Here is a 144,179-nt window from a genome sequence, read left to right on the forward strand (position 1 = left end):
CAGCAGTAGACATGCATCTAAAGTCTATCGCTCCATCTTATTTTTCAATTATGTGTCCTGTACTTCCCTCCTGCAGTTCACTCCCCTCTGCAGCCTCATTTACTGGAATAAAGACCCAGTTAGTATTCATAGGTTTTATTCAAACGCATAAATATGTAAGTTCATGAAAGAGTGAACTGATTGTACTTTGGCTATAAGTTATGTCTTGTCCCTGTTTACAAATAAGGCTTTAATTATTGTATACTTCTTGACCAGAGGAAAAATGACCTAGAAATAATATTCCCTTCAACCAAAATTCAGTGAGAAATACATTTTAATACAGTGGCATTTGTGCAGAGAGGAAAAAAAAACCGCAGTGTGACATTGCTGCTGTAGTTTAAGAAAAAAATAAGGCAGGCTGCAGGGAAAGACTTTAAACTTTTATTACAAGAGAGGGTTTGAGTGGGGGAAGTTCTCCAGATCCAAAGTATGCTTTCCTTAGCTGCTATAAATATAGCCATCATCTCTTCGCCACCCCCATGTGACAGTGACCTTGGAGGGTGGATGAAGTGGAGACAAATGACTGTCTCAAAAAGGATGATCTGATTGCCTGGCACACCCAAACCTCCATTTTTACCACTTCCTAGGGATTGAAAAATATTATTATTAACACTGTTAAAATTATATTTAAAAAATAAGCAATAACATTACATGCTAATTGCCTTTGCACTTGTTTAGTCTCTTAGTGTCTTCTGTGCCTTAAGTATAATTATTACTTTATTTTATAGGACTAGCCCTCAGAAGAACTGGCCAAGGTCCCCATAGCTAGTAAATAAAACAGCTGAGATTCCAATCCAGCCCTGAACGCTCTCCTGCTCACTCCATAATTCGACTTCCCTATACAGATGTCCCTTCAGTTTGTCTGTGATGAATTCGTTTCAGAATGTTCCTGAATATCAAAATATGAAGCAAAGTCCCCTATATACAATGGCATGTTGTCATTTGACCCACTGGAAATCCTCTGGCTTAATTAAATCTCCTCTGGAGTATGTGTAACATCTAATATAATGTAAATGTGAGGTAAATAGCAGTTGTGTACACTCTGTAGGACATGATGGCAAGAAAAAAATTCTGACCATGTTCAGCGAAGACATAATTTCTAATCTACAGTTGATTGAATTTGTGTATGTGAAAGCTGCTCTTAGGGAGGGCGGAGTGTGGCTATGAGGGTAAAGGTAGACAGACCAGTTGTTTCAGGTTTCTCCTCACAGGGAACTTCACAGCTTAGGGACTCGGCTATTTCTGTATCTGCTTCTCAGCGTTACAAGTTCAAAGCCTATGTTCTGAATTGGTTCATAAAGGAGTGGAATGTTATGGAGCAGGGGCATGCCAGAGGAAGAGAGAACACTGCGGGGAGATGTGAACACAGACACATTTGTGTGGAAGGGTATGGAGTCAAAGTCCAAGAAAGACACAGACACTTCGAGGAAGTAGATACACATGGGGCTAGACCATAAGAGATGTCCACATCATCCCAGAAACCACAGACCAATCAAATGACACTCAAGAATCCCAAAGAAATGAGCAACAGAAAGACTTTCAGGAATGCCAGCTTTTCTTTTGTTAACCCACTTTTGTATCTCTGAAGGCTTACTGTGATATCAGAACCAACTGAGAGCTTCTGGGGTGGGAGATTGCAGGAGCAGAGTCCAGACAGTTCTCCAGGGAACACTGATTGCCCAAGTTGGGCGCCCACACTAGAAACTAAGCCAGAGTTTACTTAGCCTGCTTTACACACTTTGCCTGTAAGTTCAACTATTTGCTTTACATTCCTGGAGGGACCAGTCCGTTAAAAATGTGGTCCATTTCCACAGTTGATTGGATCACATGACCAGAGGAGCTGGTTAGCAACCATTCAGGATCTCTTCAGAATTTGGCCTTTGAAGCTATGTGTGGCATAGTTCATCCTAGTAATCTCTGCACTAGCCAGAGGCAGGAGGATGACAGCAAGTTCAAGGCCAACCTGTTTTACATTGTAAGTTTCAGGCCATCCAGGGCCACATAGTGAGACTGTATCAAAGAATCAGTCATTCTATTTCGATATCACTTAACATGTAAGTTGTGTTGCTATACATACAATAAGTATCATTTTAAATTTTTAAAAGAGAGGGGCTGGAACTTTTGCTTAGCACCAAATTAGCAGTTCTCAACCTTTCTAATGCTGCAACCCTTTATTTAGTACAGTTCCTCGTGTTATAGTGACCCACAGCTAGAAAAATATTTCGTTGTTACTTCATAACTGTAATTTTGTTACTGTTATGAGTCATAACATATATCTGATATGCAGGATATCTGATATATGCCCTCCAAAGGGGTTGCGACCCATTGGTTGAGAATGACTGGCTTAGCAGTTAAGAACAATTTCTGGTCTTCCAGAGGTCCTGAGTTTAGGACTCAGAACCCATATCAGGTAGCTCACATCCACCTGTAACTCCAGCTCCAGAGGATGTAATGACCTTCTGGCTCCCACAAGTATCAAAACACACACAGGCATGGAACAACACACACACACACACACACACACACACACACACACACACACACACTTATATTTTTAAAAGGAGCCAAAGGAGGAAAAACAATTGACCAAAAATAGATGACATGTTTATGGAACTATATGGTAGGCCATAGAGTCTGTACAGTGTTACATGTGGCACAGATTATAAGGGGTGGGTCATTTAGAACTCAGCAAATGAAGATCAAGAGAAAGGAATGTGGTTATGATTTCCCATGGAATTACAGAGACAGGTAACTCGTGGTTTGCAGTGGGGGTAGGTTATTTCCCATGATTCTTTCTAAGATTTCCCTACCCGACTTCCAGTCTTGATAACAAACCCTCTTTGGGGGAGTGCTGATTTATTTTTTATTAATAATTTCTAATAAAGACACTAATTTAAGACTAAATATACAATCACAGTCATGAACAATGGACAGATCCTTTCCAATGCGGATTTTTAGTTCTCAAATGTGGGTAATGGAATTTGTAAGCAGAGTGGTCCTCTGTGGGCCAAGGGGTTGGATCATCTCATAGGAAGTTTGATTCAAATAAAACAGATGCTTCTAGACCCCTCTGTTTGGAAACGGGAGGAAAGAATTATTCAGTCTCTATAAAAGGAGCCTCACATTTGAACTTTACCGTCTAATTCTCAAGCTCCTTTATTTAGTTGAAGAAGGAATCTGAGGTTGTAAGAGTTTACTAAACTGCCACAACACTAGGAGTGAGCAGGGATGGAGCCCATTGTCAGGCCATTTTCTTCTCTGGTACTCAGTTTGCCAAGGGACTAACACCAGCATCCATTCACTTCAGCCTCTTCTTACCTGTGGCCTTGAGATAACTAAACATGTGGGCTGGCTTGACTGAGCCACCATGCCCAGAGAGATGGTCAAACAGTGTGCTGATTTTTCCTGTGAAGTTGTTTTTGGATGAGATTAATATTTAAATTGATAGATTCTGGAAAAATCTTCCAGGGCTTGAACTCTAAAGTCTTGACCTCCCCTGGGCAAGAGCGATTTCTGCCAGCAGGTGGTCTTCAGACTTGGATTGCAACACCCATACTTCCCTGGATCTCCTTTGTATAGATCTTGAACATGTCAGCTTTTATAATCTTATGCACAAATTCATTAAGATGACATTCTCACTCTGAAAGAAAGAGACAGAGAGAGAAAGAGAGAGAGAAAGAGAGAGAGAGAGAGAGAGAGAGAGAGAGAGAGAGAGAGAGAACATGCTATTGTCTGTTTCTTTGGAGAACCTTGACCACACAGTTAAGGACAAATGGATAACACTCGAACTTTGAGTTTTGTTTTGTTTTGTTTTGTTTTGTTTTGTTTTGTTTTGTTTTGTTTTGTTTTTTAGTCTTCATGAGCTAAGGCCATTGCTTCTCACAACTCAGTCTCACGGAGAAGACCATTCAACACTACAAAGTAGAATACATTATTTAAAAAAAAAAAAAAGCTTCCCTTGTGTATTAAATCTCACTAGATTCCATTTTAGAGTGACCTTCCCAACCTTGTCTTCAGACTCTGGCTCCGCTCAGTGTTTCCGGTTGTGGGAGTGTATAAATTAGCCAGGAGATTACTCTTCATGCTTTAACACCAGCAATAATAAGGACCGATTCTGGACCTGTATTCGTCAGTGAATCACAAATCTCCGTAACCTCTGTCTGCACACAAATGTCACTGGTACCTGCAAGGGCCAGAGAGGAGATGCTAATTTGAAAACTTTTATTGGCCATAATTTGTCTGAAGATGGTGAGTGGAATCGCAAATCAGGCTGAGGGTGCACTTTAGTACTCTTCATCAGTATACAAAGTCGCCGGGAAGATGTGGTGAGAGAGAGTGAGCCAGGGAGGGACCCCAGATCAGTCAGTCAGTCGGTAGTGTGTGTGGGGTCTTATTTCAGGCCACCAATAACTATTTGGGAGAGGAGAGAGAAGAGGAAATGTGCAGTAGTTTCTAAAATTGAACCATGAATCTTGTGACAAATGACAAGGATGCCATGTAGACCACAAGAGTGTGCCTGTTTTTATACGATACAATTCATATCAACCATAATCAAACAAGAGAAAGCATCATGTGCTTAGAAATAAAAAGGCAAACATAGTCATCTGTAGGTCAAAAGGTTAGACTATGACAAAAAATAATTGCCCTTGAAATTGCATAATGAAAATTCTACACACTAAAGCTTGTTTGATGCAGCCAAATGGAACTAGACGAGATTACTGTATTCTTATGACCGCCCACAAGAGTAAATAAAAAAGATGGCCAATGAATGAGCAAAGAGTTCAGTCTAAGAACTGAGAAAATGTGATAGGACAGACTCAGGGAAAAATGAAAATAAAATTAATGGTTGTCCAACAGGGAGATGAATGCCCAAGCCAGAACAGACTCCTTGAACAAGACAGAGCTCACCTGGTCCTTACCAAAGGATCAGACAGAGAAAGAGAAAGCTCAAATGAGTCACATTAATTATGAAAGAGTTGACATAGCTATAAACACAGCAGAGTTCAGGGCTTAGTGGAGAATAATGAAGATGGACCTCCACTGAATCCTGAAACTACAGTTGAAATGGAAACCTCAAACCGCCTATAGACCAGATTCGCCTTGGCAGCCAATCATAACACAGCAATGAACAAGTGGTCACTAATGGGTTGTTTAAGAGGCCACTGGGCCAGATTTTAAAATACCTTTTATTTTAAAGTATTTAAAGATTTGGGGTCACAAAAATGGCCCTGAAAGTACAATCTTCATTAGCTTCCTCTAATAATGTTTTATATAACTTCTCCTCAATGCTCAGAACATGTTCCCACTGGAACAAGAACTAGGAACACAACAAACTTAAGCATTTTATTTGCTTTCTACTAACACCAGGTCTTAGTTAGAGTTTTCGTTGCTGTGAAGAGACACCATGACCAAGGCTACTTTTATAAGGACAGCATCTAATTGGGGCTGGTTTACAGGTTCAGAGATTCAGTTCATTATCATCATGGCAGGAAGCACGGCAGTATCCAGGCAGGCATGCTGGGAAGTCATTCTGTTTGAGTTTGTCCTAATATCAGAGGGGAGCATGGGGCTCTGCCTAGTGATATACAGGCCCTTTCTACAACACTGAACATGAAACTGGGTTCTGAGTCTGTGCCTGCATATACTCCTATGAATGTTTCCAGGGGTCAATTCTGGGGGCAATGACTAAGGAGACAAGCTATGCAGGAAGCATTCCAAGGAGAAGAGGAGGAGGAAGAGGAGGAAGAGGAGGAAGAGGAAGGGGAAGGGGAAGAAGAAGAAGAAGAAGAAGAAGAAGAAGAAGAAGAAGAAGAAGAAGAAGAAGAAGAAGAAGAAGAAGAGGAAGAAGAAGAGGAAGAGGAAGAAACATACCTTATCTTACTATAGGTGACTTATTAGTTACTACTATTGCTGGTCTAGCTCTGGCTTCTGAAACATACTTAATGACTGTAGGATGTGACACAAATCACACCATATTCCTCTTCTTTGGGAAGAAGGGAACTTTGACCTTAATGTCACAGGACCAGGTCATCTTGAGGAAAAAAACCAAACACTTGAGCACTGAGAATAAATGCTATCCCTTAATTCATAGCCAGGTGTCACTGTTAGTGCCCAGAAAGCCCCTCCTCTGTCACTTCGTTTGTGACGACTCACTCATGGTTTTCAAGCTTATATTCATGTGTGTTTATAAATGTGTGTTGGGTCATGGTATGTGGGTAATCTTTGCTGTTTCTCTGTAGGTGTTAAATGACATTGTACAGTGTCTGATGCAAAAGCCTGGATCAGTGTCTGGCGTATTAAACAGATCACCCCTTCCACAGGACCTCAGGATAATGTGCTGATGAATAGACTATGAGACTTTATTGCATTTATATGGTTTTCTGTGCCCTTTGAAATGTGATTAGTTCTTTTAAGGATCATGGACCCTTATGATACTGAGCTCATAAATAATTAAATCTAATTAATACTCCAGACTGAACCAAACCTAATTCATTTCAAGTTCTGGTCCTCAGTAGAGGAAGCCCCGGTTCGCTACTTTTGAAATAATATCATGCACCTCATCCCAGCTTCCCTTCCATTCATTTTGGTAGTAAAATACAAGGACAAGAGAGAGGTGGGGGTTGTGCATGTAGAATTTACATTAAAATATGCTACCTTATTACCTGAAGATTCTAAAGGTTTTCTTTAAAAATAGTTTCTGAAATGTGAAGCAATGTTTGAAAAGGCACTAAGATAATACAAGGTACATCAATATGTGTTGCTCTGCCAGGCAGTGGTGGCACACGCTTTTCATCCCAGCACTTGGGAGGCAGAAGCAGGCGAATTTCTGAGTTCGAGGTCGGCCTGGTCTACAGAGTGAGTTCCAGGACAGCCAGGGCCATACAGAGAAACCCTGTCTTGAAAAACAAAACAAAAAAGAATACATGTTGCTCTAAAGGTGCCTCTCAGACTCTCTCCCCTTCTGTCTTTAACTTCTCAAGCCACCATTATGCTGGGTGCTATGTTTCTCAGCCTCATGTCAGCCGTTTTCTGCTCATGTGTGCAAACAAAATGACTGCATTGTTCCGGAGACTTGGGGCTTTATATAAACGGTCACACACTTTCAGCTACTCTTTAATGAGAAAAATTGGAAGTCTTTTCTGATTAGTGTGTGTGATTCTGATTCATTCAGATTCTCCTAGCACTTGTTTTTCTGTGTGGCTGAGTATTCTGGCTAGGAGCAACAATGTTTAAAACAAACAAACAAACAAACAAACAAACAAAAACTCCTTAACCTGCTGTGTGAATGGGAGGGAATTTCCCTCAAGCATGTGACCATTGGTTGATAGGCACAAAAATACAAACCACTCAAAGAAATCATCTTGGCTTTCAGTTTGATCTTAACAGAAAATATAGGCTTAAGAAAGGGTGGGAGGGGCTGGATCTGCAGTTGAGAACACTGGCTGCTCTTCCAGAGGACATGGGTTTCAATTCTCAGCATCCACATGGCAGCTCACAACTGTCTGTAACTCCAGTGTCAGAGGATCCAGTATTCCTGGCCTCCATACACACTGCATACACACAGTGAAGAGGCATACACTCAGGAAAAATATCCATACACACAAAATAAAAATTAAGGTTAATTTAAAACAAAAGAACAATAATCTAGCCTAATTTTTCTCTACTTGTATAAGAGCCCAATAAAAATGGTAGAATGTTTGGTGGTTTCTAGTAGGCAGACTTGATAGCGATAAATTTTAGATTCCATTAAGAGCACTTACTCAGTATCTCTCATATCATTTTTAAACCCAAGGTGTAAATTCAATAATGTGGTGGCGCACACCTTTCATCTCAGCACTCAGAGACAGAGGCAGGCAGATCTCTGAGTTCTAGGCTACCCTAGTTTACATAGCGAGTTCCGGGACAGCCAAAACTACATAGAGAGACCCTGTCTTGAAAAATATCACGTTGCCAATTATTTTTTTTGTGTGTGGAATTTAAAAAAGAAAACATAAAGCAAAAAAAAAAAAAAAAAAAAAAACATAAATAGCAGTAAAACGGGAGGAAATGCTTTGCCTGCTGGCCTCCACGGAGCTCAGAGAAAGAAATAATCAAAATTAGAAATTAAAATTCATAAGAAACTAAAGGAATGCTTCATCCAACATCTTCAGCAATAATCCTATGAGCTGGACAAGTCCTCCGTGCTCTGCTCACTGACAGTTGACCGACTCTCACACATATGGCCTTGCCACAGTAATGAGGGCTGGCAGCAGTGATATGCACCCTTTCTTGCACTATGGATCCTTTATTTCTGTTGCTTCTTTTGAGACCTGGTCTCTTTTGTAACCCTAGCTGCCCTGAGAAATCACTCTGTAGACCAGGCTGACCTTGAACTCACGGAGATCCAACTGTCTCTGCCTCCCGGTGCTGGGATGAGAGGTGTGCACCACTACTTCCTGCCTGCTTCTAGTCTTAATTTTACCACGTTTTGGATACCTGTTTGGCAGCCTGCAGACAGAGTTGCTGTCTGCCACGTATTGGGCTCCACACTTTCACACACTAAATTGATGCTCAAAACAACCCAGCTTGGAGGAATCATCACGATGTTCTTTGTGCCTAAAAAGAAATTAAGGCATAGAGGTCAGATGAATGCCCTTGAAGTTCCAGTTAACAGCAGCCTGGAGCAATGGTGCCTGGGATCTGTGTGGTCCTGGGTCTGCATGCTCTTAGGTCTGTGTGTTCTGGGTCTGTATGTTCCAGAGTTTACTTAGTGTCCTGCAGCTCTGCCTCACTGCCTGATAATATCCACATTAATTATTAAAGGATTTATTAGATAATGGCATCTATGAGCACTGGTTGACATCAAACACAAAAGAAAATGAAAACCACCTGCTATTTCAGTATAGAGAAGTACCTATAGGAGAGTGGCTGAAGAGATGGCTCAGTGGTTAAGGGAATTAGCTCTTCTTCTAGGGGACCTACGATTGGTTCCCTGAACCCGCCTGGAGGCCAAAAGCGTTCTGTGACTCCCGTTCTAGAGAGTCCAGTGTCTTCTTCTGGCCTCTGAGGATGCCACACTCATGTGGTGCACAGACATGTAGGCAAAACACTCAGATACATAAAAGAAAAATAAGTAAAATATTTAAAGGTGTCTACAATTAATTGGCTTATTGCTTTGTGTTGAATTCTTCAAACACGCTTGCTAGCAATCTTACTTGTTTTTGCTTTTAAAGATATAATTTGAAATTCTTTTTTGTTTGTTTGTTTGTTTGTTTTTCGAGACAGGGTTTCTCTATATAGCCTTGGCTGTCCTGGAACTCACTCTGTAGACCAGGCTGGCCTGGAACTCAGAAATCCACCTGCCTCCGCCTCCCAAGTCCTGGGATTAAAGGCGTGCGCCACCACTGCCCAGCATAATTTGAAATTCTTAATCATGTGAATGTGTGCCTGTGTTGAGTATTCACATATGTGTTGCGATGCCTGATGTGTGATGCAATGTGTGTTGTGATTTATAAGGATTTGTCATAATATTTAGCCATACAGCTTTTTTCTTTTTTCTGACAGTCAGGTCAAAATATAGGTGTCATTAAAAAGAAAAAAAACTGATTTAGTGAATTAATTCTCATGCTATATAATTCACCCATTTAAAACATATAAATTCAGTGATTTTTTAAGTACCTCTGCAGAACTTTATAACCAATACTGTAGTCAAGTTTTAGAATACCATTCTTGAAGTGTAGGCCAGTGATAGAGCATGTGTTTAGCATGCATAAGACACTGGGTTCAAGCTGGACATGGTGTTGCATGCCCTAATCCCAGCACTCCACAGGTAGAGCAGGTGGATCTCTGTGAGTTCAAGGCTACCCCAATCTACACAGTGAGTTCCAGGATGGCCAGAGCTACATAGAAAGCAAGCAAGCAAGCAAGCAAGCAAGCAAGCAAGCAAGCAAGCAAGCAAGCAAGCAAGCAAAATGACACTGGGTTCAATCCCAGGTCCTACCCACAAATAAAAACCAACAAAATCATCCAAATAATTTGAGGTTATTTTTTTTTTATTGTCCCCAAACAGACCCATGACCATGCCTTAGTCTCTGCCTTCTGGTTATAGACAACCCCACCTATGTTTTGTCTCTATAGACTTTTTCATGTTCTAAACATCTCACACAGACAACTCATGCAAAATGTGGTATTTGTGACCAGATTCATAACTCAACATGCTCTTGAAATTAATCCACATTGCAGCATGTATGAAGACTCTACTCCATACAATTTTTCTTTATATGGAGATAACATCTTGTCAGCCTTTCTTCTGTTGATGGACATTGGAGTGTTTTCTGCTTTGGGGCTGAGTGTGCAAAGATGTTGTGACCATTTGTGTATACATTTTTGTGTGAACATATATTTTCATTTTCCTGGAAATGCATGCTGACTCATTTCATAATTGTATGCCTTAACGTTTTAAAGAACCTCCACACTGTTTTCCAGTGCAGTCACACCACGGTGACACTCATACCAGCAATGTGTGAGGGTTCTCTCCATCTATGTAACTGTAGCTGCCATCGCTGTTTGATTAGCCATCCTAGGGCAAGGAAGTGTTGACTTACTGGGGTTCTACTCTGCACTCCCCTGAGTGTTTCATGGGATTGGCTTCCATTTGCATAGCTTTGAGAAAATTTTTAAGCATGTCCATTTTAAATATTGGGTCTGTCAATGGAGGCACACACCTCCAGCTTTCTGGAAGCAGAGAAAGGAGGATCTCTATGCTTTCTAGGCCAAATTGGTCTACATAGGGCGTTCCAGGCCAGTCAAGGCTACATAATGAGATCTTGTCTCAAAAAACCAACCAAACAACAACAAAGAAAAACTGAACCAACCAACTAGCCAAACAAACAAACAAAAACCCCAGTATCCAATAAACAAATAGACACATAGTAAAATTGATCTGTCTTGTTGAGTGGTAAGAGTATATATGTATACATACATACACAAATCATATACAGTCAGTATCTGATTTCTGGCTGATAACATACATACACAAATCATATACAGTCAGTATCCGATTTCTGGCTGACAACATACATACACAAATCATATACAGTCAGTATCCAGTATCCGATTTCTGGCTGACAACATACATACACAAATTATATACAGTCAGTATCTGATTTCTGGCTGACAAGTATTTTTACCCCGTCTGTGGGCTGCCTCTTCATTTTCATCGTGGTTTTCTTTGTCACATAAAAGGTTTCAATTTGGATGCAGTTCAGGTCATCATGGTTTTTTGTCTTTGATTCTTGTGCTTTTAGACTCGTGTCTCAGAAGGCCAAGCCTTATTTTGAATAGATCAAAATCACATAAGATAGAACAAGTTTTTTCACGTGATAGTTCATCACGGGCATTTTACATAAAAGTTTCCTCTCAATTTTGACTTTAAATTATCTGGCTTTATCAAGCCTTCAGAGACTTAACAACATTACAAAAGAAGGCAGAAAACATTGCCTAAAACAGTCTTTAAGACAGAGCTGTGGCTCAGCAGTTAAGAGCAATGGCTCAGGTTTGGTTCTCGGCACCTGCTCAGAGGCTCAAACCATTTATACCTACCACTCAAAGCATCCGACTCCCTTTTCTGACCTCTGTGGGCACCAGGCACACATGTGGTACACTGACATACATGCAGTCTTTAAATTTGCAGTGGTTAAAAAACAAAAGTGCAGCCCTTTAATTCCAGCACTTGGGAAGCAGAAGCAGGTAGATCTCTGAGTTCAAGGCCAGCCTGGTCGACAGCTGGAGGACAGCCAGAGAAACCCTGTCTTGCACAAACAAACAAACCAAAACTACCAACAGCCTAAAAAACAAACCAACCAAACAAACAAAAACTAAAGCAAACACTCTACCCACCTAATTGATTACATGTCATTTTAAAAGCAAAATAGTCACATTATTAAAATGTAGGCAGGAGAGAAAATGAGGCCCACGTTCATTACTCTCATTGTCATCATTATTTTTCTTCTGGTACCTTTTTAAAAGTATGTCTTTGAAGAATTGCAATCTTACACATGGTTAATTTTTTGTTGTTTTTCTTGGGACCTGAGAGGAGGCTCAGTGGTGAAGAGCACTGGCTCCTCTTTCAGAAGACCAAGGTTCAATTCCCAGCACCCACATGGAGGCTCACAACTATCTGTATAACTCCAGTTCCAGGGGATTCGACAGCTTCTTCTTCTGGCCTCTGGGACCACCAAGCACACACATGGTGCACAGGCACACATGCAAGGCCAAACACCTACACACATAAAAACATTTTTTAATTATGTTCTTTTACAGTTTATCTACTGTAGATCATTCTGTTTCTCTCCAGTTTCCCCATTACTATTCATAGGAACTACAGAATATACCAAATGGATATATTGTAGTTTGCATACTTTTACTAGACAGGTGGGTATTTTTCAGGGTCCTTCTGTGTTACTCCTCATTTTCTATTATGAGTAAAGCGTAGACGGATATTTTCCCTGCTCATAGCAGTTTCAGTATTTGACAACATTTCTTTTCTGCAATTAAATTGCTAAATTAAATTTATAAACTTATTTGTGCCCCCTACTCTGTATCACTTGCTTTCCCAAATGTCTGTGTTATTTCAACATGCTATTGCTGATGATCAATGATGATTTTTTTTCTTGATTATGACTTTTTATCAGGGGGAATATGAACATAGTTTCCCACTATTACAAATTATGTGGACCAGTTTCTCTTACTTGGGAAAACCATGTAATTGGATTCCAGATATAAATGTAACTTTCATTTGCCTGATGTAATTGTTATCTGGAAGCTTACTGCCTCAGTCTGCTAACCTAGGCCTAGTCCTGGAAGCTTCCAGCCTCCATACAATCTAATCTAGACCTGAATGTTTGAACCTCTGAGACTTACTGCTAAATCCTCTCACCCTTTCTTGTTCTTTCTGAGCTCAGGCTAGCTGGTTCAACTCAGCTGTTCTGGCTCAAACTCCTTTCCAGGCTGAGTGATTCAGTCTGGCCTCTTTCAGCTTCTGAATTACTCTGCTTGGCCTCAAACTAACTTTGGCAATCTGTTCTAATCTTCTGGCTCTTTCTTATTCTCTGGCTCTTTCTGTCTTCATCTACAACTAGCTTGTTCTCTCTGTAAACAGTCTCTGTAAAACTGTCCCAGTAAAACTGCCTCCTCCTCCCTCTGCACTACCCCTCAAATAGCTTCTCTTTCCTCTCTCTTCTTGTAAGAGTTGGGCATGTCCTATTCTGTCAAATCTTTCCCTGATTCATCACTTTGTCTGGCACTCAATTAGACATCACTTTCAAACATGGTTATTTCCTTCTACAAACTAATTTTACCTTTGTTGTTTGGGATTAAAAGTGGCATATCTGAATGCCAGTCAGGGGAATTAAAGGTGTGTGCTAAGGGCTGAGTCACACTATAACAGAAAACAGGGGTTTTCAGTAAATAACACAATCTGGGGATTCACAATGTGATTAAATATCCTTCAATAAAACCATAGGGATCACCACATCCAATGTGTGATGGGTGAGCCTTGCCCTAGGAAAGTCACCTTCCTGATCTTGGTATCTCCCCTGCCAGAAGCATGATGTTTCCATTTTGGTTATCTTCATTTTAAAAACATCTTGCTAACCTAATTGAGGATAGGAGGGCTTCTTATTGTTTTAATCTGTAATTCATTTTACCACTACCTAGATCATACTTAAGGCATCCCTTCTTAGATGGACTTTGTAGTTCTATTTCCTTTTAACTATTATTAATGTGGAAATCACTTGGACTTGTCATACATTAAATATGTAGCTATCTATATCTAAACATTAATATTTCAGGTGATCCATTTCTTCAAAGTTTTATTTCAACGGGGAATTTATGTTTGTAACTTTGTCATAGAGATATAACTCCAATAAATTTTTTTCTCTATCTGCTAAATCAAGGTCTATAAGTTAGGGAGAATTTTTTCTACTGTAGACAAAAGAAAGGCAAGTGAGGTAAAAAGACAGATTAGCAGAAAGGCATGTTCATAAAGACAAGATACTATTATGCCTTGATATTGTTCATGTTAAAATTTTATAGCCAAGTTCCCATCATTTTATATTCATCTTTTAATGTGTAATTATTTTAAATATAGACTATTATTCTAATTATCTTTAATTAAAAGCACTTTCATATATCAATGTATAGTCTAACAAAAAGGAGCTTTGGATTCATTCCATTTTTATAATACAGTCTCCAGTTCTCTGAAGTAATTTTATATGTAGGCAGTAACTCTTGGGGTGTTCCTTTAGATAAGCTATGAATTTTAAAACTAACTCACATTTTATTTTATTGTCCTACAAAAATAAATGCTAGAGGACTTTTCACTAAGTGTTTCTTGCCTTCATTAAGTACTTTTCTTTTATCTGATTATGTGCATGCTGCTTTCAATGAATACTAACGACTCTTATTTGGCATTCTATTTCATAGTGAGGAGGTAGATTCACCACAGCCTAGTCATCATTATTATTCCATTAGCCAGGTAGTCCTCTGAGCCCACAAGGATGTGTCCTGTTATTTTCAGTATGGTCAATCATTAATCCATGGAATTAATGCACAATTAAGTCAAGTCATGAATATCCTTAGTCAGATGGCTCATTTGAAAAGGCTAGAATTAAGAAAGCATTTAGGGCAATCTCAGAATATATAGATTTTCTTTATTACTCTTGAAAAGAGCACAACGGAAGTTTACACAACAGTATCTGTTACCTCCTACATACATGTGATACCCTCCCCCTGGCTTTCTCACCGATATATTATTATTATAGCACTTAGAGGGCCGTGAAGGTGGGCACCTATTTGTATAAAGGTGAGGGTGAGTCACCTTACATTTTCAGCTTCACTTCTCCTTCATTATTATATTCTTCCTTCTCTGTGGTTGGTCCCTTCTTTTTTTTCTTTCCCTATTACCACCTTAATAGCATCAAGGTCCTTGTCTAGATTTCAATGTGAACTGGTCCCCAGTGGCTCATGTGTCTGAACCCCTGGTCTCCAGCTAATGGCATTGTTTAGAAGGTTGTGAACCTTTAGAAAGTGAATCCTTACTGGAGGAGGTGGGTCACTGGAAGCCACCTCACTTCCTGTTTTCTCTCTCCCCCTCCCTCTCTCCATCTCCCTCTTCCCCTCCTCCCACCCCCTCTTTCTCTCTGATTGAAAATACAATGTAAACAGTGCCTCATTCCCTGGCTGCACACCTTTCCCACCTCAATGGACTGTAGTCTCTCAAACTGGAAGCCAACATAAGCCCTTTCTCCCTTAAGTTGGTTTTTGTTAGGAGTTTAGACACTGTAGCAAGAAAAGTAGCTACTGTAGTCTCTGTCTCCTCCTGGTCCCCACTGTATCCTTGTGCCCTTTAAATACTACTAACAAACTAATTACATTCCTACTTCAACAGAAAATTATTTTTCTTAACCCTATTTTTTCTTTGTAACATTTTGTTTTGATTTTCTTGCATTATAAAAGTAATTTATGTCCTTTATAAAATCTGCAAAAACACAAGGAAGAAAGAAAAAGTAATGGGAGCTGTTATTTTGGCTTCCAGAGGGAATTATCAAATTATTGTTGTATTTCCTTTATTTCTTAACATAAAAAAGCCAAACACCTGGCATGATAATGTGTATTGGATCTCCTGGCACTCGAAAGGTAGAGACAGAAGAATGACAAACTTAAAATTACTCAGAGCAAAACATAAAAACAAAACAAAAAATAAAACAAACCCAACCCCAACAGGAACAAATTGAGTTCACAATAGATATATTTTGTATCTTAATTTTTCAGTTCACATTTGCCATCAGCATTTTGCCTGTAATTTGCATGAAATTTTAAATATTCTGTTGAAAAGACATTGGAGTGTTGAGAAAATTGGCATGAAGTCACTCATTTTATCAATTCAAGATAATCACTTTTAAGTTTTGATAGATTTCTGATCCTCCCTCCTTTCTCTCTCAAATGCTCTAACGCTGAGCTGTACTTTCTGTCATAAATATAACTTTTAAATAAAACATTGAGTAGATAGCTAAGGGTGCTTGCCATCAAGCTTGGTAACCTGCCTTGATCTCTGGAACTCACATGATGGAAGGAAGAGAAATGACTCTTGGGAGTCGTCCTCCGACTCCACAGGCTTGTCATAGGATGTGTGCATGCATGTGCACATGCACACAGTCACAGATGAAAAAAATAAGACAGTAAAAACCCCACAAGAAATAGTAGATTCTAGACTACTTATCTATGGTTGTAGAATAACATTCCCTGGGTACATTAAGTCTTTGGTGTCTTTAGACAGCACATCCGTGGACTCTCAAGCAGTCAAAAATTCGAAATATTTTAAAATTTTACATCTGTAGTAGACACATATAAATGTCTTTGGCCACCATTCCCTCACCAGTATGTATAGCTTTTCTACAGTACTGGATAGCATAAGCAATCTGGAGGTGACTTAAAGTGCATACAGGCTAAATGCAAACACTATGTCCTTCTGTGTGAGAGATTTGAGCATCTAAAGACTCTACAATTCACTATGGGTGGAAATGGCTGTTGGATTCTCTACCCATATCGATGGAGGGATATACTTACAACACTCTGAGTTTCAGGGATTGGAGGGTCAAAATAACTAACTAGACAGAAAAGGCTTTTGCCCTCTGGGTCTTACAGAAAAAAAGTAAATTGATGATAGGACAGGTAGATATTGGTACCATGCTCTTTGGCCAACTTCTGTAGTATAAGAGAAAGCAGGGAGAAGAATGGAGACTGATACAGACAGTGCTGGCTCTTTTGTGTTGGTTAGTCAGGCAGAGAGAGCCCTCTAATGAAAAATAATTCTAAACAAAAATTTATTTGTGTTATTTGTGGTATATTTAACTTTGTGTTTAACAAACAAATTCTTTTTCAAGCTAAATTTTTATTTTTATATTTGCTATTATTCCTAGTTTCTTGTTATTTCCCCTCTTCCCTCTCCTCCTCTTCATTGCTTTTCTACTCTTTCTTTTCTTCCTCTTTGTTGCAGGAGATATTTAAAATGGAGGCACCAGATCTGTCTTGTGGTATTGGGTTGCCATCTTCCTGACTAGGTTAGGCCTGAGGCCATGAGCGGCCACTCAGGAGGGCCAGAGACACCAGCCCTGCCACCCACAAGATGCCAGTGTGAGAGATGGCTCTGTTAGTCTTCCACTCTGTCTCCACAAGGCTGGGCTGGGCCCAGACCATCCTGTCATCCACGAAGTGACCAGTAGGAATGAGACTCTAATGCTTAAAGATTAATCAAAGGCTTTATATGTTTTATAATGCTAAATTAACAAGATACTCACATAATTAGATGTGTGTCCCAATATCTAACTTTGATATAAGTTGTTACCCTGGACTGCGTGGCCATCCATGGCTCCTCCATCTCTCTCTCTCCCTTTATTCTTCCCACCTTAGCTCCTCCCAACTTGCGGGGAAATTTTCCCACTACAACTCTTTGTGGAGATAATTTTACTCTGTAGCCCTGCCTGCCCTGGTACCTGCTCTATAGACCAGGGTGGCCTTGAACTTAAGGTGGTCTTCTTGCCTTGGCCTCCTGAGTACTGGGATTAAGAGAGCACGGCACCATACAAGGCTTGCGCTACTTTTCTCTAAAGGATTCCTAAATCATATTGCTTCAGCCTCAGAACCACTATCTACAGGCAGGCTGTAAACGGGACTAAGAAATGAAACTCCCCAAATTAAAAGGGAGTTGAGTGGTGGTCCTTGGTTAGTCACTGGCTCTACCAACCAGAAATTTAATTTTGCCTGCATACCACAGAGCTCTAGGATCGGGAGACCCTAGGTACATGTAAAAGCAGGAAGGGAAGCGGGGGATGGGCTGAACATGTGCATAATAAAATGTTATCTTCCAGATCTTTTGTCTTCAGAATACGCCCCAAACCTCCCCTGGCCCTCCCCACCCTCCAAGCTCGGTTTACTGAGATTCACTCTGTGAGCTATCATTATCAGTAATTCCCTTCTTTCTTGACACTGCTTTTATTTTCCAACAAGTCAGAGACTTTTGAAAATGAAACATCTGCTTGCATTCAGATAAGCTGCTGTAAGTGTCCACATATTACTTTATTTCTCACTTAAAGAATTTGGAAACCAGACCAATTTCTGCAGAAAGTAGATGATAGGAAGGCAGTCGGGAGATGACAGGAACTGAGGTCTGGATCCTGCTGAGTCCTTACCATTCTGTTAGAGGAGGTGTTTGCTTGGCAGACTCCCAGCCTAGATGCTAGGCTGAACACCCAAGGATGTGGTAGCACTCAAAACACACTACACAGGAGGCTCACTCGCTGTTCCAGACAAACGGAGTGATAGAGTTAGCCTCACTTGTTCGTTCGCTACTTTTGAGTCTTGTGGTTGAGACCTTTGGAGCTGCATGGATCCTGTCTTGTGCTGATAACCTGAGTGGCTTTATATAAATCCTCCTAAATGTACTTGAGAAATAGTCTTCAGGAGAATTAAACTGGCAATAGATTATAAACAACATAATTGCTTCGTCATAACAAAGCATTTCTAGTGTTTTAGAGAATTATGCTCTAAATTTAGAGAAAATGTCTCCCTCTCAATTTTTTTTTCTAAATATTTTTCTAGCTTTGCTTCCATATATATAAACACTCAATGCTCAAAAACCTTGGGGGACTGGGTCCAGGGAGTTTCCTCAGATATCAAATTTCTCAGATGTCTAAGCCTTTTTGTATAAAATGACATAGTCTTTGCATGTAGCCCATACATATCCTTCCATATGCTTGGTGAAATGACACCCACGACTGAGAACCACACACTTGGGAGAAGAGGTATAAAGGTAGTTAGCCATTCTTTCTCCAGCGAATGAAGCAGCAGAAAACACTCCTGTGACTAAGGGAAGCCAGCTCCTGGAGTTTCTAGCTGACTGTATGATGCTGTTGACATTTTCTTCCTTCCATTCCAATGTCAAGGGCTTAGGGCTTGAGATAGGAGGGCAAGCACAGCTGTGGACACAGAGGTCAGAAGGTCATCCTCTTCCCTGGGACAGAGTGAAGTGAGTCATGTTCAGAACTGCATGGAGGCACAGGAGTCAGTGATAAGAATAACTCAAGGAAATAATGACCGTTGTTCTGAATATGAGATTTGCAGAACTGGCAAGCATGCAGTGACTATGCAGCCTGGGCCACGCGTGCCTCCTTTAGCCCTCCCGCTAAGAGACGGCACCTGTTAGTTTGCATTTATCCATTGCTTGCTGTGAGAAGGCACCCTACACGTCTGGAACCATCCATCTACCATCTCGGGACCCAGATAATTAAAGCAGCTTGTTCAAAGTCCATGTTGCAAGAACCTGGTTTTAATGAGCTTGCCTTCCTTGTCTCAACAGCTAGTGTCTTAAGTTTATTGGACCATCACATGTCAGAGCAGCCAGACTTGTATCCAGTGACAGATGTATAAGATACAGCCACTAGGGTGAAGAAGTCCTCCAAAATGTGTCTTATTTTGTGATGGAAAGTGACCTCCATCAAAAGGGAAGGAAAATGCATGAAAATGTACATAGTGTGGAACATTTTGGCAAGCTAAAATAGAAATGAAGAACAGACAAGATGTTAAGTGCAAGAGGCTCAGCAGTTAGGGGCACTGATTGGCTGCTCATTCAGAGGACCCAGGTTTGATTCCCAGCACCCACATGGAGGCTTACAACTGTCTATAATTCAAGTTCTGGGAGATCTAATGCCTTCTTCTGGCTTCTGCCTCCAGCAGGCAAGCAAATGGTGTACAGAGAGACATACATGAAGGAAAACACTCCCACACATAACATAAAAAATTTAATTATACCTTCTAATTATAGACCAAATAAAACTTGCTTAAGATTTCTAAAAATTTCAATTTCCAGAGTTAATGTATTTAGAAAACCAGGAAACTTCACTTACTGAGGATATGTGTTGGAAGAAACCTTGCTTAAACATTAACTGCTTTGTCAGCCAAAGTCTTTGTGCCAACTGGCACAAAGTCTTGGCCTCTGTGGGAAAGTACTAACCCAGTTGAGAACAAGTAACTATAGATCTTGTGAACAGGTAGCCTCTGTGGGAAAGTACTAGTTTAGTTAAGAACAAATAGATCTTGTGGACAGGTACATAGCAACCTGTTCTGCTCTGCTCCTTCTGCTGAACTTTTCACCTAGCCAACATCCTGTTCTTGAGAACACCTGTGCTCCCCAGAGACAAAGAGACCCTATGTCACCCCCCTACCCCATATTCTGCTTCTATGTGTATATAACTGGTGTGAAAAAAATTAAAATTCTACAGCTTGATCAGACCTCTTGATTTGCTGTCCATTCTTCGCGTCCCTTGTCCCCCCATTCTCTCTTTCTGGTGGTCCCCCAGTCCTAGCTTACAGCCCTGTGGGCCAGGGCAGATATGAATATGTAAATTCATGAAGAAATACTCACAAGGTGATTACAGACCTCATCAATAAGGTTAAATCCAGAAATTTGCTTCTGAAATGTGTAAAGCAACACAAACAGAAATGTCTTTTCCAGTATTATTATACATTACTAGACATACAAAGACACACACACACACAAATCAACAATGACAATGACAACAACAACAAAAAACCAACTGTAACATAGGGCCAGTGACATGTTGCAAGAGAGAGGCTGCTGACATCCTAGGAGGTCACTAAGCATCTTATAATGAATAGAAAACTATTAACAGCAACGAGTCATCTGACCTACAATAAAAATAAACTCAATAGCTATTAATGACTACTGGAGCTATTTGTGATTTAAAATGTTAGTATGCTTTTCTGAACTTGTTTCTTACAATGCATGTATTACTTTGAAAATTCAGTTAAATAACATTCATAAAAATGAACAATCTGTAAACAGTGCTAGAAGATTTTGATGGATTTTGTTAATGGGGAGACTTACTTATATGGGATTAACCAAGATGTATTATCTAATGAATGACTCATAGTCCTCTGTGTAGGGGCCAGGGTCCCATGTGGGCTTTCATGTCCAGGGCCCTGTGTTTAACAGGAGGAATAACATACAGTAAATTATGCATGAGGTATATGCTGTAAGATCTCCAGTGAATACCAGATACAGAACTGATATATGTGTTGTGAATATCTGATATAGAACCTTATATATTTATGGTTTCTATACATATATACCTTAGAGCATTAGGGGTCTCTGGAATAACAATGGCTGCCTATGAACTGAGAGTCTAAGAATCCAATAGCTGTTCAGTCCACAAAGCTGGATGTCTCAGCTGGTTTTCAGTATATGCCAGAAGCCTAAAGAAGTAGGTTCTAATGCCAGGGAAGGAATGGACTTGCTAGTGCACGCCAAACAAGCAGGAAAAGACCAAGTTCTCCCTTCGTCCACGTCCTTTATATAGGTTGCCATAGAAGCTGTGATCCAGATTAAAGATAGATCTTCCCAGATCAAAAGATCTGGATTGGGCTGGAGAGATGGTTCAGTGGTTAAGAGCACAGATTGCTCTTCCAGAGGTCCTGAGTTCAATTCTCAGCAACCACATGGTGGCTCACAACCGTCTGCAACAGCATCTGATGCCCTCTTCTGGTGTGTCTGAAGAGAACAATAGTGTCCTCATATACATAAAACAAATAAATCTTAAAATAAAAAACCCAAAAGATCTGGATTAAAGGTTTATCCTCCCACCTCAAAGATATGGATTAGAAGTAGGTCATTCCATTTCAAATGATTTAGTTATGAAAAATATTCCTCAAAAGTGTGCCCAGCAATTTTGGTTTTAGTCAATTCCAGATGTAGTCAAGTTGACACCCAAGAATAGCCCATCACAGTTAGGAAAGTCTAAGTTACAAATTAAGTATAATAGGGGATAGATAATAACTACTAATAAAGTACTCATAACAATATAATATAATAAAAGTTATTTAAACGCTCATCTTTCTTTCTCGATATACATTATTAATATATGGTTCTTTCCCTTCTTGTGATGGGGAATGCTGACGATGCCTGAATGACGAGATTGAGAAGTCTGATTCAGGCATTGTAATAGAGCCCCGGGCAACTGTTCTCGTGGTTCTTCATCACAGTATGCAGAACTCCAATGGCTAATCTGGAACACTCAAGATGGGACCTGTTGACTGCTGCTTTTCCCTCAGAGGAGGAAGGGGTGCAGAGGGTTGCCTGAGATTCTGGCTGTTCCTCCAGCACCTCTCTGCCAGCTACATGTCATTCTACCCAATTTCATAGCCTTATGGTCCAGAGAGGTGCTTGAGTATATAGTGTAGACAAAGTTAATGGAATTTCGGGGGGCGGGGGGGGGGGACATTTATGCAACTATGGGGAAGTCGTCTTCCATGTTGGAGACTTTCCAAGTGATGTTGCTGATCTGGAATCACTGAGCTCCTGGTAAGTCTTCACATAGCTTCCAACAAACTCACTGGCTCCCAAGGCTGCACTGTGGGAGAATAATATGCTGCTTTGTAATTGGTACCCGTTAAGGAGGAGGGCAGACGTTTGTTTACATCTCTCTGGAAAAAGAGTTCCTGCAACAATTTCTCAATAGAAAGATGGCTTAACTAACTGCGGCATTCCATACCACGGCAATAAAACAAAGATCAAACTGAAGTGGAAACTTAAGGATTCTTTGGAAAGTCGGTTGGACGGTGTTTGGCTGGGGCAAAGATGTGAAGGAACGTTTCATTAAAGTGGACACAGGTGTGAAAGGCCAAGCAGACTCATGAAGGAATGTTTCACTGAAGCAGACACAGGAGAGAGGATGTTCTCCTAAAGCAAGCACATGAAAGGACACATGATGAAGGATTCTTTTCGAATGACAGGCATGTATTGGTCCACCTTACATTGTGTAGTTGCATTGCATTTGTCAGGACTCCATGGGGAGAAGTGCACTGGAAAACTTGTGATGGCGTGCTGCAGTTTGTGGCTGCTTCTGTGGACTCAGGCTGAATGGATGAATGTGCTGAGGCAAGACGTGTGCTAAGGCAAGACTCATGGAGGACACGTGATACTTGGAGGGTATAAATAGGACTCCCAAAGAGTGACGGAGACGGAGCATGGCTTGCTGGTACAGCTAGCTGTGCAATGCTTGTGGGTCTTGAGTCTCTGCTCATCTTTACTTCCCTGAGAGAGGCACAGCTGAGAACTTCTCCGGTTCCTGTTGGTCCCTCCTGCTAACCTGAGCCGAGGCTGAGGCCTGGCTGTCTCTGCTAGTTCCTGTCACCAAGGTTGCTAATCCAACTGTACCAAACTGGACTGCTGGTGCATCTGTGAAGTGTTTGCGAGTGGATCGAGCTGCTGCCGCCTGCTGACCTGTGAACTCAACTGCTGATTTCCAGACAACACAGACTGGAGTTGCTCTAAAGAACCTTTGTAAACAGGTCCACCCCCAGGCCTCCATATCCTTTCTTTTCCACTACCTCTGGTGGGTGGTGAGCTATGGGGAGGGGGGGGTTAAAGCATTTAAGAATCATCATTACAAATAAGGTGTGAAAAAAATTAAAGTTCCACCAACTGTTTATGCAACAACTTAGGTGGACCTTAAGGACACTATGCACAATGATAAAGGACAACTTGACTGTTACACACCATATGATTTCATTTATGTAATATTCCTTAAGTAAGACAACATTACTGAGATGGAGAATAGGCTAGTGGCTGCCACAGTTTTGTGAAAAGAAGAGGTACTAGAAAGAGATTTTTGGCGTAAGACAAGTTTGTTTTAATGTAGCCCCATAACCAAAGCCATCTTAGGAAGAATAAAGTTGGAGGCCTCACACTTTGACTTCAAAATTTACAAAACTATAGAGAGATGGGGAGGTACTAGCATGAAGATAGGAAAATGGACTAGAAAGAAAGCCCACAGAGACGACCAGCCAGAGCTACAGTGTCAGTACCATCTGAAGAGTAGTACACTCTCAACAAATGGTCCTGAGGAAACTATATATCCACATGCAAGAAATGAAGCGGGACACTTTGAGCACATGCAAAAACTCACTAAAAATGAACAAAACCCTCTAAGGGTTGAAACTATAGAACTCTTAGAAGGATGCATATGGGGAAGGACAGTAAAGCTGACACCAGAAGAACCAGCAGCAAAGGAATAAACAAAATGGCAAAAGTAGTGTATCTGTCCTCATTCCGGAGCACCCCCCCCCCCAATGATGCTTTGTGGTTGTTTCTCTGTTCTACTCTCTAGTGACTGACAGGACTGCCACCCCATGTCCTCTCCACCCTCCAGGACCTTTCGGGATACAGGTGGTACTCACATGGACCTCACCTCTCAGAGACGGTGTGGAGGGCCGGGAACATGAGTCTCCATCTCCCGTGATCCCGAGGGCTTGTGAAAACATGCTCTAACCACCGAATAAATGGTTTAATTTTATTTCAAAATTGTACAAAAGGCCATACGTGGCTATAAAAAACTTTGTCTTCAGCACACATGGAAATTCAGAAAGAACAAAATAGGTATCATTCACAGTGTAAAGGAAGGGTCCCTTGTAGGAGGCGGGACTACAGCTCCTCCCTCCTTTTTTCTAGTCTCTTGAGGTCTCCCTCTCGGAGGGTTCGGATGAAACTGGTAAATCCCAATTCCTGCAGGATATGAAAGAAAAGAGAGAAAATAATGAAGTTAAACTAACCTGAGCGACTTGTACCCTTCAGTCCCCCAACTCCTGGGTAGAACTGCTGAGGTCTGGTCTTTGGCTATCTATTGTAATGCTAAGTGCGGGCCCCTAAGACAGGGTTGTCCCAGAGGCAGAGACAGTCCATATATACACCTTGGCCCCAGGTTATTTCTGATTGGTAAATGAAGATGCCAACAACCAATAGCTGGGCAGAAGAGACATAGGTGAAGTTTAAGTTTCCCAGGCTTGGGGGAGTGGGGTTGGAGGACAATAAAGAGAAGAAGGTGCAGGAGGAAGAAAAAGAAGCCACCATGAGTTAGGAGTAAAAAAAAAAAAAAAAATGTGGCTCGGAGGGCTGGCCAATTGGGTGTTCAGAGCAGCCCAGATGAAACACAGTAAGTAATAACTTGGGATTATCGGTGGGAAAGTAGACTCTACTAGCATAGTAGATAGATATCTGACCAGCTCTTGTGCTCTTTAAGACTTAAACATAAACATAAACATAAACATAAACATAAACATAAAGGTTGTGTGTGGTTTTTTATCTGGGAATTAAATGACCCAAGGTGGGGCAGAAGCCCCAGGTTGGGATTAAATAACTTCAACACAGAACCATAGGGAGACAGTATTGGCTGTGGCATGCCCCCTCCCCTCCCCCGGGCTCCCAGCAGGGTGAAGATGTCCTATGTCCTGTCAGGCTGGAGTGTCCTAGCTGACTGCTGATGTTCTGGTCCACCCTCTGCACTCACCGTGCGGTCGCTCTCATACTTCTCTGCGAGCTTCCCGTAGTGGTAGTAGTGGAAGGTGGGGTAGGCCTTCACAGCCTCCTGCTGACACAGGTCTTGGTTCTTGTCCTTGACACAGTCTACAGCAGCACAGGCAATCTAGGGGGTGAGGTGGGGAGGGTCAGCGAGATGTCAGCAGTCACCACATCTGCCAGGGGCAGTGCTGGACTGAGGACAAAAGCGAGAGTGTGCTGTACTCTGGCTTCCTAAGGGCAAATCTTGCTAGAATGTTAGGACTCATGGAAAATAACCAGCCACTAAGAGGATTCAAATGAGGCCTGTCAGCACATGACCAGTGTTTAGCAAGTGTGAGCTGCTGCGATACTCAACTCCCACTGCCCCCATACCTATACACTGACCCTGATCGGAGGCTAGTACCTGTGCAGGGCACTGGATAAAGACCATTTGCAGCTTTGTGTGATCTGAGCTATCATGGGGTAACCCGGGGTGACAGTACACCAAAGGTACACTGCACCATCTGAGCCCGGTCCTAAGGATGGAGAATGCAGGGGGTACATTCCAGAAACTGTTACAGAGTTCAGTCTCACGAAGGTAAGCAGGTTTTGGTAAGAAAGTTCTTCACGGGGACTTCAGCCTCTTCTGGTCCACCTAACAGGCTACCTTTGCCCAGTGGCTCTTCCTTGTTTGTCTTTCTTTCAAAGTAAGAGGGTATGAAATAGAAGTTGGGGTGCTTTTACTTTGCTGAAGGCCACACACTGGGGAGGGATGAGACAGTCAGCCAGAGGCATTACACAAAGCAACATCTCAGGGAAGCAGGCTGGGATGGGAGGCAAGTCCTTCCTCTTATGTGACCTTGACTAAGTCCAGCCACCAAGCACCGGCTACATAACAAATGAGATCATTCTAGAGCCTAGTGACTGCTCTGCCAACATCTCTGAGACAATTCAAGAGTGCTGAATAACCACAACTCAGAATTCTGCCTGCTCACACTCGACAGGGGTTGCTTTCCAGGGAAAAGAGCTCCACGGGCCACAACAGTCATGGCTACCAGTCACTTACTATGCACCTAGGAAGCGGCCACCTTCTTATGAGTTGCTAGACCGATGGCTAACGTGGGCAAGGGGGTCTACTCTCCCCATCCTGCCACAAGAGCACCACTGCACTGCTCCCTCACCTCAGGCTTCCCTTTGCATGCATCCTCAGTTCAATTGTTTTACACAACAAGACTTGGAGCGCAGTTTGCAAACTCACTGAACATAATCCATAGCTGGCTCGAAGGCCTACTCTATTTGGCCCACATAGAACTTAAAAAGAAAATAAATTTGAATTAGCTGCCAATGTGGAAGGAGCCAGAAGATTTAATATAAAAATTTGGCTCCAAGTTTCTCCACAAACATCAAAAGATTGGATGGTACTTGCCCCGCGTTCCCACAGGCAGTGATTGGCTGAGCAGAGAGGCATCTTTCTCCTGGGAGGTTAACCCTGCCTTTCTTTGACCAGCACTCACAATGAGCTCAATTTGCTTGGGCTAGCAGCTGGCCACAGTGGGTTCCTGGGAACCCCAGCTCATCTTCTAAATTGTGTTCTCAATTAGTTAGAAACACAGGCAGATGCTCCTGCAGTCGCCCAAGTGTAGAGTTTCTTTTTTTTTTTCCTTTGAGACAAGCACATCTGACTCCATGGCCACCAGCTCTGGGTCCACTGCGGCTGGCCTGGGCTTGGGGCCACTGCTCCTCTGCTCAGGATTTGATGAACATCGCTCCAGGCCGCTAGTCTCCCTGCATCCACTATTAAATTATGAATTCAATTTGTATACGTGCCCTGGAGCTGTTGGAAGTATAGCGTATGGTTTTATAAATCTATTAAATTAAAAATGTATACTTGAGAATCCCTCACACTTGCTGTCAGCCATGTACACAGAATGCCGCTTCTGGCTGCAAAGGGGGAATCCATGCTCCATTTCTACAGGAGTCAAGCTTGGCCGAGATTCTTCAAGAAGAATCTGTCTTCTGAGCTGCCCACCGCACCTGCTGGAACAGCTGTCCATCAAGGCCTACTCGTGGTCATCACTGGTCACCTGTGTGCAACATCCTCACACTACCATCATAGTCCACAGTGTAGCTCTAGCCTTGTCTCCCATAAATGGCATGGATTCCTGGCTCTGTATCTGCGTCCTTAAGGGTCCTCAGCCAAGGACTTGCTCTGACACATAAAGTCTTGACCTGAGAGCTTCACCAAGCCCTCAAGTTGCAGAACTAAGGCTAATATCGAGTAAAGGGTCAGTGACAAATTCCCTGGGTTCCAGGACCTTTGAGTGAGACAACTCTGTGGCTCACGTCCTGGGAGATCTCCCAATAGCCACCTGCCCATAGCATCCCTCCTTTGGCTTCTTTGTCCTTCATCTTTCTTTCTCAGCTTCCTGTGGTACACCCTGTGATCTCCTCCCAAGAACATCCCCCTCACAGGAGTCCCAGCCAGCATTGGGCCTGCTTTGGGGCAATGCGAACTGGCAATGCTTGTGGTTCAAATTCTGACTTGGCTCCTTTCCAGCAAAGGAACGTGTTTAGGGGATCTCATTTAACCCCTCCTGGCCTCTAGATTCCACACCAAGAAAATGAGGAACGGAGTAACACCCACTCCATCACATGACTCACTGCTCACCGTGGGATAAAAGTCTCCACCGCTCTCCTTACCATTCTGCTATTCAATTCTCAGTCAGTTCTGCCTATGTTAAGATCCACGGGGTCTAAAGCATCAAGGTGTTTGGGAATTCAAGGACAAAGGAAACTCCAGATGGACAGGGGCACCAAGTGATCTCTAGCCCCTGTGCAGATTACAGCAGCGATGTGGGTCAGTCAGAGCGGGGCACCGCAGCCCTGTGACCTCCCTTGGAATGACCTCCCTTCTCACTTTCACTGGCTCCTCCTCCTTGCCCAAGCTGGGCATACCTTAGAGGGAAAGGTGAGCCCCTCTTTGCCAGTTCAGCAACCCCTAGCCTCTGCTCTGATCCTCCTGTCTTCTACCATGGGAGCCCCCATCCTCCAGGCCACTGGATAACACCATCTATTCCAACACTCACAGCCTGTAGCCCTTCTCCACCAACACTCACAGCCTGTAGCCCTTCTCCACCAGCGAGCGTGTCAACTGATAAAAGTCCCCAGCTAAGCTCCTGGGAGGGGATTTAGGCTCCCTGGCTAAAACATGAGCTGCCTCACACAGCTTTATTGATTCAGTAAAATAAATCTCTGCAGGAGCTAATATTGACTTTGGCTATGAAAATGGAAGTGAAAATCCAACTGCATATTGATTGGGGAAGGAGCCGAGACTGGCTGTTGGGTAGGAAACAAAATACAATTCCAGCAGAGAGGTGGCCGCCGGTGTGTGAGAATGAACGAATGGGGAGTCAGGTGACCTCGTTCTAGCTACCGATGACCCATGTTATCTTTGGGCAAAGGGCATAGCTCCTTTTCAGACCATAGTCCCTTCAAAGTAAAAGCAAATGGGGTGAGCCAATGGCCCCCAGACACCAGTGTATGGCCCGTGTAAAACCAGCTTTTACAAGTCTCCAGTTTCTGCGAGCATCTCCCAGAGTCTTCCATTTAGCCCATTTAGCCATGCTGGTTAAGATATAGTACCCTGCCTTGGGCACAGAATGGACACCACTCACCTTAGTTTCAGGGCCTCACAGTGGCCCTGAGAGCCAATACTATGGTTGCTGAGTATTCTAGGAACCTCAGGTGGGTCAGCTTCCCAGACAGACAGACAGACACATCGAGACATGGAATAAAGAAGGGTGGAAGGAAGGGCAGAAAGAATGGGGTAAAGGCGTGAACCCAGAAAAGAGCTAGCATATATCAGACAATGAAGAGAAGATGGATCTGTGTTTAGGTGGTCATGAAGGAAATGGGGCCCTGAACACCACAGTGACTGGGGAAGAGAGAGGCTAGCTCTGGGATCCCTATTGTGGACTTGGCAAGCCTGGCTTCAGAAGGCCCTAGCAGTGGTCTAATAGAAAAACAGATGTCATGGTAATATGGGCCATACGCCAAGATTTCTCTGGTCACATTAGTCCTTTAGATGACTCCCCACACACACACGCCACACACACACACACACACACACACACACACACACACACACTATATATGTATATGTATATGTATATGTATATGTATATGTATATGTATATGTATATGTATATATATATATATATATATATATATATATATATATATATGAATGGCCAGTTCAAACTCTGGGGTTAGGGGAAGCCTATGAATCCCTTCAGTGACCTCTTAGAGCCCAAGGGCACTTGAGCAGCCTTAGGACAGGGAGGCCACCAACTTTACTCAGTCTCCTATCTTCCTGGAGTCCCTTGTGTTCCAGCTCAGGGTTGATATGTAATGAGATGGACAGACAACGACTCCAGTCAGATAGGCAGTCAGGCTATGGTGGACATCATCGGAGCTCCCAGGGCAGAAACAACCACCAGGCAAGTGGCAGGCCAAAAAAAAAAAAAAAAAAGTTTGTGGTCCTTATTACTACCCTCCCACCCCCACCCAAGAGCGAGGCGGCCCTCAAGAGCTTAGCCAAGGCTTGCAGGGAACAGTCATACTCTCTGAGTGCAGGGCAGGGTCTGTTCCCAGCCTGGCTTCCCGAATTACTGAGTTCTCACCATCCTATCTCTGGCACTCTCTCAAAGTGCAGCAAGGTATCCTGGCACCTCCAGCTCTGCCTCTGTCAACCTGGAGGTACTTGCAGGCCTACATTGGTTTACCTCTGTAAAATCCTCGCCATGCCCAGGACAGCGAGCTATCTCTGCTCACACGTGTGGCCTCACCTGCTGTTTTGGTAGAACTCTTGAGGTTTTTTGGGTCAGTCTATTTATTGTGGGAAGTCTGCTTAGCTTGTGCCTGGACCAGTGGAAAGACCTCACATGGGAAAATAGGGAATGGGAATAATAGCACACGTGACTCGGGGTCCAGTGTGTGTATAAGTCCCCGTATAAATCCAACGAAGCCTGGTATGTGACAGGTTCCTATGACTTAAGTTCAAGGGCTGGGAAAATCTTTGCCACCATCTCTTCCAGTCCCCGTATGATAGGATAAAAAGGGAATTCAAGGACTGGAGACACAGCTCCGTGGTCGATTGCTTACCCAACAAAAATTCAGTTTCCAGCCCTGCCCTCCAATAAACAACAAATAACAAAAACCTAGGAGAAGGGATCTTGGGGACTGGCAATTAAGAGGGTGTCCCTGAGTTCTGGGGTCCAGACATGCTTTAAGGGCCACCTACCCACCCTCACGAGTGGTGGCTCTATTCCCCTGCTGCGGAAACAGGCCTGGCACCCACTCCCTGGCACCCACTCCCTAATCCAATCTGCAGCTCCAGCTTGTTAATTTTATGCTTCGTCAGCTGGCAGTTGCAGGAGTCGTCAGCTTAGGCAGGACGAGGATCCTCTGGCATGGTCTGGTTCTCCTCCACTGCAGCCTCCTCCGTTTGACTTTTGTGGGGTTCTTATTTGTATTTTTAATTATATAAGTAACGCATGACTACGATCCTACTGTAAAAATGTTTGAGCACTGAAGAGAAATGAACACACACTCCTTTTACACCCCTCCTCCACGGAAAGGCTATAACGCTCTAGCTTAATACCTCCAGTTGATAGTTGATTTTACGGCAGAGTCTTGTCTGCCTGGTGAAGAGAGAATGTCCTGCTTCCTGAGAATGACCCTGCTCACAGGTCTGGGCAGAACCGCACACAGGGTCATGGAATCTAGCGCATCGGGAAGATGTAAGACTCAGCATGAGGCAACTGAGGGTGGGATGAAAAGAGGGGCCGTCCTTACCTTGCGGTCGTCTTTGAAGGCATCAGCTGTGGCAGTGAAGTGGGGGATGACCTTCTTACAGTGTGGGCACCCTGGGTGAGAAGGAACAGAGTCACACACGCCTGAACACCTGACAGCTTACACCACTGTCTGGAACTCTGGATAGTCGTCTCCACAAGTCTACATCCTGCTGATCCTGCCTGTCAGGGTCCCTGTTAGCCTTGCCACTCAAACCTCTCCCACATCTTGTCTTTGCAGGAGTCATTGCCGTGATTCTGAGGACCTGGCCCTAGAACCTCTTATCTTGCTTGCTGGTCTAAAGAGTGGTGGGTGATGTGTTCTGCAGACACGGCCCTGGAGACCAGAGGATCTGGATCCACAGTGCAGAGCGACTTGAAAAAGTACTACATGCTCAGGACGCCCCAGGTCTATCACACTGCCCTAGGGATGATGGTGGGTCATTTCTCCAGTCTGTTAGCTACGGAATCGGTACTGGGAAGATGGGGCCAGAGGTAACAACTCTAGGCACTTTCTGAAGGCTCCTGCTTTACTGACATCTTCCTCCCCTTTTATAACTTCTACCCTTTTCTACAGCCTTCATCTTGAAGGCAAGGTGAACAAGCGCTCAAGTGAGGCAGGAGGAGCATGAACCACAGTCATCAGCAGCCCTCAAGCCCTGTCCCAGGGAAAAGGTCCATAGAATGGAGGGCTGTGGCATTCCACTGGTGAATCTTGCTTCTTGGTCTGTGCACCACTCTGAGCCCCTCCCATTGAAAAGTACTACAGAAACCTACCTGTGGGCCATTTTCTCCTTCTGTCATGGGAGCTGGGGACACCCCAGACCACGCTGGCCTTTCCCTCAGGGTGAACACAGCAGAACCCGGGCCCACCATTCTCACATTCATTCACTAGACATTAGTGAACAGAACTGCCACAGTGGACAGCTCTGCCCCTGACTTGTGGTAATCAGTTCTGATGAAAACAGGTGGGAGGGGTCACACGCCTGCTGAGAGACCTGGATCCAGCCACAGCTTCTGGACAAAGGCCTGTACTTGCAACCTGGGGAGGCAGACAGAGCCGACTCCGAAGGGAACAGAAATGGCTTTGCACTTCTGCTTTCTCCTTTTTAGAATGAGATGATAATGACTGGCATTTCAAAGAGCTTTGTGAGACTAAATTAAGGCTGAGCTACAAATTTCATCTGAATTTAGCATTTGAGTTGGTTGCTGAGATGGATGGGACCACCCATATATCCAGACTTGGGGAGCAGCCAGCTGGCCCCAGAATAGAGTGGGGATGACAGGGAAGGACTCAGGGATTTCCCAACATTTGATGCAGGAACGCAAGAGGCCTCAGATGGTTATGGGTTATTTCAGAAGAAATGCGCCCACAGGGCAGATAATGGACAAGACGACTTTTCAGCTACCTAAAATGGCAATTATAAGTAACACCATTAATTTGACCTAACAGAGACACAAAGCTGAAACTCATGAAAATGTCATAGTACAGAGGAGGGATATTACATAATTTCAAAACATTTAAAGAGCACAGTCTATTGGTAGAGGCATGTCGTGGGCAGCTACAGGCCCCGTGAAGGGCATGGGCCTACTTGTAGCACACGTACAGAGTGGGCTGAAAACCATCTACCTCAGGCCTCACAATCCCGTTTCACTATTAATGTTCCCTTTTTAACCTCCACTTATTGAAAGCATAAAGGCAACTGTCAGCCTAGAGCTAATTCCTACACCGTCAATTTAAAATATCGGGACGTCAGATGAATGGCTCCTTGCATCTCATTTTCTCATTATCTAAAGAGAGAGTAAGCCAGATGAATAACTGGTGGGGTGGGGTGGGCTGTGGCAAAGTGCATGGCAGGTTTCTAGGAGGCATCGGGTGGGCCAGAGCATGCCACAGCTTTCTAAAATTGCTGCTAAGAAGCAGAGAACAGTTAGGCTCCCACTGTAGGAGGACAGAGGCAAAGCCTGTGGATGGATGGAAGACCCCAGCCCTGGAGAACAGGGTGAGCTGGTCCAGGAAGGGGGGCAGAGAGGTGTTGGTATTAAAGAGAGGTGGGAAATGAAGAGGTGCCTAGGGAGGCAGGCCTCAGGGAGAAAGAAAATGGAGGAGGCCAGATGTAATAGGCCAGCTTTTTAACCAGTTTTACCTGGTACTTGATATTTCTACATTATTTGGAATCTTTATATAAATAAGTTTTGTGTGTGTGTGTGTGTGTGTGTGTGTGTGTGTGTGTGTGTGGCTCACAAGTAAGTGCATTACCATCAGAAAGCACAGAAAGACAGACATGTTTGTTCTTAGATTGCCTGCCATCTCCAAAGATATAGCTTCCAGGGGGATTGGGTTAAGATTTGAAGACAGAAGTATAAGGACTGGGCTCTTCACCTGTAGCTCAATCATTCCATGGCACTGCCATGACCACGACCCAGCTGTGGAAGAGTTCTGTCAGAGGAGACTGAGAGTTCAGGGCCCAGCAGGGATATGGCTCCTGTCTGTTTTTGTGACATTTACTTGGTGGCTAATCACTGAACCACAGCCTACTGGGTGCTCACAGAGATCGCTTTTCAATTGTGCTTGTGGTAGAGAGTTGCCCAAGCTGCAGAAAGGGCTGGCCACCCACTTGCCACAAGGCCTGGAGTGAGCCACGAAAATCCTGGGTCTCCGCCTTCCACCCTCTTTTGTTCTGAAGGAAAACGTTAATTTTACAAAGTCCTTTCCGGCTTCCAGACATTCGCTAAGGGCAGGAGGGGTCTCAGAGGAACTCTGTGAGGGGCTTTGAAAACAAGCCCCACTCTGAGAAGAGGCCAAGACTGAAGAGAAGGGGACTGCCAAGGTGTGTCTTAGGGCTGGAGGGGTCTTAAGCCATGATCCACTAGGGCCTGTCAGACAGTGATAGTGACAATAAGAGCCCCTGCAGGCTACTGACACTGAAAAGTAAGGGCAGGAGCGATCTAACAGGAGGGCCGGCTACAACCCAGTGGGTTTACGGCTAGGCGAGTGCCTGCCTTCTCTGTAGACAGAGACTTTTATTATCCTCACTCCATTAAGCTGAGCTGTAACCTGGGGGAGAGAGGGAAGGGCAAGAGAAGAGTGGGAAATTCTAAGATGCCTTCCTTCTAAGTGTCAATTAACAACTTCAAAATGGGAATGCACAGCCGCCCGCCCCCCCCCCCCCCCCCGCCCCAGGTCACAGATACCACCGTCAGCAAAAGTGTCACTTCCTCAGCTTGGACCCTGATAAAAATGAGAATCAAGGAGCTTGCAGGTGAACATGTCTTTCCTATGCTATAGTGTCAAACTCAATAGATCAAAGCCTCTAGGAAAGGTCAGGGGAAGGGGTTCTAAGGTCTTGAAGGTAAACTCAGTGCCAGGAGGAAGGACGGGAGGAGGGTAGAAGAAATTGCATCTGTGTCTCCTGCCTTAGGGTAAGTAGGGGACATACAGGCAGCTTGGGAAAGCCCAGAGACCTTGGGAGAACTGGGGGACTAGTTCCTACCACAAACAGCCAGTAGGTCTGATAAGAGAAGGACATCCCCAGTGTGGGCAAGAACTTGATGGGGGCTGACAGGAAGAAGCAATGATTGTTCCCACCCTCTCAGCCTTTGATGAAGTTTGGGAGTCCGGCTTCAGGAAGACATACATGGTTTCAGAGTTGACCAATAGCTGTCCTGGTGTCTGGGGTAGGGCCAAGCCCTCTCACCCCCCTCCTCACGAAATACAAGCTACTTACAAGGGGCATAGAACATGACCAAGGTATGTTTCTTCTTCTTCAGGGTGTCCCGGAAGTTATCCCCCACCAGATGTAGTACGCTTGTCTGCTGTTCTTCCCACGTGGGCTCTGGAGGTGGGGGAGCCTCGGGGCTGCAGAGGTGGGTGGGGAAGGGGGAGCAATCATGAAGAACTGATGACAGACAGGTGCAAACCCCACCCACCCCCAGCCACTGTGGAACACAAATGAACAAACTTTGCATTTCTTCTGGGATTCATTTTTAAAATCTTGGCTTAAACACAAAGAAATCTGCACCAATCCATGAAGAGGTGGGAGGCCTGGCCCCCTTTGAACACAGGCACCCCCCTGCTGTGGGATCATCATCCCTTGCCAAGGCACAGAACCTCCTCCACCTGGCTCCCTGGCTGCAGTCCCTGCCAGCCTCCTAGTGGCCCTGAATGACCTTCCATTATCTTCTTTGAAGCTTTTGTTCTGTGTGAGAGAGCACTAGCCAAGAAGTGAGTGGGGTCAGGGCTCCAGGACAGATTACTGCAAGATGTATGACTTTAGGGAAACTGACTGAATCCCGGAGTCTCCATTTGCTTTTCTGTTACATGAGACAGTGGTACCCAGGATGGTAACTAAGGGCATAGGATGTGTATGTCAAACTCCTGCTCAGTCCATCCTAGAGGAGCTGGGTGTGCCAGTAAACAGCAGGCACTGGAGAAGTGTTAACTCGTTTCTGGTTTCTGCTTGTCCATTGGTCCCCAATCCCTTTCTGCCCCACCCAAGGATGAAGTGGCTACAGTTCAGATCTGGATGTCTCCAGACTGGCACTGTCAAAATGTAGTAGAAACCAAGGTAGGGTGTGGCGGGAGGTTTGTTTTAGATCATTGCCAGGTAACCATACAATGACACTTCCCCAACAGGAACCAAGCAAAGCTTTCTTCTTGTAAGCCGATTATCTCAAGAATGTGTTACAATACTCCCTTTAGCACTGATTAATGTGGAGTCTTATTTATTTTGGAGACAAGGTCTTGTCATGTAGCCCAGGCTGGCCTAGAACTTATAACCTTCAGGATTTACCTGAAGTGGTTGGATGACAGGCAAATGTCAACACCCCCAGCTCCCAGGTCTTTCATAAACCTCTGGCATCCTTGCTTCCCTCTTTGCAACCCTGCATGTCTTGGCAAGAAAGGCTGTAACAAAGCTGCCACAGGCTCCCCATGCCTCCACTTCTGCCACAGCCCTGCCCGGCCAACCTAGGACCTGGTTCAGGGTGCACAGAGCCCCTCTGACCTGTGACCTTTCGCATGCTCTCTAACAGTACCTTCTGGCCCAGTGTCCCATGTCTCCTACATCTCCTCTTCTTCCAGTTCCATCCCGAGCCTCTGCCTCTCAAGAGACCTTATGTGCCTCCCAGAATCCTCAGTGGCTTCCGTGGCTGTGGGTACCATGAACTTGTCCTTTCATCCAAGCCTGTTTCCAGCCAGAGGCTCCACTGTTACCTCAAACCCACTGAGACATGGAATATGCTATTTTCCTCCTCAGTCTCCCTTGCTCCCCCAATACTCCATGCTTGTAGTGCCCCTGTGCTGGTGACCTAGACCAACCTTTCCCTTTTCTTAGAGCACCATGTCCTCTGGCTACATGGTTGTCAGCACCAATTTGCCTTCTCTCCTTCCCCAGTGCCCGAATGCTGTTTTGCTGGCTTACGCTGGCAGGCACATATTAGTTACATGGGGCTTGGCCACCTGTATACTCAGTGGTAAACACCGTGTGGCTTGCCTGGTACTGTCTACTTGCCCCATTTCTAAATGAGACCCCCTCCACCTTGTATCCCAGAGTCATCGACGGTCCTGATACCAGACAGCTCTCTTTTAAACAACTCAAAGAGCTATTGCTTGTCCCCTTGGGTGGTGACTCCAACCTTTCTGAACGTAACTATCTTCTCAGTGGAACAGGAATAAAAACTCTGCCATAGGAGAATTTGTGGATGAAAAGAGGCACGGTAAAACAGGGTTTGGGATTCAACAAGGGTAGAGAACCTACATACCACATATGGGCCCCAAATCTACTGACTTCCTAAGCAAGACAGGGACAGCAGGACAGCAGGACTGCAGGACAGCAGGACAGCAGGATAGCCACCTGCTTTAGAAACCAGAAAGCCTGGGAAACTGAACATTCTAAACCTTTCAGGACTAGACCACCCTCTCCAGCATGGAGGCATGGCTGCTCAGGCTCCTCTCAAGATGGGTGGGGTCTTGCTACCTTCTTTTCTCTTGCAGGAGGCACCTCCTGAGCCTAGTACTGTATGTGTTCCTATTCCATATAGCGGGCTTTCTCTAACCACCATGCTGGGAGGCCCATTCACATCCTTTGAGTCCAAACTTCAGGAATAACAGTTTGAGAATCAGACTTAATGTCTTAATTAAATGAGTATTTGCCACACCTTATGTGTATCAGACACAGGCCCAGGTTTGAGGACCCAGCCACCAATAAACCTGGGTCACATTCACTGAAGCCGATGGAACCACCTAGAACAATAACTGCTGCCTTCAGACCTGCATAGGATTATGACCTGAGACTGAGGGAGTCCCAATGCAAGGATGGGGGCCCATAAGGTTCACTTCTCTTCCTTCAAGGCCAAATCCAGGGGCTGGTGCCTACAAGTCAGGGCACCATCAAAGCCAAAAAAAAAAAAAAAGAAAAGAAAACAAAAACTCACTTCTGCATCCACTCAATAAACTTCTTCTTTGTTCTGAGTGCAGGCACCGCTTGTTGCTCGCCATTCTTAAAATACTTCAGGGTGGGAAATGCTGAGATGTGAAATCTTTCTGCCAGGGCCTCGTTGACGGTGGCATCGACAGCTGCAAGGACACCAGAGCTCTGGGATGGGGGAAAGGCCAACCATGCATTACAGCCTCAGAAGTGGTGCTGCTGGAAAGAGGAGCCCGGGTGCCAGCCCCACCCTCCTCTGGGGACTGCCCGGGACATAACGGCTGTCTGGACCTCTGTGCTTACGAAGCACAGGGAGCAATCAAACTCTGGCACATCCCTCGCTTCTTACTGAATCTGCCTCACCAACTATGCTTGGTAAAAGAGGGCTTGCTCTCAAGAGTCAGTGTCCCAGAGAAAAGAGAGGAGTAGGCAAAGGTCCCCCAGTTAGTACAGGCACACGGTCTCATAGGCTTGTGGCCCTATTCAGTCCCTGGGAGGGACCATGTCTGACCACAATGATGATGTATTTATTACTAGGGGACATGGAGCTACTGAACACCTCCAGGGCCAGGGAGAGCCACTTCGGGGCTTACAGAAAATCACAGTGACTCTAGCGGCCTCTTAAGAGGGAGGAGAGGCAAGAACTCTGAAAAGGAAGCTTACCTCAGAATCTCCGTGGAGGACCTCAGCCGCGCTCTCAAACTCTGGCTTCATTTTCTTACAGTGTCCACACCCTGTGGAGAGAGTGCAAGGAAAGGTATTCTCACGACATGGAGGCCCTGGTACCTCTGGGCTGCCTCCCTGAGACTGGCTGGCCTCACTCCAGGAATCTGGGGACTTCGAGATGGTGAAGATGACTGCCAGCTCAAAGAAAAGAAGTCTTCTGCTTAGTCTGTGGGGGTGGACTGAGGTCATGGAGGCAGAGGCACATAAATGAATAACTATATAAACAACGCATGTAGCACATATCCAGTCCTGGGGCGCTGTACATCCTCACACAAGTCCTACGAGGTAGGAACTGACAGAGGCACTCTTCTACAGGTGAGAAACCAGGCACACCAGGACGGTGGATGGTGGATGGCTGCCTGAGATCAACGAGACAGACACAGTCAGAGGTGTGTCACAACACCCTGCAGTGCAGCGGGAAACCCTGATTGCAGATACGGCCACAGACATGGCATGCACTTTCTGGTACTGTGTTGTGGTCACTCATCATCTTTCCTGGGCTGCAGGGTGGGAAGAAGAATCCACAGAAGCAAAAATACGGAAAAAGGTAAGTTCCGAGTCCCCACGGGAGAATATGAGGCACAGGCACGGACCTACATTTGGCCAAACCAATGGCATTTCCTTGGGATAAAGCCTGTTCTTCCCTGACAAGTGCAAGAGAACATCCAGATGTCATGAAGAACAGAATCTCATACAGTAAAAAGCAAACAGAGGCCAGGAAGATGGTTCAGCCAAGTAAAGGCACTTGCCACCAAGCTTGATGACCTCAGTTGGATCCCTAGGCCCCACATGGTTAAAGGAGAGAATTCTATAAGCTGTCCATATAGTACATGTAGGCTATAGTGTACACATATGCATATGTATGTGAACATACACAAATATAAATGCAAAAAAAAAAAATAAAGACAAAATTAAAAAATCCAGGCACTTTGTGTGAGTAACATTAGGGGTTCAAAAACTCTTATCAGCATTAACAAGCTAGCTCAGGAGGTTCCTCAACACGCCGTTCCCTGAATATGACGTGTGGGTGGTGCTGCTGGCAGGGCCCAGACAGTGAGTGGGATTGCACCTGAGGTCAGTGGATAGAAAATGGAAACGCCTACTAACGGGAAATTACCGTTTCTTTCTAACTGTGTCAGTCAGCGCGACCAGATCATTGAGGGTGAGGACTTCACCTTGTACTACCTTCATGGCTTTATCGGGTTCTGTCCTTTGATGCCACTGCCCTGCTGGGGTGGGAAATGTGCTCTCTATCACTTGCCAGCTTCTGTCAACAGAGGGCCAGAGGCAGACTCAGGGACCGAGAACTGGCTCACTGGGGACTATCATCAGCCTGTGACCCATAGCATCTGTGTCGGGGATGAAAACATCTAGATTCCTCTGCTCACACGCACAACTCTTTGCTGCACTTCCAGCCTTGTGTCCCAGGGCAGAGTAAGGAAGAGCTTGTTTTCTATATACAACTATTAAAAGCTATTCCAGCAGCCGGACGAGAGACACGACAGAGAGCTCATAGCTCCAGGAGATGAAATGACCAGTCCCCCAGGTTCACCAACACCTGCCCCTCTTCATCACAACTCCCACACTGATGGATAAGGCCGTGTTGTGAACAGCATCCCTCCACAACACCCTGTGCTCCCACCTGATTTGGGTCCCACTTTGAGTCTTTCCAGCTCACGTCAGCTCCATAGATCGAGCCATTTTTCTTCCAGTCATAAAATACTTCTTATTCAGATATTTCCATGGCATTTAATTTTAGGTTGCCTGCGCTATCTCCTGATATTTATGACCAGCCAGGGTCTCTTTTCAGAATATAAATCTTAATGTATTCCCTTGCTCAAAACTTTTCAAGGGCTTTCTGCCACAGGTGGTAGATTAAAATCTAAGCTCCTTATCATAATTGGAAGCCCCGTACCACCTGGCTCCCACCTGGCCTCCAGCCTCAGGTCAGGTCACTTCCTCTCATCTTTTATGATGCAGTCTCTCTCCTATCGCATCAAGCTTACTTCTACCTCAGGACCCTTGAATGTGTTCCCACTCCACCTCAAATACTAACAATGCCTGCCCCACCCTCAGTTTGTATATAACTCTGTCTTATGTTTCTGATCAAATTCCAGTCTTACCCTCTCTGACCCACCAACCCAAAGAGGTTTCATCCCCCCTTCTCTCTTCTAATAGCCAGAGTTCCCCCTAATTTTATTCAATGGACCCTGAACACTCTGTTTTTCTGTGTCCTGTCTCTTCAGCTGAAAGGTAAGTTCATACAGGCAGGGGCTTGTATGAACTAGCTGTCTATCTGGTTAAATCTGATGTTAAGCTCCATATATATTTTTTGAATGAAACCTCAGGGCTGCACTTCGGGTTTATACCTGTGTGGAAGCGCTATAGATAGGATACTATATAGGTCCATGTTAAAGGCGTAGGCCCTAGTTTGTGGCATTTTTACCAAGTGCTGAAGCCTTTAAGATGTGGGGCCTTGTGGAACAACTTAAAAGCTCTCTGGGATTTGTCCTCAGAAGTGACAATGGACGGAGGCCCATTCTTCCTCCTCTTTTTTTCCTAGGCAAACATGAGAAAAGCAGCCTCCTCCACCATACACCCAAGCCACCATGTTCTGCCTCACTACGGCCTAGAACAGTGGTTCTTCCTCATGTTGTGCTGAATCCAATCATACAATTATTTCATTGCTGCTTCATAACTGTAATTTTCTACTACTAGAAATCATAATGTAAACATCTGATATGCAGGATATCTGATATGGAACCCCCCAAGGGGACATGACCCATGGGTTGAGAACTTCTGGCCTAAAAGAAATGGGACCAATGAATCATGGAGAGAAATGCATGAACTGCCCCTTCTCAATTTTGAAGTTGACTATCTCGGGTATTTTGATACAATGATAGGAAACTAACACAAAAGGCTTAAGTAGATGAAATGTTTTATGGTCAGGGGTACAAATCATTGCTAAAGTGACTAACACCCCTTCTTGACAAAGTGGGTGGTCAAGCTGCTCACCGTGCACACATATTCCCTCCTTACTACCAGAGGACACTTCTGTTGCCTCTTCCCAGTCCTGACAATGTCTTCAGAGATCTCCAGCCTCTGGGTGCTGGTCTAGCATTACTGGTACCTATGACAGAGTTCACTAGAAATCACTAAGGTTTCCCATTCTAGCATCTTTCCTTCTGCTCTCCAAACGAGACCCCAAGAGAAGGTGATAAACGTCTGCAGACAGAGTTTATGATGAGGGGCCCTGGCCCATACAAAGGGGAAGGTCTGGCCGAGTAACAACTTCCTCCTAAACAACATCCATTTGGGGGAGCTGTGGTGATATACAGCGCTTGTGTTACCCCAAGCCCCAACCTCCTGGGCCTTGCCTTCTAGGGGTCCCCCAGCTGTGTGAGCTGCAGAGTAGTCAGAGGAGTGTAAGATGTAGGGAACAGGGCTCTGGCCTGCTGTATTAGTGTCTTCGCTGTGTTATGACAGACCATTAAGTTTTATGGCCAAACTTCCTTGTTGGGTTTTTATCATCCATGTAAGCGTGCTTGCTGCGTGCTCTGTGATCTGGAGAGGTCTCATACAAACACCTCTATCCCATTCCCACCAGGGGAATTCCTACCCTCCAGGGATACTAGCCTCCTGTCACCCCAAAGCCCCCAAACCCATCTGGTTTATACTGAAATCACCTGTACTGACAATTGTATTACAGACTAGCCACGGGCTTTCCTGGACTCTGAAAGTAGGATTTTCCAGGTCAAACTCATCTATAAAACTCCCCGGTAGCTCTGCTCAGTGGGTTTCCTACTAATGCTGGGAGAATCACTAATATATGGGTGCCATCAAGAGCCACTGACTCACTGACCCCTTGGGACTGAGCCACACCCCAATGGGCACTTCTATTTATCACAACCCTTCATTCCGCAGACGTCCTGCCATCTTTTATGTTATTGTAAAATGTTGATAACAAGCTTTTAAAATTTTATTTGCAGGTTTCAATCCTGAGGAAATAATTTGACATGTGGATAAATATTTATGCATGAAAGTGTTCTTGCCAGGGTGGTTTATAACAGGAAATTCAGTAAATAACTCAAAGTCTTAACATTATGTCCCTGGTTAAGCAATTCACGGTGCCTTTATATGATGGTACATCAGGTGGTCACCAAAAGCATGAACAAAAAGGTGTTTTTAGTTGTGTAAAAAAATATCCAGAAGACAACATTAAAGGGAAACAATGAATAGGTATATCAAAAACAAATACAAACAAAACAACAACAACAAAACGTTGAAGGTGAAGTTCTTTCCCCTGGCACAACAAACAAAACCTTTAAGGGCCAGAAGGAAGTAAAAAACCAACATTACATTGAAGACAGGACAATAGTGTCATATTCTGGGGTATATTTCCTAAGCAAAGCACACGCTAAGGGTAGGAAAAGCAGACCCCCAGAATGGCTTAGTGCTGGGGTGTAGCTTCCAGCACTGCCTGGGTTAATTGTCATCCTGACTGCACTGGTTCGGCCTCTGGCACGTTCTTGGCCTGCTGGTGCCCCACCTCCCTTTTTGTAAAATGGGAATAATAATATCAACCTGACAGGATTTGTTGTACAGATGAAGTGATATATGAAGTTTCTGGAGTTAACACCCGACTCATAGTAATTACTCAGGATATATTACCGCGTGCCTTTGTACAAGGAGAAGCACCCAGAAACAAGCTAAAGACTAAGGGAGAACATCAGGGATGCAGAGGAAACACATAAAGGGATGAAGATTAACACCCACGATGATAGAGCTCTGGGTGAAAAGAAAAGACAGCCCAGTGGGAAGTGGGCAAAGGGTATGATTAGGGTTGTTTTCATGGAAGACACTTGAAAGGGTGGAGCACTGGCTTGGTTCTTAAATGCCCCCCAAAACCTCAAGTGCCCAGCCAATGGTGTTATAGAAAGATGCAGAAACTCCTGGAGGTGAGATATACCGGAAGGAGGAAGGTCACTGGAGACACACCCTTAAAGGGTATAGTCCCTTCTTTTCCCTGCTTTCTCTGTCTAACTCAGCCTCCTCCACCACGTGCATCCTGCCATGGTGGTTCTGCTCTGACAGAGGCCCAGAAGCAACAGGGCTAAGTAACCATGGACTGCCACAACTGAAACCATTAGCCTCCCCTCTTTTTAATCTGGCTTTTATTAGGAATGTTTTCAGTGATGGAAAGTTGATTAACACAGCAGGTTACCCCATAAAAGGGTGTTTAGTGTCTTCAGTGCAAGGAAAGTTATAGGCAAGCTGCCCGTTGTTGAGTTTAGTAGGGATACCAAAGGCCAGAAGTATCTGCCTGTATCTGTTCCTTCTGCACTAACCTCAATTTGTAACAGAAAACAACCTAAGGGAAGGAAGACTTCTTTTGGTTCACAGTTCTCAGGAATTTTGGCCCATTGTTGAAGGGAAAGTCTCATAGGTCAGCCTCACTAATGGCAGTGGGAATGTGGGAAGGAGGCTGTTCACATCATGATGGACCAGGATGCAGAGAGGAAGGCCAGAATGAAGGGCCTGGTGGTTAACTTTCAAAGGCTTACCCTCAGTAGCTTGTTTCTAACTGCTAGATCCCAGCCTCCTAAAGGACCCACAGCTTCCCCCCAAACACTGCTATCAGCTGGGGAATGAGCCTACAAAACATGAAGCTGTGAGGGACATTTCAGATTCAAACCATGTCTTGGCTTACAACTCCTGCTGTAATAAGACATCATGACTAGGACAATTTATAAAAGGAAAGGTTTGTTTGAGCCTATGGTCGCAGAGGGGTAGAGTCTATCATCACCGTCACCGTCACTGTCACCATCACCATCATCAAGGTGAGGAGCTGAGAGAGAAAAGGGCTCAGCTCTCAAAGCACAGCAGAATTCAATGAGCAAACTGGGAATGACCAGTGGCTTTTAAAATCCGAGAACCTACCTCCAGCCCTACTTCCACTGGTAAGATCATACTGCATACACCTACCCTGATGGACCAGGATGCACGAGGGACCATGCTGGTAAGACATTCTCATTTAAACCACAAACACAGCACCAAGGTTGCCAGGGGTCTGACTCTGCCACATCCGTAAAGGTACAGTAAAACATTTCTGATGTTTCTAAACAAGTTCCAAAACCAGTCTATCCATGGCAAGCAACTTCACGTTGTCAATTAATCCTAAATATTTAGATGTGACCTCTAACGTAACATCCAGAAATGTTTCCTGTGCTGTTTGAAGAGTGAAGAATTGAGGACAAATGTCTATCACCAGGGGATTTGTTTAAAATTTATGGCATATTCAAATTATAACACAATACTCTGCTTAGATTTAAATGTCAACACTTATATCTACAAGAAAACATCAGAACCGACTGGTAAGTGAAAACAGTCAAATCAAATAGATAAAGAATGTCCCTGCTCATCTTAAAATTAAAAAGAAGAAGAAAAGAAAATTCTATAATGTAGATGAAGAACTGCAGAGAGAGGTGGTGATGCTGGGGTCCAACCCTGGGGTGGAGAGGGGGCTTCCCACTGTTTGCATCAGAATCCTCTGCAGCCCGTGAGCTCTGCATTGCCAACAACAGCAGCAGAAGGCATTACCGTTATTCTTAAATTATTTGTGCAATTAGAAAAGCAGCAGCAGCAGCAGAAAGGCTTTTAGGGCATGATGTTACACAAATCTATATATGTGCTGACAAAAAGGCCGGTTTTACTGTAAGTTAAGTTAAAAGCAAGGGAAAGGAGTCTGGAGACGTGACGCAGCAGTGGAGAGCATTTCCTGTCCTTGCAGAGGACCTGGGTTTGGTTCCTGGCCCCCATATGGTGGCTCCCAGCTGTCTGTAACTGCAGTATCAGTGAACCCAACACCCTCTTCTGGTCTTCTGCATGTACATATACATGCAGGCAGGCAAAATACTTATACATATAAAATAAACCAAAAAAATTATTTTAAAGAGAGAAAAATCAAAATGAAAATATTAGCAAAATGATGCCTCCAAATGGAGTAGTCACATCTGGAAATGGACTGGAAGTAGTTCTGTTTTCTTGGTCATTAATATTTCTCCACACCATGGAGGTACTTTTCCCCCAGGTATCCCAGGAGAGATGCAGACACCAACCAACAAAGGGGCTGGGACATGAGGCTCAACTGGGAGCTTGCTTGACTGACATGCAGAAAGCCCTAGGTTTGACCCCTTGAACTACAGACCTAGACATGGTAGCATATGCCTGTAACCTTCACACTTGAGAGATGGAGACAGGAAGGTCAGAAGTTCAAGGTTATTCTTGACTGTACTGAAAATCTGAGGCCAGCTTGGGCTACAGACCCTGCCTTTAAAAGGGGGGGGGGGGAGGAAAGGGGAAAAATGAAGGAAGGAAGGAAGGAAGGGAGGAAAGAAGAATGGATGGAAGGAAGGAAATGACAGGGAAAGAAAGTGAGTGACAGCCATCTGACTTCTTGTTTAGAATTTGGCACAAACACAGAAGGCACTGGAACGCAGCAATAGCCGGTACCTGATGTGCCTTCTACAGACCCTGTTTTGTCCTCCGAGGGCTGAAGAGGGCCTAGAGCTGGACTTCTACCATGCAACTTTTCATGCTAAGTCCTTCACAGGGGGTTAAGTCTTACATGGCAAAGGAGAAGACACTCCAGGGCTGCAAAGCCAGGCTCTGCCAACACACGAGCCTACACCTCTCTCAGCCCTTTGCTTACATTTGCACTGTCCTCCCCAAGAGGCCCAATCTTGCTCCTGGAGAGTGAGGCCCACAGGACAAACCTGGCTGCAAACCAAGTGACTACAGCTAGCCCATGCAGAGGGTCTGGATAGGTGCTTACTGTTCAATGACTGCCCAGGCATCAGCTGCACCAGAGTGTCTGTATGGCTAGCTGGGAGGGAAGGAAGGATTAGCATACCCTTAACTAAGCCCCCCCCCCCCCATCCCCACCCCGTAAGGTCTCACTCTGTAGCCTAGGCTCACCTCAAACTCCCCCAGGGACTGGGATTACAGAAGTGTGTCGTCTTGCTTTGCTCCTCTGACACTGTCCTTAAGCATTAGGGCTAAACAAGACCTCAAGCCTAAAGAGTCTTAGGAAAAAGAAATGTTTTTGAGCTTTTTGTCGGTTTTCTAGAGCTAGAAACAAACCACAGGAAACTCTTCTGTATTCTCAAAAACTTGGCTTTTTTGGTTTGGTTCTTTTTGGTTTTCTCTCTCTCTTTCTTTCTTTCTTTCTTTCTTTCTTTCTTTCTTTCTTTCTTTTTCTTTTTCAGACAGAGTTTTTCTGTGTAGGCCTGGCTGTTCTGGAACTCTGTAGACCAGGCTAACCTTTAATTCTGTCTCCCAAGTGTTGGCATTAAAGGCATGTACCAGCACCATCTGGATGAATTTGGGACTTTCAAGAAAAGTGGTGGTGCACGCCTTTAATCCCAGCACTTGGGAGGCAGAGGCAGGCGGATTTCTGAGTTCGAGGCCAGCCTGGTCTACAGAGTAAGTTCCAGGACAACCAGAGATACACAGAGAAACCCTGTCTCAAAAAACCAAAAAAAAGAAGAAGGAGAAGGAGAAGGAGAAGGAGAAGGAGAAGGAGAAAAAGAAAGAAAGAAAGAAAGAAAGAAAGAAAGAAAGAAAGAAAGAAAGAAAGAAAGAAAGAACATAAACTGTTAGGGGAATTCATAGAAACAGCCCCTCAAGGGATCAGGCCAGACCTTGTTGCCCTCCCTCCCATCCCCATTCAATGGCCACCAAAGACCCACACAGCCCTGGACTCACAAGCAGTGAGCAATCTGTGAAGATCTTATCTGCAGGTCCGTGCTAATCGCACTCATTTGGTGCCCTGCAGGTAAGATGAAAGATGACCCATCCGGAAGCCACTCTGTTAGCATGAGCACCTTCCGCCCACAGGATTAACCAACCACTCTCCCCCTCCCCGTGGAGTGTGTCTACAGTTCTATTCCTTCCTCCCTCTCACACTGTGACACTGCAACTCCAGCACTCATCTGTGAAGCACGGAATTCTTGGGTTTTTTTTTTTTCTTCTCTATAACTTTTTTCACTCATAAGCACTGAGCCCAACTCGGGGCAGGAGGCTACAAGGGCAGAGCGCCTCACACATGCATGCGCAGACCTAGTCCCAGGCCATTCAGCTCATCTCATTGCGTGTGGCCAGCCCTTCCCAGAAGACCCTGAAAACTACACACAGGGCTGCCGTCCTTTGCTCTCACGTGACCTTGCACTCCCTCTCCAGGAGAAGCTACTTCCTCCGGAAGCTGCCTATTCAACCTCTGTTCTCCACAGTGCAGAGAGGGCGCGGGCTCAGAAAGATTCGAAGCTACACAGCCATTCTTGAGAGCACCAGAGACTGGGACTCTCTATGATCATCACAGTCTGAGACTGGACGGATGAAGCAGCAGGGGGCACTCCAGATGTTGGCCTCATTGCCTGCTCAGCTACCAAGCAAGGGCAGGCCCTCTCTGTACCCTGGACTCTCCCTAGGTAAATGGAGGGCCAGTACTGCTCTAGTATCTAAGGACATACCCAGTCTGACTCCTCAGCCCCTGCTAGCTTCAGGGAGGACACTCAGTTCTTGGGGGGGAGGGGGGGAGGGAGGGAGGGAGGGAAGAGGGAAGGAGGGGGAGGGATATGGAGCTTTACTGAGTTCTGCTGAGGGACACTTGTGGCCTGATTATGTAGTTTTCTGCCTGCATGTACACCTGCAGGCCAGAAGAGGGCACCAGATGTCATTACAGACAGTTATGAGCCACCATATGGTTGCTGGGAATTGAACCCAGGACCTCTGGAAGAGCAGTCAATGCTCTTAACCTCTGAGCCATCTCTCTAGCCCCTGATCAGGACTTTTGTGCCATTCTGATGGAGATACAGGGCAGGTGCAGGAGCTGAGGATAGACCCCATGCTAGTTCCCACTGCATTTCCTATCTAACAAGTCCCAAGGCAGTGTCCTACTCTGAGGACTGAGGAGGTAGGGGCGGCAGCGTTCCACTCACATGGGGCGTGGAACATGACGAGGACAGAGGAGTGCTCCTTCACAAACTGGTCAAAGTCTTCATCGGTCAGGTGATAAACGGAGCCGCCCTCATCTGCCCAGGGAGTCTCGGGGACCTGGGGTTGTGGCGGCTGTGGACTGGAAGACCAAAAAACAGGCAGAGCTCAGAGCAAGCCCTGGGGTCTGAACAGCCCTTACAAAATCCAGCCCCCTGGACACATAGCTCCCACATCAAGGCCTTTTATACTTTTACACTGGAAACTGGACCTGGAGATGGATGGAGAGGGACTGCCCTGCCCATCTCTGCCTCCTCCCCAAGCAGAAAGGTACTTAGCTGATACCCAGTGTGCATGGTGGTTGTTTGCTACAGCTTTCTGAGACCGCTCAGGGAATCTTATTTTCCCCAGGAGGGTTTGATAGCTTTTTCAAGGTAGTGCAAACTTCCATCAAGCTGGCACGAGCAAACAGCAATGGTGCACAGTGGCCACTGTGGAAGCTGGATGTCCTGCTCTGAGCCACCCACTGGTAGGACACAGGAGGAGGGAAGGAGTGAGGCCAGCGCACAGGAAGGAGTGCTCTGGTTGAGCAAACAGAGACGTGAATAGAGGGAGGGGAGGGGTAACCACTGAGCCAGTAGGAAACCAGGTTGGTGGTATACACCCTGCCAGAATCTGCACTACCTTACCAATCCTTCTAGAGGCTAAGAACAGACATTGCTGGCACTCTCAGAGCCCTCGTCAACTCCCTGGCTGCAAAACTCTGGCAGTTACCTGATCTTTCAGGAGCCTATCTGCTCCACAGAGAACCACACATTGGTGTCTCCCCTAGTGCTAAGTAGAGGGAAGGTTCCCAGGTACCAGCTTCCTGCCAGGATGGCTGGTGACATAAGATCCCTGCCGCTCTACTGCTGAGTACCTTTGCCAAAGCACCTCAACCACAGCTTTGAAAAAAAACCCTCTGGATGACAAATGTGAAAAGACAAGCATTGTTCCCTGCCTGTAAGTGCCTACAGCAGGGGACATTATAGAGCTCCAGCAGTCAGAGCTGGAGAATTAATCAGAGAGCAACGGGCTCACACAGAAGCAAAAGCTGGGTTCAGAGTCTATGGAGGCTATGTTGGCTCTGTGGACTGAGCTGCCCTAAAAGCCTCAGTCTCACTGGTCTCCAGAAAGAGAGTGGAAAAGCCTTTGGTTACTTTGCTTACTCGATGTCAGATTGTAACTGGTTTGGCAAAAGTAAGGATTCCTAAAGAGATATTCTTGAGTCTCCCAATCTGACTACAAGACTTTGAATAAGAGAGTCCAGAGACACAAGAATTTCTCTGGAATCTCATGCCAGGGAAAAGGGAAGGGTGCTAGCTGGAAGAGGAACCAGGCTCCCTGAAAGAGATTTCACACAGTTCTCAATACAGACTGAAGCTCAAATGATGATGGGTCAAGTTGGCAGGACCAAGTTTGACCAGGACTGTTTACAAAGTATCCTTAGCCTTCTATTCAAACATCCATCTCACATCAGAACTCCAAAGAGAGAGTTGGGGAGGTTGCTAAATCCCTTGGTCCCTCTTCTCAAAGGGGCCACATTGAAAAAACAAAAACCTCTCCCTTTTCTGTTTCCCACTCATTTACTTTTGTTTGTTTTTATTTTTGAGACGGTGTCTTACTATGTAGTCTCAGCATCCTGGAATTTGCTATGTAGTCCAGGCTGGTCTCAAACTCAAAGAGATCAGCCTGCTGCTGCCTCCTGAGTGCTGGGATTAAAGGTGTGTATCACCACATTAGTCTGCTTTCCACTTTTAATTCGGCTCTTTCATTGGCTTATTGAGGATGGGAGGTAGGACCTGACTTGGGACACAGGTTGTAATCCCTGAATTCTTTAACAAGGCAGTACTGGTGGCAGATTAAAGCATTGGGAAATCACCAGCCAGGCACTAGTTCCATGATATCTAGTTTCTTATATCTGGGCTCAAGCCACGATTCCAAGTGAATATGTACATCAACCGGATGTGGTAGCAACAACTTTAATCCCCGCGGAGGCAGGCAGATCTTAATAAATTCGAGACCAGCCTGGTCTACACAGCAAGTTCAGGCCAGCCAAGGCTACACAGTAAGGCTCTATTTCAATAATAATAAGAAGCTAATCTTAAAATGATATCTATAGCAGGTGATGTGCTATGCAGAGAGCAGGCTTAAGGAGTGTGCCTCAGTAGGGGAGGGTTAGGTACACTGTCAACCATCTCCGTTAGGGGAGGGCTGAGCACCCGAAGAGGAATGCGTATTCTTCTCACAGTAGCATGGACAGACTGCTGGCACACAGCAATCTATAATTTACTAGCGCTTGTATAAAGAAGGGAGGTAAAATGTTCCTGTTTTCATCTGCCAGGAAAAAAGACTCTTGAGACTTTACAAGAAACAAGCAGAAGCTGTTACCTCTAGGTGTGGCAGGGCTAACATGAAGGGAGAAAAAGGCAGAAGTAAAAGCTTTTCAAGGTATACTTAAGTATCTTATTAGATTTTTAAAAATGTTATATGAATGTACTCTATTAAAAAAAAAAATCAAAGTAATTTAAAAAACTCAACCAGGGTTTTTGAGAACCCAACAACACGAGATACAAAAGCTATGTCTTGGCAGCCTGTTAAGAAAGAGCCTGAGAGGCTTCCACTTTAGAGACTACCCTAAAACCACAAAGGGGTTTGTTTTGTTCTGAAAGTATAATCCCACTGAAGTGAAAACAACAGGAAATACAAAGCAAAGAAAAGAAGTTGCTACAATTTCTGGAGGTAGGAAAAAAAAATCACCTTGGCAGCAGGAGCCACACCCTTGAAGTCAGGGTACAGCTGCGCTAAAATGGAGGTGTCACTAGAACTGATCGTGAGGAGCACACATGCCACTGACAACTGGGGGATTATGTTCAGGAGAGCACTGCAGGAGGGGCTTCGTAGTAGGAGAATGTGCGGGAAAGAGCGGGTAAGCAGAAAAGTGCACAGAGTGCCTGCAAGAATGCAGAAGGAGCTATCCAAGGTCTGCCTTCCCAGGCAGCCAGCTCTCCACAAACAGGCTCTCCCTCTCCTTCCTGTATCTTATGCCTGATGCACAACAGACATCTAATAAAGCCCGCTGAATAAACAGTGAAGAAACACGGTTAAGGAGCACAGAGGCGCGCGGATGCCTGTGAGTTCCAGGCCAACCTGGTCTACATAGTGAGTGCCAGGCTGGGATGACACAGTGAGACTCTGTCTCAAAGACTAACTTACTAGCTAAACAAACAAACAAACAAACAAAATTTTAAAAGGCTCTCTGAATAAAGAAATTATAATTTACTTTCTATATCTCTGAAGAGAATAAACACCAACCAGTAGAAACTCCAAAGAGCCCTGTGTAACTCTCCTCAGCAGACAACAGAAGCAGTGGTGAGAGCAGTTGTTACACCCATGACCGCAGGAGCCTAGGTAAGCAACTTTAACTTAAAACATCTACTGGACAGTGGACCTCTCGCTGGCCTTTTACAGTTATTTCTCGGGTTCTTCCAGACAGACAACAGGCAGGAGATGCTCTGTAAATTTACAGAAGACTACCTAGACATTTCTAGATAATCATGGATAACATGAACCCAAAATGAGGCAAAGGGCTGGGGTGATAGCTCAATGGATAAAAGTTAGTGTGCAAGTGTGAAGATCTGGGTTCAAATACCCAGAGCCCCTAAAAGAAGCTAGGCATGATCTCATTCCAGTATTCTGGAAGGTAGACACAGGCGACTCACGGGGCTTGCTAGCTGCCAGCCTAGCTCTAGATGTGTTGAGAGACCCTTTTGCAAGGGAATAAGGCAGAGAGTGATACAGCAAAACAATCACCATCTCCTCTGGCCTCTGTATGTGCATTTGTACCTGCACAGACCACACACACACACACACACACACACACACACACACCACACTCTTACAAATACACACAACTTAAAAACTAAGAACAGTAAGGTAAAGGACACCATGGGTAATTGCTGGGGCATGATTACTGTGTCCTTAGTACCCTTCCAGGACTCTGATACTTTCAGGTGCTCTGAAGATAAGACAGGCTCTCCTGGACTGAAAAGGCCACCCATAAGCTAATCTGAGGGAGATGTGTGAGTCACAGACATAGAAATGCAACTTGGAGCAGCAGGAGGCAACAACACTTGGTGTCTGCTAATTCAGTTTGCCTCTGGTTAGTAGACAAAGGCTTAAGTGTATGGCTAGGCCAAAATGGGCGACTGTCTACAACCCCCCTACCTGCCTGCCACCCCCAACTCATCAGAAGTGATGAGACCTCTAGAATGAAGAGGGGTGCAGGTACTCTGGTGAGTGTCCACTCCAGAGCCCTTGTGCCCACAGATGCCAGGCCTGATTCTAGGGAGAGCAGGTTCTCTCTGGGGCTTTGGACATCACTGGAAGAAACAGCCAGGATGGATATACCCTGATCTTTTACCTCTCAGCTGTACAGAGACCCTGGAGAACAGCTCAGCACCAGGGTGGTGGGAAAGATGAGGTCCTCTAAGATTAAGAGAACCCGTAAAGACTTAAAATACAAGAGACAAGGAGGAAGCACACATGGAGCTGGGTACACACATGGAAAATCTAGAAGGAAATTCACCCAAATATTTCTGGGTAATAGGGCACAGAAGTACTTTCCCATCACGCTTTAAAAGTATTTTTTCTATGAGAAACAGTTTACTTGAAAACCATAAACTCAGAAAAACACTTAAAAATTCAAGGTGTTAGCATTCTGTCTAATCTCCGCCCCCAGTTACCTGGAAACAGCCAGGCAGGCCTGGCCCACTATAAAAGGGGATGCTTGCCCCCTCCTCCCCCCCCCCCTCTCTCTCTCTGCCTCTACTACCCTCCTGGCTCCTCTCCCCATGCCCTGAATAAATTCTATTCTATACTATACCGGTGTATGGTTGAGGTGTGTGGCTAATTCCTCAGGGGGAAGGGATGCCTCAGCATGGGCCCCACTGAGACATCCCCTTCCCCCATACCTCATCACACACACACCCATAGAACATACTCTCTATCTCTTTATCTTTCTATAAACACATCAGTTGGCAACACAGGAATATAGCTGATGCTTGTTGGGGCATGAGGTCAGCATGTCTTGAAAGAAGTGACCTGTCTCTTCCTACTTGGGGAAGGCACTGCGGTGTGCCCCATCACTGAGTGCTCACATCTGTCTACAGTGTGGCTTCAAGGAGGTCAATTTTTCCTTCCTGATAGTTCGAACCTCCTCTCTCATCTTGAGACTACAGATACATCAGGCTGACAGCAGGGGCTCCTGACCCCAAGGAGAAGAAAGGAGGCGAGAAGAAAAAGGCATGGTCAGAAGTGCTCCAGGCAGGCAGCCCTGGAAGTGGGCAGATCAGGTCAGTGGGGTGGGAGATGAGGGGTGGGGGCTATAGAGAGGCAAAGAGGCTGGGGGATAGGTGGCAGGCAGGCTCTAGTGGAGACAGCAACCTCCACTGATGAGAAAACCCCATGTCTAGGATAGCTGTCCGCTCTGAACGCATCTCCCTCACCCCATCCCCCACCCGCAAACAAAACCTTATCCTTTGAGAGAAAGAGGTGAGGGTGTTTTGAAATGAGAAAAGGTTAGAGACAGAGGAGGGAAGTGGGCAGATTTTATGCTCTGGTGACAAATGAGATTGCTATTTGTTGAAACCTTTTCCCAAGGCGGACGGAGATATGTCAGGCTGTAGGGGAGTACACGCTTATTATCAAATGAAGAAGGGAAATAGGAAAGCGAAGGCTGGGGTTAAGACAATGAAGTGTAGTAGCAGGGAATGGCCTTCCCAGGCAGGGGCTGAAAATAAAGCAGTTGACAGGGACTGTGGAAATGCTTCCAAAAGATAAAAGCTATGCAAACACAGGTGGACTGGTGCTTCATCTCCTGGGCTCCTGGGAGTTCAGGGAGACAGGGTCTCAACCTTCAGGACTCGAACAGAAATCCTTAGAGTTTTGTTTTGTAATACAAAAATCCATCCTTTTCACAATTTCTGAAAATACATGTCCTGAACCTCTAATTAATAACTAATTCTTTAACCCTGGGGTTTGCACTCGGGGTTTCCAAGGTAAAGATGCCAATATATATTAATGAGCTGGTGACTGAGGAAAAGATGAACTCTGAATGGGATCCCAGGGCGTCTCCTGGGGAGCTGGGTCAGCTGTCCTGCCACCTACCATCTCAGGCAAGTTGCTCTATCCCTCTGCCTACATTAACTCTGCCATGAAACAAGAGAAAAACCTTCCTGTCAGTCCTACAGTGAGTACTGGACAAGAAGCTCTACCGGGTGTTTCCAATGGGGTCTGCCACAAAGCAGAACCTCCAAACTGTAACTGCCATTCCTACATGTATGCACAAATAACCACACATGAGAGCAGGGTGGGCACCAGGGAGGGGTACCCTGAGGGCTCCAGGAAGGCTCTGGGGAGGTTAGGCTTAAGTTAGGAAGACTGGAATGCTCAGTGGGGCGACAGACAAGACCTGCTCATGTTCGCTAAGATGAGAAATGGGGCCAGCAGAACTGCAGGATTTGATGCCCAGAGATCTAATCATATTATCAAACAGGGATTGAGGTTGCCACGAAGCAGGGTCGGGAAGGGGTGTCTCAGAGTCGAAGGCATTAGAATGTTCCCAGAGAAGCTTCACAGCATCTGATACAGTGTTGTTTTTAAATAAGCACTCAAGTGACAGTCCTATTTTCAGAGAGACCTCTACTGAACTCTCTCAAACTTGACATGCAGGGTGAGAAAAACTTCTATCCATCACATGGTTTGGGGGGGGTGGGTGGGGGGAGAGATCAATTTGAAAGGGAAGACTTCGGACTTGACTATGCTGAGGCAATCAGCAGGTTACACATCCTATCCCCATTAAGAAAGAGAGAGAGGCGGGGACTCAACAAAGGCCCCATCACCACAGGTCAAGAGCTCAGAAAATCCTCATAGCTTCTGCACTCCCTACCACAGATCCCCAAGGGAAAGCCAGCCATGCAAGCAATATATCAATCAGTCTTCTCCCTCCTTGACCTCTTCTCCAGCACAGCCCTTTGAATGAGGGGCTGCCCTTAGCACTGCAGATGCTCCCAACCCACTCCCTGATGGACCCAAACACAAATGCCCAACTCACTTCTTCAACCATTCCACGATGTCCTCAGCCGTGGACGCATAGTTCTCATACTGGAACAGAAACCGCCCTTTCCTGTGAAAGGCAGAGAGACAGAGAGGCTCAGCGAGGGACACCAATGCCATCAGGGGGCAGCGCACTCCAGAAGAGATCTGGAGACTTACTCAAAATAGCAGATGGTAGGGTAGCCGCGTACATTGTACTCCTCCTTGAGGTCCTCGAACTCTGAGGGGTAGACGTTCATCCCAGCCAGTACCTGAAAGAATAGAGACTGGTCTCTAACCATGTGTGGCCTGGCTGGATGTCATACTGGAAGATGACACATGGGACAAAGCCTTGTAAGGTGGTGTGCAACCGGGGTAACAAGGCTGTCTGAACCAGCCCAAACAACCATGGAGAGCTTTGCAAAAGCCAGGCCTCTGGGTTCTCGGGCTGCCCTCCAGATGGCCGTTCCACAAGAATGTAGAAGTTTGGCCTGGTTCTTCCTCCCACCCCCAGGGTTCCAGAATTAAGACTCAGACTCAAAATATATTTACAAATACCCTGGCCACATAGCTAGGCTCTTCCCTGACGAGAAGATGATTGATATATCATCATAACTTAGATGAACTAGATGAACTCATTCATGTATTCTAATCTTCATTCTGCCACATGTCTGGTTACCTGTGCTCAGGTACCACATGTCCGTCTGGTCACATCTTCCAAGGCGAATCTCCCCTACCTGCTCTATCCCAGAATTCTTTCTGCCTCGCAGATGCCCCACCTTCTATTCTACCCTTTCCTATAGGCCGTAGGGTTTTAAATTGACAGGTGATACATCCATACAATATGTAAGATATTCTCTCTTGATCCTAGTGTTTGTATCCATTATGAGCTGTGTGGCTTCTGGAAAGTCACTCGGCCGCCCTTAGGGTCCTTGTTCAAAAAGTGTAGGTGATGTGACTATGACAGACCTCTTAAGAGAACAAAAGGTGACAAGCCAGGTCAAAGATTTTAAACACAAACTGGTGTTCCATGATGTCAAGAGTCCTTATTTCCTACAAGCCTTAATTGTCCTGTCGTACTGACTGTGCCTTCAGCCCCTTCAGCCCCAGAAGCAGCTGTGTGTTTCTTTCGAAGTGTTTTAAATACCTAGCTTAGTGCCTGGCATACAGCAAACATAGACGTGCTTGCTAATTCACCAGGGTTTCCCCGCCAATCCGTTGTGGGATGTTGTAAAGAACACTGAGCAGAAGCCCTGGAGCTCTCTAAAAGCCGCCGTGCTCACTCCACTCCCCAGATTGACTCGGTCTGTTCCAGTAATATTTGTCTACTTCAAGGCTCTTTCTTCCTGTCTAATTGATCTCCTTCACATCACTGCACATTTGCCACAAGATTCACAGCGCACATCCTCTTCTTTCATCGCATGCGTCTCCGCACCAAACTTTACAATCCTACTGAACGCAGGCAGGAACCCAACTCTGTACTCAGCCCATATGCTCCCTGTCTCCATTCTGAATCCTACTTTCTTACAAATCTCTTAATTGTACACCTGCTAGGCTCTAGATTTTTTTTATTTACCAAGGAAGAAGACAGTCTAAAATTTCTGCACAGGAAGGAAATTGGCCTGTCTGCCTACTCAGACACCTTGCAAAGCGTGCATAATCTTCTTCCTCCTCTTCCTCATCCTCCTCCTTCCTCTTTCCTCTTCTTCCTCCTTCCCCCCTTTTTCCTCCTTCTGCCCCTCCTCCTCCCACCTCCCCAGAGGCTTGGAGTAGTATGCACCATGAGCTCTGGACAGACACGAGGCCGCAGTCCAAACTCTCCTCCTAGCTTACACATTTCCTCTAACAAGGCTCAGCTGCCTCTCTTGTACCTCAGTTTCCTCATCTGCAGCAACTTGTGGGCTTTGATGATTAAGAGACAAAATTAAAATCTGTTTAAACTCAAGATGAACTCAGTGTTTTTGTTAATATTACGAAGGTTATAATCTGCTCACATTTCCAGAGCACACATTGCCTTCGCATTGTCTGGGCATTCTGGTCCCCAACTGATTGCTGAAGGTGCCTATTCCCTACTGTGTGGTACCATTAAAGATTCATTCCTCCGTTTAGACAAAAACCACCCAGTGGGCTAGCATCCTCCCCATTCCCTTTTCAGACCTAGATCAATGGAGGATCCAAGGCTCAGAAGCTCACTCAAGAACTCCCGGCTAGGCAATGGCTGAGTGTCAGACTAAGCCTGACCTATGTAAGTCTCTTACCAGGCCTGTTCCACTTTGGTTTCATATCCACTCTGGCCCATCGTGGCCAAGGCTAACAAGAAACTGGAGATGCTCAAAGGCCCAGCTGGATCTTGGATAAGGGCAAGGCCGGGAGGGGAAGCACACTTATGCAGTCAGACCAGAGAGCAGTTGAGCTGAGTACGGTCAATTAGTTGCCAGCAGGGAGGACTGATGCTCGTGACTCACCACTGCTCAATGACAGCGCCGAAGGGTCAGGTTTGAGTTTGGAAAATGGCAAAGGGGGCATATGCCTGCTGACCTGGCGTGACTTCCTGTATGACATCATCAGGTTGGACACCTCCCAAGCTTCGTAGCAGAAGACAACTTCTGACCTTTACCACAGGCACAGCCAGACAAAGGAACTCAAAGATGACAGAGATGGAGAGGAAGGAGGCTGGATGCCCTAGACCAGCTGGATTTTAGCAGTGGGGAGGGCAAGAGTTTGATTCCTGAAGTGCAAAGTCTATATCAGCCCCGCTATGCTCTGTGTGCAAAGGCAGAAAGCAATCAACACCTCTGGGTTGCTCAGTCCTCCAGTCCTGTGTCTGGCTTCTGGGAAGGTACTACTATACACTGAGTCCCAGCCCAGAAACCAGGGCTTTTCCCACTTTAAGTAGCTAGTGAAAAGACAGAATGTTACAAAAGCCAATTTCCTAATAAACTAAAGTAGAAACGGAATAAAACAAACCTCAAGCAAGAAAACACACAAGAAAGGAAACATGAGTTTATACGACAGATGCCCTGGGCAGAGATAACTCATACAAGGCCTTCATTCCACTGCTAAATTTAAGGATAAGCTTCCCCGTTTTTTGATAATGTCACTGGTCAGTGGTTCTCAACCTTCCTAATGTTGCAACCCTTTAATACAGTTCCTCATGTTGTGGTAACCCCCAACCATAAAATTATTTTCGTTGCTACTTCATAACTGTAATTTTGCTACTATTAGGAACTGTAATGGTGTCTGTGGTTTTCGATTGTCTTGGCTAGGGTTTTACTGCTGTGAACAGACACCATGACCAAGGCAACTCTTAAAAGGACAATATTTAATTGGGGCTGGCTTACAGGTTCAGAGGTTCAGTCCATTATTATCAAGGTGGGACCATGGCAGCATCCAGGCAGGCATGGTGCAGGAGGAGCTGAGAGTTCCACATCTTCATCTGAAGGCTGCTAGCAGAAGACTGGCCTCCAGGCAGCTAGGATGAGGGTCTTAAAGCCCACACCACAGTGACATACCTACTCCAACTGGGCCACTCTTCCTAATAGTGCCACTCCCTGGGCTGAGCATACACAAATCATAACACCAGTGGTCTTAGGTGATTCCTCTAAAAGGATCATTCAACACCTCACCCTGGGGTTGTGACCCACAGGTGAGAACCTCAGGTCATAGGTGGAACTAGAAGGGGAAATTTTTAGATCTCTAGATTGGGCTCAGGAAGAAAGAAGAGGTCCCCCCAGAACACAAGTATGCTTCAGGGCCAACTTCACAGAACAACCTGGTATAAGTCCTTAGCCAAGGGCTAAGTCCCTAACCTACAAGCCTCCTTCTTACTGAGTACCTGAACTTAATAACCAATACTCTGGATTCCTTTAGAAGGAGAGAATATCATTCTAGATAAACACAGAGCCTAAAATGAAACAAGCCCAGGCGTGATACTCTCTACACTCCCCCACTGGTCAGCATGGACTGGGTACCTTCTATTCCCTGTGCTGAGGAAACACACTTGAATTGAACATAGTTCCTGCTTCCAGGAAGCCCACAGATCATAAATGTGTTAAATGATAATGTGAAATGATGCAGAAACAGAGGTGGGCCTGAGTGCGGGCACAGACAAGTCCCGTGGCAGTGTGGCAGGGCCCTGGGGGTACACTGAGGTGGACAGTGGGACTGTATCTGAGGAAGGTTCAAAAAATACATATGGCTGAACCTGACGGGTTAAGTCATATTCTGATTTGAGGTTTGAGTTATTTATCTGACAGTTCCAGAGTTTGGAAGTCGAGCTGAGCAGTTTGGAGTGTACATGGGCACAGGCAAGAAGAAGAACATGGTGGGTAATTAAGTCTTTTCTCCAGGCTAAATAATCTTAAAATATGATATCTATTGAGGCCCCCAGACTGTGCAGTGAAATTTCCCTAGAGTGATGTGTATGTACCTCAAGGCCAAACGTCTTCAGGCAAGCTACTAAAAATTCAGTAGTGAGAAGCAAGTAGGACCATGGTGTTGCCCCAGAATGAGGTCACAGAGAAAGCAATGGTTCCTGTAAATCAACCCTGCAGCCCGATTGCAGGCAATCCCCTTGTCTACGTGATACCACTTACATTGACTTTGAACTAATCCCCACTTAATTTGATCCATAAAGATTGGGATGCTGTTTCAAGACTTCAGATCTCCTATAATGGGATGTGGGCCAGACTCATTGAGATAGCTCCTCTGATAACCTTCTGTGAGTGGTGTATAGATTTTTCCATGCTCCTAAGAGCAGCAGATGCTTTGCTTGCTGCCACCAAAAAAAAAGTTACTTATGGTTAAGTGCAGAAATGGACAAACATACCAGAGAAGCAGTCAAAGCAGGGTAGGTATCTGCACACCCAGGTTCACAGCCTCTTTCATAACAGCCAAGAGCTAGAAGCAACTCAAATGTCTGCTGAACGCTAAACAGATAAGCGGTGTGTGTGTGTACATGTGTGTATTACACAGCTGGTATGTGTACATGTGTGTGTGTGTGTGTTACACAGTTTTAAAAAGGAAATGGTGTTGTGTGCTACAACACAGGTGGACTGGAAGATATCACGCTAAACAAAATGAGCCAGTTACAAATGATAAATACTGTATGATTTCACTTTAATGAGGGAATCTAATCTCAAAATCATGGAAACAGAAAACAGAAAGATCTATAGGAAGGGTAGGGGTGAGGACCAAAGAGGAAGTTTATGTTGGGAGCAAGGTTTCCGTTTTATAAGATGAAGACTCTGTTTCACGACAATGTAAACATACTCAGGTCTGTATGTTTATGTGCATCTGAGATAGTTAGTGTTTAACAAGTGTGCTCCTGCTGGGCAGTGGTGGCGCACGCCTTTAACCCTAGCACCTTGGAGGCAGAGGCAGGCAGATTTCTGAGTTCGAGGCCAGCCTGGTCTACAGAGTGAGTTCCAGGACAGCCAGGACTACACAGAGAAACCTTGTCTTGAAAAAAACAAAACAAAACGAAAAAGAAAAAAACAAAAAAAACAACAACAACAAAAACCCAACTGTGCTCCTTACTCAGTATAGGAAGCAGACAGACTCACAGCAGAGAACACACTGGCAGGAGGGAGCCTTCTGTAGTAGAACTCAGCCCATTTTGCCCTCTCAGCTGAACGCCCACATCAGTACCATCCTGCTTGTTCTGGCTTCTCTGAAGATCTGCTTCCCTAATAGTTTCTCCTCCTGTGTCCCCTAAAAGTAGGCTTCCCTGGAACTCACTTTTCTCCTTCCTTCTTTTGGGGATTGTCCATAGCCTTGGTTCTGCAGCTCTCCTGTCTGGGCTTGTTTGCTGCTTTCTGCTCTGCTTCCTGATCCCCACACTCCACCCCCTAACATAGAGCCCAAGACCTAGGGCAAGCATGGTTTCCGTTGAGGCTGCTCTGAAATCATGTACAGCTCTGCTTCAGTGTATCCCTAATACCGCCAACCTGCTTTGCCATGGACCCCGCAGCAACTGCTACATGCCTAAAACGCTAGACTTCGGAGCTTCTGCCCTTGCCCCTTGGCCCTGGTTTGCTGCCTTCCTCATATGCCATCACTGGCCTTTGACAGGTACCAAACATTCCTGCTCTCCAAAAACTGTGATGTTAGTTCTCCACCTTCACACAACAGGTCTCAGAAGCAACCTGGACAGCAGGAGGTAGCCTCACAGTTCAGAGCCTGTCCTCTCCATCCAATCCTGGCCCCAAGTCAGAACACCAACCCCCACAGCGCCTTACTTACAGTGTGGCCTCGCACTTGGGTGGCGGCCTTCTGGAAATGTGGCATGATCCTCTTGCACATGCTGCACCCTATTACAGGCAGAAGAAAAAAAAAAAAATCAAACCCAGTTATAAGGATGGCGGAGCCTGAGCTCCCCTCCCAGCCCTCAAACCAAGCCAGCAGCCACCCACAAACATCTATACCATCCCCACATACATTGGGAAGTTCAGGGCTGTCCTGGGCCCTGTGGAACCCAATGGGATAGAAAGCAAAGGCCTGGCTGCCAAAGAATTTACAGGCACAGAACAGCTTCACAGCAACGCAGGGAGCCAGGACAGATGTTGAGGGCAGCCTCCTACATTCACAGCTAAAAGACGCCCTTCTTACCCAGCCAGGGATGGCAAATGAACCAGAGTCAAATGCCACTAGAAAGGAAAAACTGCGACTACGAGTACAATGACTTTTGGGACTTTCATGCCTCTTTTCTCTTCCATTTACAAGCATAATTAAGCAATAAACTCGAGGCAGCCTCAGCGTGAAAGGTGCTGGCTCTTGCAGGTGGGGAGAGCCAGGGCCAGCACTTGGGACTTAGACACTAATCTTTACTCTGGCTGCCAATGGCCTTGGCCACATTACCTCCTTTCTGGGCTGTTCCTCCTTCTGGCAAATGGAGAAGGAGGAAGAAAACAAATCCCAGCCTTCCTGGCTCTGCACAGGAGCCTGTGGCTCGGCCTTCCCAGGTTTCTATGGGCTGAATGGTCATACTCCTCTCTTGGGGTGGTCATGCACCCACACCAGCATTGTTAGATTTGTGGCAAGCATCCACTACTGCTTCAGAGCAAGCTTGATACAAACTTGCCCCTTCATCTAAACCCAGATAGAGAAGGCCACACTTCTGCACTAACCCCACTGGGCACAAGGTCTAGCTCCCTCCGTCACCAGGAATTGTGACATGCCAAGTTGTTACCGTTTCTGTCAGCTAGCCTGCTGCAGAGAAGCTTTGAGAGGTATTATCTGAAGGCCACAGAAACCAAGGCTGACTGGAACTATAGTCAGGTGGGTTCTCATCTCAAAGAGCAAGGCCATGCCTTGATTGGTGGCAGGCTGACAAGCTCACACCTTGGAAGGCTGCAAGCCAAGAATCCAGGTGGGAGGGGACTTCTCACTTTCCAAGGGCAGACAGAGGCAGGGAGAGGGGGGAGAAGGTAGCAAAAGGAGAGGGGGGAGGTTGAGGGAAGGGGAGGGGGAGAGGGAGAAAGGGAGAGAGAGGAAGGAGTGTCTGTGTGTCTGTCTCTCTCTGTGTGTGTCTGTCCTCTTCCTGGAATCATCCAACCCTTCCTTAAAACAAGCCTACTAGGAGAGACACCAATGCAAAAAATACTGACAGAGCACTACAGATGCCCTACAGCCTTCTCTCCAACATTCCTGCCTGACAGATGGGTACCCAGACACAACCTCTACCACAGGCTACAAACGATGAGTATGTGAAATGGTCCCGGGAAGACAAGTGGATCTCTTTTGCTGGCTGGTCACTCTAGCATGGACACTTTTAGTGGCAACACAGGTTGGGGGATGACGCTGCCCTTGCTATGGAAACCAGAAACAGGGCTGTGCTCTAGTAGAAAGAGGCAAGCCATTGGCCATGGAAGGGAAAGCAGGAGACTGAGGAGAGACACACTCTGCTCCAGGGAATAAGACCCCATCTGCATCTGTCTGCCCCTGACCCCCGAGGGATATCGGATGCTGGGCAAATGAATCTGTGTCTCTTGAAGGTTATGGGACTCTGGCTATGCCCATCTGTGAAGACAGTGCCTGCCCCACAGGTACTGAACCACTAGGAGAGTGAGCAGGGCCTGCCCCAGTAGGGGCTGCTCAGTGCCCAAGGGGCATTTCAGTTCAACACAGGATATGAGTCAGCTCCCATCCACAGAGAGCTACTTCCATGGGAGTAAAAGGATGTAACACCATTCTGGGAGGAAAGTAAAAGAGGACATATGGTGCCTCTTTTCCACTTCACTGCCTCTTTCTCAGATGCTAAGTGTGCTTGCCCACCAGCCCAGCCAGCCATCAGGAGCAAATCTGACCTCCTGTCCCGGCAGGTGTGGCCTCTCTTCCAACTTGCCCATCTGTAGCCTACAGCAAATGTACCCCCCAGCTGTCCCTGGGGCAGAGGCTGACAGTTCTGTGACAAGAAGGTCCTGGGGTGATGAGAAAGAACAGGAAACCCCAGGCTAACCCCATTTCCAATCTAACTACAAAAACAGAGCTGGTACCATGCTTCCCACCTAAGCTTCTCTTCCTGGGATTCAACAGCAAGGTAGGGGACGAGGTTAGACTGCTCATCACTCTGGAAGCCCCAAACCCAGAGCAGACAAGCCTTTTTACTTTCTCATTAATTCAGTGAACAAACATTTACTGAGAAAGCAGCAGGGCCTGGGGACCCAGATGCCTTGTCACAGCTAAAGGCTCTCACAGTCTCTGGGTTTATTCATCCACGTGTAATCACAAGATCAGAGCCCTGACAGATTGCCGGGCGAGGGGATGGCTGTGAATCCCACGAGTGGGGCCACAGCAGCTGGGTCGGTCTAGGTATAATAAAAGCCTGTGTTAGTTTCACTAAACACACACACATAACAAAAAGGAGCTGGGGGTCCCTGGGACCTTGGAGGCTGTCCAATCTGGCCTTCCGTGGGAAGTTTAACTTAGCAAGTCAGTTTTCTTCTTCCGTTCCCACCACTAATATGCTTGGTGACACCTTTGAGGCTCCCAACCCTCCAGCCTCAGCTGTCTATTATTAAAGACAACCTCTGCTGCAACAAGCAACACAGGCCCACTGCCAGGAAGCCAGAGAGAGTGGGTGGGGCAGATGCCGCAAACATCAGGCTGCTGGTGCTAGTGAATGCACTTTTAAAATGATTGATGGAGTTACCAGGAGCCCTGGGTGGCTTGGACCACGGTCCTGCCTCCTGGCATGCACTGCCCGGCAACACACACATCCAGTTTCAGTTCATCAGTGTGGTGAATCCTAGAGGTTGAGGCAAACCAAAGGAGGCCCACTCCTCCAGATGCCAAAGAGGAAGGGTAATTTCTGAAGCAGTCTGCAGCTGAATGATTAATCAGGTCCTCAGAAAAGAGGGGAGGAAAACTGCTGAGACCTGCTAATGAACATTAATACACAACGAGCCATGTTGTAAAACTTCAGACATGGCGTAACTGGGCTCTTCCTATACTCAAAAGCACCTTTGAGGCCAAGAAGATTTTTCGAGGAGGTTGGGGCTGGATAGAGACTGTTATGTTGTCACGGTGAACAAAGTACAGGCTCAATCAGGCAAAGCACCAGAACCCCAAAGAAGCATCTGGCCAGAGTTTCCCACAGCAGAGAGAACAGGGCAAGGGCCTCTACTCAGGGAGCTTCCAGGAAGGTGGTAGTTAGGTAGGTTTTCAAGAGTCAACAGAAGCCTGATGCCACCACAGACTGTGCCAGCCTCCCCCACCACTCAAACTCCTGCACATAACTTCCTCCCACAACTGACAATCCCTTCTGGCTTCCAGAAGGGCATGTGTGGCCCGAGTCATAGTTCAGAGCCTCATCAGGTTCCAATCATGATAAGAGTTGGGAGTATGAGTCCGTAGGAGGGTTAGACAGTACTTCCTTGAGATTGTTTCTCTGTTACTAGTACTTAATCAGTGACCAGCAGCCAAAGATGGTGTGCCAATGTACAGACATGGCTGTGTTCCGATCAAACTTTATGATGAAAACAGTAAGCTATGGAGCCACAGTGTGTTGATCCACAGCAGGGGCAGCAGGCGTAGCAAACAATTTTTCAATAAAACAGAATATACTATTTATCTGGTACCGGACTCAGCACGTGGTAAGGGTGAGTATGGTTTTGTGACACAGCCTCAGCTTATTTACATGTAATTTACATTTATTTGTAGTGCTGGCTGGTGATGTAAAATATTTTCAAGTCTGTAAATGCAGTTAAAAGGTGGGGGGCAGGAGAGGGAGCCTGTTCTCTGACAAGTGTGGAAACTGAGGCCAGAGAGGTTGAGCTTGGCCAAGCTCATTGAGCTCCCTGGGAGCCAGCTGGCCTCAGACTCTGAATCTTCCCCCTGCCACCTCAGCTGTCCTCTGGTCATTTCTCACAGCCTCTGTCCTCAGACAGCTATGGAGCCCAAATCTCCAGGTCCCACTTCCTCAAACCCTAGTCCCCTGCTCCTGCCAGATGACACAGGCAGTGCTGAGGGAGCTGGTGTCCCAGAGGCAGACAGGCTTGGGGTGGGGAGGAGTGGCCAGCCCAAGAGCTTAAGACAGGGCTGCAGGAGAACTACGGCACACACTGAGATAGAGGGCACACTCTGCAGACCCAAGAGCCAGAGGTGCAAGACGGCACAGCTAACTAGACAGGACACCCTGTAGTGTTCAGGGTGGAGAGGGCAGGAGGCTGCCAATTCCAGTGGACAGAGAGAGGAAGAGGACAGCAGGAAGATGGGAGTCAATCAGAAAGGCTAAAAGGAAGGCCATGAGATGGAGAGACCAGGGTCCTAGGCAACCCTGGCTGCCCATCACGAGCAAAGCCTAAGTGGACTCTGGGCCAAGGAGCATTCACTTACAGGGGGCGTAGAACATCATGAGCAGTGGCTTCTCCTCTTTCTTCAGGAGCCGTCTGAAGTCCTGAGGCACAAAGAGAAAAAAAACAGAGGTCACACACAAGAAAACAGCAGGGAAGCTCAGGCCACCTTTGCCCCAGAACCCAGTGATAGGAGGCACAGAGGTGTATGCTTCAGAATTCATGTGACACTCAGTCACAGCCCAACAGGAGATGGAAGAACCTTGGGGTGCCCTATCCTAGACCACTCTGTAATCAGAGAGAAGGAAACCGGCTCTCAGAAAGGACAACTGGTTCTTCCAAATCACTGGATGAGGTGAAGTAGCCATGACCAACTACTGACTTTCAGTTCCATCTATAAAAGCTAAAGACATCAAGGTGCCATTTTTCTGTGAGATGACTTAAACAGGCCAGCCCTCCATGTGATTTTGAGAATGATTATGTCTCAGTAAAGGGATCCGTTTTCAGTAAAGGGATCTGCTAGCTGAAGTAACAGACTGTGAGCCCACACCTGGTAATCTCTTCCCTGGCTTCAGCTCTACCACCACCATAGGTCCATGGGTCCACAGTGCCCTGAAGGACATGAAAGCCTGGGCCAAACCCAGGGCCTCATAAACAAGATCTTTTGTAGCTGTGAAAGTTAGGTCAGTGCCTGGCACATTATTTGAGAACATAAAGTGATATGATAAATAAATGTGATGAATATAAAAAAGCAAAAGGGTTGTCACAAGGCTTGAAACAACTGGTCAGAGACTCCCTTCTCCAATGAGAGCCAACGAAGGCCGAGGAAATCAGGCCGGCTGAGGGCTGCAGCGAGCACCGCCACAGAGAAGACTGTGATTACAAAGCTCCTCTAACCAGCTTTCTCAGAAGAAAATTAGAGGCTGTTTCTCTTGAATAATAAGGATAATAAGAGAAAATTTACAAATGCATCTTACTGACAGCAACATGGCATTAAGTAAATAAACAACAGCAGATTCCACACAACAGAGTCCAATGGCAGCATTAAAACCGAGGAGAGGCATATTTAATGTCACAGTGAGATGTGTTACACTGGGGGAGGGGAGCCTTACAGCACAGCATATAAATGCAATGACGGTTCTTCCGAGTAAAAATATTTATGTATGCATTACTTTAAAAGCCTGGAAGCCTACAAAAATATCAGTAGTGGGTCATCTTCAATGAAAAGACAGGGTGATTTGTGGCTTTCTTTTATGCATAAACTATATTTTCTAGCTATTCAACAGTAAATGTGTATTACTTAATTTTTTTTAGCTAGATAAAAAAGATTTTAATTTTTTTTGGGGGGGAGGGAAATCTAAAATGTTCTGAAAAAAATCTTAAAAAGCTTATTTACACTCACAGAGAGGTCAGGCACTCGTTTTAGAACAGAATCGTAGTCAGATGTTAACCTAAATAATAACCAAAGAAGGGGACTTTAAGAAGCCGTGGCATCTGGGCTAGGGATGTAGCTCAGTAGGGGGAAGTTTGCTTAGCACACACAAGGCCGGGCTTGATTCTTAACACTGGGAAAAAAAAATCATGGTGCTTACTTGGGAGTAGCAGATGCTGGGTCTGCCAAAGAACCAAGGGCATAATGTAAGAGACACTTCAACAGTAAAATGAAGATGATGTAACTTAGGTATTGGAGATCGGTACTGAGAGGCTGGACAGACATCTGCACAGAGGCATCCCTTTGTAAGGCTGTGGCAGCCTTGTAAAGTGGCCTGGGGAGAATCCTTCACAGCTTTATTTAATTTTTAAATTTTTTTTTTTTTTTTTGAGGTGAGGTTAAGACTTAAAACATGACTATATTTTGAAATTAATAACCTTCACACAGATATCTGGCCCTAACTGGGGATAAAAGATAGAAACACTTTAAAAATGATCTTCTGGGATCTATGCAGATTTAAAACCCAATAAAAGATGTAAGAAGGAAAGGTTTGATTATACCTAGCCTATAAAAATTTGGGCTCACAGCCGGGCATAGTGGCACATGCCTCTAATCCCAGTTCATGGGAGACAGATCTCTGTGAGTTCAAGGCCAGCCTGGTCTACATTTTAAATTCCAGGACAGCCAGAGCTACATAGTGAGACCTTGTCTTGAAAACAAAAGAAAACAAAAAAATGGGGCTCACATCATTAATAATGAGTTACAATGGAAAGTACTGAAAAGTATGGAATTTTAAGCTTACAAACTAAACCACTAATTTAACTTGAATATTGAAACTTATGCTATTCGTGGGGATTCTAACTTCAAAAAAGCAGCTATATCTTCTGTTTTTGCAAAAGAGAGAACAGCACAGAGAATAACAACAGGACTATGGACAGAGGTGAAAAAAAAACTTCTTAATATTCTTACAGTTACAGAAGACAGTAATAGGAAGTTCAGGATGTGGGGCTGTGGGCAGGGGTGCCAGGCACTTGCTTTCCATCACCGTGGGACAATCGGATTGCCTGTTCTTTTCACAGTACTCGATCCACAGGCTCCAGACACCCATACCTCAGTCTACCTGACCCCATTGCCAGCTGCTTTCTAAAAATCTTCACCTTCTAGGTGGCAAGCCTGACACTTTCTGCCTAGATGTGGCATCTAGTACTTTAAACTGATTTCTGGGTGGGCCGCAATGATCATAGATGATCCCACCCTCTAGAAAGAAAGGAAGGAAGGAAAGAAGGAAGGAAGAAAGGAAGGAAGGAAAGAAGGAAGGAAGGAAGGAAGGAAGGAAGGAAGGAAGGAAGGAAGCCATCATTTTCTTTTGGGTTAATAAGCATTAAGAGTAGTCAATAATTTTAGCCACACCCTTAATCCTAGCATTCAGAGGCTGAGGCAGATGGATCTCTAAGTTCGAGGCTAGCCTAGTCTACATAGTGAGTTCCAGAACAGCCAGGGCTACACAGAGACCCTGTCTCAAAAAAACAAAAAAGAGAAGAGAAGAGAAGAGAAGAGAAGAGAGGAGAGGAGAGGAGAGGAGAGGAGAGGAGAGGAGAGGAGAGGAGAGGAGAGGAGAGGAGAGGGGAGTTAATCATGTTAAATGAAAGAAAGGTGGGAGGAGGCAGAGGAAGGTAAAAGTTAGTTTCATTTAATCAAGAAAGTAACAAGCGTTCTGGTCTGCCCCACCCCCTAAGAGGGGGGTACTGCCTGCCTCAGACCACATGAAATCTAAAGACAGCACCTGTTGTCCCCACCATATGAAGGCACGGCTATATAAACAAATGCCATAAATGAGATCTGAGGCTGTACAGAAGCACATGCAGTCAGGAAGGCTGAGGTTCAGACTAATTACAGCTTTGTTTAAGTCATCAAGAACTAATGAACACAAACAAGGCTCACCCCTCCATCTTCACATCCAGCCAACTCTGAGAGTGCAGCTTAAGGAGGTAAAGAATTTGCTCCAAGTTACACGTGACTCTGGGAAGCAGGGGTGAGAGGATCCAAACCGATCCCAGCAACATCTGCCTTACACAGTAACGAAGCAATTAAGCCTACTCTTCCAAGGAGCATCTAAACACGCTTAAAACATATTAAATGAGGCAGTGGAGACTGGAGACTTCTCAGGTGGTCATCTAGGGGCACCTGTTAGGAAAGGGCACATGGGCTCACTCCGGGGCTCCTCTCCTCAGGACACCCAGGTACTAGGAGGTTCTAGCATCCATCAGAACTATTAGGGAATAGATTACCTTCTCACTGTCAATGTGCACAACATCTTTGGCTCCAGGATCTTCTTCCCACAGTGGGGGACCTTTAGGGTCCTTCAGAAAGGCCACTATGGACTAAGGGAGAAGAAAAGAAAAAAAAAAAAGGACTTTAGTTAGGAAATGGGAAAGGTGGCAGACCCAGAAGCCTACTCTGTTACCTGTGGGGATATCCAGGCACACTGAGTGCCAGTCACGAGACTGCAGGTGGCACTTGCTTGGAAGGGGAAATGAAATTTCTTGTCTGTGGACATTACCACTAAGTGACCAAAAATGTATTCCCAGCACTTCCCCCATGGTACCACTGGTCAACTGATGGGGGGTCCTACATCTCTACCTCATACCTTGAGACAATAAGCTGGCTTCCTCAGCAAAGACAACTTCAAGCTTCACTTACAAATCACCCCTCTCACACACCCCTGAAGCCTTTCAACTCAGCTGAACAAAGGCCTCCAGGCTTCTGTGAGAAAGAGAGACATCCTTCCAGAGCCCCAAGCCCTTCCACAGTCAGTGTCCTAGGCAAGTAACCACAGCAGCAGCTCAGCCCTGGCTGAGGAAATCATGTTCTACACTGCTAAGCAAGCCAGCTTTAGAGGCTAGTTAGTGTGAGCCGGTGGGGCCCAGGCTAGGAAACGCCAGGCCAGGCTCCTGTCCACCACCAGGGGCCTGGTGAATGCTGGGACACTTCCTTCCCTGGATTCTTCTGCATCAGTGTAATGGAGCTAAGACACTGCCCTACCCATGGCACTTTCCTCTCAGTCTGGGAAGTGATGTTCAAGGTTGGCAAGAACCAGGAAAGGGTGCCAGAAACAGGCTACTCCCATCCCACTCATGGCTGAGGGAAACTGCATCCTGGGTCATCACACAAGGATCATCAAGAGTCCCAGTCTGATGAAGTAAGACTGCTTATTCAGGGGAGTTGGAAAGCTGGCTCACTAAGAGCACTGGCTGCTTTTCCAGAGGACCCCAGTGTGATTTCCAGCACCCACGTGGCAGGTGACAACCATTTGTAACTCCAGTTCCAGTGGATCTAACACCTTTCTCTAGCCTCCATGGCCACTGCCTGCACAGACATGGAATGCAAGTACCAAAAAAAAAAAAAAAAAAAGGTGTTTTTATTTCAGTCAACATTATCAAGCTCCAGTGAGTAGATACTAAGCTTGGGGCTGGGGAGGAGGGAGAGAATACGGAGAGAAGGAAGTCTGAGGGGGAGGGGGCAAACACCCATTAATGAGGTTATGCACTTAGCCCACCCACTGGCCACAGAGGACCTTGGTGAGGCTTATCATTTCTGGAGCCTCCTATGTGGAAGGGGTTACTGTGGGGAAATGGGGGATGCTTTTAGAAGGTCTCCTCCCTGTGGCACTTCCAGTCTGCCCAAATGGAATTGTGAAGTCTCTCCTAGCAGGAGAAGGGCAGCCATCTTGCCCCTGCAAAAGTCAGATCTACCCTTCCTTGACCCCTTGCAAACTTCAACAGGACAAAGTAAGCCAAATGGAATGGAGGTGCCTTTCCAAAGCCTATCCTTATCACAGCTACAGAGGCACCTGCCCATCCGACACAGGAACGAGTGCTAATGGGTGTCCGCCTGCCTGCTATTCCAGAATTATCTGGTATGGGTCTTCTCAATCTTGAGTACACAAAATGAACCCATGTTCAGGAAGTCTGGATTACTTCGCTATATGCATCCTACAACCTCCGGACCCCTACCCAGTATCAAGGGGGAAAAAAAAAGCAAAAGGATTATATAGATGAAGAAAGGAAACAGAGCAGTCTTGCTAGAAACCTGGTGTTTGCATGGGTATCATGGGTATCACTTTCCTTTAACTGATGTCCGCCACCACCCATGGGTTCTTTCCACACTGCAAGGAGAGAGCATGGGAATCAGCACCTGAGAGCCCACCCTCAGTCACAGGAACATCACTAGCTGGAGGCTCAGAATCTAGATGTTCAGAGTAAATGTTACACCTTCCCTGCCCTAGAGAAATGCAGGGACTCTGCCCTGGTCTCTCTTGACCTGTGAGTTTTGAGATCCTATGACTGTGGTCGCTCATACTGAAACCAAAGTCTCCCACCCTGCACAATGCTCAGCTTACTTCTCCAATCTGTTGGCTGACACAGAAGTAGATACTCCCTATATACACAACTGTGACAGACCACTCTGTCCCCTTCACCAGATACTCTGTGGCAACTGTCCCTGGGCTTCTAGCTACTTCCCTGACACAGAGTTCTAGGTGGTGCCATTCTGGCTCCATGACTCCAGGGGAGACTTTCCAGTGGTCCAAACAGAAACCAGCCTTTCTTTTATCAATGTGTGAACAATTCCCCTATCCTGCTTCCCAATCAAGTTTTGCTCCTGGGGAACATATGTTCTCTCTGTAAGGGCGTTGGCTTAGGTTACAACACAGAATACATCTCCAAGTGTCTACATTGGAGTTAAGAAAGTAAAGAATCAGTCAGAAAGCCCATAGAGCAGCAGTGTTCAACCTGTGGGTCATGACCCCTTTGGGGGGTCACATATCAGATATCCTGCATGTCAGATATTTATATTACCATTACCAACAGAAGGGAGCTGAGCACTGACAGCTACACAGACAGGTGAGCTGATGGAAAGAGAAAGAGAGAGAGAGAGAGAGAGAGAGAGAGAGAGAGAGAGAGAGAGAGAGAGAGAAGAGCATGTAGCACAGTGGTAGAGAGACTACATACTGGCCATGAGACCCTAGGTTCATTCCTCAGTGTGCAGAGGACAGAGACAGAGACAGGAGCTCAGAGACCAACCATTGCCTGAGAAAAGGGGACTTAGAGAACCTGAGTTAAGCTCAGGTTAGAACCAGATGAAATTCATGGCCCCAGCCAAGGCAAGTGATGATGACCTTGGACCAGAAGTAGAATACTGGTTTGCGGCAGAAGATGCTGAAACTGAAGCAATGATGAAGGCAGCAGAAAGACAGCTCCTCTGTGACAGCCATGTGGTACCTGCAGGTTTGGGGCTTTACATCTCTTTATATAGGCTTTCTACATAATCACAGATTGGGCTGGGGCAGGGACACTAGGTGACCTCCACATCCCACCTGGAACAAGCTTGAAGGTCCCAATAGGCCCTTATGCTTTCCTGGACAGGGTGTGCCCTTCGGCCTACGGGTAGCCACTGTGGACACCCTCATAGTGAGGAGATGGTTTTGAAGCAAAAGGAGACCCAGGTCTGTGGAGGGGAAGGTCATGATATCACCTGCCTCGACAGACAAGTCCTAGACATTCACTAACAAGGCCTGGGGTATCCCTTGTGTCAACAGTTCTAAACCTGTCCGGGTCCTCTGCTGACAATATCAGTGTTAATGATAAGGACCCTCGGGAGGTCAGGAAGAGAGAGCCCTGTGCAACCTGCCCTTTCTCCTTTCAGGGAGACCTGCCAAGCTTTTGGTGTCCATTCAGGCTCCACCCTGCAGAGAAGGAGGGAGGCAAATTTACCTTCAGCGTCATAGCTCGGTCATACTGCATGTGAAACGCACCATCCCTGTCAAATAGGAAGAAGAGATATTAACTTTAATATGTTTCAGCTAACAGTCACTGTTCAGAATTCATTCTGTCTGTGTGTGTGTGTGTTTTCTATGTCTCTGTGTCTATCTTTCTTTCTAAAAAATAATGGTAAGTACAGGGGGGACAATCATTCTGAAATGAACTAAATCTACCTAAAATCTGCTGTTCACTGAAACTACCAATACAAGCTGTCAGCACTCGCTCTGAGGTTGGAAATGCCCACGAGTACTTACTGGTAATGGAATAACTCAACCCTTTTGTCCTTTGGGCTGAGGTCAACTTTCATCTTCTTGCACAATTTTCTACTCTCTGCGTCACTGAAAAACAAAAATGGCGAGACCGTTTCTTACCTGAAGTCAGCCCATAGGTGTTGACAACAGAATCTGCTGGAAGCTAAGCACAAGGCAGGTGACCTGGAATTCTCAGGAGCAAAAGAAGTCCAGGAGGCAGTGTGGCTCTAAGGGAACTGGAGAGCAACTGGCAGACGTAGAGTCTGTGCTAGTCAGGAGAGGAGGCAAGCTACAGGGAGAGGATGTGCTGCCTAAAGAGGTCTCAAGGATGGGTCCAGCCAGGGAAAAGCTGGGAGACTCAGGAGTACAGAGCTAGCTCACTGTAGTGAGAAATATAAACCTCAAGCCAGGAACCTTCCTAGTCCCAATTGATCAGGAAGCTGAGGCAAGAGAATTCCTTGAACCCAGGAGTTCAAGACTATGGGGAGATGGCCCTTTCACACCATGGTTTGTCACCTGGGGCAGTATAAAATAAAGTCTAAACTTCTGCTTCCAAATCGGTGGACATGGTGCCTGAGCAAGATTTTGTTTTTGAGGCTCTGAACATGTGCCACCTGCTATCTGCCATCTGTCTGGGAAAAGGGAATGTCCTGCCATGTTGGAGGAGTGCTGAAATCAATCCGTTAAAAAGTCAGGAAGAAGAGCAGTGCTTTGGTTAGAGAAGCCTTTCTATGATATCTGAGAATATAGCAGGACTCCTTCTGGCAAACAGTGCCTCTCAGGTGCCCATCGCTGTCCGGGAAGCACTCATGCATGACCTGATCTAACTGTGTATCCTTCCAGAGAGGCCAATAAAGTCTCCAGGTGTGATCCCTGGACCAGCACTACCCAGGAACTCATTAGACATGCAAAGGCCCCAGCTCACCAGCCTTGCTACATCAAAGACTCTTGGGTATTTGAGCAAGTGTGTCTTAACACCACTCCTGGGAGATCCCACTGTGTGCTGGAGTGTGGGAAGAACCAAGTGACAGCACCGGCCTGCACTGGACCTTCTTCCTCTGCCTTCCTGTCCCAGGCACTTAGAGACTCCCTGCTCTCACCATCCTCACCGTACTCTCCAAGCTTCCCTGCAACCAGCCAAAGGCAACCTGCTGTTCATTCACTCAGCACCCAGGCTGTCATTTTAGGGCCATGTCTCCAGATCTAAACGGGATCAGTGGGAACATTCTAGCCGTCGGACATCCGCTGGATCTGTGACCACACAGCAGCAGTCTCCAGGGAGACTGTTATGCCAGGTCTGGCAGCTACCTGTGGGAAGTCACTTCCTCTCCCACCTGTCTGCATACTCAACTTCCACACACAGGCACACCAGCTTCCCACAGCTGGGCGGGAGCCCTGGAACAGATGGATTCATTAAACAACCCGGCTCAAATCTCCAAGCAATATCTTCCGCAGACAAGTAAAACTGCAGGCGCCAATGTAAGAGCGAGATTTCCAGATTTCTGGGTGGTGGCAGCTCACACCTTTAATCCCAGCATTCAGGAGGCAGAGGCAGGATTTCTAAATCCAAGCCCAGCCCGAGTCTACAGAGTGAGTTCCAGGACAGCCAGTTTGAAAGGAAGAAAGGGGTGGGGGGAGGAAAAGGGAAGGAGGGAGGGAGGGAGGGAGGGAGGGAGGGAGGGAGGGAGGGAGGGAACATCTGGAAAAAGGGAGGTGCAGGTGGGTAGAGATGTTGTTCTGCCTCTCCTCACAAAGGAAGGGCAGGTAACAATATCATCATGGAGGAACATAGCTGGCAAAGGATTTGAAGGAGGGAGTGTTATAAGAAATGAGCTGAGTCTGGGACAGGTGAGCTGGACAGGTTGGCACAACACATCAGAAGGCAACCCACAGCATCTGGCCTAGAGCCTCTTGCCCTAGAGCCTTGAGTATGTTCTGTACACCTCTTCTGACAGCAGCCTTCTTGCTCTGGGTTTACCCTGGCCTTTGGGGAGTCGATGGTGAAGTTGAACTGACAAGGCCTGTGTGCCAAACAGTGGCAGACGAGGCAGCCTTCCCTGTGCTGAGTTAAGTCCCTAGGAGAGAGGGCCGTGCTCAGGAGATTTAAGACCATCCCCGACACTGCTCGTCCATCCGGTTGGTTGTGTTCTACTCTGTTCAACCGTTTCTTTGATCACTTTCCCATCACTAAGTGGGACAAGTACTTTGGCTGCCATGTGACCTCCTCAAACCCAGTCCCAGCCCGACAGTCAGCAGGGCCTGAAATCTTCACAAAGGATAGGAAAGAAGGATAGGTCCCGGGGCAGTCCACCTCCAAGTCCTTGTCCACTCTGCTGAAACCTAGGCCATGGAAGAGACCCAGAGTCTCAAAGCCACTTGGGAGGATAATGGGTGACAGCGGGAACATAGGAGCACCCTATCTCTTCCTTGGTATGGTCTTGAGGCCTAGGCCCCAGCTTGCAGCAAACAAATATACACATCTCTATCTCAGGGCTCCTGTTACAGACTATACAACCCTCTCAGTGTCCCTCAGGTTATGTGACACTGCCCAAAGGTCCTCTCCTCTGCCTCCTACATACTCTGTCAGAGGATGGGACAAGGGTGGCTTCCCTCATGCCCTAGCATCCCAGCCTCCCTTCCCCCACCATCTCTCTCCACTGCACTAATAACCTCTGACCACTTGTCTCTACCAATTCCCCATCAGAAAGGTTTCCCCCTGAAAGCAAGGCCTTGCTTTCACTCACAGCTTCTCTTCAGGGTCACCAGAGCAGCTGGCACATGGTGGCATTCAAACAATAACCCAACTGGAGTGAGAGATGAATGAAAGATGCTAACTTGGAGCTGCTTGGACAAGGCCCTGCATGCACTTCCGGCTTCCCGGGCACCAGGAATCCTGCCAGGTGACAAATCTTGAGGGGGCTCCCTCAGCTCTCTGCCCTCTCCCCCAACAATCTTGTCTCTTAAAGGGTGTCTAAGTATGCACGTGAACGTGTACTAATTGTGCAGCTCAGACAGTAGAAGTCATAAGAGTTCAGGAAGGGAAGAAAATTACCCATGTGAGGGACTTAAAAGGATCTGAGTTGAGAGATTAAGAACAATTAATTGATCCACTGCCTCCCTCCCTCCTGCAGCTCGTGACTGAGGCTCTAGGGGAAAAGGAGACAAAGGCAGAGAAATGAGCTGCTTTGCCTGAAGTCCCAGAGAGCCAGGCTCTCCTCTGGCTGGCAGGAACCAGCTACCAGTCTACAGGGCCACATCAAGACCACACACCATCTCTCTCTCCTTCGTTTGGCTCTCCACCTTCCCTACAAAGAATGAGGAGGAGCGGATCACAGAGGCCTATGCACGGCCTCATCCCATATCCCACACCCCAAGGGACATGTACAAGTGGGGGAGGGGCTGCTAGTCCGGGTGGCTGCTGCGGGTATGGGGTACCGTGTTGATTAGATAGTTTAAACTGAGGAATCACACTCAGGAGCGGCAGTTGGGGTGAGCATAAGGAGAGAGAGGGTGCTGGAGACTAAGAGGAGGCATTATTGGATCTTTCCAAATCTGTGGCCTGACCCTGTCCTAGGAGATGGCTTATCAGCGGCTAGCTGGCATGTGGCTCTAGATCTGGCTCCAGCAGCAGCAAGCAGGACCTTCAGTGAAGCCTGAGTTATGAAAGGTAGGATAAGATGAGAGTGACTACCAGATGTCAAACAAGGATGAAGGGTGGCTGGGGGACAGCGAGGGGACAGCTGCAGAGCAGTCTCGGAGCAGCTGACCCCTAAATCTACAAAGACCTGGGTAGGACAGAGAACTCTCCCATGACAGACACTCCAAGAACAATCTTGATTGGGGATACGGGTTTGATGCTACACTAAGAACCCACAGTGAGAGGACTGTGGCTTCTCCTCCCAGGTGGTCCATGGCCCCCTCTCCACCTGTCCAGACCTAAGGCAGTGGTTCTCAACCTGGGGGTCGCATCAGACACCCTACACATCAGATATTACATTATGATTCATAACAGTAGCAAATGTACAGTTATGAAGTAGCTATGAAAATAGTTTTATGGTTGGGGGGATCACCACAACACAAGGGACTATGTTAAAGGGCCATAACCTTGGAAGGTGGAGAGCCACTAGTCTAAGGCTTCCCTCCTCAGTTAGAACTTACTTCCCAAATGCACACCATATGGCAGAAGACACCTGAAGCCACAAAACAAGCATGGTACTTCTTATGGGAGTCTATTTTTCTCCCATGGGAAGTAACATTTGCCCTGCTTAGGCAAGAAGGGGGAAATGCAAAATTTAAATAATTTTTACAAGAAAATGTAAGGCTTCAAAATACATCCCACCTGCCCTGGCAGGCCCACAATCTTGCATCTGGGGAGCCATTACTGACTGCTTCAGGGAAATCAAGCAGATGGGAAAGGGAAGAAAGGGAATATGGTTAGGCAGTGGCTGTACACTCCAGGGAAAGCAAGCAGGCAACAGGTAAGGGGAGAGTCTGCCCACAGAGCTAGTGTACCAGGCCTAGTGTCTGTTGCTGGCTCCAGTCCAGCCTCCAAGATGGCAGTTCCACACAACGCCCCATCCCAGTGCCACATCAGGTCCCAGAGCACCAGGGAGCTAGGTACCAACCCTCACATGTGGCCCAGTGTATAGCTACCCCCAGCGTACCAAGCCGCTGTGGAGGTAGGAGCTGAGAGGGAGAGGGGGAAGGAAGGGAGAAACGACAAATCCATAGATAGGATCCATGCGCTCAGGTAACAGCCAGGGAAGAGGAGAAATGTCAACAGAGCATCAGCAGATGTGTGTGTGGGAAGGGCAAGGGAAGGGGCAAAAAAAAAAAAAAAAAAAAAATCAGAGTGCCAGGACTATCTTTGGAAGGAAAAAAAGAGACCCAAAGAATGGGAGTAGCAGAGACTCAGCTCCTCTCTGGGAGTGAACTGCAAAGGAAGAGAAAAGAGGGGACAGAGGACAGACGGCACCTCAGCATGTCAGAGAGGAGAGGAGACCCAGAATGGGAAGAGAGAAGCCCCATAGACCCGACTCTGGCACTGGAAGGCACATGCTCACCAGACAGTAAATAGCACACCAAGCTGACAGCTTTGGGCATTTTCCCAGATGATTTTTAGGATGAGAACAATTTGAAAGCTCCTATTGTACATTTCACGGGTGGTTATGATGTGGTCCAGAACAAGGTGGTGATTTGCAGAGGTTCTACAGTGGGACTCAAAGCCAGGTCCCCTGCCCTGCAGTTGTACAAAATCCACTACACTCCACAGCAACCTCCAGTTCACACTCTTCCTATCTCAGCATCCTGAGTACTGGTATTACAGGTGTGTACCACATGTCCAGCTCACTGCACACTCCTAAAGAACAGAGCAAAGCATGCTATGGACTGGGACTGACCTCCACACCCAATCGCTCTCCAGGGGGAGGGGCTCCTTCCCCAGAGCCAAGGCAGGAAGTCTAGCTGGGGAGACTGAGACGGGAACCTCAGCAGAACTCAACTGTGGGGTGGCCGGCGAACCATCTGATGCTTCATAGCAGTGCTCAAAAAGAGGAACACTGGCTCCAGGCCGCTTCCTCCCTCCTCAGCAGATAGTGCCAGAAAGCCATCTCAAGACACTTCTGCTAGTAACAGGAGGGTTTCATCCTCAAACTCAGACACAGACAGGTTGCATGTGGGACAAAGCTCATGTCTAGGTTCCCATGCAGTCCACGTGGACTTAAGGATTCGCAGGGTACGTTCTAAAGACTAGAAAGGGGTACGAGTTGGCAGAAGAGCAGAAGCCAGCTCATCCCTTGGGTTCTTCTTGTCTAAACAATGGTCCCTGAGACCTACCACTCAGGGTGGCTTATAGGGATCCAAACCCCAGCACTGTCCCTCGGCTGTTATGGGAAGAGTCGGTAGGCAGCCCTTTGCCTCCAATCCCAAGCCCAGATCCAGATATCCGGGCTTTGCCATAATCTATCTACTTGGCTAAACTACTTAAAGCTCTTTAACATTTGAGATTGTACTTCCTCTTGCAAGGATAAATCTGATAAACACAGAGGCAGCAGCTGGGCCAGTCCTGCCTCTTGAGCAAGGTGCCCTTTCTAAGCCCTAATCTACCTACCTCCACCTAGAGCTCAATTCTAACATATTAAATTCACAGGATTCTCCCATTAGCGCTAATGCCAGACACGCAGGTTACAATTTTGTCCTAATCTCTAAGTTGACCTTGCTTCAGCCACTAACCCCAGGCTCCCCTAGTTCAGGTATCCTGCTCTGGACGTTCAATAGTCCCTCTGGAAGCAGGACGCTCTTCCCCACAGGCAGCACTTGGGAGCCATGCTGCAGGGAGCCCTGGCAGAGAAAGCCAGGGCAGTATGAGTACATGATCATCTCAGGTCTTTGCCCCTTCCTTGAACATCACTGCCTCTGCAAAGGTTTCCTTGACCTTTCCAGCCGTGTGTACTGACTGCCTCTTAGATATGGAGCCTCTTTACAGCATGGCACACTTGGCAGCCTAAGCCCTGGCTCGTGTGTCTGCTTCTTCCTCACACGTTGCACCCCTAGAAGGCACAGCTATTCATCTGGGCATCCTCAAAGCACATAGTAAGTGCTTGGTAAAAGCTAATGGATGGACCTGGAGGGAAGAGCCACTACATCAAGGCTCTTCCGCTCACTCCTGGTACCTCTAAGCCTCTTAAGAATGCCCTACAATCAGCTTGGCAAAAGCACTGTCATCTTCAGATATGGACAATTCCAAAGTGTCCTCTGATAGATTTGTCATTTGCCCAGTGACATGGAGCGCTGCTAGTAAAACGAGGGTGACAGAGACACCTGAAAGGTAGCAGTACTGTCAAGCCAACTATAAACTAAAGAGTTAACCAATGGCTGAGACCTCAGTAGCCGCCCAGTGAGTGGTCAGTGTTGGGATGAATCTGGAGGCAGAAGGCTAGACACGTGCACCCGTGCACATGCATGCACAACTCCCCATACATGCCTCTCCTGTGCTATTCTCTCTCTCCTCTGCAGCTTAAGTCAGTGTGCACCAACACTGCACTTCTATCAGTCATTTAGGACTCAGAATAGCAAGAAGGTTACTTACTTAACCGGCACAGGCCTGAGCCAGCCTCAGGGCCACGGAGATCTAGTCTGGTGGCCAGCTAACTACACTGTACTGTAGGAGTGAGAAGGGCCTGGACTGGCGGAGAAGCTCATGGCACACAGCTATTGCTGCAGACCTACTACGAGTCAAGTGGGTGGCCCTGAAAACCACCCGTGTCTGGAATCAAATCTCCTGTTTTCCAATGGGGAAGACTCCCTCTGAGAAGACAAATAAAGCAATACACAGGACATAAAAGAGAGAGCTTCAAGAAAATGAGAAGAAAGGAGTCCATAGAATGGGAAGACGGGTGGGGAGCCAAGCCTTCCCTCTGTGAGGCAGAAGTGACCCCATGTTACTTCAGGGATCTCTCTACCATACTTTCTCTTCTGCCCCAGCCACCAGAGGCCCTAAGCATACCCCTGGCCCAGCCAGTATGCCCTGTGTCCCCAGTACATACCCACAGTCCACCCAGCAGATGGTGCCTTGTCCTTTCACTGCCTGGGCCACAGTGGACAGTAGCTTGAGATGACTTTCAGCTGCCACCTCTGTGAAAGAAAGATCAAATATTTTGTGTCCAAGGGCTCTGGACCATGGGCAGGGTGGGGGTGAGCACAAGAGTCCCTCTTTGGTCTGGGTGTCAATTTCCAGGTGTCTGGACAGAGCTGGATAACTACTGTTGACCAGTAGGGTCCTGTAGGCAAGCTTCTGGATCAGGATTTCAACTCTGTCTACTGCAGGGTGTTTACAGCTGGTGTTTGATACCTGCACCTGGCAGACTCTCAGTCACATTCTCCTTACAAGCCTGTGAACTCACTCAAAGGGCCCAGCAGGCAGATCCTGGTGAACAACAATCTGCTGCCTTCTCTTGCCCCAAACCCCATGATATACCCCAAAGCCAAGCAGAAATGATGTCTGAATTATGTAGCTCTGAGGCACTCCTCTTCCAGGGTGGAAATGGAAGCTGTCAGTGAATACAAAGCATGCTGAGCCTTTCATGGATACGAACAATAAGCAATGCTTAAGAAACACTCAGAGTCGTTCAGAGGAGGCATTCCCAGGAGACCCCAGCCAGGGCAGCAAGAGACAGCAAACCACTGAAGCAGGGGAGCTATTGTTCCACTGTGCACAACAGTGGGGTGGGGGTGGGGGTGGGGATTAAGAGGAACAGTACAAACCACCCTACCACGGGAAGGGAAACACTGCTTGGACGGATGGGAGGAAGGAGAGAAAACCCATTATAGGCCAGAGTGTGGGGCAGTAAGCACGGGCAAGATGCAGGAAGTGAAGCCATGGCCCAGGCCCTGCCCCAACACGCCTCCAGCAGCACAGGGGCTATACTTCCAATGAAATGAACAAAGGTGGGGCCAGGTAAGGAGCAAAGTGATGGTCAGGCTCTCCCTTCATTAGTGACCCCTCAACTCCATCATTAGCCCCAACTTCCTACTCTCCAACTCTACCCGACTTCTGTTTCAGGCCTGTGCTGGTTCCAAAGCCATGACTACAGAGCTATCCCACTTTTCCCCAGACTCTGTCTGAAGAAATGAGATGCAGAGATACCATATGGGACCGGCTCTGCCACCAGGAGTGGCTGGCCTCAACTGTCATGCCTTCTTATCCCCCGGCGACCTCATTTATAAATGGGAAACTATCTGACTGTCTGCACTGCCTCCCTTGTGGCAAGGAGTGAATGAGACAGTCATTAATGGCCCCAGTCACGGGACCTGTCCAAGAGAAGGACCAGCCCGGACCCAGCAGTTTACAAGGGGCTTTACCCCAAAGAGTTTCTCCTAACAACCAGCCCAGACACAGGAAAAGCACCCAAACAGAGATTCCCATTGCCTCAGTTTCCCTACTTACAGAAAACCAGTAGGCTCACACACTGGGCTCCCAACAGAGAGCTCAGTGAAAGTGCAGCCATACCCTCGGAAGCAGCAAAGGGAAATAAAGGCCATATGTCGTGAATGCTCAGAGGGTACAGCCTTCGCAAGGGACACACGGCCAAATCATCCATCAGCCCAGAGTGCCAATGGGATCTGTATAGCAGATGAGCTGCCAAGGGAATCTGTGCCCAGAACGAGCCTAGCCACTAGCTGTTGCTTCTCCAGGACACAGAAAACTTGGCATCCTCAGGATGAGCAAAAACACTTAACTCTGCTGGAACTACAGCAACAGCCAGCCACTTGCCCTTCCCCAAAGTCACTGCCAAGAGCCAAGCAAACTGTCCATTGTACCCTTACCAGCCCAAGGTCAGAGGAGCGGCAGGTGGCTGCTCCTTCCTGGAGAGGTTACTGGGCCTGAACTTGGGAGTCAACTCCAAAGTCAGTCTTGCATCTCACCCCATAGCAGGACACCTAGGGGTCAGGCAAGACCAGGACCACCTGCTCAGGTAAATGTCCACAGACCTGGGATCAGTTTCAACTGGCAACAGGCCAGCCTGGTAGTTAATCTGCAGCTCCCATGGAGCCTGCCCTGGCAGGGCTGGGGCCTGTGGCTGGCAGGAAGTTAAGGGTTCATCCAGCATGCATAGGCTCCTCTCTGTCAGGCTAGGTAGGGGATCCAAAGTATTCTTCCCATAGGATGCTCATAAGAAGGAACTGCAATATGATCCCCAAAAGTAACCAAATGCACCTTCCTTCGAAGAGAGCAAAGAATACTAACACCCCCTCTGGTGCTCTCCCTCCCCTTCCCACCGCACCATGATAGGTCTGGAGGGGCCACTTACCAGATTCCGAGTAAAGCACTAGCACATTATTGCGGGTCCTAAGAAGTTTCTTCAAGTCCTTAGGGTCGGAGATTCTCACAATGAGGGAAGAGACCTTTGTAGAGGACAGCCATGTCGGCAGGACCACCTAGAGACCAAGCAGCCGAAGCCTGTGAGTCTAACTTCTCTCTCATCCAGGGTACCCACAGACAATCCACCCAAAACACATTTTTTTTTCTTATCTGGAATTTAAAACATTTTTACTGATAAAATTTTCCTTAGGTAATTTCCCACCTGCACACAATGCACCGACTTCTCACGCCCCCACTGTCTCCGATAACCTTACCATCCTGACCCAACCCTTCCTCCCCACAAATCTCTCTTCACATTGGTTCATTTGAGCTCCTGACCCACTAGATTTGATTTAGAGCATCTTTGTAGCTATGGGTTTAGAGCTTTCCCTTGGATCCTTGTAGGCTCAGCAGTGGGTACCCCATCTCCTGAAATATATCAGTAGCCAATAACTCAGCAGTAAACGGTAGGGTCTGCTAAACCTTACCCCTTCCATGGCTGACTGCTGACAAGGCTTGCCTTATGAAACATGTTCTTGCTGGAAGACAAAGCGAAGCAACCCCTCCCAGAGTACCACACCTACCTCTTTACCTCTAGAGCTCCCACTTGGCCCATTCCAGTCTCCACCTCACCCACGCCCTCCTTGTACTCTAGTGAGATTGTCTGGACTGTGCCCATACGTAATGCACTGCCACCCACAGACAAGAACTCTCTAAGAGAGTGATGTCTGCATACAAGGCCACATGTGACAGTCTGAAAACTCCATCCCACCTAGAAGCACTGATGCACAGAACCCATAGGGAGTCATCCTCTCACAACCAGGATGAAATGGATGGGTCTGAGGCTAAGCTTTTCTCACTGGGTCAAACAATCACAGAGATCTGGCCAATGGAAAACAAACCAAGCGGCCGGAGATGGCAGCGCACACCTTAAGCCCCAGCACTTGGGAGGCAGAGGCAAATAAATCTCTGAGCTGAGCACCAGCCTGGTCTACAGAGAGTTCAAGGACAATGAGGGCCACACAGAGAAACCCTGTCTTGCAAAACAACGAACAAATAAAACAAAACAAAAGAACAAGCCAAGTGTCCCCATGCTCTTGGGAACTGGAGATGCCGGCTGCCTCTGCAGGCATGAGGAAGAGCAGACTGGAAGCAGGGCAGGATGGGGGAAGACAGGAGCAAGGAGGAGCTGTGAGGTAGATCTCCCAGGCTTGCTTATGTGGTAGTGTAACGCTGAAAAAAAAAAAAAAAGGAGATCCTAAAACAGCAGTTCCACCCATGACAGACCAGAGGCAAGAGCCTCCTCACTGTCATCTGGAGAGCATAGCATTCAGAATTCTCAGAAGTGCATCACGGTGCACCCAGCCACCCCACCTGTCAAGTACACTGACAACACACGCTTTCTCAGAGAGTCATGGAAACCCACGCTCTTCTGAGACAAGAAATAAATGAAGGGGGGGAGTCGGAGAACCTAGGAAACAAAGGGCCCAGCACAGAGAGAGGCAGGATGAGTTTCCATGCAGATGGTGAGGAGTAGGCCCGGGACACTGCCAGCAGGTGTGGTGGTTTGAATAGGAATGGGCCACATAGGCTTATATATTTTAAAACTTGGTCATTCAATGCTACTTGACAGGGACTGGGGATGTGGCCTTTTGGGTGGGTGTGTCCTTGTTGGAAGAAGTGTGTCACTGGGGGTGGGCTTTGATATGTCAGAAGCTCAAGCCAGGCCCAGTGTCTTGCTCTCTTCCTTCCATCTGCTGACCTGGATGTAGAACTCTCAGTACCTCTCCAGCACCACGTCTGTCTGAATTCCATCAACCGTCCTGCCATAAGAATAATGGATTAAACCTCTGAACTATAAGCCAGCCCTAACTAAATGCTTTCCTTTAGAAGAATGGTGGTAGTTATGGTGTCTCTTCACAGCAATGAAGCACCAATGGAGACAGCAGGCTACAAAGCAGCCAGCCGCTACAAGATCAGAGGTCATGGAGAAAAGCCATGGACACAGGCTACTGGAGGCCTCGTGCTGTCCTCTTCTATCCTGAGAGGAGTCTGAATTTCTTCCAGAAACATGCAAACAAGTAATCTAAATTTCTGATGTGTCCCACACCAGTCAAGCTATTTCCTCTTTGCCGCCCAATGTCTTGAGCTGTGTCTGGGCTTCGCCCTTCAAAAGCTAAGGTGCCAGGCAACAGCACTGAACCTTTCAAAGGCCCAGTGACTCATTTGTGCCATGGGGATGGTGACAGCTCCCTGGGAGCAGGGCTATGACACATGGGACTCCTTAAATGTACTTTACAAGGTCACGAAGCATTCAAAGAGCATCGGATAACATAACATCTACTACCCATCGCCAGATCAATGGGGGAAGACAGAAACACGACCATACTCTGAGTTTCAATGGAATCTGCCACCAGAATCAGAGTTCCTTGTCCCCAGAGTAAAGCCTCCCAGGAATCAGCAAGCTTCTTCCCTTGCCAGCCCCACCCACCACGCCTGAAGAGCCACTGCTTTGTGCAGACCATCTTCAAAGCTCAGGAGAAAGTTCCTTCAGTGTTGACTACCACATGTCATCCCACTGCTGTAAGGGGGCTTATGAGCTGAACCCTAAAACGTCCATGGGTCAGTGCACACACAAGGCAGTGACTGAGAAAACAACTGGACAATGTGGTAGAAAAACATGGCAACTTGCTGTTTGTTTACCTTTCCTTCCTAAGAGAATATAGTCAGGAAACATACCTGCGCTGGCCAGGAACCCTCCCCTCCAGATCAGCCTCCCTGGGTCTGACAGGCACCTACCAGACAGCAGAAGTTCTATGGTCTTACTGACACAGCAGCCATAGCTGAAACCATAGGAATCCCAATCTCCCACATACCCTGGCTTCTTTTATATAAATCCAGACAGTCCCTTAGGTCATCCAACCAAAGGTCACCTGAGATTAAACAGGCCACCATCCAGCAAGCCACTAAAGCCTCTGGCCCAATGTTTACTGACACGGTAGAAGAGTTAAGCTTCTCTGAAAATACCCTGAGCAAATTGACTTTACCTGAAATCCACCACACAAGGAGAAGTTAGGGCTGGCACTGGTCCTTCCTAACAGCAGGCTTGCATAGACGTCTCTGTGAAGGGTCTGCAGCCTTACTGAGTCCCTATCCCTATTTAAGATTAAGAGGGCAAGATACTCTGAGTGTCTTCAGGAGTGCTTAATAAACATAACAAATAACACTCAGCCTACAGATGCCATCCCTCAGAGAACATGTTACCAAGTGAAACTTTAGTGGCTTTAAGAGGCACAATGATCATCCAGAATGGGGCTGATGAGGAGGGTAGATGGCTGGTTCTCTGACAGTAGTCATCAAGGGAGTGGCAAGACGGACATCAGACTCATCTTCCCAGAACCCAGATTAGTGGCAGGTATAGAGGGACCAGCCAGCCGACTGAGTAGGTATGGAAAGGGTCTATCCAGCCATCTCCAATGACCATTCACAGGAAGTGAAGGCAGAAGAAAAGAAAGTCTAAAACAGCTCCAAAAAAATGGAACTGCAGCCAAACACGGGAGACGGACCAACGGCGGAGGCAGCTTTTTTCCTGGACTGAAGAAAATGGCAGTGGGCTAAGATTTCTGGGACAATGGCCAACAGACATGTGAAAAGGCACCCATGAACAACATACATCCTCCAAGCTAGAGGATAAGCAGGGAGGCAACTGAAGTCTCTATGATCTGGAGCCAGAGAGGGGACAAGGGAGAAGCGCCCAGCTCAGGAAAAAGGATGGTGTTAGGAGCAGGGTTGAGACCTTACCCAGGGGTGAGACAGGAAGGCAAGGGGGCCGAGTGGAGAAAGGCTGGGAAAGCTCAGAGGCTGCCAGTCTCTGGGAAAGCATGTTGGGGGAAAAGAGAGACTACAAGCCAGGACACTGAGCAGTTATACCCAGTGTAAGAGCTGGGTAATAAAAGATGCAGCAAACAGGTAGAGTTGGTTAGAGGGTCCCCAGAGAGGAGAGGAAGCCTCCAGGTGTCTGTGGGCACAGAAGACTTAGGGTTTGCCATGAGGCCTGACAGAGGAAACCCAACCAGAATGGCCGGACCACAGGGAATACAGGGAGATGTACAAGCTAAGTTCTAAGAAAGGGCCCCCAAGACCTCACTCACCCTAACAAGCACCCACAGAGGCAGCCAGGAGGGAAGCCCTCCTCCTACCCCGTAAGGCCCCCTTTCTTCCAGCCACTTAAAAGTCCATTTTCTCCTCTGCTTCCTCCATTAACCTATCCAGCAGGCTCCTTCCTTTTCTTGACACAAGCTATAGTGAGCCTGGATCTCCTTGCCCAGACACCAGGAGACTCTGCTCCTTAAGTCACAACCCACAAACCTACCTGACAATAATAACTAGAGCCACAATAGCAGCGTCAATGGTGCCCAGATTATCTGATCCTCCGCTGTGCTCCAGGGAGGAAAAGGCAGTATTGGAGTGCTCCCAAAGCCAGCTGCATCCCAGCCAGCACCAGTACAGTTCCTGTGTTTGGCAGGCCTTCACACTGGCAGTCAAGAACTCAAGAGCAAGAGGGGAGGAAAGATGACCTTGGCTCCCACCTAACTCCTCCGACCATCTCCATGCACTGAGGCTGCCCCTCAGTCCCTACTGTGCTGAGACCCATAAAACACTTCCCTGGTAGAACCTGATAGAGAACAGCAGTCCCCTTTTCTACTACAGAGGAGACCTTCCCCTCCACGCCAGATTCTGCTTGTACCATAAAAGATCACCCCACCCCTTCAGAGAACCACCCTGCCCCAATCGCCAGTCCCCTTTCACCACTTCCTCTCCCCTTCAGCAGAACGCAAGGCTTTCCTCAGGGCCCTGTGAAACCCTCATCCTAGCACAACTGGGTAAAGGGCAGGAGACCAACTTCTCTCTTTGTCTGCTATGTCTCTGAATAGCTCTCCTATCTACATGGTGGCTTCTCTCCCACCACGCAGTTCATCTGTTTCTGGGTCTCCCCTCCATCCTCAGCCCCATGCTATCCTTTAGACACCCTGAAAAGAGCAGTGACTCTGGGGTCAAACAAGACATGGCATGAATCCAGTTGCCATAATTTACAAGACCCCAGGCTTGTTACTAGACCGCTGAGTGCCATCTCTCGACCCAGAAGGGCAGAGGATAAGATCCGTGCCCACCTGGTGGCTTGGCTCATTATTAAATGAGGGAGGAGGAAGACATGAACCTAATGTAACACTTGGCAGACATAGCTCATAACAAGTGCTAATTGCCTCTGAGTACGATTAGTGAGCAAGGACAACAACAACAACCGGGGACCTCCTCTTCCTCCGGAGGCCTCCCTGCAATCAGGCAGAGCCACAGGTCCAGGCAGGAAGGCATGCACACGTACGCATTCAGCACCAGAAAACCTGGCATATTGAGCCATCTGCACAGCGACCTGCTGTAGAGGTCACACAGCACATTTAGAAGAACCCTGCCAGGCTCGTGTGCACGGTGACAAGTTTACTGCTAGGGTATCCCAGCAGGTGCGTACTTGTGTCCTGCAGAAGATGGAGGGGGACCAGAGGTTAGGCGCCCAAGGACATGTTGTAGATTCACAGTAGAGGCAGGGCTTCAAATTGTTCATGACACCACTCTAGAGCTTCTGGCCTAACCGCCACACAGAAAAGGAGCCACTTCCTAGCAATAGAGCTAATGGCCGGCCAGCAAGGAGAAGGATATCCTGCTTTCTACAAGTTCAAGGGTACAGATGTTCAACATGAGGCAGTAACCCCTGACTTGTTCCCAGCAGGGCCTTTGTGCTATGTGGCAGGCCTCCCCTTCCACTTCACCCTGCCCAGTGCCCACTCCCCACCTGCTCACAGAACACACAAACTCCTTCCTTTCCATTGAGCCAACCAGCAGTGCTACCATCTACACACCTAGAGAATAACCAGCGACAACCATCCTTATCACCTACACCCTCTACCTAAAAAATAAAATAAAAATAAAAAGGCTGTCTCTGGGGCATGTGCCAGCACCCTCCCCATTCCCCGGAACTGCAGTGACTGTCATTATAGATTCACCCTCCTCTGCAAGTTCCAGAGCCAGCAACGGTCAGTTATGTAAAATCCCAGTTTGCAGAAGAAGAGAGATTTGGGGACAGAAGTTTAACATTTAAGGGGAAGGGTGGAGGTGGGGCTCAAGCCTTTTCCCTCTGTCACCTGAGTAAAGACACCCTTCTTGTGTTGGGAGCTGTGAAGAAACCAGTTTAATTTAGTTTAACCCACATTTTGCTCAAAATAGCTTTGAAATGTCAGAATCTGGAAGTCTAGACACTGAGGAACCTGGTGGTAAAGGGACTGAGGGGTAAGACAGACAAAGGTCTGAACTGGATGCCAGAGAACAGGCTCGCTGAGAACTTAGAGCCAAACCTGGGAGGGGAGGTGGAGCCACACCGCGAAGCTGGTATGGACTTTGTCAGTCACTGGTTGAGTGACCATGGATAAGTAGGTCATCTCTCCTCGGTCTGTGTCCTTCTCTGGAAAGGGAGGGATAAAAGGGATTTCTGAAGTTCTTCCTAATGATAGTATTAGACACACGTAACCTTATGACTACCAAGAAGGTAAGGTTGCCTCTAAAGAAGCAGCTGGTTTCCTTGGCCATTGCAATGAAAGTCATGCCTCAAAGACTCCCCAGCACCAAGTATAGCATTTGGCTAAATCCCAGACCATGGGCTGTATGCATTAAATATTATGTGGTAACTGTTAAGGATAGCCCTTGGGGTCGGAGACATGGCTCTGTGGTTAAGAGCACTGGCTGCTCTTCCAGAGGGTCCTAGGTCAATTCCCAGCAGCCACATGGTGGCTCACAACTGTCTGTAACTCCGGTTCCTGGGGATTGCACATCCTCACACAGACACAACAATGCACAGCAAGAAGTATGTAGCCCCAGCAATGCTGGAGGACTCGCTACATAAACCAGGCTCAGGTCAGCCTTGAACTTAATGTGCTGCTATGCCTGGCGTGACAGGAATCTTCCTAAGTGTCATCCTCACTTCGAGCTGGAACTCAAGCAGCCCTGTCAAGATGAAAAGGGCAGACTTGCTAAAGATTCGTAGTTAACATTCTAGAGGACGTCTGGTTCCCGCACACAACAGAAGGCTATCTCTATATGGTCATCTTGAGGCATCAATCTGGACCTTCTGGTACACACACAGATAGGTCTGAGCACCTAAGTAAATAGCAGCTTCAACAAGAAAATACTCAACACCTGCTCTCATAAGCACCTGGAATACCAAACCCTATACCCGGGATGTGGAGGGATCCACAGACTTGTGTGTCTCCCGGCCATCGGCACTTTCACTGAGCGTTTCTCAGGTCAGCTCCCTGCACATGTAACCACCAGCTGGGACCTCTGCAGTTCCCCTATCTGGCCCTTTTCTAGTAAGGGGTCCCGCTCTGGAAACTCACCACGTGAACCCCTTCCTGGAAGTCCATGTCCTCTGGCCTGCCAGCATCACCCTGAACCATGCTAATCATGGGAGGTTTACACCCCTCCCCTCCCAGGCCATCTATTGCTATCCCATGCTGAAGACCACCACCCCCTCCAAAGACCCTAGGTTAAACACCCCAAGTCCTCCCATGCAATCTTAAATCACCCCTCATCCCCAAGGTTCTTCCTGAGACATGTGACGTCAGCTCTCAGCCTGATGCCGAGCCGTGCCGCCTGAGGAAAGTAATGTGCTCCCTGGCACTGGGATTTATTTTTGGAAATAAGTACCCCTGCTTTCATAACTCAGAACACCGGAAATTAATCACACAACTCTTTGCTGGTGGGCCACTGCTAAAAAGGGAGAGAAAAGGGCTGGGGCACCATTAGCCAATCTCTTAGAATATGGAGCCCAACTGTCACAGCAGGAGCCTAACACAGCCAATTTCTATGGCAAGCTGCTTGGCATGGGGTAGTGGGTCTCTTGAAAGTGCCCGTGCCCTCTGACTCGGTGGCTCCACTTCTAAGGCGCTGTCCTGAGGGGGTGAGCAGAGCTTCTGGCACAGATATGACTCACACAGCCCCATCGACAAGAGTGAAATCCGTGCAAACAAGCTAAACACCCGCCGCAGGGGACTGGCTGCATACACTGGCACGAAAGAATGAAGGTACAATGTAAAAACACATGCCTGGAGGTTAAGGTTAAAAAAAAAGAAAGAAAAGAACTGAAATTCTCACGGTATGACCATAGCCACAAGCAAATAAACCGACAATCAGAAGAGAGGGGCGGACAACAAAGCCTAAACAGTTAGCCCTTGGATCAATACATGCTTCTCTCTCTCTCTCTCTCTCTCTCTCTCTCTCTCTCTCTCTCTCCCTCTTGTTTTTTTTTGTTTGTTTGTTTTTTTTGGTTTTTTTTCGAGATAGGGTTTCTCTGTGTAGTCCTGGCTGTCCTGAAACTCACGCTGTAGACCAGGCTGGCCTCGAACTCAGAAATCCGCCTGTCTCTGCCTCCCAAGTGGTGGGATTCATGCTTCTCTCTCTAGTTTGTAACTCAGCATAATAAGAATGTTTGATTTCTAAATTAAAAAAAAATTAACACCATTTGGCTATATTATGGGAATATCTCTCAAAGAGTCTCCCAATCAAGAAATTTAACTTTACAGTGGGCAAAGCATGACAAAGTCTCTTAGTTAAGTAAGGGACCAATGGTAACATTACTGGTAATGGAGCAAAGTGAAGCAATGGCCTTCCACTAGGATACACTGAATGGAAACATCAAATCCCACATTGTAACTTAGGTATGGTGGCACACACCTGTAATCCCTCCACTTGGGAGGCTGAGGCAGGAGGACTGAGAGTTAGTAGCCTGGACAACACAGCATGATGCTCAAAACAAAAACAGGGTCTGCAAGATGGCTAAATGGGTAAAGGAGCTTGCTGCCAAGCCTGATTGAAGTTCAGAACTCAGAACCCACATGGTGGGAAAAGAGAAACAACTCCTAGGCATTATCCTCTGACTTCCACACAGACACATGGCACGCGTGCACATGCGCACACACACAAACCCCAAACAAATAAATGTAATTTCAAACATTATTTTAAAACTTAAAAACAAATGAACAAACAAAAATCTCAAGCTGCAGAAACTTGTAGCTTTTCTTATTTTTTTCACTACTTTGTAGCCAGTGGAGATCCTTTAAAAAGCCAGGCACACAAAATAAATCTCACTACAAAAACTCTTCAAAAAAAAAAAAAAAAGTCAAGGTCACAAAAGGCAACAAGTAAAGAGTCTCCTCAGAGCACAGGGAGCTGAGGATGACTGAGCACATTGGTCTCAGACTGGAGTCCAGAGCTGGCCCTATGTGGGGCTGACACATGGGCCCACTCCATCAACCTCAGGTCAGCCCACCTGTACGGACCTGCAGAATGACCGTTCTCCTCACAGTGCCAACAGCCTGACTGTTCACTGTTCACACAGCATCTGCAATGTACAGGCTTCACAGGCAAGCTAGAACCAGAGTGCCCGAAGGATTACACAGGGGTAAAACACTGTGCTAGTCTTAGGGATCTGAGTGCTTGTGGATTTTCATATCAGCAGGGTTCCTGGACCCATTCCCCAGCGGACACTCAGGGCTATCCGTTCTCTTTCCTGATTTTAATGGTTGCATTGTGTGAGGTAAGTAATATTCCTGTGTTCTAGGAAATACAGTCATTGCTTAATGACAGGAATTAGGTAGTTATGGGACAGACCACTCAGTAGGACTGAAAGTCTGCTATGTCACGTGACTGAAGCACTTAGAACTAGAAACATATATACTCTATACATGTAGAAGAGGAGTGGGAACTATATGTGATTAAATATACTCATGGCTCCCGAATAAAGGGCGTGAGAATCCTCTGTTCGTTCTTCATGCAGCCTTTCTGTAACTCTGGCACTACTTCCATCTGACAGACAGACAGACAGACAAACGACGAAATACTTAGTGGGGTCAGGAGACTGGCACAATGAAGACAGATGGCTCAGTGGTAAAACGCTTGTGCAAGCGTGGAGACAGGAGTTCAGATCCCCGGCTCCCATGTAAATGCCTGGCAGATGGGGGGGTGGGGGTGGGGCATCTATAATCCTAGCACTCCAGAGGCAGAAATCCCAGAAGCAAGATGGCTACAGACTAGCCAACTCAGTGAGCACTGGGTTCAGGTGGAGATGTATGAAAGAAGACGCTCAGGCCGCCACACACATGTATTGACACCCACACGCATGTGAGCATCCACATTCTAACACACACACACATACATACACACCCCAATCAAACAACAACAACAAAAGTACTGGCCGGGGCTGGGAATGTAAGTCAGTGGTAAGGAACTTACCTAATGTACGTAACCCCTGGGTTCAATCCCCAGAACTGCAAGCCCCTCCACAAAAACTGCTCAATAGAAGAAGAAGAGGAGGAAGAGGAAGAGGAAGAGGAAGAGGAAGAAGAGAAAGAAAGAAAAGATAGAGATGGCTGTCAAAAGATGGCCCAAATGCCACTCATCACTCCCCACGGGCCTCCTGACCCCATCTGCTATGCAAGGACACAACAGTACTTTTCCCACATCCACACAGCACTCACCTTCTGTCTGCACTTGCACTGCGGGCTGCTTGCTTCACCATTTCAAGGGCCAGGGGTTTTCTGTTCTGTTTTGGGGGAGGTTGGTTGGTTTTGTTTTTAGTTTTAGGGGTTTTGTTATTGTTTGTTTGTTTTCTTTACAAATCTGGTATACAGAATTTTAAAAAACAGGACTCGGGATGTAGCTCTGTGGCAGAGCACCGGCCTAGCATGTACAAGGCCCTGGGTCTCATCAACAGCCACCACAGTGACAAAAACAGAAAATACCCTGCATGCAACACAAACCTAGCAAATTCTTATAAGAAGGGCTATACAAAATCACACTAACTTTTAAGCATAAGGAACACGCTCCTTCAAAGGATGACCCCTAAACGCTTCCACCAACCACATGGCAGGACACCGCTCTTAAGTCAGGAGGCGGGACCGCAGAGTAGGTTTGGGGAACACATCACCAGTTTCTGATGTCATTGTTTATCCAGCAGGCTTCAAAATACAACTAAGCACTATGAGTCCCTGGATAGCAGTGGGAGGCGGAGGTATGCATGAGGGGAGGGAGGACATATAAGCACAGGCCTCTGGTGTGTGCCACCCATGTAGCCACGGGAGCTAGGTGGAGATCTAGGTCTATAAGTCTATATCTATATCTATCTATAATAGACAGATAGATCATATATCTATAAATATCTATATAGATATTGGGACCCATCTATAACCCTAGCACTCTAGATGTTTATATCAATATAGTATATATATATATATATATATATATATTAGTTTGTTTTTCAAGACAGGGTTTCTGTGTAGCTGTCCTAGAATTAGCTCTATTTACCAGGCTGGCCTCAAACTTACAGAGATCCACCTGCCTCTGCCTCCCGAGTGCTGGTAGGAGGAGGGCTGGAGGATGGCTTTAATAGTTAAGAGCACTTGCTGCTCTTGCAGAGAACCAAGGTTCGATTCTCAGCATCCATGTAATGGCTCATAAGCTTCCTCAACTCCAATTTCAGGGAACCCAACACCCTCTTCTGCCCTCCACCTGGGCCCTTAGAGGAGGCACTCAGCATTTCAGCTACAGCACTTGCTTAGGGTTACACAGCAAGTGATCCCTGATTCAGACCCAAGTCTGAAGGACCCAACACCCAGGGTGGAAAAAAGAAGAGCCACAGGCAGTCACTCCCTGTTCTGTGAACACGAAGGTAGCCACCTTCTTAAACAGGCGGAACATCTAGAATCTGAAAATCCAATACAAGCACAGGCTTGTATTGGTCCTCTTTGCTCAGCCTCCCGATGGCTGGGATTTCAGATGTGTGCCCACTGTGCTTGGATCCAAGCACAAAATTTTCTGAGCGGCAACCTGGTAAGTATACAATCCCACACCTGACTACATGTGATGATGTATCCCAGTCCTGATGCAGGTATGATTTTTTTTTTTTTTAATTCCATAAAACTACCTTCAGGATAAACGTACAAGACGCATTTGAAAGGGAAATGATCTTCAGATGAAGAACCCATCCTCAAGATCTCATTATGTATACCCAAGCATTCAAAATAAATCTGAAATCCAAAGTACTTCTGATCCCAGCATTTCTGCTAAAGAATTCTTAGCCTGTGTTTCGCTTCCTTTAAGAAATCACTCCTTATACTAAGGACTACATGGCACAGTTTCTCCCCGTATTCCACACAGCACAAATGTGGCTGTCAACAAGGGACAAGTCAGGGGCAGGACAATTGATCCAGGAGCCTATAAAAACAGGTTTGCTTATCCTGAAATTGCAACTGCAGTGCATTTAACCAAGACGTAAGTCCCTGAGGCTTTTAATGTTTTGGAAAACCTCTTCTAGGGCCAAGAGGGCTTTGGGTAACTGCCAGCCCGGTGTGCCAGGCCTGCTAACGAGGATGAACTGGTAGAAACACTGAATTAGAGAGCAGGGGGAAGAGACGGAGCAGAGGGAGGAGAAGCAGGGGGAGGAGGAGCAGGGGGAGGAGGAGTCGGGGAAGAGGAGGGGGAGGAGATGAATTCCCACTCTGGAAACCCAATCATACCTCAAAGCTTCTCTAATTGACAAGAAAAAAAAAAGCAGCTCAAGTGCTCCTGACCCACAGTACACAGACATGCTTTCAACACATTAACACGGTCTGTCCGCCAACAACTGGTCTAAACCCACATTTGCAGCCTTCTAGTCTCCACTCAGAAGCAGTCATAAAAATCAATCCAGTGGGCAACACCTGCATCTTTTTCAAATGACATGGATCAGAAACATCAGGGTGTCTGAGAGGCAACAAAACTAAGCATTCAGAGAAGCAGTTATATCTGCTGTGTAGGACGCAGGGTGAGATTCAGAGCTGAGTGACAGAGGAGTCTAGGTCTAGCAAGTCCAGGACCTGGGTTCCAGTACCTCCCCTGACCCCAAAACGATGTGTATGTGTTCTTTCTGTAAACTACTGCTGTGGGAAGTGGAGTCATCCCCACATTAGGTACATGAAAACCGAGGTTCAAAAGCAATTTAAAAAGACTCACCTCAGGCTAAGTGTAAGAGGGCAGACGCAGAGGCTGCCCAGTGTGTGAAACACAGATCTTGTATTCTCTACACCTGGCCACGGGAACGCTGCCAGAGATATCTCTGGCTTTCTCTCCCATTCCCCATAGCTCTAAGAAGAAGAGCCACGAGGCCAGCGAGGTCGCTTCTCCCTTCCAGCCACCGAGCATGACCAACTGCAAAGAGCATGACAGCTGATCCATCTTCTTCCATTATCCTGCATGCCTGTAATGCCCCCAGAAGCCCTTCACAGGGAGGCAGAAACTGCATGTGCTCGGGCCAAGTGAAACAGCAGGGCACTGGTGATACCGCTCAAGACAGTGGCAGCATCATATACCACACCAGTCAGTGGAGAGCAATAACCTCACCTGCCAAATGACTGTCTGCCACACAAATTAACACTCCCTGCTAGAGTTTGGATTTGAAATGTTACCCAAAGGCCCAAGTATACAAAGCTTGGTTCCCAACTGCAGTAAGGTCAGAGAATACTGGGACTCAGGCTCCTTCCTGTCCATGCTCCACAGCTGTCACAAGGTAGGCAAGCCTGTCTGACCCACAGACTGTCCCTGTGACAGATGGTGCCCAAGCAACAGGGTCCAGAAACCATGCACTCAAACCTCAGAAACCCTGAGCCAAAATAAACCTTTTCTCCTCTTAAGTTAACTAACTCAAGTGTTTTGTCACAGCCACAAGAAACTGACTGAAATATCACAAATTTTTGTAGCTGTTACCCTACCCCACCCCTCCTTTTTAAAAACAAGGTATCACTATACAGCCTGGCTGCCTTGGAACTCCCTACAGAGACCAGGTTGACCTCAAACACACAGAGATCTGCCTGTTACTTGCCAAGGGCCTCCTGCCAGCTCAGGTTAAAGGCATGGACTACTGTGCACAGCAGTACCACAACTGTTAAGTACATCTGTGAACAGAGATTTCTGGGCCTTACTCTTAATGAGAGTCACTCCACAGGTCTGGACAGTCCAGAAGTCAGGTTTTTATGTGCATAATTCTTTCTTTTAATTTTTTTTTAATTTCATGTCCATTGGTGTATTGCCTGAAGGTACTTGTGAAGGTGTTGGAGCCTCTGGAACTGGAGTTACAGGAGCTGAAGAAGTTACAGACAGTTATGAGCTACCATGTGGGTGCTGGGAATTGAACCCAGGACCTCTGAAAGAGGCCTATGCTCTTAACCATTGAGCCATCTCTCCAGCCCCACATATTCTTTTTTATTTTTTAAAGATAATTCAAGTTTATTGATCAAAGCTTTGCTAGGGAAATCAGCACATTCTCTTAAAATGGGTTTTAGCTACAGCCTACCTGGGAAGGCTGTGAGCAGTGTATCTTTTAAAACCACTCTCTCTGAACCCCCATGTCCCCATCCACAGTCAAAACTTCCCACTGTGTCCCTGTGTAGTCCTCATTCCTCTGAAATCTGGCTCAACAATGTCCCCTACCCCACAAACCCTATGGGTATCATTTCGCACTGTACCCAGCCTCTTAAGCTTCTGTGATCCTTTGGTCTTCCCTCTGATTCTCCAGCCAGCTGCCTCTCTCTCTACATGCTGAGCTCTCTCTGGGTTTGCTCAGATCCACTCTTTCGTCTACCCTACACTTTCCACAGGAGATCCCTCTCTGAAGAAGAGCACTCATAAACTAATGTCCCCAGCCTAAGTCTCTGTTCTGGACACCACACTCATATATCCTGCTGTCCTGGTTTGCTTTCTGTTGCTGTGAGAAAAAGCTCTGACAAGACACAACCTGGGGAAGAAAGGATTTATACTCCATCTTACACTTAAAGTTCACAGTTCCTTACTGAGGGAAGTCTGGGCAGGAACTCAAGCAGGGCAGGAGCTTAAAAGCAAAAACTAGAAGAAGGCTGCTCACTGGCTTGCTCCCAGGCTCACACTCAGCCACCTTTCTTATACAGCCCAGACCCATCTGCCTAGGGATGGTACTGCCCACAGTGGGCTGAAACTTTCTTAGTCAATTAGCAATCAAGAAAGTGCTCCTAGAGACATGCCCACAGGCCAGTCTGATGAAGGCAACTCTTCAACTGAGGGTCCTTCCGGTGTGTCAAGTTGACAGCCCAGATTAGTCATCACATCTGCTCAGTCAGCAGTTCTAGCTGTGGGCTCAGGGATCAGTCAATTGTTTCGAAACCTAATTCCCATTCAAATCAATATTGAGCATATTTCAAAGTTTTACTTAACTCAATAAAAGATGCACTAAAATACCAAAGCCAGGTTAAAAGAGGATATAAGAGAGAAAGCTCAAAAACACTTTCTTAAAAATGTCTACTGGCAAGTAACACAGTCAGGATCAAATTACACACCAAGGACAAGTGGGTTTCTCTTCCAGGTCACATAGGGATAATCTGCAGCCTCCCTAAGTCCAAACAGGGGCCCTGAAGAGTAAGCCAAGCTCTCTCCCCAGTGCAGCAGATGGCCTTCAGGTAGATGTCTTACACAGTGCTAACTATGACATAACTGGGGCCTCCTTGGTTAAGAGCTTTGCTGTTCTTGCAGAGAGGCCCAAGGTTCAATCCCCAGCAGCTACATAGTAGCTAACACCTGTCTGTGACTAGAGCTCCAGGGACCCAATGTCCTCCTGTGGCTTTGCACATGGTGCTCAGACATACACAGGCAAAACACCTACATATGATACAATGAAAATAAATTAATCTAAAAAACTTCATAAAGTTTTACAAGTCATCTTTTATTTCCAAATCTTGGATTTTTCTACGCACCTGTATCTATGAATCTGACCTTATCTGTGGCCTGGAGGATTGAACCCAGGGCTTTGTTTAGGTGGTCTACCTGTGTGTAAGCTCTCGACCACTGAGCTACATCACCAGCCTCTGGTATTTTGGAGCAGTGTTTCACGATGTGGCGTGGGCTGGCCTGGAATTCATAACCCTCCCACCTCTGCTTCTCACGTGTTGTTATTATATACTGTGCACACGACCCCAGGCATGACGGCCTATGAATATGGGTGGAGAAACGCTTCATCCTTATGTTTGTTAACATCAGCGTACTCATAAATGTGCTAATGCTTTCTGCAATTTATGAATGGAGGAGGCCCGTGACGGCAGTAACCACAGCCACCGGCTCTTCCTCGGTGCAGATATCCTCACGAGCTGTTTATGGGCACCGCTGCTTTAAAAACCAGAAATTCTCAAACCCGGCAGCCACATCTTTTATGACTCGCCAACCCAACAGATACATTATCAACAAGTTACTGCCATCCTCCTCAACATGAGTTGTATTTCTAACTGCTGCCCTTGATAAATCAATGCATTCTGGGACCTTTAAAAACTCGATTCTGAGATAGGGCCCTTGGGTTCTCAGAAAAGCCTTTCTTCAACTCTGGGCATCAGATGAGGAATCATTACGTATTCTCTTACCGCTATGCTTGCTTTCTCTGCCAGCAGTTCATATCTGAATAAAGTCACTCACATTTGACTTAAGGAAGGGTGGTACCGTTCTGATTTATCATGACGGCCCAAAGGGCTCAGCACAGGACCCAGCTCATAATAGTTTCCAAAGAAATAACCATTCTTGGAAAACAAAGAAAAAGAAAAAGAAAAGAAAAAGAAGCATCATCTGTTGAATGGCCAAACTCCCGTCTCACCCTTAGGATGAGTGCTGGCCCATCTCCCCAATGGGAATATAAAATATTCTGCCCAGGATGCAGCAAGATGGGGCCCTTTGATGAAAGGAAACACTTGCCTGCGTGGCCTAACAATGGAGGCTCCCAGCCTAGCATACCTCTGGGCTAGGTCACTTGTACATTTGAACCCAGCTTACTGCTCTCAACCTGGACCTTGTGAGCACTTGCCAACAAGGTCTAAAAGATCTGCTGACAGACAAAGACATCAAAGGGCTGGAGGAACGGTGGCATTCTTTACAGGAGATGGAGCTCCACCCCTGCTCCAGGAAGCTAGAATGAGCTGAAAACTGCATACCCAACTGGGGTCTCAATGTGACTCCGAGAAACAGAAAGATGCAAAAAGGCCATTCATCTGGGGATCATTAGCACCCCCAGTGCACAACTGCACAGCTCATGGCTAAGAAGCAGTGCTAGGAGACAGGCGTGTTGTATAGGGTGGCCAAAGGGGATGTAAACCAGAGCTCCTGGGAGAGGAGAAGCCAGCTGGTACCTAGACAGTTGCTCCTCCCATGCTACAGGGTAGGAGGCACTGCCACTCCAGAAAAACAAGGCCAACTCGGTGGTGGCTGCTTAAACATCGAGTGCAGCCACTGCACCTTCACCTCCTGAGCCACACACCACTCCCCACCTTAGTCCACAGACTCTCTGGGGACACAGCCTAACTGACCACATTAGCACAGGACCTAATGCCACAGTGAACTGACCAACGGCCCAACACTAAGTCCCTTGACAAACAGGCAAGAGTTGTCACAATTCCGGTCAGTAGAACAAACAGCATGCTGCAAAAATGGGACAGACAGCCCACCACGTGGGGAGGGTAAAACACTGGTACTCCTGTCCCCACTTGGGTCCAGCATATAGTAGTGGGAAATTAGAGCAGTTTACACAGTGTAAAAGACCATAAGCCATCCACAGGGCTCTTTCTAACCTGGGGCACTTAGTTTCAAAACTAACCACACAGAAAAGCCCCCACAGAACAAAACCACAAAGGCGGGGGTGAAACCCTCTAGGGATTATTGCAGTCTGGTAGGTGTGTCTCTGCCCGGAGAGAAGATCTCTTTCAGAAGGAAGGAGGAAAAACCAAGACTTAACTCAGCCTCAGCCTTTTTGTATGTACTAGCCAATTCCCCAGGTGTCTCCACACAAGTCGAGCAAAAGAGGGGGAAGGCGAACAAGAGTCAGCACCAAGAGGCCCTGAAGGACCCAAGCAGCTCACACCCCACCACCTAGCATCCGTATCACATGGTCCCTTGCTCACATCTGCCAGGCTGGCCCTTCAATGCACATGACCAATGTCCTGGGCCTATTATTCAACAGCTTGCAATGATGCCAAGGCTCCTGCTGATGCCAAGCACTGTGCTGCCTGCTTCTTGCATTGTTTCTAATCCTTTCCACCCAGGAAAATAGATATTATTACCATTTACAAATAAGTGAAGCGGAGCCCAAGGCCATGCAGCTACGGAGCATCAGCTAGCTGAAAGCCCGCTTTCTTTCCAACACATCACACTTGACTCTAACAGATAACGAGGAGGAAAGCAAGAAGTGTTCTGGGCAGAGCAGTTTAGCCTCTCCTGTCAACCCACTGTTCTATGTCCCGTGGTGTTACTAAAGGGACCACTTTCATCTGTTTCCCCATGACCTACAGAACCCAGTCCCAGAGCTTAGCAGACATTTGGGGTTCTTGATGGAACTGCTTTTCCAGTCTTAGCCCCACATCACACTCTGGTCCCCCTTCCCATCAGATGGACCTCTCCCTATCCGGGAGGCTTCCTTCCCTGTCTGCAACACCCACTCTTTCCACCAAATGCTATCCTGGCACACATATGCCAGGGCCTAGGCTAAGTGCCCACCACACAACACCCAGATAAGGATCCCAGCAGTCACAGAGCCTGAGATGGACCCTCCTTGTGAAATGAACTCTTTCCTGGGGCTTTCTCTGGCCACGCAGTGCCCACCCCCTGCCCATGGCCTGCATACCCAGCCTTGTCAGCACTTGGCATCCATGTGAAGCTCAGCTATAGCTCCACCTATGTACCCTGCACATCTGTTTTAAGACTTCCTCGGTAATGTGTTTATTTCTGTGGGAAAAGTGCACTCTAGGCTCCAAGCAGCATTATCAATGGCAATTAGGTCCCCAGGCCAGCCCACAAAGGCCTATTAAATATATAATGGTGCCAGAGGAGAAGAAAACCTGCCTGAGTATACCTCAAAAGCTCTGCAGGAGAGGCCACAGGACGAACATGCCCTCTGAGCCTGCACCCACTGTCCCCTGGGCTCTGAGCTTCCAGCCACCACAGGGCAAAGGCACCGGAAGCAAGGTGGAGAGGGAGGAATGGGAAGAACTCAATTTATAATTCAGCAGGCCTGGCTCTTCTCTTTGGTTCTGTGAGAACTGAGGGGGATGGGGTGCTTGTCTAGCATGCAAGAGGCTCAGGGTGCAATTCCCAGCCCTGCGAAATAAAGTAGGACCACTTCTCAGATGTCACAAATGCATGGACTGTATTAGGCATGTACAAATAAATTTGTAAACATATGTATTGTCTATTTTTAAACAAATTTTATAAAGAATGGACTTTTTGATATGAAATTGCAATATGCTACCATAAAGTTCAGTTTAGACACAAACACACACACACATGCACATGCATGCACACACACACAACACTAAACATCCCATCTAGAAAAAAAGTATGTGTGTTGCTGGGGAGTGAACCCAGGGTCTGCCACATTCTAAGTAAGTACTCCACCACTGAGCCATAGCTAAAGTCCTAGGCAAGTTTTTCTTTTCTTTCTTATTTCCAAAATAGGGTTTCTTTTCTTTGTATAGCCCTGGCTATCCTGGAACTCACTCCGTAGACCAGGCTGGCCTCAAAACTCAGAGATCCACCTGTCACTGCCCCTTCTCAAATCAAATGCATGTGCCACCATGGCTGACTCCCAGGCAAGTTTTTAACACAGAATACTTGGATTCATTAAAAAAAAAAAAAAAAAAAAAAAAAAAAAAAAAAAAAAAAAAAAACCCTATTCACTATTGGGGTTTTTTTTATTTGTTTGTTTGTTTGTTTTGCAATTTGTTTGTACACTACAGAAAACTCTGCCAAAGTCCAGCAGAGTCCTTGGCCAGACATTTGAGAACCACTGAACATGAAGACGGCTACTGAGCCCTGACAATTCTCTGTCCTGTGACTGCCCAGACACTATAACAAAGCACTCATGGTCCTTGTGGAGGGTCAGGCCTGGCAGGAAGCATCAATTAGACAGCAGGAAACCAGGCTCTAGGGTCAAAGGTCCTGGTCTCTCTAGTCTGGGTGCTTCTGGGGTTAAAGTCCCAGGTGCCATTGTGGATTTTTCTAGAAGACCAAAAAAGGCTGCCAAGAAAGCACTTAATTTTTTAATTTTTTTTTCTGATTACAAGCTTATATAGAACACTTAGAAAACATTTTTAAAAATTAAGCAAATGAAGTAAGGGAAAGTCCCCCGCTACTCCTCCTTCTAGGACAATTAGTATTTCAATGTTCTGCTAGTTCTTCACATCAACTTCATCTACCCTGAAGTCTGGTCTGAATCTTGGTTTGCACACCTGAGCATCTTCCCTCTTTAGATGGTCTTCATCCACACCGTAGCATATCTCAACAATGTGCCTTAACTGTATTACAGCTAAGTGGTTGTATCTTTACAACCACTGACTGGGTGTTGGACCTAATAATGCTTGGTGTACCTTAAAATTCATATGTTGGAACCCTAACGCTCCACACGCACTGTGGCAGGCATGTAGAGGTGGGGCATTGGGAAGGTTAGCAAGGCTCAAAGGTAAAATCTGCATGAATAGAATCGGTGCTTTAAAAAAGGACCCAGAAAGTGCCCAGCCCTCTCTCTGCCAGACAAGGATACAGGAAATCAACAGTGAGCAGCCTGGAAGAGGATCTGCCATAGAACCTGACTGAGCTAGTACCCTGACATCAGTCACTCAGCATCAGAAACAGTGAAAAGCTTGTCATTATAAGGACCCAGTCTATGGTATATTTGCTATAGATGCCCACACTAACAAAGAAACACTTCTTTCCAACATCTCAAAGAGGCCAAAAGGTATTGTACCATGCCACTATTATTAATTAAATCACTCCCATATTTTTGCTTTTATAATAGATGTGGTATTCATACAGCTATGTACACAAATCTCTGTAAACCCTTTTCCATCTGTTTCCCTTATTTGAGGAGGGGTGACTACAAACTCCCCCCCACCACACCCCGTGGATGCCTGAAACTGCAGATCTTACAGAACACAGAGACTTTTCTTCTCATACATACATACCTGTGAACAAGTTTAATTTATAAATTAGACAGAGATTTTTAAAAAGTAATAATACAGTATTATTACTGCATTAAAATAACAAAATACAGCTGTCACTACTATACTGGTGATAAACATGAATGTGGTCTCTCAAAATGTCGTTTTGTAAAACGCTCACTTTTTTTTTTTTTTTTTTTAAGTCATAGTGGCTGGCCTGAAATTCTGAAGATGTCCTTGACTCTCTGATCCAATTGCTTGGCTTTATACGGTACCCAATTTACATGGTGTTGGGATCACACTCAGGGCCTCATGTAGGCAAGGCAAGTGCTCTACCCTCCAAGCTATGTCTTCAGACCCCACTTTCTTATTGACCACGGATGACTTACACCTGGACAGAGAGACCACAGATACAGGGGATACTGATTTTTTTTTCTTTTCTTTTTATACAGTATTAAGAATTGAATGTAGCACACGCTAAACTAGCACTCTGCTCCCAGGCTGCCCTTAAACTTACTCTGTAGTCCAAACAAGACTTTCCATCCTCCTGCCTCAACCTCCTAGCTGAGATTCCAAACCCATGCCATCAGACCCAGTTAAATCCTGTTTCATAAACCCTGGCCCACGCCCAGTGGCCTTCAGTCAATACAGAGCGAACAAAGAACTCAAAGTGCTTCCAGGGATGTAGGAAGCCCTTATCAAATCCACAGAGCTTTTAAATGTACAGGGGCCCAACCAGCAGTCACTGCTGGATTCCAAGATATCATCCCTCTCTCTACCTGGCATCTGCCAAGCCAATTCTAGGCTCAGGGAACTCCCAGCTGCCAGAGCTTTGGGCAAACCTCAGTGTTCTTCCTCATTGCCCGAGGGGAAGCTGCATGCAGCCCTCAGAAATACCCACTACACATTTATTCCTGGACTCTGCTCCACCCACCTCAGTAAGGCCCCAGGGGCTCTCCCTCCTGTACTCTCCCTTTTAGATCTGTGACCTCTCCCTGTGGGACTCTCCACCTCAGATAATGTATGGCTCTCCTGTGGCAGGCTAACAGCCTTGTCCTTCTATCTTTATTTGCTCACAGGATTGACTGTGGTTCAGCCGAAGGCAACACCTGACAGCAGGCACAGAGTGTAGTTTGCTCCCCACCCAAAATTCAACTCGGTGGCAAACAACGGGGTTGATAAATGTTTACAGAGTAAAAGTTCAAACTACTAGGCCCTTGTTTTTACTGGAGGGAGGGAAAAAGGAAGAAAGCAGAACTCTCCTCCCTCAGAGTTCAAGGACTGACATCCTGATGGGAGTCAGACCAACTGGCTCCAGGAAGCTAATGTCAAACATCATAGAACACTACCAGCACCCCCTTACAGGGTAGCGACAAAACTTCACTGTAACCTAGATCTCTCCTAGAGGACACAGAGCAGGGAACAGGGAGCTTCCTTTGACACCTACTTCCACTTAACAGAAAACTCGAGGTCACTCCTTAACTGATGACCCCAAATGATGACAGGGCACTGGGAAGTCCAAGCGTTTAAATCCAATCACCCCTCCTTTACCACCCCCCCAACCCCATCTGCCAGCATCCTTGCCACACCCAAAGAGAAAACAGTGGAGTGGTTGGGCAGTAAGTCTTCCGAACTTGGTGCTAGTGGTAGTGGCTGTAAAGAGATGGACCCAACACAAGGAAGACGAGAAGTTACCAGAGAGAAGTGGAAGAAAGCAACTACATCCTGTCACACACCCACAGCCACACCTCAGCCCAGGGGGCAAACCTGTCCCCACTTCTCCGGGGATGCCCGTTCGGGAAAGTCCTCTCATCCCCACGTAGTCTGCACCCTAGTCCAGCCCTCCTCCACTCCTGTATCACTCCGGTATCATTTTGCAGTCTCAGGAGCTTGTTCCACCGACTCCTTAGCCGACCCGTCTGACAACCTTAGCTGGTATCTTTACGGTTCCCCATCTCGTGGAAGAAACGCAGGCACGTTTAAAGATCCAGGGCGCCACACTGCTCGAAATTGGCCGGGGCTGGAGCCGGTGTCACGGTGGGAGCAGAACTCCTGGAGGTGGCGACCCCACCCAACCCGTCACACGCCCTTTCTCCGGGGGGTCCAACCCACGAGCAAGTGTTCCTGCTGCGCAAGTGGAAGGCAGCCTCCACCCCACTCACACAGGTGCAAGCACCGACCGGAGGGTCCTGCTTAGGCTGAGGACATCCCAGACCTGCGTCCCCGAAAAGTTGTGCGAGAGCGCGAACCCCTAGAGAAGGATCACCCGGCCTGGCCCCGGTGGAGCACAGAGGACCAGGACCCCGCTGCCACCCTGCGAGCACGCCCCCAACCAACCCGGACCGCGCTCGCCCACGGCCATGCGGGACGCACGTGTCGCCGGCCCGCAGCCTCACCCCAATCGCCAGTAGCAGCCCCCACGCCCGCGCCATCCCCGCCGCCTCCTGCCGTCTGCACCCGGCTCCCGCGCACGCCTGCCAGCTCCACCTCGGCCAACAGCAACGGCCACTTCACAGCCGCTCCCCGCCCCCGAGTTCCCGGTGCCACGTCTGCCAAAGCATGCGCACCAGGTTAGGCGAGGCGGCCCGGCGAGGTGCCTGCCGGGAGTTGTAGTTCACGCGCCGCTCGGGATGCCTTTGCCTTGGACTTTGCCTGAGGACACAGAGCAGGAGTTGTGGGGATGGGGTACTGGGAGGCTGGGGAGTAGGGACAGTGGTTCACTAGGGGGCCTTGCTCTGTGCCCGCAGCTTCAGAACCAACAATTCACTCTGCCTCCAGAAGTTAGTTTCCCCACCCTGAGGCAACCCAGAGAAGTCCAGCCATCTGCTTCCCAGGATCCCACCTTCCTCCTTTTTTTTTCCCTTGACAAAACATTATTGAGGTGTCAGGGAAACGATTTAGAGAGCCCAAAAATGTTAAGTATAGATTACCACACGATCCACTTGCTCCTTAAGCATATATAGCACGCAGATGTTCCTAGCAGCGCTGTTTATGATAGTCAAAAACAAACAAACAAACAAAACAAACAAACAAACAAAAAAAGAATAAAAAAAAAGAAAAAGAAACAATCTAAATATCCTCAACGGACAAACAAAGAAAATTTGATATACACCCGTACAACAGAATACTATTCATACAATTAAAAAAAGATGTACCACCATATGAACAAATATCGAAAATATATGATGCTGAATTTTAAAAAGCCAAATACAAAATGTTGTATATTGTATGATTGCATTTATATAAAATATCCAAAAATAGAAAAAAAGTTGGGTTTTTTTTTGTTTTTGTTTTTGTTTTTTGTTTTGTGCAAGCAGATTACTGGTTATCTGGGCTGGGGAATGGAGGAAAAGGAATTTCAATTCAGATAATCCATTGAGGATGATGAAAATCTTTCAGAGCTAGATAGAAGGGGAAGCAGCAAGACATTATGAGTGTATTAAATGCCACTAAACTGTATCCTTTAAACAGCTAATTGATGCTAAATGAATGTTAATTACCTGAACAAAAAATGTAAAATGGGGGCTGGACAATGGGTCCACAGTTAGGAGGACCTTGCTGAGGTTGGTTCCCACATGGTAACTAACAACCATCCTGTAACCCCAATTCCAGGGCATCTGATCCCCTTTTCTGATCTCCAAGGGCACAAGGTAAGATTGTGGTACATATGGGTAAGTAAAACACCCATAGACATAATGCAGTTCTTTTAATGAATAACAAAACAAAAAGTCCTCTTTTTGAATCCTCTTTGTCATGAGCACCATCAGCTTGTCACTCATTTAGGAATGTTTGTTGGACACCTACTCTGTCATAAGGATGCAAATGGACAGTAATAAAATGGCCAGAAGAAGTGCACAGTGGAGTTGGAAGATAATCCCTGAATAAACGTTGCCAGCTATCTAAAGTCTCTCATCCCCCAATTTCCAAGTGTCTACTTCTTACCCTTACTGTATACCCTTTGTTAGTCTTTACCTGTCTGGTCTTCCAGAAACACTGTGTGTAAACAAACACACAAGCCTACATCACTTTGTGTCAGGAGTACTCACAGTATCACGGACCTCCCTGAGAAGAACTGGGAGCTAACTGCCACATTGTAGCAATCATCTCATCGTTCCATCAATGTTATTCAGGAAATTGTTGCATATGCTGCTTTGGGGTAAGACCCCAGAGATGGGGTTGTGCCCTAAATTACTTGCTTTTATTGCAGACTTGGGTAATTAGTCCAACAGAGAATTCCATCTTAAATGGTGGCTGCTGTTGTAGTCCTTAGGCTGGCTCAAATGGAACTTGTAGAGCTGGAATATTATGCAGAATAACCTGGCCCAGGAACAACTGCTGCTCCTGACCTGCAGGCTCCAAGCTCCCTCTCTCAGTCAGGCTAAGCTCCATTTGTCTAAAGTATCAAGGCCACACACACCTAGCTGTCACCCTTGGCTCACCCCTTCTCAAGAGACTTATCTAATTCCTCACCGTGTCCTGTTAATTCTACTTCCAAAATACAGGCATTCTGTCAGGCCCTGCTAACACTGGTGTGCCCCACTTAGGCAAAAGTAACAGCAATCTCTGTACCTGCTATTCCTCATGATCCATATGGTAATGCCACTTGGGTCTTGCTGGTCACGTCCCTAAACCTTCCAATGGTTTTCTGTTTCCCTTAGACCAGAGCGTCTCAACCTTCCTAATGCTGTTTAATACAGTACCTCATGTTATAGTGACCCCCACCATAAAATTATCTTCATTGCTACTTCATAACTGTAATTTTGCTACTGTTATGAATTGTAATGTAAATAGCAGATATGAGAGATATTTGATATGGGAACTGATATCTGTGAAAGGTTGTTCAACCTCCAAATGGGTCTCTACCAACAGGTTGAGAACCACACTGCCTTGGAATAACAAACTCCTCCGTGACCTGTAGCCCTGGGTCTGCCCTTTAGACCTCTCCCAAGTCTTGATCCCTCTCTGGCCTGTTTGGCTTCTGTCACTCATACCATTATTTCCTGGGACCCATTCTGGGAGCAGCTCCTGTTTCCTGTTCTTTCCAGGCCCTTGTTTGACTGGCACATTCTAATCCTTGGGAGCTCTCCTCTGTCCTCACCCATAGCAAACCATAAAAGGCAATTTCACCCTCACCTCCCTGAGCCTCCTAATTGCCTATCTCTCTGTCCCTGCTTTGCCTGCACAAACCACAGTCTGCACTTTTTATTCTGTTTCTATCCACGGGTTCGACACTGACAAATCCAACCAACTGTGGGTTTAAAACATTCTACAAAAATGATCTCCAGCCGTACTGAAGCCGCACAGATTTCTCCCTTGTTATTTTCCCCTAAACATTGAAGTGGAACATCTATTTACATAACATTTGCATTGCATTAAGTATCATAAGTAATGGAGAGACAATGTGAAGTGGACAAGGCTATGTGCAAATGCTAGTCTGTTTTACACGAGGCAGTCAAACAACCCTGGAGTTCAGTCTCTATGGATGATGGGGGTGTTCTAGGAACCAGTCCCAGAGGATATCTAGTTGTTTGTTTTCTTTTCCTGTAGAGGATAACTAGGTATCTAGTTGTCTGTTTCTTTTCCTGTTTACCATCCCACTTGCAGAGCCCCAGACAGGACCTGAGCCATGGGTGTTTCCAGTACTGCCTGGGAGAATGGCCCTATGAAGTCATGTTGAGGAATTTCATAGATTTCTAAAGCAGGTTGGAGACATGACTTCCTCAACACACTCAGCAACTTCAAGCTCACAACTCACAGTTGGGAAGGTGAGCCATGCATCTCTTCTCTAGGAGTCTATTTCCCATCCGCAAAATGAAGCTTATGAGAAAAGCCAAATTTCTCCCTGTGTTGGTTCTCTGTCCTTGTGACAAAATACCCCACAGGAGTGTCTTGAGGAAAGGATAATTTGTGTTGACTCAGTGTTTCTGGGTCGGAAGAGCATGAAGAAGCACAGTTCTCACCTCGTTGACCACGAAGCAGACCCAGCGCTGTCCGTGCTAGCTGGCTTGCTTTTTTTCCCTCTTTATTCAGTCTGGAACCTCAGTCTATGGAACTGTGAGGCCTACATTCAAGGTGGGTCTCTCTCCAAAACTACTTCCTTAATCATTTCTGGAAACATTGTTACAGACATGCCTACTCTGATGCTGAGGAGAAAGCAGGCAGACCAAGAGAATACTCCCTGTGGGCTTCTGTTAACCTCAAGTTTAACAGGAAAGGGTGATCTGTGATGGTAGGAAAAAAAATCAAGAAACACAGGGGGACTCCCAGGAGCACGAGGAAGCATTGTGGGAGTGGGAGAGATCATGATTAAATGATTGTTGCTACATCACACACACACACACACACACACACACACACACACACACACACACACGACATTAAAAGTCATGTATTAATTGAGCTGAATTGCCTAAGTTGTTACAGTAACATTTGTATTAAAAGGTCTAAGCAATGAAAGGATTAGTGAATCTTCTAATCATTAGGACTCCTTGTAACTTCTAAGACTGGCTCTAATTCCTGGTCTATGGAACCTTGAAATTCAATTGTCAAAACTGAGAAACTGAGAAAGGGGAGGAGTAAAGGGAAAAGAGGAGGGAGGGAGTGCTGGATAGCATTTTCCCCTGAACTAAAAAGCAAGACATCCTGAGGGAAAAGCTCACCAAGACTCAGAAAGTTCTAAAAGGAGGCCTTTTAAGATTCAAGAAGTAAACTCAGAAATATTAGTAAGTCACTAAAACTTAGCAGTTTTACAAGCTCCCTCTTTCCCCTAAAGTTACAAAAGCAGTAAAGACAGCTACAGAGAGACTCCAGCTTGTAGAGCTGACTGCAAGTTGTACAGAGAGCTCTAGAGGTCCAACTTTCATGCATCCATCACCCACACTGTGGTAGGCTGTAGGCATAATGTCATTGTGCATTGTGTAATGAGTAGCCTTATATTATTCAAATGCGGACTTCTGTGCCCCATATCTGGTTGCAATCTTTATTCTAAGAATCTCTTGCCATAATGTTGTCTAAACATTCCTCCCCAGCTCTTCTCTAATGGGTCAATAAAGAAACGTATCAGCCAATGACTGAGCAGAGGAGAGAATAAGGCTGGGTTTCCTCCCAGCCAGGGGAAGGGGAGGAGAGTAAGTGGGGATTACTGACTGACAAGGAGAGGGTCTAGTAGACACCATAGGTATACCCCTGGAGCAGAGAGAGCCAGTTCGGTAAAATGCAAGTATCTTGAGGATTTTGACTGGGAAGTAGCCAAGTTAGTTTATAGGATTAAAATATATTAATGCTGCTCGGTTGTTGTGCTTTAAAGCTGGTTTAATAAATATAATAGTCCTGACTCAATTGTTTGGGAGCTAACCGAGTTAAAAGAAAAACTGCAACACTTATAAAAATAAACTAACAGAGGGCTTTCGGTAAGATGTAGCTCTCTGTTAGTGACCCCCTTACTCCTGTAAGTAACCCCAATATTCTCATTAGTTCACCAAGCTAAACTTTGGCTGTATTGATACTTTGGTTTATTGTCCATTACCTATCTGCAATGAGTACACATTAGTCCATGTCTCCCCAGGAATAATGTCACACAACGGGAAGAGGGGATAGGAGGGAAGGGAGGAAGGGAGGGAGAGAGGAAGGAAGGAAGGAAGGAAGGAAGGAAGGAAGGAAGGAGGGAGGGAAGGAAGGGGAAGGGGAAGGGGAAGGGGAAGGGGAAGGGGAAGGGGAAGGGGAAGGGGAAGGGAAGGGAAGGGAAGGGAAGGGAAGAAAGGAAGGGCCGGGCAGTGGTGGCCCACACCTTTAATCCCAGCACTTGGGAGGCAGAGGCAGGCAGATTTCTGACTTTGAGGCCAGCCTGGTCTACAGAGTGAGTTCCTGGACAGCCAGGGCTACATAGAGAAACCCTGTCTTGGGGGGGGGGGGGAAAGAAAGGAAGGAAGGGAAGAAAGGAAGGAGCACAGGCAGCCCTGCATCTGAGAGCTGAGAGCTAGGCAACCAGAGGGCAAGGGACTGACTAAAAAGAATAAAAATCTCCAAGAAAATAGACCATTTCATTCTGCAATTGAAACAAGCTAAAATGGGATTTATGTCTCTTCCGGGAATGTTTAGCAATTCTAAGCTTCACTCTCCTTGAAATGTTAGGAGAAGAGCTCAGGGCAAGTGCATCCCTCCTCCATTAGGGCCTGCAATGGGAACCATCCATTTTCCAGCAGCAGCCCCTTGGGGGGCGGTTAGAGAAACACCTGTCCTGTGCTGTATTGTGAATTTGACCTCACCTCCCATTCATGCAGTCAGCCTCTCTATCGCCTCAGAGGGATGAAAACCAACACACAGTGACCATTTTGTGACAATTAACACGATGGGAATTGACTCACAAAAAAAAAAAGAAAGAAAGAAAGGGAAAAAAAAGAAGGGGGGCAGGAGAGACATGCTGGTGAGACACAAAGGAATGTGTTCTGCTCGCAGCCATGTATATAAGGCACATGAGCAGAAGGGAGCAGACCTTTAGGCAAAGAGCACGGGAGTTGCTGAGAGGAGTCCCTAGGGGTGCTGGCAAAGTTCTCTTCTGCTCTCTGAATTTAGATGCATGGATGTGTTCACACTGTGAGAATTCATCACACACATCCACAGATTTATACTGAACAAACATTATATTTCAATAAAGTTCACCATTTGAAAGAAAAAAAGAGGAATGAGATAAGAAGTAAGAAAAATCAGTTTTGAATAGAGAATGTAAAAAAGACACCAGGTCTCAAAAGAGAAACAGCTAAGAAATCTTGTGGCAATATCTAGGCCTGGGTGAAGGAGCCAGGTAAAAGGAATTGGGCCATCAGACTTAACATAGTACCCACAATTCCCAGGAGCTGCCTTATAAGCCTCTGACCCCACCCATCACATCTACCTCGACTGGCTGCTAGCAGTGCCTCACTCACCACCTATCCAATATTCTACTAGTCCAGGACCCAGTTCCCTTCTGTATAACCCCACAACATTCTGTATAGACCATGGTCCTTAAGAACAAGGACAACGATTAAGTCAGAGAGACACAAGAGACAACAGTGCTTTCCAGGGGCTGCAGGGGAAGACCAATGGGGATTTGTTTACTCCAGGCAGAGTTTCCAAATGAGCATTGTGTTACTTTTCCTGGGACAGTATGAACAATCATTTATTCACTCCAGATAGGGCACCCAGGACAGACCAGAGTAACAATTTCATCCACAGATTAACAAGCCAATGAGTTTTTTGGTTGATTGTGTGTGTGTGTGTGTGTGTGTGTTTATGGAAGGGAGGGTTACTCAGCTGTGTCACCAAAAGCCCTATCCAGCATGCAGAATGACAAAAAAAAAAAAAAAAAAAACTGCATCACTGAAGTCCCATGCCCAGACAACCCTCCACCTTCTATATACCCAGTGCTTTCCAAGATCAAGTGCACCTAGAGCAGAATTACAAGCAGCCAGGGCTACAGGTGTGTATGTGTCTTGAATCTGAGGTGTGGATCTGCTGACCAGTTCCCCTCACTTTCCCTCCACTTCTACAATGGAATATTAATGTAGACACATATCGTGAGGGTCTCCTGTTGGTAACCACAAAGGCTCTGATTTTAAGACACAAAGGCTATGTCATGCCTCTAGAGAACACAATTCCATAACAAGGGTGTCTCTGCTTCTTTTCCTATATGCTGTGGTGAAATACTCTGACAAAGGAAATTTTAGAGAGAAGAGGTATATTCGGCTCCCAGTTCCAGGTTACAGTTTGGAACTGGAAAGAACCGGTCACACCACATTCAAAAGCAGAGGGTGATGGATTAGGGTGTGCCTTTCCGTGCATCTTTGAAAATTAACTCAAAATGAATGCCTTAATAAAGGCCACCAAGATAGCTCAGCAAGTAAAGGCACTTGCCACCAAACCTGACAACTTTCGTTCAGTTCCTGAGACCCAAATGGTTGAAGAAGAGAGCTGACTTCCTACATAAAGTGTTCAAATGAACACACACACACACTCACTAAATATAAAATTTTAAAAATATAAGGGAAAGCTATAACATTGAACTTAACAAATGATTCTTTTAGATACAAAGTAAAAAGTTCAAGCAACAAAAGAGACAAATTAGACTATGTCGAATTTTGAAACATTTGTGCATCAAAGGACTCAGTCAGCAGAGTGACAATCTTCAGAATATGAGAAACTACTTTAATATTTAATAATGGGGAATGTCTGGGACATAAAAATAATCCAACCACAATTAAATAAATAAATAAATAAATAAATAAATAAATAAATGTATGTAAATGCTGTGGGGGTTAGCAAGTCGGCTCAGTAGGAAAGGGCACTTTCCACAAATGCTAACTACCTGAGCTAGATCCCTGACACTCACATACTAGAGAGTTCAGAATTCTGCAAATTTTCCTCTGACCTTTATACACGTTGAGGTGTGGGCTCTAAAACCCAAGGAAAAGCAAAACAAACAACGAACAAAGCAGTTACACAGGTTGATCTGGATGTATTGATACTTCTCCTGCAATTTCTTCCTTCCTTTGTTTCTTCCTCTAGATAGAATCCCACCCTAAAATAGCCAATGGAATTATATGTTACCATGTATGGGCAACAAAGAAACAAAAATCAGGGAAAAAGCTCCGCTTCTCGGTACTCAGGATTCAGTTTTTGTTTGGGGTGTGAGATTGTTTAGTTGTTTGGTTTTGGGCTTTGTTTTTGTTTGTTGTTTGGTTGTTTGGTTGTTTGGTTTTGGTTTTTCAGGATAGGATTTCTTTATGCAGTTCTGACTGTCCTGGAACTCACTCTGTAGACCAGGCTGGTCTCAAACTCAGAGATTCACCTGTCTCTGCCTCCCAAGTGCTGGCATGAAAGGTGTGCACACCACCACCACCACCTGGTTGTTGGTGTTTGTTTGTTTGTTTGTTTGTTTTCTGAACAGAAGTTTGGCCAACACTGCTAGCATTGTCACAAGCTGCTTTCCTGAAGCAGCCCTGTGTCCTGTCTCTGTTCAGAATTCCATAATACAAATGGGGGGGGGGGGGAAACTGGCTTTAAAATGAAGACTATGAAATACACATTACAAAATATACACAAATTTTCTCACAACTCTTAATCATTAGGAAAACACTAGCTGAATCACAGTGATATACCACCTCACATCTAAGATGGCTGCTATTAAAAAGGAGAAAAGAGAAAGGAAGGAGGGAAAAAAAACGGCAAAAATGGGAATTAATTGGAATCCAAATACATGGCTGTGGTATTGTAAAATGCTACAACTGGAATCCATATGCGCTGCTGTGATGTGAAACGGCATGACTCAAACATTTAATTACCAGGGGCTAGCTAGAAGATAGTTCAGTGGTAAAACATAAAACAAAAACTGGGTTTAATACCCCAACCCTCCCCCCCCCAAATGACCCAGCAAGGTTCTTGAAAAGAAATATGTGCCCCATGCCCACATCGGTATTATGCACAGCACTGGAGAAGTAGAATAACTCAGGGTCCCACCAGCAGATGAAGGGGCAAAAAGTGTGGTGCACTGGGGAATAGTACACATCTGTAAACAGGGATGGGGGTGGGTTTGACTACCGAGACTGTGTTGAGAATAGAAATGAAACCTGATGACATTATGATTAAAACAAGCCAGTCTTGGACTGGAGAGATGGCTCAGAAGTTAAGAGTATATATTCCTCTTGCCCAAGACCTAGGGTTTCGTTCCTAGCTCCCAGGTCAGGCAGTTTATAGCCTCCTGTAACTCCAGTTCTAGGAGACCAGATGCCCTTTTCTGACTTCCACTGGCACCTTCACTCATGATCCCAGACACACACACACACACAATTAAAGATGAATTTTAAAAATGAAACAAGCTGGTCTCCAAAAGACTTATTCTCCTTGTATGAGGTGCGTAGAAGAGCCAAATTCAGCAGCAGAAAGTAAAATGGTGGTCGTTAACAGGGGAGGAAGAACTACCTTTAATTAGTAAGATGCTGCAGTTTCGAAAGACAAGTCTGGAGATTGGTTGCACAGCCATGCAAATGTACCTAGCACTACTGAGTGTATACCCCAAACAAAGCCGGTCAGTGGCAGCACACACCTATGATCCTGGAATTCAGGAGGCAGAGGCAGGCAGATCTCCGTGAGTTCAAGACCAGCTTGGTCTACAGAGTTCCAGTATAGCCAGGGCTACACAAAGAAAACATATCTCCAAAAGAAAAAGAAAAAAAAAAAAAGAAGAAGAAAGAAAAAGAGAAAGAAAGGACAAGGGAAAAAAAGGAAAAAATTGATTAAGATGAAATTTTTTATGTTATGCATATAGTACTGAAATATTCCAATTTAAGCTAAGGGGGAAAAAAGTGAGAATTTAGGAGCTTGGAGTTATTCCTAGTGTGGGATTCTGAGAGTCCTGTCATGAGTATTCACCTCTCACTCACAGTATTTCCAGGCCCCACCCACAACTCTTGGAGTCAGCAGAGCAGAGACTGCAGAGAAGCAAGGCCTTGGCCATCTCTGCTCTATGAGACCCTCAGGGAGCACTTTCTTTCTTTCTTTCTTTCTTTCTTTCTTTCTTTCTTTCTTTCTTTCTTTCTTTCTTTCTTTTTTCGAGACAGGGTTTCTTTGTGTAGCCCTGGCTGTCCTGGAGCTCACTCTGTAGACCAGGCTGGCCTCAAACTCAGAAATTCACCTGCCTCTGCCTCCCAAGTGCTGGGATTAGAGGCGTGTGCCACCACCGCCCGGCAGGGAGCTCTTTCTTGCACTGTGACCTTCACCTTCAAAAAACAGAGATCGTGAGGTGGAGATGCCCCACCCTTCCCTTTTCCTCCTTGGGGTTTGGGCGAGGGGGCAGGACACCTGATAGGCCACGCTGGATGGACTTGTGCTGCCAGTCCCAAAAGTTCAACTGAGAAGGTGAAACCTGCCAAGGCTGGATTTTTAGGCAATTCATCACATCTGGTATGGAACTGTGGACAGTAGCTTCTCACCGCAGGGCACCAGCAAAAGCCAGATATTGACAGTAAGAAACAAAAGAGAAAGAACAAATCAATCACCCAATCAATCAATCAATCACCCAATCAATCAATTAAAGAAGAATCCAATGGTGAAGGAGCATCAGGGATAGGGCTGAAGCAGCCTTGAAGATGTTAGCAGACCTACACTCAAACCTCCATGATGTTAACAACAAAATCCCCAAACACACTTCCTTCCTCTGCTCCAGCTGAGACGGTTGCTGTTGCCTGCAGTAAGAAGATGCAGGTTTGGACATTGCTCATCTACAGTATCACAGAAGGCCCGAAAGGTTTTGAATCAGCCTGTCCAGCAGTAAAGCTGAGCAGAGAACCCTGGCATGTTTTGTTCCTGGCCTGAGTCACATGGGAAGTCTTGACAAACTTCTTACCGGTGTCTACAGAAACGCACTCTCCCAGAGGTATGTAGGAGAGTAGTTACCAAGTTCATTCCTCAGTTTCCCAAACTTGACTCCCTCCAGAAGTTCCATCTGAATGGTGTCTACTTCCTCAAGTGTCACCTAACCTAGCTGCTCAGGTTCTGGGAAACTCCCTTGGAGACCTTCTCACTCACCATCTGTGCCCGGGGAATCCATCTCCCCAAATACCTGAACCTGAATGTTATCATATCATACATTTTATTTATATCCTAGGCTCCTTCAAGTTCTGCTAGAAAGAGTTCTGTAGACCCTGTGACTGGAGGGCCAGAGGACTGAGAACTCGAGCCCGACACCCCACTGCTTGTCCTCAGCCACTGCTCCTAGCCCACCTCATTCATTTTCTATAAGAACTAAGTCTTTGCGTCCATCCTGAACTACCTGCTGTATTACACTGCTAGGATGAACCCGCTGACTATGGATCAGTACTTTGCCCTTCAGAAGAGCTGGGAGAAAATGAGCGGCGTCCCATCCTCCCTTGGAAATTTGCCCAACTTTGTCCTGAGATACGCTTTATCATGGGTACACAGAGGGTTATGAGGCAGCTGAAGACCGTCTGCTTCCCTCTTGACCTTGGATATTACAAGCACTGTGTGACTGGAGACTGATTATTGTCTCTGTTGGCAGTAAATAGGTAAAGACTGCTTCTGGGTACTGGAAGGCTAAGATACAGGACACATGACTTCCTGCATTGCTCAGTGTTGAGGAGAAAGGTAATGCAAGGGGTTCAGATCAAAGAGGGGAAAGTAGACATGAGAGCCGTAAGACCACAGGAGCAGGGGTCTTGAAGAATCAGAAATACAGTTCTGTGGGGGAGGGGACTGGAGAGATGGCTCAGTAGCTGAGAGCACTTGCTGCTCTTCCAGAGGAGCCAAGTTTCCAGCATCCACACGGCAGCTCACAACCATGTGTAACTCCAGCTTTAGGGGTTTTGAACTCTAGGGGCACACGTGTGCATACGTTCATAAACAGACATATGCATAATTTTAAAATTTTATGCATATATCTATATACATAATGTAATTTTTAAAAAAAGAAATATGATTCTGGAAGGCTAAAGAGATGGCTCAGCAGTTAAGAGTGCATGCTCCTCTTGTAGAAAACCAGAGTTTGGTTCTCAGCAACCACTTCGGGCAGTTCACACCAACCTATAACTCCAGGTTCAGGGGACCAAATGCCATCTTCTGGCCTCCAGGGACACCTGTACTCACATGCACAGACCCCTTTACAAACATATATGCACATATGCATAATTAAAACATAAAAATAAATCCTCTTTTTGTTTTTTGCTTTGTTTTGTTTGAGACAGAGTCTCACTTTGTAGACATGGCTGGCCTGGGAACTTGTAACTGGGAACTTTGTAAACCTGGCTGGTCTTGAACTCATAGAGATCCACCTGCCTCTGTCTCCCAAGTGTTGTGATTAAAAGGAAGTGTCATCTCTCCTGGCTAAAAAGAAATCTTTTTTAAAAAGAAAAAAAAATGCATTCTGAATGTCTAAAATCGGGTTCTAGCTGGAGAGGTACACAAGGGCTTTAATCCTTCATTGTGGTTTCCATGTGGAGTGTCCACCAGGGCTCAAGTTTTTGAACATTTGGTCCCCAGCCGGTGGTACTACGTTAGAAGATTGTGGAATCTTTAGGAGGTGGAGCCTTTCTGGAGGAAGTGGGTCGTCTCTGGGGATAGACTTTCAAGTTTTATAGTCTGTTCTTGTCTACTCTCTAGCTCCTGACCATCTCAGGGTTTCTATTGCTGTGATGAAACACCATGACCAAAAGCAACTTGAAGGGGAGAGAGATTGACTTACATATCCCTGAGTCACAGTTTATTGAGAGAAGCTAAGGCAGGAACTCAAGCCAGGCAGGAAGCTGGAGGCCGTAGCCAATCGATGCACAGGCCATGGGGAGTGCTGCTTACTGGCTTGCTCCTCATTGCTTGTTCGTGCTTTCTTATAGCACCCAGGAGCACCTGCCCAAAGTGGTAACCACATATAATGGGATGGGCCCTCTGACATCAATCACTAATTAAGAAAATGCCCTTCAGACCTGGCTACAGCCCTAACTTATGGAGTTATTTTCTCAGTTGAGGTTCCCTCCCCTCAGATGACTCCATCTGTGTCAAGTTGGATAGTATCTCTTCAAACTGTAAGCCAGATAAACCCTTCATCCCCTATGTTGTTTACTGGCCACAGTAACAAGAACAGAGGCTCATAGCCCCTGCATGGTTGTTCACAGACTGGGAACCTCAATGTTGATCCTTTAATGTCCTCTGTGAACCATTAACTAGATTTCAGTTTAAAGATCAGGAAAGTTCTGTGACTATAGCAAGGACACGGCAGAGGGTGCTGATCAATAAAGCTGAAGCCCAAGAAGCCATGGCATCAGAATCAACTGGAGCCGTTTTAATCATCCCCTGTCTTCTTTGCTCCCGTCCTGTGTGTTGCATCCTCTGTGTGCAGCTGTTGAGTAGGTTAATGAGCATAAAGTTGTCAACACAAAGTGAGCGATGCAGACCTGCTGTCCAATAGGGAGAGTTTGTCTGACAACAGCTGGAGGTTGCAATCCAGGAAAGCCAGGCTCCAAGGGACCATAAGCATGTCATCCAAGAGGGCTGAGGTGAAAGAGGAGATGCAACAGCAAAAATAAATAGGTTTCAAGCCACATCCTTGTGTGGCCCTGTTCTTCAGTGCTCTCAACCTTTTCTGTATGTGGCTATCCATATACAAAGGCCTCCAAAAGATGGACAGATGTTCTCCTGGCTTGAAGCAGAGCTTCTTAGACTTTATACACTTTTGACCCTATTTTCATCCAAAACTTGTATGAAGCTCCAAGTGTAAAAATATATGAAATGGGTTCACAAATCAAACACTTACCCATGATAAATCAGTAAAAAAAAAAGAAATGTGTTTTAAAGCAGTTATTTATTAAGCATATAATCTTACCATTTGTTAAAAAGTAACACAAAACACTTAATGCAAAAGCTTATACTAATTAGTTAATTAATTAGTAGTAATGCAAAAAAGGTCATACAAATGAGATAGACCTAATTATTTATTTTTACACAAACAAATCTTGGCTGAAAATTTGATACTGCAAGAGTCTTCAACATTTTTCAGGGTTGATCAATATTTTTATTTTAAGATCATCAATGCTGGGAAAGTTGCCTTGCATAAATACATAATACAAAATGGTAGAAGTGTCTTTGGGGCCATTTCAGAAATGGTTGGAAATTTTGTCCTAATCCCAAGTCAAATGTATTTAATGGTTTCATGAAATTTAAGTCAATAATTTAAACAGCAATTTTAAAACCCACCTATGCTGACAACACAACTCAAAGCGATACAATCAGATACTTATGTGCTGAGGAATGACAGTAGGAAAACATTGCAAGTCTTGGCTTTCTGTAATTAAATTCTTATATTTCTATAAAAGAAGAAAACTTCGTATACACAGTAAAAAACAAACAATAAACACTCTCACTGCTTTATAGCATTCTGTAGGCTCCGGTCTGAGCCAGGGCAGTTCAGGTCATGTTGACTCACACTGTACAATCAGAGGGCACAAAGTGCTAGTGTTTTGTGTTCAGAGCCAAGGCTGAACCAGTGAACAAGGTTACAATGTTTCTCCTTCCACTGTGGGACCCGGGGGTTGAACTGGGATCTTCGCATCTGCCAGCAGTCCCCTTTACCAGCGGAGCAGCCTTGCCAGCCCAGAGTTTCTTTATGATTTGTTTTTTCTACAAGTGGCAATAAAGTAATTTTGGATGAGGAAAAAAGATGTGAAAATTTGAAAATAGGCAAATAAATAAAGCAATCAAGGCTTTTTAAAAAAAGAAAAGAAAAAATTAAACGGTAAATCTTGGGCTACATGTACTTATGGCAACTGGAGGGGGAAACAAACAAAACCCCGCGTCCTTCGAAGGACATGGGAATGGGGCAGACTCTGCCACGTGCTATCCAGATGACCCAGAAGGTACCACAATTTCATCTCCTCCTTCTGTAAATGAGATAGGAATGTTTCACAGGGTTATGCTGAAGAGTACACGAGCCAGCACGTTCAGAGCATCTAGCTGCACTATGTAGGCGACACTACCGTTTACTAGTTCTTTTTCACAGCGTATTACATTTTCATAAGTTGTCCAGTATCTCACTCTTCTAATCCCTGAATCCCAACACACACACACACACACACACACACACACACACACACAGAGAGAGAGAGAGAGAGAGAGAGAGAGAGAGACAGACAGACAGACAGACAGACAGACAGACAGAGACAGAGAGATAGAGAGACAGAGAGTCAGAGAATCAGAGAGACAGAGACAGAGAAACAGACAAAGAGAGAGTCTCGAGAAAAAGACTGAATCTAGCTGACTCCAACTATCTTCCCATCCCCACCCAAGGCCTAGCACATAGCAGGAGATGACTGTTTGAAATACACTGTAACAAGTGTGTTTGACAGCGCACAAAGGAAACTTTCTCAGCATTATAGACAAACAACAGAGCAAAGAGACCAAGTAAGCTTCTGGCGGAAAGAGAATCCTGACAAGTCCTTCCAAAAACCAGGGTGCATAAGGACACCTCAGAGCATCCTTCTCGGCGCCTTGCTTCTACGGGATGCCTGAGGACAGCATGGTTGGGTATCGAGTAATTAGTAACTCACTATCGGACATTGATTGGACATTCATCATAGACCATTTGCAGGGCATCCATCTGACATTCCATTAAGGAGACATCACATTACAGGGCCCAGTTCTCAAGTTGGCAAGTGCAGTCAAGAACTGTCCTTTCTGCCCTTCATCTCTCCTGGCCTTGCCTTCCCCTCCACCCACTCATCTTGTCTCGTGCTAGGACAGTTCCTAATGCTATGACTCTTTAATACAGTTCCTCACATTGTGGTGAACCCCCCACCATAAAATGATTTTTGTTGTTACTTCATAACTGTAATTTTGCTACTGCTATGAATTGTAGTGTACATGCCTGATGTGCAGGCCATCTGATATGCGACCCATAGGTTGAGAAGCATTGTGCTAGGAGCCTGCTTAAACCAGTATTCTGTCCTGGGTGTGGTCTTCAGCTTTTAGTTAGATAATAGTCTTCTTACGTGGCTAGAGTTCCCTCAAACTTTATTCAGTCATCACACTTGAGCCAGGGTTGTGGGACTGTTAGAAGTCTAGACCCCAGGTGACACCAAGCACCTGAGGACTAATTGCATCTGGCTTCCTTCTGATTGCATCTGTCTTGAGAGCTATTTCCACAATGCATCTGTATTCCTTTCTTTTTTCTTTTTCCAGAATTTCCCTCTCTGACGGCTTTACCTATAAGGCCTCCGGCTCTATCTAGCTCATTAAAAAAAAAAAAAATGCTGTCTTGCTAAAACTAAATCTAGAATTGACCTTAGAAGACATTGTTTTCTTCCTTAGTAATAACATTCACCTTACTAAAGACTTTAAGGTGTGTATTTAAAGCCATGTGTCAGAATCTAGGCTATCTAGGTATCTTCCACCTGTAGGGTCACTCTTCTGTTATAGTTACATTTAAATGGCTCAAAAGCTCACCCTAACTATGTTGTGAAACCCAACACTCTGCCCCCACCAAATAACTCAGGACAGTCTTGGTATCCTCAGAGATAGTCTCCTGGGGGCTTTCAGAGATGGGATGCAATCCCTTGACCTCTGGACCTCTGGATTGCTGATGTCTTGTACAGATGGATGTGAGCCTCCAGAGCACTTTGTGTTTCTCTATTCTGTGCTGACAAGCATGGTGCAGCCACTCAACCCACAGGGTCCACGCTAACTCCCAAAGTCAATGGTATTGAACTGTTATAGACATCCAGTTGGGAATGTAGAAGACCAGAGTCCTCTGGTGTGGGAATACTCTTGGTGTATATGTGCGTGTGTGCATGTGTGTGTTTGAGAGATCAACAACTATGTGTGTGTGTATGTCTGTGTCTGTACATGAGTATGCACGCACATGCATGTGCATGTGCACACATGTGTGTGTGTATTTGAACTGTGTAGGTTTTGGTATGAGTCAAGAACTTGTCTTAAATTTGGGAAAGTCTCAAAGGTCATTGAGGTTTGGACACAGTGACACAAACTCCTCATCTAAACAGCCTCTTGGGTTGGTGACTTTGTCCTTCAAGCAAGGGTCACATCTGACATGGCATAGGGAATGTTTGCAAGCAGGTTTCATGTCTGGGCAGCAGAGCCTCCGATGTCCTGCTTACCCTGTTTTTTATTTGTTTGTTTTTTGGTGTGACCTTCACTGGAGAGCTAGTCATGCAACTTTCTGCCTAATTTTTAAAGACTTCAGATTTCCAACTTTCCTGTGATGTTTTTAGTTTCTAGAATGTGCACGCAAATATACATCATTATCAAGGGAGTGAGACTTAACTCGCCTTCTCCATCAAAATGAGCTAGACTTATGACTCATTCCCATGTGTGGAATACGGTGATGCACTGGTGTGTGACTTGGGAGACTAGATGCTAGCAGACATTGCTCTCTCTTCCCCATCCCCCTATCCCCTCCAGACTGTTCCCTCTGCAGCAAGCCAACTGCCATGCCCCAAGAATACTCCACCGAGTTACAAAAAGATTCATCTATAGGAGAATGAAACCCATCCCCTTCTGCCAACAGACTAATGAGGTGTTCTGCTAATTCCAAGTAAATATGTCATCTTCAAAATGCTCTTCCAGCCCCAAACTTCAGAAGGTCAAAGCCACCCAACACCATGAGAGCCCTAATAGGAGCCCTCAAACCAGAACCACACAGCTAGTTTGCAGAAACTGTGAATTACAAATATGTTATATTTACCCTCATAATGTTGGGCTACCCTGTTAAGAAGCATAAATAGTTAACATCCTTCTGGATTCTATGAGCCGCTGAGAGCTTTCCGGTAAATTCCTTTTCTTCGGAAGTCTGCTGGATTTAGAGATGTTTTCTGTTATTTACAAGCCTTCCCTTCTGGTCACCTCTCTCTGCTGATGTGGCTGCTGCCAGCCTCAAATCCCACCTCCAGTCCCCATCTCTCACCCCTACACTTCAGGTAGGGCAGTCCAGGCTTCTTACGATGCCTCCATCTCTGGAGGCTTCACCTTTCTAGATCTTTCTTCAGCTGGAAAGGCGCCCTCACCTCTGTCTTGCATTACATCACTTCATGCTCCTCTGTCCTCCCTCATCATTGACTCACTGCTCCCCTGGGGTTTCTCATAATCTCTGTGAGCTAAATCACCTTGTCTTGGTCCCCTGAGACCTGTCCTTTCTTGGTCTGTCTGCTGTCCTGAGCACCATTCCCCACAACTGCCTTGGGGAAGGTCTCCATTTCCTCAGTAATGTCCATCCTGCAGTTCTGTACCCCTGGAACCGACTGCTCTGTCTCCGCCTCTCAGGTAATTAATTCATTCTCTCACTTCCTAGATTAAACTGCCTGCCTTTCACTGTGCCTTCCTTTAAGCTTTTTCCAGAGCTGCCTTGGCCTCTGAGACTCCAGCTCTCAGTCATGAGGCTTCCTACATTTCCTGTCTGGAACACAGGGCCACATTCCCTTCTGCTCAGCCACTCTAATTAGCTCTGTCACCGAGGCCTCAGCTAGCTTCTCTGCGCTAGCTTCTCTGCACTTTTCCCCATCTATTAGTGGTGCCATCCTTCTGGAGACAGGCTCAGATTCCCAGCCATCTCTGACATTCCAGTTCCTTCACCCCCACTCTCCTCAACGGCAGAGCCTCTATGCTCAGAAACTCCCACTTCCTCTTCCAGTGCCTTAGGCTTTGTCACCTCTCATCCTGACCTCCATGGGTGGCTCTTTGTTATGGTGACCCCTTTGGGTGCTCCCTCAGTTAATCTTCCCTACATGCAGGCTTCTGAGCAGTAGTCTTCATCCCATTTACTGCCTCCCTCAAGAACCTTTCATTTTATCCAACAGTTATTGGGTTCCTACTGCGCATGTATTATTTATGATTCTTTGCATGCAACCTCATATTGAAACTAACTTGTGACAATTTAAACTGAAAAGGAGGAGTGGGTTGCATGCATGTAGGGATGGACGGCTCCTGGGTTTCAAGGTCAGGAAAGCAGCCAAGCCTTAGGACCCAGAGCTCTTAGACTCCAGAGTGAACTCTCTCTCTCTCTCTCTCTCTCTCTCTCTCTCTCTCTCTCTCTCTCTCTCTCTCTCCCTCCCTCCCTCCCTCTCTCTCTCTCTCCCTCCTTCGCTTGCCCCCTCCTCCCTCCCTCCCTTCTACGTTTGTTCAAATTTACTCCCTGCATCTCCCACTGCAGACATAGTTCTTTCTGGTACTCGGTCTCTTGCAGAAAGATCACTCCTCACAAAGGCTAAGTGACCATGTGACCACTCAGGAGAGTCCCTCAAACGGGACTACAGTCCTTCAGTCCTGGTTCGTAACATGTACACATGTGTTCTAGTCTGAAATCTTCTCTCTGTAAATGGTGGGAAGCCAAGGAAAGTGACTTGTGTGTTCTTACAAACAAGCTTTGGGACAGGTGGGTTGACATAAACTCTCCTGGTTGAAAGGTAACAGGGACTGGCTATCGTTTCATCTCTCCATCGCTCCTCTCTGGCTATCCTTTCTCTAAATAGATCTGTCCCTCCTACGTGTCAAAGGCTGCCTGATAAACGTGGCCAGCCGAGCCGATAAAGAGAAAGTCCTCTTTTCTCTCAAATCTGTATTCTGAATTTTGTTTCCATATTTTATTTATTTATTTGGAGGAACATGAGTATGAGGTCAGAAGACAAATTCCTCCCACTATGTATGTAAATTCTAGGGGTGGAACTCAGGCCTTTGGGCTGGGCAATTTCCTTGGCCTCCAAATTCATATTTAAAATATCCTGGGGGTGCAACTCCAATTGATAGCACTTCAGTCCTCTGCTGGTGGAGGGCTGAGAGAGAGGCTCATGGAACCCCAGCTCTAGACAGACTAGCTGGGTCTAAATCCACTCTGTTGCTCATTGGCTGTGTGACTATGGGTATCAGGTCTCAGTTTCTGTATCTGTGAAAGAGGGGCAAACAGGATCCGCCTCATGGATTATTAGAAAGATTACATTTAGAGCGTTTAGTATGGCACCTGACACAAAGAAAGGATTCTTAAGCACGCCAATGGCAAACACAATAACGGTGGCGATAGCGTCCATGGAAGGCGGGAGGAGAGAGGCGACGAACATTTACTAGGACTATTATTTTTAATTGTAAGCTGTAGCGTGTAGTTTTGTCTACATTGTTTTGTGGTTTTGGCTGGTTGCACACATGCACCTGCCCAGGAGCTATCTCAGATCCACAGATAAAAGACACACACACACACACACACACACACACACACACACACACACACACAGATTCACTAGCTCATTTTTAAACTGGCTTATTGGCTTTGTGGCTGGGCTCTTCCAAGCCTTCCATGGCTAGCATGCCCTTACCTTCACTCCTAGCTCAACACTGCTAAATCTACCCTCAACCTAGTTACCTGGTTACCTTCTGTCATTGGTCTTGTTGCCCAAGACACTTTTAAGCCACTTCCCCTCTACACCTACATTTTGGAACATCTCCCCTGTTGCTCTGAGTCTGTTCCATCTCTTTCCTTCAAGTATCTCCTCCTCTCCCTAGCCTGAGGGAATCTGGAAGTCCCGCCTCTTTCTTTTCGCCCAGTCATTAACCACTGACATCTTTATTGATAGATCAAAGACCAATTAGGGGCAAGGACTTTTAGCATCTGATTCCCTATTAAAGCATCAAAACCACCTCCATATGGTATGTGTATGGGTTTTGCATGTATGTCTGTGCACCACTTGCGTGCCTGACACCCATGGAGGTCAGAAGATAGCATCTGATTTCCCAGAACTGGGATTACAGATGGTTGTGAGCCACCATGTGGGTGATGGGAACTGAACCCAGGTCCTCTGGGAAAAGAGGCCTTACCCTTAATCAGTAGGCTATCTCTCCAGCTCCTGAGAGTTGCACTTCTTGAACCACATGCTTGACATGCTTCTAGAGAAGACTTACTGAGTTCTTAGGATTTCTATAGCAAAACGCCACAGACTGGGTAGCTGAGGCTGATCATGACACAGTTCTTGAGGCCAGCCATCTGAAGACAAGATGGCAGCAGGGCTGGTTCCTTCTATAGTCTGCCTTGATCCTAGCTTCTGTTAGCCTTGGGCATCTTTCGGCTTGTAGATGTGTGTCCCATGGAATCTCACATCATCCCATCTTGGTCTGTGTCTGTTTCAGTGTCCATTTGTCACCTTTTCATGGGGACACCAGTCATATTAGATGAGAACTCACTCTAATGACTTCATTTCGACTTGTCACCTGCAAGGCCAAATAAGGCTACAGTCACCAGCAATAAGAATTACAATATTACCGTTGCTTAGATGGTGTCATGGTTTGAATATACTTGGCCCAGAGAGTGGCACTATTTGGAGGTGTGGCCTTGTTGGAGTAGGTGTGTCACTGTGGGCATGGGCTTTAAGACCCGAATCCTAGCTGCCTGGAAATTAGTCTTCCACTAGCAGCCTTCAGATGGAGGTGTAGAACTCTCAGCTCCTCCTGCACCATGCCTGCCTGGATGATGTCATGCTCCCGCCTTGATGATGTGTAGGAGGAGCTAAGGTGGGAGGAGTAAGGAGAGGAAGAGGAGAAGGAAGAGGAGGAGCTAGGAGAGAGGAAAGAGGAGAGAGGAGAGAGGAGAGAGGAGAGAGGAGAGAGGAGAGAGGAGAGAGGAGAGAGGAGAGAGGAGAGAGGAGAGAGGAGAGAGGAGAGAAGAGAGAGGAGAGAAGAGAGAGGAGAGAGAGAGGAATATGGAGGCGGATGTTCACGTGTCTCTGGCATTAAAGGTAGTTGGTATATCTAGGTTGGGTATTGGATTACACCTCTGATTGTATGGGCATCTTGTTATTGAGCATTACTAAATATATAAAGCCTTTGATTAATATTTAAGCATTAGAGTCTCATTTTTCTACCGGGCCCGTGTGGATGTCAGGATGGTCTGGGCAATGCCCAGCCTTGCAGAGACAGTGTGGAGGATTGGCAGAGCCATCTCCCACACCGGCGTCTTGTGGGTGGCAGGGCTGGTGTTTCTGGCTGGCTGTTTGTGGCCTCTGACCACAGAACATGGTGGCTGAGCTAGACAGAGCCACGGCAGCTTAGTTAGATAGTCGGCTTGACCGGTGGCCGTTTTTAAATAATTATTTCAACAATAATGGACTGAACCTCTGAACCTGTAAGCCAGCCCCAATTAAATGCTGTCTTTTATAAGACTTGCTTTGGTCATGGTGTCTGCTCACAACAGTAAAATCCTAAGGCAGATGGGGAACACAACTTAATCTAGAATAGGTAGATGGGACGGTATTGGCTAGCCATATAAATGGCCTCTGTTTCTAATTCCGAGGACTGAGCACACTGATCAGTCCAGCTCAGATTAGTTGCTCATCTCTAATCCTTTCAATGGTGTCTGAGGAGTACACAGCACTTGCAGAGGACAGTGAGCAAGTGTCAGGAAGTGCTGGGATATTGGCTCACATGCTGGACCCACGTTTTAGGCACTTTCTGCTAGTGTACAGAGTGCAGACAGCTCCTGGTAGGTTGGTTCTTGTAGATGAATGGGAAGGGTCTCATCATGTGTTGAGACAGAATCCCCCCAAACCCCCTTCCCCATGAAATCACTAATGGCAAAGCAGATTCCTTAAAACATGTGTCAGCCAAGGTACTACGGGACCAGAAGAGAGGGTAGAGAGGCCTCAAACACCCCTTTTTGAGAAAGTGACAGTTGAGCTCAGCTTAGAGAAAAGAGAAATATTTGGATGTGTTTAGTGAAGGGGAGAAGAAGGGGCCCCATGGTGAAGGAAGACACATAGTTCTGTGTCTTTTGTAAAAGGAGAATGAGAAGTGACAGGAAGCCGAGAGCTGTTGGCTGCCTGATGCTCTGATGGGGAACTGGATTATGTGCCGTTTCTCCTCTCTTTACCACATGGCTTAGTACATAACCTTTGATAGACACGGAGGGGTTTTCCTTCCACCTGGAGGCAAGGTATCGCAGGACAGGGAGGTAAGAAAGATGCCGGCCTCCTCCCCTCACTAAATGTTCAGGGTTTATCTAGGAGGGATGGTGAGGGTACAGTTGGGAGCCAGGCACACAAATGACCTTTAAAGATGCCCACACCGGCAGGAGTGTGCTATGGGCCTCTGAAAGGATATGAGCACTCCCTGCACAACTCTGAAAAGCTCAGCCCTCTTGGAGGGAGAATTCAGGATCAGACTCTGCAGAGATTGATGATTAACCCTTTGCGGCCACAGAGTCTGTGACCAAGAGCAGGCCAGGAATGGATTTCAGTTTCCCAAATGCTGAACATGTCGCCTTTGCAGCCATTGATTATTGCATTTCTTCCTCCTGCCCCAGTCTTCCAGCAGTTTCAGCACGCAACTTCCTCTCCTCTCCTCTCCTCTCCTCTCCTCTCCTCTCCTCTCCTCTCCTCTCCTCTCCTCTCCTCTCCTCTCCTCTCCTCCCAGGCCAAGCGCTAGGGACAGAGAAGGGCCCTGCTTGCTGCTTGGTGGCTCTGGCTTGGGACCCTAGAATGTTAGTGCCTGTTCTTTCTTTTCTCTCCTCTGGGCACAGGTTCTCCTAGGCACTCTCAACACTTCCCAGGCTCACACCAAGCACAGGCAGCATGGCAAAAACCAGTGTTTTCTGGGACAGAAAATCAGAATCCCAACTTCAAAGCACAGCATCACTAAAAGGAGGATGGTGGTTGGTGATGCAAAGCAGAAACCCTGGACGCTGGCCCACCCTTTATCAGCCTGGAATCCTGTGGCTACACCTGTATCTCTTGGAGAGTCCGTTCATCTCTCTGTCTCTGTCTCTGTCTCTCTCTCTCTGTCTCTGTCTCTCTGTCTCTGTCTCTCTCTGTCTCTCTCTGTCTCTCTCTGTCTCTCTCTGTCTCTCTCTGTCTCTCTGTCTCTCTGTCTCTCTCTCTCTCTCTCTCTCTTTTGTAAAGAAATTTGGTAATAACACTGTCCTAACTCACCTCAAGAGGGACAGTGCTGGTGGCTTTTAGCACTGTAGAGTGCTATATGGAAGGGGGTGAGGGGGAGGTGCTAGGAGATTTACTTATTTGTGTATTTAGTCTTGAGATGGGGGTCTCACTATGTAGCCCCGATTAGCCTGGAACTCTCTATGTAGCTCAGGTTGGCCTAGAATTTACAGAGAGATCTGCCTGCCTCTGCCTCTACAGTGCTGGGATTAAATACATATGTCATCACACCCAGAATTATACAAAGCTATATACAAACACTCCCCTACTTATTGCCAGATCCCAAGCAACCAATCACAAACTGAAATATTGTAATGGGGCTGCAGAGAGAGTTCAGTTAGCAGGAACACTCCCTGTGCAAACCCGAAGCCATGAGTTTAAATTCTTAGCACCTGAGTATAAAGCCAAGCATGAGAGTGGGTGCCTGTAACTATAGCATTGTGGGTAGAGGCAGAGACAGGTGAATCCTGGGTATTCACTGGCCAACTGGCCTAGTCAAAACAGCGAGCTTCCCATCTAGTGAGAAACCCCATCTCACAGAAATAAGACAGCAAGTGATAGAGGAAGCCACCCAACATCATTAAGCCTTGGTGTGAGTGTGTAAAGGCATTTGTATCTGCACACTCATGTGTGCCACGCACCCATATACCTATACCATACAACATACACATGCACACACACACATATACACATGAGAGAGAAAGAAAGAAAGAGAGAGGGAAAGGGAGGCATGTAATGTACCCCCACTTATCAAACTTTGTATCATACAACACTGTGGGGAGTTCCTTTCATGACCATGAGTGGCAACCTTAATGGAAGCCTGGCCTCATGAGAGAGATGCATGTTTGCCTTTGTATCATGGTAAAATTGAAAACTCACAAGTCAAAGCCTGTACCACTCTTTGAAAAACAAACTAATAAAAGCAGCACATGGCTAGGTATGGTGCAACTCAGTAGGTAGTAGAGACAAGAGTGCAGAAAGTTAAAGGCCAGCCTGAACTATGTAATGAAATCCTGTTTCAAAAACAAACAAGCCGGGGCTGGAGAGACGGCTCAGTGGGTAAAAGTGATTGTTATTCTTGCAGAGGACCTGGATTCAATTCCCAGGACCTACATGGTGGCTCACAACCATCCATAATTCCAGTTTCAAGGCATCTGATGTTCATTTCTGGCCTCCACAGGCACTAGGTACGCATGTGGTGCAGACATACATTCTGGCAAAACATTTACAGATAAAATTTAAAGATTAAACAAACAAAACAATATGCCAGAGGCACACAAGCCACAGAGAAGGACCTGAAGGAAGCATTTCAGGTCCCCACTCCTCTTTCCAGTTGCACCGCCTACAAAGCCATGCATTTAAAGTGGTCACAGTTCTGTGTTCTTAAGGCTTTTCAGATAGCTTCTGTGTATGGAGAAGTGAAGATGGAATTTTTTTTTTCATCCAGATGTAACACATCTCTTTCACATACCTGGTCATCTTCATTCAGTATTTTTGAAGAGATTTTCGTCTTAGCACAAATAAACTGCATGATAGTCTAGAACAGTGATTCTCAACCTGTGAGTCGTGACCCCAATTAAAATCCCTCTCTTCAAAACTATTTACATTACAATTCATAAAGGTAGCAAAGTTACAGTTATGAACTAATGCAACAGAACTAATGTCATGCTTTGGGGGATGGGGTCACTGTAACATGAAGAATTACATTAAAGATTCGCAGCATTAGGAGGGTTGAGGACCACTGCTCTAGGCATGGATGTGCTGTGGTGGGTTTACCAGTCCCCTCTAGTTGGATATTTGAGATTGCCACTATCTCAAATCCCAGGCAGGCAGTGCAGGGGCTCCATAGTCATCCCAGACATTAAGAACTTCCTCATTTGCTTCTCTTAGTAATCCTTGGACCTCCAGACTCTGGGACCGTGGGAGCCGGATGCAGCAGGCATTTCTGGTCTCAGGATGGGCGGAGCGGGGAGACTTGTTGGCACCCACGGTTTGAGGTCTCCCAGAGCACAGGAAGCTCAGAAGGAAACGAAGCTAGGGAAGTCATCAAGGGTCTTTGTGTCTTGAAATCAGCCTTGCTGACTGCCTCTCGACCCACGCACGAGTGTTCAACCTGTGCCCCACAGAATCACCTGGGGAGCGTCTCCAATCTCAGAGCCAGATCACACAGCAGGCCCTTCTAATTAAACCAGGGTCTCTGGGGGCAGCCTGGGTCTCCGCAGTCTGACAGTATTGCAGTTATTCTCCTGTACAGAAGCTTGGAAGTAATAACAGCACGACCAGCCTGAGGCCCTTTATTTTCTTCTTTTGTTCAACCCTGTGAGAGAGAGCTCTGATGTCCCCACGGCCTACAAGCCAGAATGCATTTAACTACCCTGCATACAAGTTGTGCACACAGAGCAGTTGTTATTTAATTCCTGGCTAAGTTTTTATTTGGTCACCTTCTTTGACTCTTATTCAAAATTGTTTATGTAAATTGGTAAGAAGCTTTTAGCAGGCAATTTGGCAATCTGTTTCAAGAGCCATAAAATGGCTCAAAATGGTTGGCTTAGAGATCACATTTTGGAAGCTATCCTAAAAAAATAACATAAATATAGAGATAACACTATGTATGTAAGATGTTCATTGCACCATTATTTGTGTTAATTGAAAATTGACGAAATCTAATGTCTAATGATAACATGAGTGGCTAAGCTATGATACATCTATTTGGTAGAATACTAAGTAATCATCAATATTACAGCCATGGAGACAAAATAATAACACGGAAAATGTTTGCGTTATAAACCTTAAACGAAAACCTGGGACTTAAGACTGAAGATGCAGTATAATCTCAAGTACATTCAGAGAAAACAAAATATAAAGGAAAAATTAGGGAAAAGAGCTAAATATGCTGGGTGATAGTGGCACAAGTCTTTAATCCCAGCACTCAGAAGCAGAGAGGCAGGCGAATCTCTGTGAGTTCGAGGCCAGCCTGGTGTACAGAGTGAGTTCCAGGACAGCCAGGGCTACATGGTGAGACCCTGTCTTGAAAAACAAACAAGGAAGACCTAAATGCTCACATAGATTATTCTAGGATAAGATTTTTTTCTTTGTCTTCTTCTAAAATTTTTATAATACAATGGTCCAACTATTCAGATGGAAACAAACAGTGAAAAATAATTGCTCTGGGTACCTCCTGGGACACCTCGATTATGTTAAAATTACTACATGCAGTACTGAGGCCACTGAATGGTTCCCAGTGTCTTGGGCTGCCCACAAAGGGCCTGGTAACAGACTGAGACAGTAGCCTCTGCCCCACTCTCACGGTATGATGTTAAACTGCCCACTTCCCCCTTACCTCATGTTTCTATTTCCCTTTGATGATCCTGGAGGCTGAACCCAGCGCTGTCTGTATGTAACAAGGATGTTCTACCACTGAGACACATCTCTGGCCACTGTCCTCCTTTTGTGGGGAGAGGAAAGGGAAGGGTTCTTGAAACACAGTCTCACACTCTAGCCTGAGCTGGCCTGGAACGCACTATGGTAAGCAAACTGACCTCAAATTCACAGCAATCCTCTGACTGAGTCCGCTGAATGCTGGGATTACAAGTGTGAGCCACCATGCCTAACTTACCCCTCCTTTCTGAACCTCACTTTCCTTGTTTGTAACATGGTGGAAATGCCAGAACCTTCCAGTACTAACGTAGGAGACCGTGGTATTTTTGAGGACTCTAGTGAGCTCTCAGTGCGTTCAGATCCATTCACTGGGAGACTGAGGCAACACTTCCATTGCTGCGCATGCGTGAGGGCAGGCCGCTTTTCCTCCTCATTCCTTTATTCTAAGGGGCTGCATCTCATCCTGTATCAGATCCTGAAAAGCATAGCTGAACGTGTGTGCGGCGAATCACACACCCCTGTGCAGTATTTGGAAAGTCTTCTCCGTGTCCCTTGCATGCAGTTCCCACGGCCTGTAAACTAAGTGCCTCTGAAATATGCAGGAGGGCCACTTGCAGCCAAACAGGAAACCCGGCTGCACCCACACCCGGACTTCTCATCTTGATAAAGTGATTTTCCTCAACAGGCAGAAGATGAGGATTCATAAATCAGCGACAGCACAGCTCCTTGGGGTCTCAGCAGCCCTCTGCTAGGGAAAAGGTGGCTCTTCTTCCAGCCCGGGAGCTAGAGAATTACAGGGGGAAAGATCTGTGTGGTGAGAAGCGGGATAGCTCTGCTGGGAAGGAAAATTGAAACCCCAGGGTTTAAAGAAGGCAATAAAGGTGCTGTTGGGAGGCTGAAGTGTAGGATCCACTGTGCCTCCTCAGTCGTTAGGCAGGGGGCAGGGAACTGCTAAGATTAGTACATTTTCCACATGGCTGAAGTTTAACTGTTGATGTGCGGGGGGACCTGACCTTTTAAACCTATTAAAATGCATTTTCATCTTCATAAGTGTCTATAAAGGCTGTAATTCAGTCCCTCGGGAAGAGGAACCAAGAGATCTCTCATATATTTATTTGAGTGATTATTTGTGCAATGCTGGTATCCCCACTGCACTGTGCGTTCAGCAAGGACAGGGATGCCTTGTGAGCCCCTCCAACTTTTCCAAGAAGGCCCATGCCGAGTGAGTCGAGGCCCCTGACTATAACCCACTGGATGTGTTTGATCAGAAACAATTTGTTAAGCTACACAGACATGGAGCTGCACGGGAGGGCTGCAGTATTGGGTGTGGGGAGTCAGTCAGAGGACTGTGTAATGATTGGGAAGCCCAGGAGTCATCTTATCTCTACTTTGGACTCTTCCCCTTCTTATTGCCTCTCTCAACTGGCCACCATTTCCTGCCCAGCAGAGCAGAGCTGAGTTCACCTTTCAGTCTGCTGGTCCTCAGTCCCTGGAAAGAGGCTGCCCCAATCCCTTTCCCCTGTCATTTCAGTCACTGGATTTCCAAAAGGCAGGACTCCAATCAGCCTAAGTTAATACCTGAAAACCACAGGGATGGAGTGGAAGGCATCCTCTTTCTTGTCTTTCACATAAGACTTTCTGGAGAGGCAGAATGGCCTCTGCAGATCGAAAAGCAGGATGAAGCAGGCACTTGTACAGATGGGGAGGGAAGCACTGGGGGAGGTGGGGGCCTGGGTGTGGTGCAGGAGTCGACCTCCACAGCAGCAGCAGCCCTGTCTTGGTACTACAGTAATGGCATCAGACAGGTTGACCCATGGGACTGAGTGATCGGTGACCCCAGGAAACGCTTGCAAATTGCTGTCTTGGAAAAGCCCCAAAGTCAGCTTGGGTTTAGCTATGTGTTTCTTTCCAGCATAGCTGGGTGAAGGTCATGGCCTGCCTGCTCTTGGGGGCAATGTTCTGCAGGTTGCCTTTCTGCAAAATTAATCAGCAAATCAAAGGTCAGAGCTGCCTTCTCCCTGGCGATTGCTGTTCCTCCAAAGGAGCTTTTTCTTCTCCACTGTGGCAATGTGTCTTTCAACTCTTCCACACCCTGGGAACCCACATCTGTTATTGTTGTACCTCTGCCCCTGGAGACTAGTCTGGGAGATCCTGTGCCTACAAAAATACCAGGTGTGTGCTTCTTTTGCTGGTGCCAACATGATGCAGGTAGATGTATTTTAAGCCAATTTTATGGCATCATAGATAGCCTGTCTTCTTCAGCAAGGGTCACTTTTCTTCATACGTACTACCAGACATGATTTCCTTGAGTTCTTTTTAATGTTTGACTTTGAACAACCTCTTGGGCACAAGCAATATAAAAGCCCTATCTGTAATATTGTCACAAGACAAAAAAAAAAAAAAAAAAAACCTCCATAGTGTCTACATGATAGAGCAGCCTGCTCATGACATTTGTTTTGTGATACTTCATATTCTGAATATTCCCTCGGTCCATAGGTCAGACTTGGAAAGTAACATGGAGAGGCAGGGAAGGGAGGAGGGCAGGGAGATGGGGAGGATTCTGTGAGGCCACAGCCTCAGGGAGCACTTTGTAATTATCTAGTAATAAGTTAGCTCTGTGTACCTAGAGAGGTCTGCAGTTCTCAAACAATCATTTTGAAAGGTTCAAAAGACCATCAGAACCAGTTAGGAAAAGTATCTTTGCTCCTTCATGACTAACCATACAGATATGAAAGAGTCCCTTCAGGAAATTTCTAGAATGCACTGGGAACGACTGATGGAGAGAGCTCTCAAAGAACAAGAAAACAAAATGAACAGTCAACAGCCTCAAAATGGTTGCAGAAATGAATAGAATTAGCACTAATTCATGTAACAAGAAGCATAGACCTTAGGCAGTTGCGGGATTGATCAGGGTGTGTGTGTGTGTGTGTGTGTGTGTGTGTGTGTGTGTGTCTGTCTGTCTGTCTGTCTGTCTGTCTGTCTTAATGATACCATCAAAGAGCAAGTTCTATCCTGTCTTGGTTTTCACCATCTTTAGGTCTGCTTTTGTCATAATCACCAAACAGTTGCACTATTTCCAGGCATCACCTCCATACAACAGCTTCCAGAGACAGAAAAGTACAGTATTTTCCTTGTATCTTAATACAAAAAAAAAAAAAAAAAAAAAAGATGTGGCGGTTTGAATAAGAAGGAAGGGCCCCCACAGGTTCATATATTTGACTGCTTGGTTTGCAGTTGGTGGAACAGTTTGGGAAGGATTAGAAGGTCTGGTCTTGTTGGGAGAGGTGTATTCCTGGGGGGTGAACTTTGAGGTTTCAAAAGCCCAGGTTATTGCCATTCCCAGTTAATATGATCTCTCTCTCTCTCTCTCTCTCTCTCTCTCTCTTTCACACACACACACACACACACACACACACACACACACACACACACACCTTTAGAGATGAAGGAAGTAGGTTTTTGCGGGCTAGATCTTAGATCTTGAGGAGTATAGCTCACCTAGCTTCTGACTTAGCTCTCCAGGCTGCCTGGGCTGTGGAAATTTGTACGCTCTTCAGCAAGCTAAGCTCACAGATGGTTCTTGCCACAGGCCAGCTTCTTGTTGTGCTGGGCTGTATCCTTGTGAACTGTGAGCCAGAGCACATTTCTTTTCCTGAAGTTGTTTCTCTTCAACGTTTTGTCACAGCAATAAGGAAAGTAAGTGACACACACATCCTGAAGGAAATGAATGTTTAATGCCCCGCCGAACAAAAATTTAGTCAGGTGTCTTTCCCTAGACTAATTACTAACAAAGTAAGTAGTATTTTGGATACCTAAAATCGTTGACTAGGTAGGGGCAATTGACCCCTAAAATATAGACTGGTGTCTGAATAAAATATTCTATTAGCAAGGAGATAGTAGAGGATGGCTACTGGTTAGAGGAGTACCGATGCCTGAAACAGAGATGTGTGTGTGTGTGTGTGTGTGTGTGTGTGTGTGTGTGTGTGTGTATGTGTGTGTATGTGTGTTTGTATGTGTGTGTGTGTGTGTGTGTATGTGTGTTTGTATGTGTGTGTGTGTGTGTGTATGTGTGTGACTTGAACTTAAGGCCCCACACATTCCAGCTAAGCATGATACCACTGAACTATATTCCCAGCCATCAATACTGAGTTCTTGATTCCAATCTGTTTTATTCTGCTTAAACCCCAGGACATTTGATTCACTGGCTCCTACTGAGATAAACATCATTAAGCCACACATAATAAAAACGAAGTTTCAATACTTAAAACTGCTCAAGAGAGACAGTACTCAACAAAGAGTTTCTTAAAAGAGCTACAAAACTGGTCCATAGCTTTAGGATGAAGAGACTTGCTTTTACTAACTCAGTGTAATCATCTAACTGTGCCCTACATAGAAACACTACAGCAGCCCTCCAAGAACTCAGACCCCATAACCACATATGCTTGGCCAAACTCCACCCACCTTCTCAGTTATCACCAGACCACAGAGAGAATGGCCATATGATACTTGAAGGAAAAAATGCATGCATTTTTACCCATACATCTAGCTATCTATCTGCCACCTTTTATAACTGTCCGCATTCCGTGGGAGCTACGATGTGCTCCGAGACATTTCCATTAGAGGAACACAGGACTCCCTCCTGTGGGATGACGTTTGTCACATTGCCAGCTCTGTTCTGCCACATATGTTTTATTCTCCAGTTTGACAAGCAGGACCTTTCTGCTACAAGGAGCAGACATGGGCCATGGCTAATGCTTGAGGAAGGGGAATGTCTTTGGAGGACACGGAGTAATCATAGAATCAAGGTATCTTCCGCATGTCTGGGTACAGGAATTAATGGAGGCTGCTGGGAATAATTAATTCTGTATGACGACACCCCTGCTGTCAGGGTTCATGAGTCTGATAAGTCTGATTGGTTGAGCTTAGATACAGGGCTTCCTTTTAGCCGCATGTGAGAGTAGATGGCTGCGGTGAACTAAAAGTGTAACAAGGGGGAACTTATTCCTTGGCGGAAATTGGGGTTCTACCATCAGAGTTGGGCAGATGTTAGGTAGGCAAATACCTGCCATCCACTCACATACCCCACCCACACCCCTGCAGAGCAGCAGCTCCTAGAACTGGAAGCCATAGACTATATATCCAGACCTGGTTACAAAAGAAAAATCAATCAGTAATAAACAAAGGAATTTTTTTTTTTTAAATCTGTCTGTTGGATGAAATCTGCACCCTGTTTCAGAACATACATCTCTACTCACTTCTGCATGACAAAACAGCCTGTAATGACTCTAAGGTGCAAAGTTAATCCTAAATTTAATCACAGAATTATAGCAGTTAATCCTGTTAGCACTTTGTTTTTCATTCAAAGATGCCTCTTCCTCCATTGCCCAAGTGGCATGAGCCACAGGCAAGCCACCTGCTTTGGCTCTCTTTTCTCTCCTGCTCAGAAGCTAGGAGGATGGAAGTGAGGAGAGGACGGTGTTTATTTGACCGGAACTGACATTGAATGGCCTTGAATTCTCATACTGCGGTGGATACTCGAAGCTGGCTGTCTTGTAGACACTTCCATGTACTTAGGACAGTTTTTGTCTTTCACTGGCGTGTCATAACTGAGGCAGAGTGTATGGCACACGTGCACTATTTAATGCATATTGATCCAATCAGAATAATTACTGTAGTCACCTCCTCAAACATTTCTCATTTCTTACTGGGAACACTCAAATACTCTCTTGGAGCTATTCTGCAGACCCTTGAATATTTTGATGGCATTGGTACTAATTCACATGTAGCCTCACTTGTCACACAGTAGATTCTCAGTATCTGTTAAGACACTGTAGCCTCTCGGCTTGGCTGTCCGCCCATCTCAACCCATGGCTCAGTAGAGTTTATTTGCTTACTCTTTGGAGACGGTTCTTATTTCGTCTTCAACTCTCATCCTCCTGCCTCATTTTCACTGGTGCTGGGATTACAGATATGTACCGACACCTAGGTCTCCCAGCTATTTGAAATAGACAATAACTTGTTAAGTGGCCCCACTGTACTATAGAATATTAGAATATGCTCAGTTTATCTACATGTAATCCATTGCCCGATGCACAGCTTCCCTCTATTCCCCCTTCCCGTTACCTTCCCCAGACCACCCACTCGCCATGTCTATGCTATCAACTGTTTTAGTTTTTGCATATGAGTGAGATCACATGATATCACCATCTGGGGCTGGCTTAGCTCACTTAACACGATGCCCTCTAGGTTCATCTACATCACTGCAACTGACAGGCTTTTACTCTTCTTGTGGTCACAGGTATTCCACCAAGCCCGTACATCACATTTTCTTTATCCATCTGCTAGATGATGATCACTTTGGTTGCTTCCATATCTTGGCTATGGGAGTAACACTGCAGTGAGCATGGAAATAGGGTGTGCTTTTGACACACCAATCTCGCACCCATGAGATGTACTCCCGTGGGATAGGTGCCTCATGTGGATGTTTTAGTTCATCTTACTGTTGAGGAATGTCCATACTGCTTTCTGTAAAGGCTTTGCTAATTCTGCTGGAGCGTGCGAGATCTCTCTTTGCAGCTTTGCTGGCATTTTGGGTTTCGTCGTTTTTGATAGCTGTCATTCTTACTGGGGTGATGTGATATCTCACCACGGTTTTGCTTGCTTTTCCCGGATGGTTGGTGATGCTTACCATTTTCCATCTACCTGTCAGCCATGTGTGTGTCTTCTTTGGACGATGCCTATTCAGATCATTTGCCCGTTGTTTAATTGGATTGTTTGCTTTGTAACTGTTGAGATGTTTGAACTTGCTTATATAGTCTGGATATTAATCTCTTGCTGGATGAATAGTCTGCAAATATTTTCTCCTATTCTGTGGCATGTCTCTGCTCTGTTGATTAGTCACTTTGCTGTGGAGAAGCTTTGTGGTTTGCTGTAAGCCCATTTGTCTTTTTTGGCTTTCATTGTCTGTGCTCTTTTAAAAAAAAAAATATATATATATATATATATATATATATATATATATATATATATATATTCTCCCAATCCAGTGTTCTGAGACATCCCCTGTGTCTTCTTTATTGAGACTCCCTCACTACATCTTGGACCACAATCCTCTTTTGGTTTTTGTGGTTTTGTTTTGTTGTTGGGTTTTTTTTTTTTTTTTTATGACAAGGTTTTTCTGTGTAGCTCTACAAACTGGGACTCACTCTGTAGACCAGGCTGGTCTCAGACTCACAGAGATGCAGCTGGCTCTGCCTCTCAAGTGCTGGGATTAAAGGTGTGCAACATCACTGCTCAGCAGACCACAGTACTCTTGTGCTCCTGCCCCCCTCTCTTGTTCTCCAGCTATAGGGGAGGCACATTGGCTCTTCTGAGAGATCCTGCTGAACACCTCTCCCTGGGCTTAATCTGAAGATAAGGAGAGAGAGAGAGAGGGGAGAGAGAGAGAGAGAGAGAGAGAGAGAGAGAGAGAGAGAGAGAGAGCTTTTGACACAATATTCTCCCAAGAAATCATCGTTGAATAACTCCCAACTCCCTCTTTCCCATTGCTATTCATTTCTGTTTCCCATAGGATAGGAACAATTCAAGAACTTGAGGTTTTAAAAAAACACTTTGGCCAATAAATGTCAACAGTTTTTGTTTTCATTTTTTTGTTTCTTTTATTATAAGTGTGAACATACATTTTTCAAATCTTTCATCAATGTATCCAATAGTAAAATAATGGACAGAGATCTGGGCTGGGTATGTGGCTCAGTGGTAGAGCACCAGCCTAGGGTTCCATTCCCAGAAGTGCAAATAGAATCAAAGCAAATCAACAACAAGACACAGCTCCTATCCTATGCTGGATGATCCTGCTAGCTCCCTAACCCTCTTGTGGCTCCTCTGTTATAGGCATTTGTAGTGGGTTGGCCTGATGCTGTTTGCATTTTAATGTTAATACTGGTTCCCCAAGAGGGGTTGCCCCACCACCGGCAGGCCATCTCCCTATTTTAACTGGTCAATAAAAGGCTAGAGCCTGTGATTTGGCAGTGAAGGGGAAAGGTGGGACTGAAGGCTTGAGAGGAGATAGGGAGAAGGAGAAGGAAAGAGGAGGATACAGGAAGAGGAGAAGAAAGTCGCTATGGACTAGAGCTGCATAGCCAGGAGAAACCACAAGTAACAAGGGGTCTTATAGCTGGGGAACAAGTTAATATAGTACTACATCTGCCCAGTCTAGGCATATAGCTTATAATTAAAATATCTGGATTGTGTGTCTTTTATACCAGCTTATTATGGTTGGAAATTCCAGCAATTGGTATTATCATTATTCACCACTGTGATTAGTATTGTCATCATTTTTTATTATATTATCTCACTTGCCAGATGATCCCCAGAAGGATAAATGGAAGTGTTCAAAGTGGCACCCCTAGTGGGTGTGGCCCACTGGAGCCCTTCTTCTCCTCCGGTCACGTGGCATTGCCTTGCTGTCCTCCCTCCAGCTTTCTCTTCTCTCCTTTTTCTTTTCTTGTAGTCTCCATTTCCCAGGGAGCACCCCAGTTTTACTAGTTGTGGTTATCCTGATCAGTCTGGCTCTACACACAGTAACATTTAGCATATGCTGAATAGACTAAGAACGAGTCGGGAGAGGTTCATCTGAGAGAGAATTTAGGAGTTACATCCCAGTATCCCCAGGCATATGATGTCTCAGGCATGCTCACAATTCTCTTGCCATAGTTCTTGGTATCAGGTTAAATGACTTGTCCAAGGTCACACAGCTGAGAAGAAGTGGAAGAGAGGAGAGAAAAAGTAAAGGTTTAGAGCACAGAAGTCAGACAACCCCCAGGTGTGTGCTGTGTGCCCCTTTTCCCTTCACCATCTTCATTGCTGCTCCAGGAACGGGGAGCTTTTAGCCTCTTCTAGGGGCCTCCTGAAGCTGAATGCTCTTAGACAGATTCTTTCTGGTTAATTGAAGTGTTGCTATAGTAACAGCAACACTAAAAGCCGGAATAACAGGTACAGATTTCACACCCACAGACTTGGGTGTACAAACACGTTACTTCATTTTCTTATAACTCACGTTAAATTTCTGACCTCAGGCCTTTATTCTGCTTAATGTAAGAAATGTTATTCCAGGCACTCTCAGGCACGTTCAACAAAACCCAGTCTTTCTCAGCTAATTCTGATTTAAAAGTTACTAACTTAGGATGATTTCACTTTCCCTGGGAGTTGGGGGTCGAAAGATAAAGGGTTGAAGTTCTTTGGGTCTTAGAGGTTTGTCAGGGTGCTATGTGGGATGCCCTTGAAGGGAGACTGCACTGTCCTGGTGCTGAGCTGTGGTCATATGATAGATTCCTGTGGGGACTGTCCTCGCCACATTTCTCTTGGCCTGATCCTCTCGTCCTTCCTAACTGAGGCTCTGGCTTTCTCCCTCTGTTTTCCTGGTCAACTCTCATGACTCTCCATAGTGGAGAAAACTCAGAGACACTTTCCGTCCCCTTGCCTTTAGGACAAAATAAGAAAGAAAAGGAAAAAAAATCAATAGTCAAGATCTGAAACAAGGGGCCAGTGAGATAACTCAGTGTGTTA

General features: G+C 46.1%; 1 protein-coding gene across 2 annotated transcripts; it reads right to left on the reverse strand.

The window, feature by feature from the left end:
- Window positions 1-24,429: 24,429 nt before the first annotated feature.
- Pdia5 (protein disulfide isomerase family A member 5) lies at window positions 24,430-107,356 on the reverse strand. 2 transcript variants are annotated; one of them, XM_034515266.2, is made up of 17 exons: window positions 107,181-107,356; window positions 83,664-83,790; window positions 81,399-81,486; window positions 73,858-73,941; window positions 73,556-73,601; window positions 70,073-70,165; window positions 66,396-66,456; window positions 61,803-61,870; window positions 55,740-55,831; window positions 55,579-55,650; window positions 48,431-48,567; window positions 38,370-38,440; window positions 37,714-37,874; window positions 35,007-35,137; window positions 31,283-31,353; window positions 25,437-25,571; window positions 24,430-24,655 (listed from the first exon to the last, which is right to left on the reverse strand). In XM_034515266.2, exons 1-17 carry the CDS (start codon window positions 107,214-107,216, stop codon window positions 24,575-24,577), a joined length of 1,554 nt encoding a protein of 517 aa, XP_034371157.1. In that variant the 5' UTR covers window positions 107,217-107,356; the 3' UTR covers window positions 24,430-24,574. The 2 variants fall into 2 exon arrangements, with proteins under 2 accessions (XP_034371157.1, XP_076798995.1); XM_076942880.1 differs by lacking the exon at window positions 107,181-107,356 and adding an exon at window positions 84,202-84,225.
- Window positions 107,357-144,179: the final 36,823 nt, after the last annotated feature.

The sequence above is a fragment of the Arvicanthis niloticus genome, chromosome 12, assembly GCF_011762505.2.
Source record: "Arvicanthis niloticus isolate mArvNil1 chromosome 12, mArvNil1.pat.X, whole genome shotgun sequence".
In the NCBI taxonomy this organism is placed as follows: Eukaryota; Metazoa; Chordata; class Mammalia; order Rodentia; family Muridae; genus Arvicanthis; species Arvicanthis niloticus.

What these genes read in the sequence shown, in the direction of transcription:
- Pdia5 (XM_034515266.2), bottom strand. Translation starts at nt 107,216, where the DNA reads ATGGCGCGGGCGTGGGGGCTGCTACTGGCGATTGGG. An exon ending in AGTGCTTTACTCGGAATCTG is followed by an intron (nt 81,487 to 83,663) that starts GTAAGTGGCCCC and finishes TTTCTTTCACAG; the next exon opens with AGGTGGCAGCTGAAAGTCAT. An exon ending in CATGATGTTCTACGCCCCCT is followed by an intron (nt 61,871 to 66,395) that starts GTAAGTGAATGC and finishes TGCCTGTAATAG; the next exon opens with GGTGCAGCATGTGCAAGAGG.